Below are 130,502 nucleotides of genomic sequence, written 5' to 3'. Positions count from 1 at the left end.
GAACATGCATGAACTATTTGCACTGGACTTAAAGCAACAAACAATCATTTGAAACTTGAATAATCTAAATAAATAATGTGTCTATTGATAATCTATTTTGATGATTTCTTGTATCGCAGATGTTTGTAAAATTGAATTTGTTAAAATATAAAAGTAAGTTAGGTAAAAACGTATGCAAAAAGTAAAATCGCAAAAAAACGGAACTCCGAGAAAAATTCAAAAAGGAAGGTGCCTAATTATATGGCAAAATCAAAAGCCCAAACGCATCAAACTAACTTGGTAGCGGCATTTTCTCATCTAGAAAATAGTGAATTAACCTGACCTGGTTTTATAACTAGCAAAACCTGTCACTTTTATATAACTCGTATCAAATTCCATTATAATGACAACGATATGTGAACAAACTAAATAGACATAATAAGCAAAAATGTCAAAAAAGGAGCAACACAGTCAACATTGTGTTATAATATTAATCTCTATAAAACAAACAAATAAGCACAATCAGGCATATAGACAAAACACATAAGTAAAAATTAAAGCCAAGAATACAAAATATACCATAGTACAATAACACTATGATGGGATGTATAAGTACAGAGCCACGGCCTATGTATCAAGGAAACACAATATGGCATATAGACAAAGCACACTAGCAAAAACGAAAGACAAGTTTTTGCAATAACATATTTACACAATGCCAGCATGTATAAGTGCAGAGCCACGTCATATGTATCAAAGAAACTCAAAAAGTATCATAATAGCAATCTTATCTGTTGAATTTGCGATATTATTTTACAAGATCTTGAGTTTATGATTGCAGCATAAACAAACAAATTAACACAGACAAAAACAACCAAAAAAAAAACCCAACAAAAAACAACTAATCATTGTATAAAATTCTTTTGATAGTTAAACTAGATTTAGGTCAAAATATAGATAACGTTTTAAAAACTATACAGAAGGATAAATTATCTACAATTATCATAGAACTTGATAGAGAAGTAAACGTTGGGTATAACAACCTCCATTGTATAGCTTTATGTTTTCATTGCATGCTTAATTGTTTTGTTTTAAAGATTACATTCAAGTCTTAGTCCTGTTTCATATTATCATATAATATTATGATGCTCTCAATAAAAGGCAGGCCATGATAAATTTCTTATTCCATATTATTTCGTCTGAAATCCGTTTTGGAATATATTTACTAGTTAGTTTAATTTTTTTCAGTCCTGTCATATATTTTCTGATAATATATTTTCACGTTTATTGATACACACTAGTTGAATTTGTATAAAAATCTGATAAGGGCATTATCATTTCATTCTCATGCACTGTTCTCGTTACTAATATGACAGACATTGTTATTTGCAGCTACGCATTGGCAAGTAAATGACTTATTTATCCTGAAATAATATGCAATTTGAAAACATTTACCCATAAGGAACTCCATTTTTCCAATAGTATATGACACACCACATGCTGCTCCAGTTGAGGGTGTGTTAAATTCAAACGTGGAGCCAACAGCACCGACATTTCCCTAAAACATAAGGTCAATATTTCACTTTCTACAAAATTAAATATAAAAACAAGGAAATACAGACGCTACTGCCTTAACGTCAGCAAAAATTGTATATAAATCGCCTGTACAGACAACGATATTCGCATAGATTGGAAAAATGTGTAACTGCAAACTAAAAATAAAAGAATTAAGAGGTTTTTTCATGATAATTGCAAAATGGTGGACTTACAATGTACTAAATAGGTGAGCTTGTCCTTCCAAACGTCATAAGGTTGAAAATTATGGATAATTTATTCATTTTATATGCAAATGAAGTTGATTCTCTTGAACTAATTATCTGTTTTGAGATGTATTTTTCATTTTTGAAACTCTCTGATATGTTAAAACAATAAACAACCACCTATAGCTAGATACTTACTTTTATTCTGTTTACGACTCGCGCTGTATATTTAATATTCTGCTGACCTGTTGGTGTCTTTGACAAAATTACTCCAACTAAGGCTATTAAATAGAATTTTAAGTCAACGATAAATGTATAAACTTATGTTCAATAAAAATTGATGTGAAGTAAACGTTATTGAGACAACATGCTAACGTCCAAAGGGAAATACAGCTAATAAGGGCGAACATCAGCTCGCTTAACTCAAATCTTAAAATTTGTATCACGACTGAAATTTTTCTGTTTATTTTTTTCTACAAAAAAACTTGTTCATGAACGTCATTGCTCAAGATCGTGTTAGCCTGGGTTGTGTTTACCATTACTGTTTGAAATCTATTTTGAACTTGATGTGCCGATAACGAATTTTGCCGGCATACATCATATAAGCGGGTGTCTTAAAACCGGTTGATGTTTTGGTATTGATTTTATTTTGTTACTTGTAGTTGATTTTAAGCTAAGTACCAGTCCGAAGAGTCATGCCAAGTCAGAGTTTTTTAATAGCTGCATAATAGTTTACTCTCTCCAGTGTCCAAAAGAACTGAATATGTACAGCCTTCAACAAGGTGAAAATAGATATAGGAAGATGTGGTGTGAGTGCCAATGAGACAACTCTCCATCCAAATAACAATTTAAAAATTAAACCATTATAGGTTAAAGTACGGCCTTCAACACGGAGCCTTGGCTCACACCGAACAACAAGCTATAAAGGGCCCCAAAATTACTAGTGTAAAACCATTCAAACGTGAAAACCAACGGTCTAATCTATAAGTACATATTGTAGAGCTAACAGCGTAATAATTCAAATTTAAAAAACTACACCAGTTTTTACCCTTGAACATATTCACAATTATAATTTTTTTGATGATAGGTGACTTTTGAAAAAGCACTACCATACTATTTAGATACATGTACTGTTTAAATTGCGAATGAAACTTCTATATGTTGTCTTATAAATGTCAAATCCAAAAATTCTAAGTGTATACTTACCAAAAGAATTTTGACAGAAAACGGTTTGTGGATGCGTAGGAAAGCAGGAACACGCAGAAACATCTGACGGAAACCATGACAACAGGGTAACAAAAACAAGTACAAGACCAATCTTACACCCCATCCTTAGATATGTATAGACAGCTTCTTGTATCAAATAAATATACAGTGGAAATGCTGAAATATGTGTTTTATACTAAATTAAGTTTGTTTTACAGATGCATACACATTCCATAAACGATTAGGTCTATTTGCATATTTAAAGTAAATTATTGAATACTATATTACTATTTAATTGTGTGAAATAACCAGTTACATGCTACTTCCGCGTATAAATCTTATCAAAAAGGCTTTATAATTGCATTTTATTTGCAAGAATGCTTTTATCATTCAACATATGTTGAATAAAAGTATATGTATATAACAAATTATGAATATTAAACTATAAATACGTACCATTTTGTTTCCTCTCTTAGTCCAAAAGGATGTAGAATGAGGACTCGTTGGCCTTCATGTACAAAAAATGTGATATAGGGAAAACGTCAATGAACGAGAAATCAACGACAACGAAACCCAATAACGTTTAGGATTTTAACACGGCATTCTTCACAATAATTTTACATGTGTTTGTTTAAAAAAAAGACAGTTTCAGTGCATACCACATAAGTTTAACCTTGAAATATGACGTCATCAGTTAAACATTGAACCGCAAACGTTTTTTTCAGACAATTAAGAAATGAGTAAAATTGATGTTTCAACAGTTATTTTACAATACATGCCTATTTGAAAAAAACAAGAATAAAACAGAACAATCTAGTTTTGCGTTTTTAAAGTTGGTCAGTATATATTGTAAGTTTCGTTGTATTGATGAACACTTATTGTTCTTCTTCTTGTCTATAATGTTTAGTTTTATTTGTCATTGCATAAGAAAATTCTTCCATGACACGTCGTGTGACGTCTTAAAATTCATTTGTTTAGGCAAACATGATTTGTTTATTAGTTTTCATAGAGGTCAAACTCGTTTTCGTTCTCTGCAAGTACTCGTAAAATGTGATGTCTTTCGTCATACTGTTAGATGTGTTATAGTGGTTCGAGTTGATGTGATGGGTTTTCTTGTTTAAACTTGTTTAAACTTGTGCATACTGTGTTGTTTTTATATCATCATCTTAGGTAAGTGGAAGGCTACGAGCTCAGAAACATGTATTACTACGCCACATTATGTGTGTGCTTTTCCCAAGTCACGAGCCTGCAATTCAGTGGTTGTCGTTGATAAATATCTGTTTTTTTTGTTTATTGTTATTTTCCTCTTGATTACGCTGCTGATTTATTCGTTAGAGTTGTTTCATATGCAGTCATATAAGGATCTTTCATAGCTTCATGACTTAATATATATAGCTATGAGTAGGGCTTTGCTATTAAACAATACTTTAAGGTCTGACTACAATGTTTCACTAAAAAGTTTTTTTAATTGATCGTAATTTAATTTACCGGGGACACAGAGATCTTATTTATTTACAACCAAAAATATCGAGGTAAACAATCATTACTGATTAAATGGGATTGGTTATTTCACAACACTAATCATACATATAGAACTTTTGTTATCCAGTAACTGGATATTACATTATTGTCCTTCTTGTTGATATAGAAACATTAACAATTCAGACTATATGTATCTGAAACGTTCCAAACAGTAAATGTATACACGTTTTATCAAAACAGAAAGGTTTGTTTGCTTTTTGGTTTTTTATCTCATTTAAGGAAAAGTGAAATATACCAGAGAGACATTCAAACTCATAAGTCGAAAATAAACTAAAGTCATAGCTAAAGGAAGAAATGGCCAACAGAAAAACAATGGAACCCTATACACAACCTAAGGATCTAAAGCAAGGTATACCCCACAACACACTGGGGTAATATCAGTTACTCAGTTGCTCTCGATGAGCAGATCCTGCTCCACTTGTGGCATCCGTCGTTGTGCTCATGTTAGTACACACCCGGTTATAAATCTGATTCGCTAGGGCAACCTTAATCTATAAAGGTCAACCAAATCGTGATGATGTCAGTAAAATTTACGAAGTAGTGATTTCACAACTCGGAAATTTAGTTTAATAGATTCCTTGTGAGCAGCAAACCTCTATCACGAACATTTTTATAGGATATAAGCCCTGTAACATCGTATCAATTAGGAGATATATACACCGTATGCAAGCGCTATACTAGATTGTTGCTTCATAGAAACTGAGTGAAATAATCTCTTTTTCGTAAAGTACTGTTTTCAACCGACCATTATTGTCAATTTCTAGATTTAAGTCAAGATATGAGGCACACTAAACTGTAGCTGTTGTATCCTGTATCTCAAGTTCGGTGGGAATGGTGCGTAAATTCTTATACGACGTGCTTATTTCGCTTCGACGTTTCATTCAACGACAAATGAATTGCAGTTTGTAATTTATAGATTAAAATTGCCTCATTGGCAATCACACAACCTCTCCTTATGTTTTACTTTAGAAAATCGAGCCAGTTTCAATAAGTGTGATCGTTTCATGATAAAGCATTGTTCACATATGTTTTTATTGATTTTCGAGCAAGGCTATTGACAGAAAAAAGTAAAATCACAAAAAACAATGAACTCCAAGGAACAATTTAAAATGAAAAGTCCCTAATCGAATAGCAACATCAAAAGCTCATAAACATCAAACGAATGGACAAAAACTCAAGATAGATTTAAAAACAACACTTTTTTTACTCTGCAAAATATTCATGATTTTTTTTAAACGGAACACCACGAATTACATCAATTAACAGATAGCAATTGTAATGAAATGTTAAAACATTTTTTACATCCAAACGATTCTAACCGAACAAAAACCTTTACAGGTAACTCTTCATTTGTTTTTTTACAAAAGTTGAACAGTTAATATTGTTTTGCAAAAATATATTGCATTCATTATATGGACTTTTTGCAAATGCAATCCAACGATTACAGCGTGTCCAAAACACTGCCGCAAAATTGAAAACAAGAAAGAAGAAAAACGAACACGTTAGTCCAATTATAAAATCTCTGCATTGGCTGCCAAGAACATTTCGATGCAAATACAAAGATTTGTTTTGCTCTGAAACAGGAAGCACCCGTGTACCTTCAAGAACTAGTAAACATTTACAAGCCAACTAGAACTCTTCGGTCAGACAACAACATGCTTCTATTCAAACCAATAGTAAGAATAAAAACATACAGAGAGAGACGGTTTGATAGAGCGGCCGCCGTTTTATGGAATGACTTGCCGAAAGAACTGCGAAACACTGAATCCGTGAATACTTTCAAGAAAAACATGTAAACTTATTTATTCAGACAGGCTTGTCCACATATAGCTAATAGTCCAATTTTTAAATTGAAGCACTTCTGTTGATTTTCTTTTAATATTTTTCTTTCAAAATTTGTTTATATTTTTTATATTATTTTTGATAAATAATTTTTAATTTGGATGACAGTTGGCACCTGTTAAAACGTTTAAACCCGATGCATATGTTTGTATCTGTCCTAAGTCATCATGATCTTGTTGATCAGTGGTTTTTGTTTGTTGTTGTGGTGGATAAGTGTTTATCGTTTCCTTTTTTATATAGATAAGACCGTTTTAGGCTATTGGTTTCATCGTTTGAATCGTTTCATATTATGTCTCGTGATTACCTTTCATAGATGTCTATGGTATGTGCTTTGCTCTAAAAACAATTCTTGAAAATCTAACTACAATGGTTCGCATAAACGTTTCCTCAAACTAGCAATGCATTTATATTGATCGTAGATTTATTTACAGGGAATACAGAATGCTGAATTATCTTTAAATAGGACAAATATCGAGACAAACAATTAGTTATGCTTAATAAGAGTGGTTATTTCACAACATTAACTATACATATATAATTTTGTCCCTCCAGTATTGGAAAATGAGTTATTGTCTTGTTAATGGAAAAACACTAACAATTCCGACTTTAGCTCTTTGAAACATTTTAAATAGTTAGTGTTCTCCTTTGAATTGTTTAACGTTTGTAATTTCGAGTCCTTTTATATCTGGCTATGCGGTATGGGCTTTTCCCATTGTTGAAGGCCTTGGGATGACCTATATATAGTTGTGAATTTCTGTGTCATTTGGTCACTTGTGTGAAGAGTTGTCTCATTGGCAACCATATAAAATCTCCTTTTTATAAGAATATATTTTTAGTTAATACTGTATGGTATGCTTGCTTATTTGATATCTCATTTAAATAGAGGCGAAAAAACCCTAGAGGAACATTCACACTCAAAACTAACAACGCCAAAAAGGAAATGACCAACAGAATAACAAAAGTACTAAATACACAGCATAGAAATCTAAATTGATCAACACAAATCCCAGTAAATACTGGAGGTAACCTCATTTGCTCTGGAAGGGTAGGCAAATCCTGCTCCACATGGGTCTCGTGTTCTTACACACCCGGTTATTATTCTCAATCAGAATTTACACTCCGGAAAAGGGGACGGGACGGGATTGTAGTTACGACATTTCCGTTATTATATGTGAAACATATATTCTATAACGGTAAACTAACTCATGATGACGTCCGTAAAACTTACGAAAGGATGATTTCGCCTTGGAACTCTTGGTAACTTGATTTAATAGTTTCCTTGTTGGCAGCAACCCTCTAGTAAAAAAATAATAAAAAGTAAATACAAGTCCTGGGATATCTTATCAACTAGGAAATATATGCACCGTATGCAGGCGCTGCTGGCGTGTTGCTACATATGAATGAAATGTTCACAATTAAGAAGATGAAATCATCTCCTTTTTCGCAAAGATTTGTTTTCAACCTACCTTCATTGTCAATTTCTAGATGTAAGTTGTGGATATATGAGACAGACATAACAATATCTGTTGTAAATTTTATAAATTCGATGGGATGAATGCGTTCAACATATTAACCAAATTTTGTATTATTTTTTTTATTTTTTACACACTACAAAAATCTAAAAGTCTGAAAAGACCAGTTTTTGTCTTAATTTGAATGAACGTTTCACTCAACATTATTTAAAGTATGACTGTTGTCTTAATTTTTCTTGAAAAGTTCTCATTTATATTAAATTTGTATGAACATATAAACGACAATCTGAATACGGTATTTATATTTCTTGACATTTGAATACTGTCTTGAAATTTCTAGATTTATTCATGACATTTTTTCTCTCAGTTTGGCTTGACATATTCTGAACATTTTGAATTGTGTCTTTAATTAACTTGACAGTTCTGAGCTATATAAATCATGACCAATATTCATGATATAACTTTATTGGTTATATAATATACTGTTGTTTCAAGTTACACTTCTTACAACAAAAATTAAAGTTGGGCATGTAAAATAATTGAAAATGTGGGTACATATAACAAATTTTACAAATGCAAATATGGCTATGAAATCTAAACTATGAAATAATTTAAATGTGGGTTTTGATTCCTAAATCTTATAAATTATATGATTGAAACCAATTATACTGTAGACATATTTCATTAAACATTCATAATATTCAATGTTCATATGGTCAATACTTATTGTACCAAAATGTGGTTCATAAATAGCAAATCATGATGATATACAAATCATTCATTTTAAAGAAAAATGTGTGTAATGTCACATGTTGGAATACACATGGACAGGATGTTCCCTATACAAATAAGGTATTCCTCACTCCAGAGTACACCCAACTGTCGAATAGAAATTACTGGTTTACCTATAATCAGCCATAAAACTTATCAGTTGGCGGACCATGCCACTACAATTTAGAAAGTTTGTTGAAAGATAAAAATGAAAATCATCATTTTAATGAAAAATTTAATTAAAATGGAATTTCTTCATCAAAATTATGAAGTTAATTATTTTAACATAAAAAAAAAATTAGATAATTCCCAAAGATTAAAAAAAAATTATTATCTAATCCAGGAATAATAAGTCTGTTCACATTTCCGGCAAAATTTATACTGTTGTGATAGTGTCAAGACCTTTTTAAGACTGTCAAGAATGTGTCGATACATAAATTATTCAGACATTATTTAGAATGCCAAGAATATTCAAGACATATTCAGGCCTTATTAAGAATGCCAAGAATATGTCAAGACAGATCGAGACAAATGTATGACAATCCTCATACTTTCAGGACCTGTCAAGAAAAATCAAGAATCTTATTTGACAAATTAATACTATGTCAAGAACTTTCTAAAATTATTCTTGCAAATTAAGAATGTCGAGTAAAAATTCATGCGAATTCAGACAAAAACTGTCTTTTCAGACTTTTTGACTTTCTATATAGCGCAAAATAAACATAAGGGATTCTGCTTCATCTTATTAAAAATTTCATCATATTTATATTCATATTTTCAATATAACACAATCGATATGCCGTTTTTGATATCTGCTGGATATATCGTAAAAATAGCAAAAGAAACGACGTGTATTGATAGAGTCTGCTAGAAACGTATATTGCTAATTCTAATGCAACAACGTTTGTAACGTTCATTTTGATTGGATAACGTCACTTTCTTACATGGCATCAATTGACAATTGATGCTATGGGACCTACGCGCAAGCGCAGACGGCATATGACAGATTTTAAATACATGTTTTAACGTTGTTTTCTGTCAGTTTCATTAGAATGGAGATAACAATATTGTATTTTAAGCTCCGACGGCATCAATTGGGGATTTGATGGTCGCAAATACCCGTTTACTGTCTCCGCTAACGCGTCGCCAGTAAACTTAATTTGCGACCATCAAATCCCCAATTGATGCCGTCGGAGCTTAAAATACAATACAGTTATCTCCTAATTAGTATTGCAACAAATTAGCAAAACTGAATTCATGGTTGGTAAATCATTGCTTTCGGTCTGGAATTGCTCTTTTTTGCCTGATCTAGATCTGTATAGATGGAAGAAGACAAGATTAATATTATCAGACATCTTTTCTAATAACTGTTTGCAAATAAATTAATTAGTGTTTTGACATTTCGCTTGCAATCATACAATATTTGTTTAGTTGCTTTACTGGCTGATTTATTATTTATTGTTCATTAAAGATAACATATTCCGATTTGTTCATAAATAGACATAACAAACATCAGTTCATTACCAGGGAAAGGTCTTACTCATTTATAAAATTGAGTATATTGTAGCAGAAATGAATGTCTTACAATTGCTCGTAGACTGAATATAGTAGATGATATAGATTAATCCATTGATTGCAAAATCGACTTTACTGGTGTTTGTCAATCACAATCTACGTAGTTTTATTTGCTACTTTTTTCAAATTTTTAATCTATATGATAGTAATACCAAAATATGATATTGGATTGTTTTCATTGAAAGGTGTATTAAAGAGAATCTACATTTTAGAATATACTATCAGATGTTTACAACGATTCAATTTCATTTAACATGAGAGCTCAATTTGGTATTTCATATTTATGAATGCATAAACCAAGTCGTTCGTTTGTTCAACATTTATCCTCTTTTGGCCTTTTATTGCTGAATTTGCAGTATGGTTTTACGTATTGATAAAGACCTATAGTTGTTCATTTCTGTGTCAACTTGGTCTCTAGGGAAACATAGTGGCAATCATAACACAACTTCTTATTTTATAGATACGATATTTAACGTTTTTTCCTGAATTGCGGCTGATTTCAAATACTAATGTCATTAACGATCCTATTTTATTTTGTAGCAATTCTTCTTCTGACTTTTTATATATATATATCTCAAATTCCCACCATAGGCTGAGAAAATATTGTAATACTTTTAGTCAGTTGATATAACGATAACTTTCTGTGTCAGAGTAAGTAGGAGTGAATCGTTTTAGAAATCATGATTTTCCTATCTCTCATGAGCACCTTTAATAACCTCAAGTATTTGGTGGGGTTCGATTTCGTATTGCTCCGAATTAAGTTTTGTTTTATTTACTGTTGCCTTTTTTATTTTCATTTTTCTAACCATGGCGTTGTTAGTTTATTTTCGACTTTTTAGTTTAAATGTCCATTTGATATCTTTTGTCTCTCTTGTACCCTTAAAGGTTGCATTTAACGTCCAAACTGAAAAACCCACGACTGAAAAACAAGTATTGGTGTCTTGCAAGGCTAAGAAGTGAATTATCGTCATCACGATATAATGACTACTGTTGTGGTGCGGGAGGTAAATATGCTTTACCTGGATAAGTCATAGTGCAATAGTAACTGCAACTTGAATTGGTTTTGTAGTAATATATATTACCTTTTAAAAAAATTAACACAACGATATAATTGCGACGACATCTAGTTTTATAACAATACAAGCGATCATTGCCGCACTGAAAGCATACAAATTCACAATGGCTGCATTCCATATCAGGAAATGCCTATACAAGGTTATGAATACGATAATTGTTCTCTTTTCGTTTGATGTGTTGAGCTTTTGATTTGGGACCTTCTGTTTTGAGTGATCTTTGAGTTCGGTATTTTTTCTACTTAACATTATACAATCGGATGGATGTTCTTTAAGCATTTCAAACCTAGTTTGCGTCATTGGTTTTAGTGATCTACAAATTAATTGTTTTCTGTATATAGTTTATGATACTATATATAACATTCACAGCTGTAATGTGACCCAAATATGATTATATAATAATTACTCATACATTTAGTCATCAATGCTAGTAATTAAAGTGTTTGGTCATTATTGGAATACCGATAATTCATGTTTCATTGAAGTTAATCAAAAATCAAACCGATGAAGATCATTACTCTGGTGTCAGTGCTCTTTTAATCAAATAAATATGAAGTACTTTCTTTTTGTCATGATAATTAATGACCACGATTTCATTAAAGTAAAATACTGTGGTAACATTTGACCAGATCAATATATTTCGTCGAACGACTTGGTATTAAATGATAGCATGTATTCAATAAGTTATGACCTTCCTCCTGTTAAAAATGATAACAAACTTTCCCACACGACAAAGACGAAGGAGGAATGTAAAATAGCCATTAACGTTGATTGTTGATATTGTCTGACCAAAACACATTATATAGTAGTATCTGAGATTACCAGTGAGAATGTTAATTATCAACGGATTTGTTTTTAGATTCTTAACAACGAAATCACAAGAACGTTGACATGACATTTACTGTTTCACTTAAAGCCAGACCCAAGAATGAAAAGAAAACGTAGCAGCTAGGAGTAGGAGGTATATTGTCTCTTATTATTTTAGGTCCTTTGGGGGATGAACAAAGATTTATCTTTATAATAGTGATCGCATTAAATCTAAAACTTTACATTATGAACAGAACTGATTTTACATAGCAAAGACTTCTTCCTGTTATGTTTAAACAAGAGGCTGTCACAACGACAGCAAAACGGATTTATTCACATTTATTATATGGCAATATCATAATAACCATTACTGATGAATGGTGAAAGTGAAAATCGTCAATATCAAATTTGACCTCCATTTTGTCATCAGTATCAACATATTAAAATTTGAAAAGCTTAGATTGAATAGTGCATGAGTAAATGCAACAACGTGAATGGAAACGCCATTTTACGATCTTTCCATAACCATAATTCCTGAACGGTAAAAGTCAAAATCGTCATTATTGAACTTGACCTCTATTTTGTCATCAGTAACAACATATAAAAATTTCAAAATCTTTGGTTGAATGGTTCATGAGAAAATGCACGGACACGACTGGAAACTCCATTTTTCAATCTTTCAAGAACCATAACTCCTGAACCGTAAAAGTCAAAATCGCCATTATTAAACTTGACCTCCATTTAGTCATCAGTAACAACATATTAAAATTTGGGAAGCATTGGTAGAACAGGTCATGCGTAAATGCACGGACATGACTGGGAACTCCAGTTTTCAATCTTTCAAGAACCATAACTCCTGAACGGTAAAAGTCAAAATCGCCATTATTAAACTTGACCTTCATTTAGTTGTCAGTAACAACATATTAAAATTTTAAAAGCTTAGGTTGAACCGTTCATGAGTTAATGCACGGACAACATTTGATTGCCGCCTGACCGCCCGCCCGCCGTACATCCCCAAATCAATAACCGATATTTTTGTCACAAAAATCCGGTTAAAAATGATTAAACCGATAGAAGTAATAGCGTGACAATCAAAGAAGATAGCGCGTATACGTCAAGAAACGGCAATATAAAGACAACAATAATAAAAACTGACTGCTATATGGACTATGTTCAAACTTTTTTTACCCTTTTGGGAAGTGACCTTTTTTTCCTTATAAATGTTCCTCCAAATGATATTTGAGTTTAACGATATGGTTACAAACTACAAATATGCTTTTAGTGAGAAAAGTGTACAGTTACGAGATTTAACTTATGAATTTGATTTTTTCTGTGTTAATCTCGTTGTGCATAAGTTCCAAAATATGAACTGTGAAATAATATCTGTTGAGCGTAGTTTTTATAGATACGTTATAAAATTATTTTTTTCTTAAGCAGACTTGATTTAAAATATAAGGAGAATTTATATCATTCCCATTAAGACAATTATCCACCAGAGACCTCCAGCAAATAATTTAATTAACCAGAGGTCTGTTACCTGGACGACTTAGGTAATTGTATACAGGACATATTTTGGAATAAAACGTTTATATGTGTAAAAAAAAAATAAAAAAAATAAGCAGAGGTCACATAACGGCATTTATCAATCAACAAAACCTATTGTAAAATATAGAAGACCAGTTTATAGATGGTTCATATAAACCCATACAAGATTCCAGGCCTAAATACTTTCCCCATAGACGGTCGTTTCTTTTACATAACTGCTAAGAGTGTATTTTATCGAGATTAGAATCCAGACATTTAGTAGAAGAAATTGATTTGCCAGGGATTGCATTCCGTTTTTTTCAAACGTCAACACAATAAATCATGCGCACTTATGTGTACACAATGTGTCATGTTATTATGCAGTAACTTTACTCTTGTTTTGGAAAGCTCAAAACAAATTACATCTTTTGGTTAGATTTTATTACCTCTAACTATATAGAATCCCATTAGAAACTTTATTTTGGAAATCATGTGCTATATATAAAATGCAGTACATTTATTTATTTCATGAAAGAACTATAGCAATGTTAACTCTACTATGTCAAAATCCATTTTGCTATAATATGCAATGTCTTAACTTACCCTTGAATTATAACAAAAGTTCACTTATTGCCAGTAAATAGTGTACACTTGTGTCAATATAAGTCTTGTTCGTTTGATGAAATGATGTTATACGGTTTTGAATTCGAATTGGCTACAATACAAGCGTTTCATGAATGGACGCTTAATCCTGGTATCTATGATGATTTAATTATTTTCTTTATATCCACACAATTTGTTATCCGCGTTCTTGTCGATACCAGACGTTTATTGTTTCATTATTCCTATATGAAGTTTTGTTGGTACGTTTAGGTCTTCCGAACTTTACGAATTACAATAGAAAGTTTAAAATCTATTTCAACTTAAAAAGTATACAACTTCACGACTTAGCATACCAATGTATGTGTGTACCACTCTACAAAAACATCTTGAAAACAGATTAAGTTAAAATTTAATATATGTTTTAATATGGGCATAAACATGTAACACATGTCGTAGTCGTAATCATTTCCTCGTGCAATTTGTTCCAATGTATAGGTGCACTAAAAATGATGATGGTTACAATTACTGAAAACTTGTGTTTTTATTATATAATCTTGTTCAGGCATTAGCTTACAGGTAGTATCTCGTTACCTTTTTATGTATTTGTGTGGGGTGTGTTTTATTTTTTTACTATATGTCTGTTTTGAAGCCTTTTCATGTACTCTAGTAATTTATCTACAAGTTAAAATTCGCAAATCAATACAGGCATATTCTGTAAATTTAAAACATCTTCACTCATTATTAACCTTTCTTTTACGAACATTTTCTAAGTAGGTGGGAGTTAATATAAAATAAATTTCTAATTTAATATTGGAATTGAAATATCGATGTGTATGTTCAATGCAGATAAATCGCTGTATAATATAATTACAGAAGTTTTGATTTCATTTTTTAACATAGTTATTTCTTTTTATAGTTTTAAGTTTATAATACGATGTTGAATGATGTACCAAAAGTTTGACACTTTTATCTATTATAACTGTGTTTGTTTTGTTTAAACATTGGTGTCAATATGATGGAATTTTATGCGAGTGTCACATAAGAGATTATGGTAGCTATAACACCAGGTTAAATTCACTATATTCTACATATTATGTTCCTGCAACAAGCAAGGACAATGAAAGTGTGTTTTCTATTCGCTTGCTGTGTTTGAGTTTTGATTCTGCCATTCGATAAAGAACTTCCCGTAATAAATTACCTTAGAGTTTCATATTTTTCATTTCACTCTTTGCCTTTCAAAACGTTATGTGTGAAGTCAAGATTAAAATTAACAATAATAAAAGGAAAAAAATAGTCAAACAAGCAGTGTTGATTTCTTTTATATCTTGCAAAACACAGATACATGTACTCTTATACATGTGTGTATCAACAGGTGCATACAGACATATGGTAACCTATATACTGGTGGGATGTTTATCATAGTCATTTCTTTGTCCTTTTGATCACTTTAATACGCACCATATATTTGTAACTGACCAGCAGTATAGATTTTGATGTTCCAAAAATATATTCGCACAAGAACCAAGTATTTACGTTAACTTGTGTATACACATAATGTTTGCCGTTATTGATCAGCTTTCAGTCACGATTTTAATTGCATTCCATACTTATACGTTGTTATAAACCATATGAAGGCTTAAATACTGCAGTTCATAATTTTGTAGATTCGAGTACTCTTTCACTGTCTACAGAAGAATCCATGGGTTGATCCTGTAAGTAATAATTCATGTTTAGTTTTACAATATTACTCTACATAATAGATCCATTAGACCAATGGAAATTATTATATTCATAATTCTTACTTACCAAATATATTGTAAAAGTTTTATACGATGAGATATGTTAAATCTATAAAAGTTCAAATCTCAAATATTTAGCACTTTTCAATTTCTAATCATTTGATATGATATTTGATATATCAGTTATGATGCAGTTATGTCTTATTCTGGTGTATAGAATCAGTCAAATCAATGCTTAGACGATGAGTAAAACACTTAGTACGAAACATATACTATTGTAAATGATTGTTGACTCAATAACGCAAGTCTTCTGCACAAAATACAAATTAAACTATCAGCAGACGAATGTATCTCCGTATGACTTTATTATGTTATAGTCATTTTATCAATTCAATTTGATAAATATGCATATCCCTCAAACCCTTATATTTTTAGAAATCATTTTCATGATATTTGCATTTATCATACATATTTTGGTTTATAAGTATTATTGATTGGTCTTACGAATCGCGTCGGACAGTTTGGTATTCTCAAAGTCTTTACACTTGTGAATGAAGACGCATTGTTCTATCTAATTAAGAAGTAGATTGCTGTTTATTGACGTACCGCCCACATTCCTCCTGCTCGTATGAAAAGTTTGAAACGCAGTAACAGATTATAGATAGATTTATGAAGATGTGGTATGAGTCCCAATGAGACAACTATCCATCCAAATAACAATTTATAAAAGTAAACCATTATAGGTTAAGGTACGGCCTTCAACACGGAGCCGTGGCTCACACCGAACAACTAGCTATAAAGTGCCCCAAAATTACTAGTGCAAAACCATTCAAACGGGAAAACGAACGGTCTAATATATATATAAAAACGAGCAACGAGAAACACGTTTAATTTACATAAACAAATGACAACTACTGCACATCAAATTCCTGACTTAGGACAGGTGCAAACATTTGCAGAAACAGATTAGTTTACTTTCAAAGATAATAAAGGAGTGAATATACTAACTCACTAAACTCATTATACCTTACAAAAAACAGTAAGATGTATTCTTAGATGTTTCATAGAGTTGCAAATTGAAAACTTGTTACACGAATGCGTTCCTACGTTACGGCATTAAAGTGATTTCGTGCCTCTTCTGAGGTAAAATGGAACATGTCATTTACATGATCTTATAGCATCTTATATATCAGCTAAAATTTATCTTTTAACTCTACCTGAATGAAGGCAATAACTACTAGAATACCAAACAAAGCATATAACTATATAATTACATTATATTCTGGAATGGTATTTAACATCTGAACATATTTCTCATTTATTTCGTTGAATGTCTCTAGTTGTTTAATACCCACTGCATATAACTTTTCTACGGACATCTGCAAAAAGAAACGTATATCATGGACAATTTGGTTCACAAATCAAGGTTTAATTACAGTTGGCTCACATCAACCGTGTACGTTTGTTTTATTTCATACAACACTAAAAACTGAAAATTAAAACAATAAATTGCTGTTTGGTTTAATTTGATCAATACAAACGATAAAAATAACACCAATGATATATTATTGGTTTGTAAGTCAATAATTAAACCTCACATGTAATCGTATTCATGCTACCTTTGATTCAACCGTAAGCTTGAGATGATTTACGCAAAGGATATCCTAAGCATGTGAACAAATATGTGCACTGAAAAGTTAAACAACGGAGCTTACAGTAGGAATCAGTTATAAGACTGATTCGAAAAACAGAAAAACCTGTTTATACAGATAAAAAACCGATTTAATGATTTTATTAAAATCTATTACATAAAATCAAACAGACCTTAATAAATCGTCATCATACGATTACATTATACTTCAATCTTGTATCTATTTATATTTATGTTTACTTCCGTTGATATAAGCATCGATTTAGAGGACATATCAAGGCTTAATAAGGTGGAGTCTAGTCAAAAATATAATAAGATGGCAGATACATATTAAGTCATACATTGCCAATTATTCTTCTTTTAATTTTTATGAAATAGATATACATTTAAGTATGGTTGAAATCAAAATGTTAATATTTGAGACAAATCAGTAAACTTGAATTTGACAGCTTAAGATCCTATAAATACACGATCTAAACACACTAATTAATAACTACGTCAATTTTATCTTCCCTTTATACAAACACATAAATCAATTAACCGTAATTCTTTTTCTAGTGTTGCGTACAAACTAATTTATTTTACCTCCTATATATTTGTAGGAATATTATTGGTTAAAAGCGTCCGCGTGGAGACCGTGTATATTCCATATTATGTTAGTAGGGAGGCGGGGCTAATTTCAATACACGGTTAGTAGTGGAGTTACGACTTTGGCTCTATTTGATTATTTAAATGTATTGAAATTTCATTTTAATATTGTTATATCAAGGTTGTTGATATTAAATTGTGATTGTTGACATTATTTTTTTGTGTGCAGACTAATGAAAGTAGATTCCTAAAATTGTACACTTTAAAATAGAAATTAGAAGATATTGTATGATTGCAAATGAGACAACTCAAGTCTGAATAGTCGGTAAGACAAATTGTTGCATAGCGTGCTTGTGGCCTAATATGATATATACGTAATCAGCTTCGCTCTCACCCCATATATAATTCACTGACCCCGCATATATCGTATTAGTTCACTAAAACATTATGCAACTAATGATATTTCGTATATTTCTAAAATTGTTTTATTTTGCTAGTGAAATGATTACTCTTTCAAATAACATTTTGACATATATAAAATTTGTCTATTCTACCCGATTACATTATAGATAATGCATATTTCAAAGTTTTTTTGTCGTAGAACACCCCGAGGTGTGTCCTACAACAAGAAAAACCTTTAAATATGCATTATCTGACTTATATACCGTCAAAAAATATTATTTTTTATAAAGATTTGCAAAATTTAGTATCCTGTATTACCGACAACACTAAACTGGGATATTCCTTTCTAATGCGTTCAGGTTTTAATACGCCCTACGGCTCATTTAGAATGTGAAATAAAACTCACTTATAAATCTAGATATAAACCTTTTAAAAAATACTATCCATACACAATAAAAATATTACTGTAACTGCATGAAGTAAAACACAAATTTATTGTTACCATTCGGTAACGGTGCATGCCAAATGCAAGACACATTGTAAGTAATTTATTGTACCACTTAGTTTATGGAAAAGGGGGAGGGGTATGTTTTTTTTTCTATTTGTAATGTCATTTCTATCGCGGAAAAGTGGTTATTTTTTTTAACAATGTTAATTGAATCGAATGAAAAATTGTATTCTGTACCAAGTCAGGAATATGACAGTTCTTGTCTATTCCTTTTTTGATGCGTTTTGTTATCTGATTTTGCCATGTGATTATGGACTTTCCGTATTGATTTTCCTCTGAGTTCAGTATTTTTGTGATTTTACTTTTTAATAGCAATACATTTTATTAACAAATAATCAGGATATAATTATATACCCTTCGCACCCGACCATTTTTTGAATTACGCTAATGTTATTCAATAGAATATAAGATTATCTTATTAGATGATCATTCGATAGAGTAAAAGGTATACGTAAATTTTAAAAAGTTAAGAACTGACACAAAGACGAATATAAATATATGTAGGTCACAGTATGATTTCCTATTAAGCATTTATCGTCCTGAACATGCATGAAATATTTGCCACTGGACGTTAAGCAAGAATCCAAATATCAACCAACCTATTCAGTGTGACTCAATAAGATTTTCAAAATCTAACACCTGAATATGTGAAATCTAGCTTTTTCTTTATGAAAGTCTATACTAAAATTCATCTCACATATATCATAATGTTTCTTTATTGTAGCGATAAATTAACAAAACTTCACGCGTTATTTGTTTCTAAAATTAAAATGCGGGCAATGAATGTTTCTTTTACATCTATCATCGATTGAACTTTAAAATATAAATTTCCAAATCGGCAACAAAAATCTATCAGACGAATAAAATTTTAAAGTAAATTATAGATTGCATTTTTATCAAGGAAAATAATGACCTCACACAGGTCATTATTTTATGCCTGTGAGCATATTGTATTGTAACATGGTATCGTCCGGGTTGATTCTGAAAAAAGAATGACCTGTCGTTCTGAAAGAAAATAACTCCATATAGGTATATAACTATTTTTTATATTATAGTAATAAGTTCTGATTATATGTTATTATTCGACTGAAAAGTAAGATATGTGGTTATCATGTAACAAACATGAATGCTTGCTCGGACGCTTTCGCGAACATATTTACGGGTAATGTGTAAGTTTATTCTAAAACATGAAATTTGTTGTCAGTTTATACAAAAACAAGTATGGAAGGTTAGAAGAAAAATGTGTCTGTCCTATTACAATTATAAGCTTGGTGGCTTTGATGAATTTGTGGAACCATTTGGACGATGCCACAATTGGTAAAAGTTCCGTCGATGGAGGCAGCACAAATTTCATGGTTCTTGTTCCTCGGGCTGGTATGATATATCGTTGATACTATTATTTTTCTATGAATTTAATGTTTATAAAACTATAATATAATTCCAATCACGTAGATCGTACTCTATCTAAAGCATGTATGGCCTCAACAGTATTTTATACCCGTTTTAGAAATAATGGTTGTCAATGTTATTGAAATTCGTCGTTAATTTGGTTTTCTAAAATGATTCATTTCAGCATCACTGATAAGCGTAATAGGGCCTACACGTCCATATGGTGTATAACATTATCAGTCTTGTATTTAAAAACAAAACTTTTTTCATTGTTTATAAACGGCCATTTACAGATCCCGAAAAATTGATGATAATTAACTAGTACGTTCGATCGTGTTGTTTAGCTATGTTAATAATAAAATTTCATTATTTTCTTTTATTTAAAAATATATGTCTTAAATGATGGTCCTTATTAACAGTAATGTTATGTCGAAAATTCTTAAATTTTAATACATACTAATTGTTTTTCAATAAGAAATAACTTTTCTTCTAGATGACCACATCGGCAACATGCTTGATCTGATTGCTGTTCTTCCTGGTCAGTGTTTGTAGGAGACTTGTCAATTGGACCTTCGATTTGATTAGATTCCCTGGAAAATATTGATATTTAAATGATGTTGTACTTACAGATGGCTTAATGATGCCGTACTTGACGTTGTTTACAACTGATATGATTGCCTCCAATTCCACTAATGAGGAAGGAAGAAAAACGACTGACAACAAGGTCGACCATTATCTCATAATCCAAAGTTAAAACAAATATGTAATAAAACAAGACCTGTTTTTAAATGTCTGAACTCATATAATAATATTTTTCTATTTATACATATCAGCCATGCAATTTCAAATCAACCACAGACACACAGTAGATAACCGATATTCAAGTCCCTAAAATACAGAGATAGAGACCAAGGTAACAGACACTAACTATGGGAATCGCATTCAGTTATTCATGCATAAATACCCATGCCATGTAAAAATGCACTCAGTCAGAATATTACAATCGGAAAATTATTTGTTAAAAGTATGCTGCTTTTAAAATTATATACAGAAATAAATCAGTCAACAACTCAATAATAGAAATCGTAAAATTATTGTATTGTCGATTTTAGTTAGTTTCCTTTAAGAGCAGGTTTTGTGAAAAGGGCACACTCCTAATGACGTAGACAATGTACCTATATTGTGAACATACACGAGCGTACAGTCAAAATTGAGATGTGTAAAATGGTCACGGAATTGTCTTATTTCTTCGAATTATTTTTGTTATTTGATGCCACTTTTATGAAACAATTACACGTATAGTCTAAATTATCTGTCATACTGGATAAGGAACCTTTTATTAATACCTTATTCTAGATATTGTCTATAAATAACTAATACATACCGAACATTTTTATTAATGGTGGGTACGTGAAGTTCACTATCTTGAGAGTCATTATTCGATTGAGTATCACAGATGCATTCAGCAGTGTTAGTTATGGCTCCATTTACTTTGTTTTGGACACTAATTAGTAAAGGGAAAGGTTGCAAACAACTACTATCTAACGAATCGTCGGAACTATTTTTACTACTTGTTTCTATCACAGCGCATGCTTTATATCCATTTTCAGGTGCATTTACACCTGTAACGTCATTTATGGATATCGAATCTCCATTAACGTCATGAACACATATTTCCGTTTGGCATGATGAACCAACACGATATTTTGATTTCTTTGCTTTAGTTCGTTTAAATAATTTATCTAAATGTCTAATCGATGATTTTCTACGTTTTGAAACGGTCCCTGTACTTTTTCTCCTTGATGACGTAAATAATGACGTACGAGGATATACCAATAATTGGTTGAGTGTCGTTTCACTTGTACTTGACTTCATTTGCTGGAACTTTTCACGATCTTGAAGAACTTGTTTTAACCTTTGCTCTGCATATTTACGTATAATATCCTGTAAAATTTGTAAATACAAAATTGTGTCAATCGTATTCGAATTTCACAACACCATATATGATACATGTTGTTAACATTTTATATAGTAAACATAAGAAGCGTTGCAATAAACTATTTATCTCTAATAAATAGTAATCAAAGGTCCCAGTTTTATAATTTAAAACGTCAGACGCGCGTAGTTTGCGTAACATTAGAGCAACACTACAAACTATTGTTAGCCAAGATTAGCTTGCATGGCAGATATGTTAGACAATAAAGCAATTTCATACTAAACCGTTCAAACATTTGAATATACCTAAATTGAAGATTTGTACATTTATCAATACAGTTGTTATTGATATTTTCCATAGACATCCGGATAAGTTCTGCTAGCCTCTTCTTTCCAAATTCCACAAGAATGTGCTGATAAAACAATTATGAGTTACTGGTCTATCTAACAAATTGCATAATATATCTTGGAACCAAGGAAAAGGAATTTGAAACGTAACATATATGAAACACTGACAGTTGATTAATTAACGATGAATGATTAGTATTTGTATTACGTCTAACAAACGTTTTATGTTTTATTGGGTGGCTTTATCGTTATATTGTTGTGTTGTGTTGTTCGCAGTGTTCTTTCCCTTCTCGCTTTATAAAATATGCATTTGGTAGTACGTGTGTGTTCATTTATGTGCATCCGTCCGGTTACATGTTGGAGTTTGATTCATTACATTTTACCGTGAACCTGTTATTTAAACAACTTGAAACAAAGTTGACATGATAATTTTGATGATTTAATTTGAGAAACGAACTATATGTTTGTTTAAGGTTCGCCATGGTAATGTGTGTCGTTCTTCGATTTGCTCTATTAGTATCTTCTTGCACCTGTCTATACCTAATTATATTTACTTCCCAGTCACCTCTTGATTGAATGCCATGAATATTGAGGAAACAAAAGTGAGTAATCTAGGTTTATGAAAGAAATGGGACTGTCGTACAAGTGAGAGGTTGAGCGCTATAAAACCAGGTTCAATCCACCATTTTCTACATTTAAGAATGCCTGTTCCGAGTCAGGAATATGACAGTTGTTGTCCATTCGTTTAATTTGGTGTGTTTAACATTTGATTTTGCTATTTGATTAGGGACTTTCCATATTGAATTTTCCGCGGAGTTTAGTTTTTTTGATATTTTACTTTTTATTATTTTTTATTTTATATACAATATACCTTGGCATCCGGGTGATCTTTCAAAGCTTCAAGTACATCCTCACGTGATAACACAAACAGCTCTGCATATCCAACTGACTTTACATCAGCTGTTCTCCTATCAAAGACAATAACTATTATGAGAAGCATGCAAACATTCAAAAATTTACAGTACATGATATTTAAGGAGAGAAATTACCTCTAGTGATAACACATATTTCTTTGGAAAGGTTTTATCTTAGCAATTGAGTATACATATACTATGCATGAATTATAATTTAAACAGTTTGTTTGCATCTATCAATAAATCACGACAACTGGCCCGGTAATTATAAGTTGAGGATCAGAATCATTTTGTTTCGGAATTTACCTTAATTTCAATAATGCACCTTATATCTACCATTAAAAGTCCAATTTTAATTTAAAAGAGGGACGAAAGATATCAAAGGGACAGTCAAACTCATAAATCTAAAACAAACTGACAACGCCATGGCTAAAAATGAAAAAGACAAACAGACAAACCATAGTACACATGACACAACATAGAAAACCAAAGAATAAACAACACGAACCCCTACAATTACTAGGGGTGATCTCAGTGGATAGGTTGTATGACAAAAAGAACAAGATGTGACGAACATTCTGCTAAATAAAGGTAACAGTTGTGTACCGGTGTTCGAAAGTCATAAATCGATTGAGAGAGAAAAAATTCGGGTTACAAACTGAAACTGAGGGAAACACACCAATTTTAAGAGGAAAACACTTTTTCTATTTTCGGTTAAGGGATACATTACTATATATATTGCAAAGATATCTAAATTATCATTACTTTAAAATTAAAATAACTATTTTATCTTGTTTTGAATAGTACCAAATATCTAATTTTACATAAATTTCAATATAATGCGACAAAATATCAGATTAATATAATTTCATATTCAATTAGGTAACAAAAGTACGAAACAGAACAAAAATGCTGATAAAAAACGACATATCCATTCCATATTATTCTCACAGGCACTTGTCTCAGAAAAAAAAATTACCTCTATACCTTAATATAACACAAGGTACTTAACTAAATTTTTTGAAAAATGACACCCAGTCCCGAATTCACGTTATTTTTTTATTTCTCGGTTGTCAAACCTACTTAAACTTTATATGCCGTAAATCTAAATTGATTTATCTACACAATGGTGTATGACACGGCTATCATTGCTGTCGGGATCATTAGTAGCAGGCCTCACAAGTCGGTCAACGGGATGTTTCTTTGCCTTCGTCTAATTTTTTGGCAACACCCAGCCCGCAGTGATTGAATTATTATAAAAAATATTAAAATAAAAACTGTCAGCTTCCCTCTGACTATCAATTATTATCTTTATTGTAAATTCTTTACAGATTATGTGAAACAAACCCAAATAAGTGTTTTTTTAGGTCTGTCAAATGTGTCAGGAGTTTCTAATTTTAGAACTCAGATTTTCCCATTTTATTGATATCATTCAGACTCTCTCTGGATTTTACATAAGATATTGAGATAACTCAAAGGGTTTTAAAAGCGGGAAATTTTGAAGTATGGAACTGAATGAAAAGATGTATTTAGCTAATAATGCTATTTGTTCATGGTATGTATATTTCTAATAACACTTTAATATCATTTTGAGTCGGGAAAACAAAACAAAAAAATATGCCAATTCTTATTTGAATGGTAATTGACATTTTTAAAATCCTAAACTTGCACAACCCCTTGCTGGAAAATCAAATGAGTATGGTTATATTCTATATACATTCTAATCCCACAAAATAAGGGGATATGGTATAATTGCAATTGATGCCACTCTCTAGCAGCTGCCTTCAAATCAAGTGGGCATATAACTATGGATGTGGTCCCACTCAGTGGCGGATCCAGGAATTTTCATAAGTGGGGGCTCACTGACTGACCTAAGAGGGGGCCCGCTCCAGTCACACTTCAGTGATTCCCTATATAAGCAACCAAATTTTTTTCCAAAAAAGGGGGGGGCGGGCTCCCTGCCCCCCCTAAATCCGCCTCTGCCACTGATACAATGATCTATAATTCCATCCTTGACATTTGGTTGCATGATGTTTTTGCTTTGTGGGGCATATGATATCTGATGCAATTTCCACTGCTACAAATTCCATTATAGCCTCATTATATTAACTGAATTATAACCTTTGTGTTATAACCAATCTCTTGTCTTGAATTTGCATGAAATATTTGAACCGGGTTTTAAAACAGTCAACTAGTTATCAGAGCCTGACATGTTCCCTTTAATAAAATTTCATGGAAAACCATTCATTTCAATTTTTCCTGAATATGCATGTAATATGTAACACCTATTCTAAGGTTATATTTAACCAAGACATATTTTAGCCTTGTCTTTTACAAATAACAAACATTTTGTAGGCTATCTGAAAATCTGGATATTGATGAAAATAAACTACTGAGAAGTCCCAACATATCCATAGAGAGCATATACAGCAAAGCGTCCAGTGATATCCCAAATGTAAAGGAAATTTGCAATCAGAACTGCATATTCAAATTGCTTAAAGCTATTTTTCCATGTATAACAAAGTCCAAGTTGAAAGAAAATGGTGTATTTATATCGAGTGTCAAAGGGGTAAAATTTGATTTACAGCCTGAGCCTGGTGAAAATATCAGATTTGCAGATATTAACAAATATGTTCCCCAGCAATGGAATGTTTTAGAAAATACAACCACTACACTAACGTTAGGATATCTTTCTATTGAAAAATTCAATGGAAATTCAGTTCTTATGAAGTTGAAAATAGGAAGTGATAGACTAATTGGGCTTTTTGTGGCTGGGAAAGCCATAAATCTTTCTGACTTTTTCATTGGCAAAAGTATCACATTCACTCTAAAATCGTTAGAGGGTCTATTTAAAAGTTTAAGAACAGTTGGTTTATGTTATGGTGCTACTCTTGAAACAAATGATTCTGATATATTTTCTTCAAGCAAACTGTGTGTTAAAGAAATCTGCTTAACAGACACCAAGTCTAAGACTGTAATAAGACATGTAGAGTGTTTGAGAACTGTCCAAATAAATTCTCAATCTCATACTTGTATTAAATGTTCTGAGCACAAGCGTCATAAAAAATATGATCAGTCAAAGATAAAAAAAACTCTGACAAGGAAAATGTTAATCCAGCAACCCAGCAAAAAACAGATGTAACTGATCAATTGAGGATGATTGCACCAAATTTATGTCTAAATACATTTTTAAAAACATCAGACTTAAAACAGAATTTTCCAGGGTCTCTGTTAAGTAAATCTGGAACTGGGGGGAGCTGAAAAAAATCTCCTGACCCAATTATGTGTATACCTCCAAAATAAAGATCACTATCTCTGATATTTCTACATATAAATTCAATCTGATTAAACATTTTTGCAGAAAGCATTGATATTTCATCTAGAATTAAAACATCTGTTTGCTTGATGTTCAATTTGTATTTTTGAAAATGTTCATCAATAGTCAACTTTTGTAATAGTTTGTCGTTAGAATAATGACCATCTGCTATACCGGACCAGGAATGGACAGTAATCCCACCTATATTCAAGGAAGCCACTCCTGTTGTTCCTGTGACTGCGACCGTTTTCCCCCCTTTTTTTTAGTTCTTGTTCTATAGTGCAGACCAAATGGCTCTTCCCCGTTCCACTTTGCCCCAAAACCAAAAGGTTATGACCATTTTTTACCTCATTTAATGCTATTAGCTGTTTTACATTCATTTTGTTATTTTGTTATGAAACACGCGTGTACACGACTCTGTACACAACGACACTAATGTAGAGATATAAATTGACCAAAATTTCCCACTTTTATTTTTAGCCAGACGATTGACCAATGAGAAACAAGTATAAATTACATGCGGACTGGGTGTTGCCAAAAAATTAGACGAAGGCAAAGAAACATCCCGTTGACCGACTTGTGAGGCCTGCTACTAATGATCCCGACAACAATGATAGCCGTGTCATACACCATTATTTAGATAAATCAATTTAGATTTACGGCATATAAAGTTTGAGTAGGTTTGACAATCGAGAAATAAAAAAATAACGTGAATTCGGGACTGGGTGTCATTTTTCAAAAAATTTAGTTAAGTACCTTGTGTTATATTAAGGTATAGAGGTAAAAAAAAATTCTGAGACAAGTGCCTGTGATTATTCTGTATTGTTATGCAATAGGCGAAATGGATTATAGCACTTTTATTCCTTAAAAATGTCTGACTCTTTGTACAAAAACTACAAATTGATCAAAACAATGACGCAGAGATTGCTTACACAAACATAAATAACTGACACAAAATTTAAAAAGATGTTACACAATCATGACATTTATATTAAATCATGTTATCAAAATCTATTCTATGAAATCCAATATCAAAGAATTCTTGATGAGCTCAGACCAAAATCTAATTATTTAAGATATGTTTATTTATTTTAGTTATATTTTTCATATCCTCTTCCGGGGTTAATTTTTCAACTATGCACTGAAAATGACTTCAGAAACTGATTACTCAAAGAAGTAAATAAATATCGTTTTGGGATATATATACAACAATACAATGAAGCGATATGATAACTATGAACGAACCTCCATCACCGAAGACAACGAAAATCAATTATATATGACAACCGGTCACGATATGACAAAATCTACGGGCGAAAACATGTCCACTGCAAAGGTTTTCTAGTAATCAAATTAATCCAAATCTAGCATGTACATAAGAACGGTTTTAGTCAATCATTAGTTTGAAAATGAAACACAGGAGGACAAATTAAGGCGGCAGTAGTTAACCGAGGTTCAAATCTTGTAAATCTATTAGGAAGAGACAAGTCAAGGTAACAAACAGAAAACAGGGGAATTCCATAAATTCCAACAGGAGCGAGAACGGGTGCGACGATAAAGTAAGCGTCTCTTGCAATGCATGCATAAACTGCCATGCGAATTCACAACTAATAGATGTAAGCATGTCAAGTATGGGAAAATAACATAATCGGTTTTATTACTGTTCAGAAAAAAATGACACAGAGATTACGTACACAAATTAATAACTGCCTTACATTCAAAAGGGTGTTAAAAATCATGACATTTATATTGAAGCATACATGAGTATCTTGTTGGACTCGGACCGAAATTTAATAAGACGTGTTTATCTATTTAATATCTGTTTTCATATCCTCTTCTTTGGTTAATTATTCAAGTTAACAAAAAAAAATGAGTGAACTTAAGACAATGACAACTCATAGAAATGCATTTGCATCGATTGTGTAGATACATATCACTTTGCAATGGTGCGATATGATAACTAACAAGTTTATATATGTAAATATCAAAAGTGACATTACATTTATGTTTCATTAAAATACGTTATTTTAATTGGCGTGGTTTTTTTTATAGTACCCATTATCTCCAAATGAAATGTAACATGAAATGACAGAAAATTTTGATAGGAATCTTGCTTTCATGATCCTAGATAAAAACAAAATAATTGTAAGCATTGAATGCGTCTTTCAGTATTTAATTAACAGTGCGCATTTTTGTTTTGTTTTAGAAAGATGCGCTTCCATGCTTCCTGTAAAATGTTCCTCGGTCAACGCTTTAACACCCCATATATTTTCAAAAAGTAAAAATCACAAAATTATTGAACGCCGAGGAAAATTCAAAACGGAAAGTCCCTAATCAAATGGCAAAATCAAAAGCTGAAACACAAGAATTATTCAATGAAATCCAAACCACTGCATAAGGCTCGAATCTGCAGATTATTGTAAAGTTAATGTACATAAGAATGACTTTTGTTAGTCATTATCTTAAAATGAAACAGAAACTATCAGAAGGACAAATTAATATGACCGTAGTTTACAGAGGTTCATTTCTCCTAAATATATTAGGAAGATACATGCCAAGGTAACATAAACTGATTGAGCTCCCTTATACAAAACAGAGAATGAAAAATAACACATTTTAAAAAACACAGTTTGGTGTTGTATTTGTAAACAGTTTGGTGTGGTATTTGTACGTTCCCACAACAAAAACCAAAGCTCTTGGTAAATACCTGAGAGTATTCGCAGTTACTTACAACTAGTTCACAACCCATAACAACTAATAAAAAACCCGTATATAAGACTTCAACATTTATCAGTACACATCTAAAATCCAATTGATTCAGTGGTAAAACGGCGTCATCAACAGTCCGAGAAATACATGATCTTGTGTAATGACACAATGAATATAACGACGGATTTTAGAGCCATGAATTAGCATATATTAAGGAATATAACAAGACTATTTAGTTGGATATCAATTTACTGATAACAATATTAATATGTATTGTGTACACACATTAGATGTAGTGTCGATGTCAGTGGTTCTTCCTCGTGACTGTGTCGAAGCAGTTTTGTGTTATGAGCACACATTCGTTACTGAGGTCGGTTTGGTGAGAATATGCACGAGTCTCAGAGTTATATATTTACAGAGACAAGTTAAATGTACAATAACTGTAGTGAAAATTCAAAGCTCAATTCTATTGGTCTATTAATAAAGTTTTCATGTGAATTTCTTATTTTTTAGTTTACCTGTTAATACCTCCATCTAGATTTAATATTCCTATTTCACCAAAGAAATTTCCGGTACTCATTTGTGTCAATATTTTTCCACTTTCACTATAAAAGAAGAAATTTGGCATCAATTATTTAATTCATGAAGATAAAAGTTTGTCATGTTAGTTATATATTGGTAAATCAATTGTTATTTGATGACTAAGATTTAAATGTTTTAGTTTTTTTTTCAAATATACAACTTGACCTTTATAAAATGAATATAATGAACAAAGTTCAAACGATGAAAACAGAAAACCTAGAAGAATTTTTAAAACTGTTTCGGTATTTACAGGAGTTAATCACTATAAATGAGTACAGAACTGACGTTCTTGCTGGAACATGTGGAAGTTGCTTCTAAGCTGATGCAAGTATATTTCCTAAAACATCAACAGAAATAACGATTAATAATTATGTAAGTGTGTCTGATTTCGATTGTTCAATTTTACCTTATGATTTCCACAACCCCGTCTGCAATAATGAACATTTCCCTCGCAACTTCACCTCTCCGACAAATCAAATCACCAGGAGTAAATATGTAAGCTTTCATTTTCAGGACAAGGTCATGAAGAAACTCTGGCTGGCACTCATTGAATATTGTTACCTGTAAAATTGATGAATAACTATAAAACAAATATAAAAACTGTTTTGATTTCACAACAGCTGTAAAAGTTGATATCTACACTCGTTTATATGCATTTAAAATGGAAATTCAACAATTTACAAGCAATATTTTAGTGCAGTATCGTTTGAAGGACACTCAGACTCAACATAATAATATTTTTGTGTACACCAGTTGAACTTTAGTTCCTATTTTATATGCTGTTCTTGTGTACTATAATTTATCTGAAATTTTGTCTTTTCCCTTTTTTAGCCATGGCGTTGTCACTTTATTTTCTATTGATGAGTTTGACTGTCCCTCTGTTATCTTTCGACTCTCTTTTATTAACTAGAACAAAGAACTACAAAAGCAAGGTGTGAACCAATCACCATTTGTGTTATACTCCTGGACTCTAATGAAAAAAATCGTATCATAGAAGTAATTAAACGACTATTGTAAGGTCATTTAACCAAATGTCATGCGGACATTGTCTTATGCGTTTAAGTAAAACAAAATAAGAAAATGCAATCGGAGTATACAATTTTTACTTAATTTCTTGGACTACATGTGGCAGCAGTATTTACTCCAATCTGAATTGACAAGCTCAACTCAAACGTCATATACATATCAGTTGGTTTAGCCGAATTGTGGTTAGCTGTTACAAATCCACACCCTTAATATATTTAACAAAGTCAAAATGTGTTTATAGTTGAATTTACCAAATGATAAATGGAGACGCAGTTCACGAAGTGTATTGGAAAATTAATGATATTTATTGATTTGTAATTGGTGGCTGTTTCTCGCAATTTATTTGAAGCAATCAATTTGCATAAAACTTTTATCGGCCAATTGAACAGTGATACGACGAAACGAGTTTCAAATTATATTAAATTAAAACAAATTGCTTATTTGATTCTAATGAGTGCTCATCGTGATTTCGTAGAAAATAGAATTATTCCATGTGTTTGCTATAATTTGAAAAGCCAGACGTTTTCACACCATCTCTCATTTGGCTCGTTTAAAAAATAGGATAAGTCATCCGTTTTCTTGAATATAGATTTGTAAAAATTACGAAACGGTAGAGTTAAGCCAGTCCAAACAATTCAACAAATGATCCTGAATAATGGAAAAACTATTGCAGTAATTATGAAAAATACCCAGAAAAGTGGAAACACATTAAATTTGTTAAGTAGCCATTAATACGACGTCAAATATGAAAACAATAATCAACAAGTGATGAATTAAATTATAGTTTCTACATCTACATTTTTTTTCCATATGCCATCATTTGGGTGTTGGTTCCCAGAAAATAAAAGATTACTAGCTAACAACTACACAGCTATTGTAACTGCTGATCATATGTGTAAACTGTGATCAGGTGCTTGTTAGCTTAACGTCATATACTTTTAGATTTATTATAAATAAGACTTGATTGAATTATTACATAATTTAGTAAAAGGCTCTTTATATATAGCCAATTGATGTTTTCAGAGGATGTTTACATCAATCTTGAACATTCCTTTTGTTTTGATAGATCCCACAATTTCAAATGTTTTATTTTTTGTTTTACAAAGTTTCTCAACTACATCTAATCACAGCTCGCGAACATTAAAGAACCATTAACAATGACTTTACATAATACTATTCAATGCAGTTAAGATGATAAAACGGTTTAGTTGTGTAACAACTTTATCTTTCCCTACATAATTAAATTGTACCTTTTTAAGTGTTTCTAAGTTGACATGTATTGCTAGTTCTGTTTTAAGTTTATCCGGCAAGAGTCCCAGAGAATTTATGTCGGAACCGGTCATTCTTCCTCTGCAATAAATAAACATATGCACTTATTATCACTCCTACACAGCTACTTTTGCATAGGTACTATTTCTGTACTAAAAATCTGTAGTACTGGAAATATACTTTTAATATTCAGTACTATTTTATTACTTTAATTATTGTAATATTAAGGTACAAAAAATGTATCTGTTTTTTATAGAACTTGATTTGTACTTGAAATTTAGGTACTACAGATTACTGGTTACTACCGTTACATTTTCAGCATTTTAAACGTTTTTCTATTTAAAATCTCTTAAAATTATGATTTTCAAACCTGGAATATTTTAATATTTCTGTACCAAAATATTTAGTACAAATCAACTACTGTAAAAAACAAGTACATAAATATTACAATAATTTTAATAAGATTGGGTTTTCTGTCGAGTTCTGAATTTGTTACAGTTATTCAGAATAATTCTTTTTTTAATTATTGAAAACGTGCCATTTTTAAATGGTACTCCATAGTTCCAGAATTTTCAAAGTAGTATGAATTAAGAACATTCTGCAAGTACAAATTTACTCTTCACAAATACTTTTTAGATATATCTATTTCAAAGCCGACATTCATTTCTCGCTATTTCGATTTTCGTTTCTAATTAACAGAGCACCATACAATGTTCTTCTATCTATTATATATATATCGGCTCTAGTGACTACAAGTGAAAACGTCCTATTTTAAACTGAAATCGTAATAGACGACATTGAGCATACAATTAGTAGGTTACCTTGTCCATACATAATCATACCATCGCTGGACTCTTCTCTGTACAGGTGGAGGTACATTGTGCATCCGCATATAAAGCTTGGCTCCATCCTGTAATTCGATGTTATGATGTTATACATAAATGATTTAAATATCTAAAGTGTTGTATGTATATGAGGTTTTTTTTCTTTTCTTTTAAAAATGGATCAAAAACACAAATGACTCCGTTGCAGAGATTGTTTCTGGTAAACTTTTAAGGATTGTCTGAACATTTAAAAAATATAGAACAATATCAAATAATAAATAAAGTTGCATGCACAGTCTCAACAGGTATTATCATGGTTGTGATAAGCACCAAAGATCTTTCTTTGAAACCTTTACTTAATAAAAAAAAAACTGTAGCACCAAAATGTGAAAAATAGGAGAAAGTTTCTCCAACAATTCTATATAAGCGGGCGCACAATAGACCACTTTCGAGTTCATCCGTCACCGGCAAAAACTCGTCAATTATACACGCCTTTATGACGTTATTTACCAGATAGAGGGGCTCGCCTGTATCCCTGCACTATTTACGTTCATCAAGCGTCTTAGTGATCGTCATTGTGCAGGATAAACTAGAAATAATGGTTGCTCTGTAGGTACTTACTGACATTTCCCTAATGACAGCAGTGTTGATTGTCAATTTTGGGAATTCAATTTGCCGAATAATTCGTACAATATAGAATTATAGTTTTCCAACCACTCGCTCAACATTGGAAGGAAGTGACGACGCCCCTAAACGCACAATTGACGATGATAAAGGCGCGTATAATTGACGAGTTTTTTCCGGTGACGGATGAACTCGAAAGTGGTCTATTGTATGCAACATGTGATATATACATTGAACGACAACTATATGTGACGTATACAATTTTCTGACGTCAGACAAGCGAATCAATAAATGTGTTTGTAGATAGATGTTTTCGTGTTCTGTTAAATTGTTCCTTTCAAAATTGTGACACGGTAATGACTGCTGTACCCATATTTTAACTATTTTATTTATTCGTTTTTGGTGTGTTTTGTCATTTGATTTTGCTATGTGATTACGGACTTTCCAATTGGATTTTCCTCTGAGTTCAGTATTTTTGTGATTTTACTTTTTTTGTTCATATGTGCAATCAATTTTTGAATTTTCAAGAATCTGTGTAGCAAACTATTATAGTTGAGTACATAATGATATATTTCATATTGTTGAACACTGTATGCTTTAAAAATGACATTTATCTCAAATCTCTTTTTATTCATTTTCAGATTGTAAAATGCAAGCATTTTGTGATATGAAAAATATTTAGTTTAATTTTATTTCGTCAAATTACAGTTTGTATGCATTTATTTTTTGGTCATACATTTGTTGCGTCTGTTGAATTTGTCTAGACTCTCTACGCTTTACAACCAGTCGTATGCTATAAACAGAAGACTAATTTTTCCATTGACCTACATTTTGTAAAATCTGATTTTGCCTAAATTTACTTGATTTTCTAAAGGGGATTGTTGTTGTACGTTGTTTTTTCATAGCGCAATTTGATCCCACCGATTTTGTCTTCATAGCTTAAATTGTTTTCAATAGTGAAGCTGTCAATTGTTCATAGAAAACAAACCATCTTCGCAAAGACAATTGTTTTCTATAGTGAGTCTGGCGCTGTCAATTCTTTATAGCAAAAGTTAGAGAAAAAATCTCAGTAAATTATTTTCTATAGTTAGGCTGTCAATTCCTTATAGCAAAATTTAGAAAAATATCATCTTAGCAAATAAGAAAATTATCATCAATATCATATCGTGGGTAGCATGATAAGTGTTTGACATAAGCATATTATTTCTATACAACTATTACATTGCGACCTTAAGGTTGTCTAATATTATTGAGTTTTGATCGAGTGTATATCACCCTCTGACACTCCAACGCGTCTGTAAAATCAAGTAAACAAATATTTATTCCCTCCAAATACAGAAACGTAATTACATCTACATATTTTCAATTAGCGATAGATTTGTAGATTATTAGTTGTCAATACGACATCAGCTGATTATTACAACATACCAAGAGTCGTTCAAACTCCAGTCGACTAGCATTCCTGTTCGTAATCACATTACCAACTTGTCCTGAAAAAGTCATTCATATCAATTTTACTTCATTCAAACTTGATAGTGCAGTCTACTCTTCAGACTATAAAATGACACGATATATATCAAAACTTGAATACCAATAATGTCATTAACGTACCTTTGTTAGTCAATTATAGAAGGTATATTATTATAGTTATTTTTTATTTTTCGCAGAAAAAAAAGCTATCGAGAGAAATTTCAATAAATTTTACCATAAAAACTCTGTTCTCCACAAAAGGACACAATTGACAGCCTTAACTTATTAAAGACCAGTAGTGTTGCAAAGTGACCACTCAGTAGATATCTTATATATTGAATACATAAAAATACAATAATTTTTTTATCGCTTATAATACTGTCGATGATGGAAGTTCTGAGATGTCTAGTGACAAAAGTGACAATTTTTCAGTACTCTGGTAAAAAAGCTACATGAAAATCAGCAATTGGATTTTGTGTCATTTAAAAAGAAATATTGTTCCAGTTAAATATTTCTTTACAGCCTAATTATAATAATAAGCAATCTACTTTCAATCTTTCGAGAAAGGAGAGAAGAAAGAAAAAAAGGCGTGCTTATGTTCCGTAAAAACCAATGAGTAGGTTAAAACTTCAAGAGCATAAAATACAACAGTTTATTAGAAATAAGAAGTTACAAAATAGCTCCTTTCGCACGTTATGTTTCATGAATAAATAAGAAACAAGACTAAGGTTAAGATCTTGTCAGGAGTAATTCTATGTCAAGCCTTCGTCCACTATTCGCACCGTAACGTCGTAATATTGTCATTGTAAAGCTATTCTAATCGTGATGATTGACATGGTTAAGCAAGTGGAAAATGGTATACAATGTGATTTTTACAATGTCGTGTTAAAAACGTGAATATTTCTAGAGATATAACATAATCAAAAAGACTATATCTTGACTTACATGTATGGAAAAGTGTGTTTTTGAATTAACGTACTGCAGATAAAATTAAAACCTATGTCAGTCCTCATATCATAACGACCGTGAGAAAAGTCATACATTTTCTTATTACAGGTCCAAACTACTCAGTGCTGGATTTTCTCGCTGCATTGAAGACCCATTGGTGACCATTGCCTATTTATAAATATCTGCTTGGTCGGGTTGTTGTCGCTTTGAAATACTCCCCATTTCCATTCTCATTAGTTTTTAGTAAACTATCAAGGAATTACATAAATCACTATGGACTCTTTTAGTTAAATTAATCAAGATCGCGAGAATGAGACGTTAAACTGTTTACCTATTGTTCAGCAATAAATTTATAGCACTCCTGTATTAGTTTTGTTGGATCATCACATTTAAAATTGCTTTAATCGTATTTTCGTTTCATTATCTACTACATTGTACGGAGCCGCGCTAGGGACATGCAAAGAAAAAAAAAATATATTGTGCGCACAAAATAATATATTGTGCGCACAACTTAAATATATTGTGCGCACAACTTAATTATATTGTGCGCACAACTTAAATATATTGTGCGCACAAAATAATATAGTGTGCGTTAAATTCTTTGACCTTACACATGGTACAGGTCTTCAATGTCTCCTTTTTAAAGTGACAGAATAGAGAAATGCATAAAGTTTCTATTGAAATGGGGCTAGAATACATGGATATAATCATCATTGCATTTGTATCAACTCCTGACAGGAATACTGATGAAGTAACGTTTATTTCGTCTGACACTTGGTTTACCAACAAATGCGTTGGAAGCCTCCACTTTATACTAGAGTTTATTGGAACGGTTTGGAACAGACTTGGCAAATGAGCGAGGAAACTATCGAACTAATGTACACTTTGATACTATGGCTTTACCTGTTTTCTGGTAACAAATATGAATAAAAATACTTTTTGCACTTATACTCAATTCATGACTTTGATTTTGTTACCCTGTTCGACGACAGAGATGGTCATTACATTGTGTATATTTAAAAGTCTTTACGTCCGTTCATCCGTCCGTCTCTGTTTATTGTAAATGTTTTGGTTATAGTTTATGATGAAGTTTTAGTGTCACCAACTTCAATGAACTACGTGGTTTCTAAGAAGGTATCATTGTAAAAGTGTAAAGTAAGTCAAATCCACTGAAAACTGAATACACGTACAAGTTGTTTTGTTGTTGTTTTTTTTCAAAGATGACTATATTTGATCATGGTTAAGTAAGGTTCTCACCCAAAATGTACTGTTCGTTATTGAAATGTGACGGTGTGTTCAGTCTACGAAATTCACCATGAAGTTGTGATCAAATAAAGATAAAACTGGGTACATATATAAAGCAGAAGATGCAATATGAGTGCCAATTAGACAGCTCTCCATCCAAGTCATAATTTATTAAAAGTTAACAATTATTGGTTATAATACGGTCTTCATCACGGAGCGTTGGCTCACACAAAACCGCTAACTATACGGCCCAAAATGACTATAACAAAACGATAAACAGATATGAACCACACCAATAAACGACAATCACTGAATAACAAGCTCCCGACATTGAACAGAATGCTTATTATGATTTAAATTTTTAAGCGTTGAATACAAATGTTTCAGGTCAAGTTATAGTTTCATTCTGTTTAATAGAAGAGAGGATAAGAGGTCACTTATAGTATCTATTTTTGATCGATTTCATTATAAAATTTTACAGTATGTTGTTCGTATTCATTATGAAACTAAAATGTTACGAAACAATTTAGGAATAGTCAATGAAATTCCTCAGTTGAATATTTTGAAAATAAACGAAACAATTATGATTCATTTTTTCCAAATATGGTCCGTTTTAGGGTATCATTAATTCAAAACTTTGTGACCCTCGATGCGATTATCAAAGAGACAACTATATACATATACAACATAGCTCATACAAATACGGGTTATATTCTTCTCATATATTTTTATGATGGCATGATACTCAACCCCTAACGGTAAGGATTTTGCTTGATATTCATATGATTAAAACATAATCTTTCAATCAGTTGTGTTGAGGTGTGGAGCTGGCATGTCAGTAACTGCTAGTAGTCCTTGTTATTTTATGTATCATTGTCATTTTGTTAAGTTTCATTTGTTACCTATTCTGACAACGGACACGTGCTTCTTTACTGTCGGTATTGCTGTGTGTGTTTCTTATCTGCATTGGCTAGAGGTATAAAAGGAGAGTTGAGATCTCACAAAAAATGTTTAACTCAGCCGCATTTTTGTGCCTGTCCAAGGTCAGGAGCCTCTGGCCTCTATTGATCTTTTGGATTTTTAATTTTAGTTTTTTGTATACACTTTGGATATATATAGATAAAGGAAGAGATGGTATGAGTGCAGATGAGACAACTCTCCATCTAAGTCAACATTTATTAAAGTAAACCATTATAGGTCAAGGTACGGTCTTCACAAGTATCTTAGGCTCACAACAAACAGTAAGCTATAAAGGGTCCCCAAAATTACTAGTGTAAAACCTTTCAAACGGGAAAACCAACGGTCTAATCTATATAAAAAATGAGAAACGAGAAACAACTGTAAAGTTTAGTATGACGTCCATTTTCACTGAACTAGTCCATATTTTTGTTTATAGGCCAGCTGAAGCACGCCTTTGGGTGCGGGATTTTTTCTTGTTGTATTGAAGAACCAAATATATCTGAGAAACAACCCTTATATGATTTGCGCGCCTTATAGTTATTTTGTTCATTAAATACAGTTTTAGATACCATGTATACCTTTATCATTGTATCTAAAAAAAAAAAAAGAAGACCAATTCTGAGATATGACGATACCGACCAGCCAAATATATATACATTACAATCACTCTATAAAACAAATATTGTTAATTTATTCCTTATAGGATCTGAAAAACATACATATATATCTAACTAAATGCTTAAAGTATCCGAGAAATACACCAACACACAAACATTTTACTTTGCTGGACCACTTAACCCTGAAAATGATATCAAGGTCAGATGACACCTGTGAAGTGGACATTTAGACATTAAAATCGTTCAATACAACCAAATATAGAAAAACTATTGCATTTGGTATCTAAAGCCCCAGTCCCACTAGACCACGATCGCACCACGCTCACCGCGATCTAAAATAAATTTAGATCGTTGTGAGGTCGCGGTATGAGCGGCATGAAAATGTAAATTTTCGTTGCTTTCACGATGCTAATACGTCCTAATTACGCTTCTACAACGATCCCGCTACGATTAAACCACGTTCTCACCGCGCTTATTCTGCGACCTCACTACGCTTATAAAGATCTTTCTACGCTCTGCACGTTCTCACTACGACCATACCACGAGTTATCCGATTGCAACACGATCTTACTGCGATTATACCACTTTCTTACCACGATTATACTACGTTCATACCGCGATCTTACTACGTTCTCGGCGATACCGTCAATATCGTGTTTCATATCAATATAGTTCCATTCCTTCTATTTCTGATTAAAATGGAGATTTCTCGGAAACAATACAGTCATGCCATCAAAATCTACTAGAACACGTGGGCGTGGTGGTAGGGGTTGATGTAGAGGCAGAGGGAGCAAAGTATGAACGCCATACTAAAATCCAAATAGTACACAAGAAACTAAAATTAAAAATAGTACAAGACTAACAAAGACCAGAGGCTCCTGACTTGGGTCAGGTGCAAAAATAGTGGGGTTAAACATGTTTGTGAGATCTCAACCCTCCCCCTATACCTCTAGCCAATGAAGAAAAGCAAACGCATAACAATAAGCACATTAAATTCAGTTCAAGAGTAGTCCGAGTCTGATGTCAGAAGATGTGACTAAAGAAAATAAACAAAATGACAATAATACATAAATAACAACAGAATACTAGCAGTTAACTGACATGCCAGCTCCAGACTTCAATTAAACTGATACTATACACATAAGTAGTATAATACTTGTCTTCAAGAGATGTCGGAACGATCAATCAAACCTATTGCTGGTCCATAAAGCTCAAATGACGATATTTTAGTGAACGATAGCAGAGATGACACAATATATATAGGAAGATGTGGTATGAGTGCCAATAAGACAACTCTCCATCAACGTAAAAATCTATAAAAGTAAACCATAATAGGCCAAAGTACGGCCTTCAATACAGAGCCTTGGCTCACACCGAACAGCACGCTATAAAGGGCCCAAAAAATACAAATGTTAAACCATTTAAACGGGAAAACCAACGGTCTAATCTAAATAAAAACTAGAAGCATTGAAGACCCATTGGTTACCTTTGGCTGTTGTTTGCTCTATGGTCGATTGGTTGTCGCTTTAACATATTCACCATTTCCTTTCTCAATTTTATTGAGCCGTTATAGCAAATGGATAAATACATTCAGACTAACAAAATCTAGGGAGTTTTTTTTATATATTTTATGTGGAAATGACAATAAAAATGATGGTCGTAGTGTGAACGTAGTAAGGTCGTGAAATGAGCGTGATGAGGACGGCAAGGGCGTGCTAGAATCGTACTATGGTCGTGAACAGCGTGGTAAAGTCGTAGTGGAAGCGTAGTTGGGTCGCGGTGAGAACGTGATAGTCGTAGTAAGGTCGTGATAACGTCGCTGTGAGATCGTAGCGCAATCTCTTCGAATAGAATCACGCTTTCGCTACGCTCTCGCTACGATTGTACAGCGAACTTTGCGATCTTACTACGATCTTAGTGCGCTCTCACTACGCTTCTACTACGACCTAATTTCGCCACGACCGCACCACGATTGTTTTGAACCTGTTCAAAGTTGGCCACGCTCTTCACGATCTTGAAGACCTCACCACGATCGTGGTACGACCTTACTGCGACCTACACGATCGTATCACGATCATCAAATTTTGCATTTTTTCCACAGATCGTAGTGCGATCGTGGCCTAGTGGGACTGGGGTATTAGATTTTGTCTAAACCACGAACACATAACACGAACACGTAAAATGAGGTCATGGTCAAGTGAAAACTGTTTTCCTAATTTTTGGAGCACACCATATTATTTTAGTGCGCACAGTATATTATAATGTGCGTACAATATGTTTTAGTTGTGCGCACAATATATTTAGGTTGTGCACACAACATATTTAAGTTGTGCGCACAATATATTTAAGTTGTGCGCACAATATATTTAAGTTGTGCGCACAATATATTATTTTGTGCGCTCAATATATTATTTTGTGCGCACAATATATTTAAGTTGTGCGCTCAATATTTTATTTTGTGCGCACAATATATTTAAGTTGTGCGCACAATATATTTTTTTTTCTTTGCATGTCCCTAGCGGGGCTCCGTAAACATTGTACCTGACTACTAGAGATAACTTAATAATCTCCCCATTGTGAACTTTACATAATATCAAGATACCCTTTTTGTACCTAGACCGATACATTGTGTCGTCTTTCCGATCTCCGTAAATGTCACCGAATGCTCTTTTTACATGTCATGAGAAGCTCAAAGTATGTTAGAACTAAAACGACGTTCTTCTGAAAAAAGTAAGCCCTATCCCAAATGTGTTTTTTTTTCTTTTTGAAATCATTGTTTTTCGGAATGTTTTATGTTTTTCTGTTAATTCTTTTCTTTTGACCAAAATCAGTAGGAAAGACATTGTCCATTTCATTGTGATCCCGTCAACTTGTTTTCAACATCGCCACTTTATGTATACTTACCTACAATCGTAGCAAATATAAACACACCAATGAGGTAACTACCTATCACAAACAGGTACCTGAAAAAAATTTATTTAGAGTAAATTTTAAAATACATTACATAGATATTAGAAGATGTGTTATGGGTGCTTATGGGACTACCCCAAGTCACAATTCGTTAACGTAAATCATTATAGGTCAACGTACGGCTTTCAACACGGAGATTTGGTTCCCACCGAACAGTAAGTTATAAAGGGCCCCTCTAGGACTGGTATAAACCCATTCAAAGAGGAAAAACAACAAAAAATAAGAAACGAGAGACACTACATATTATGAAGCACATTATCTAACGACAACTACTGAACATCATGTTCCTGGAAATCTGTATACTGTAAAAAGAAAAAAGGCAAACTATAAAACAAATCAAAGTGAAGTGAAGCAACAAAAGGGACACAAGAAAAAACAAAACAAAAAAACTTGCCTACACATACATGCACAATCAAAAAGTAAACAAAAAATACACCTGTTTGAACTGGATAATGTACATGTACTTATTTTATTATCAACAATATCATTGAAATATGTAGATCAAGAAAATAGAGTACTTTAACAAGAGATAACTAAGAAAAAAATGACAATGCACAAACAGACGATTGCTAAACCAAATATTGTATGAAACAATATTATTGTCTTAAACAGATAAATTTTTGAACCTGATATTGTACAATTCAGTTTCCTACAAATGATAGTTAAGGACTGACCGTACGTACTATTTTCTATCTATTCAAAATAATCTTTAAAATGATTTGCACACTTTTAAATAACTCGTGTGCACCACATTTAATGTTAAGAAAGATTTTTTTTTTTTACTAAAGTCATTCCTTGGAGACAAATTGTATAGACTTTAGTTTTAGAATCGGCAAGAAGTAATGAGTTTTTGTTAAAGCAAAATTTTGTATTATGTAATAACGAGGATTCAAACTGCAAGCGATGTAAAATAGATGTGTCATGCATTACTGAAATGGCGGAAAACAAAACAAATATAGACTTTTATTACATCTTAAAAGGATGAAAAGTAATGAAACGTATTCTAAACAACAGATATAGACATTTTTGAAGATCAAATTTAAAGCATTGATTTATAAGTCTGTTGTTTGCATTAGATACTTGGCAAGTTTTAAAGCAATCTGACACAGAGGTTTCAATTTATAAATGAATAAACTAGACTGTATATAATACTGCTTTATGTTTTCCAGTGTAAGATTTGCTTTTCGTTAGAACGCGAACGTACTTATGGATCGAACAGCTATTTTCCTGTATAGTTCCCCGTCACTTGCGTGAGATCTTATGCTTACAATAAATAATAAGTTTGCAATGTTATGTATTATAACTGGTAGCTGAGTTAAGATATAATAAATAAATACGCCTTAACAAATGAAGAAAAACAAAACAGCATTTCGGAGTACTTTATAGTCGCCAATGAAACATCTCTCCAACCAAATCATAATTACTGAAAACCAAATAAAGTAGTACGACCTTCAAAACGAAGCATTGGCTCACATCGCTATACAAGGCCACACAAATGAGTTAAGAAATAACCATGTATTTATCCATTGCAGACATAATCAATCAAACAGATTTATATATTTCAGATGATGTTTTTTTGCAATTGGTAATCTATTAATTACAAACAGAATGACACCCGTGCTCAAGCCTTTTCATTCTTATTATTGGCAATCATGTTCATCAAATGACAAATAACAGTTATATGAATATAATTATATGTTTATATAAAAATCTCAGATATTTGTATCCAAGTTTGTTCCATATTAGCATAGTGGTTTAAGTGGAACAATGATTAATTTCGCAAACAAAGATACGTTTCTTAACATGACATAGGCCGGCGTATCAACAAACCCCTACAGATTGTATATTTGAAAATAACGGTTTCATTGGCTCAATCGTATTTTTTCTTATAGACAATCAAGACCTTTGTGCTACAAGAATCATAAAAGACTTAAATAAAGGCAACAGTAGTATACCGCTGTTCAAAACTCATAAATCCATGGACAAAAAACATAATCGGGATAACAAACCAAAACCGAGGGAAACGCATTAAATATAAGAGGAGAACAACGACACAACACCGAAACGAAACACACACAGAAACGGACCAAGCATCAGACAAAACACCACGAGAATAACAAATATAACATGAAAACCAAATACATGAATTTGGGATAGACAAGTACCGTGCCACGTCTTATCTCAATATCTCAAAAATAAGAGAAAACACAAACGACTCAACATTAAAATGCAACACACACAGAAACGAACAATAATATAACAATGGCCATCTTCCTGACTTGGTACAGGACACTTTTAAAGGGGAATAAAAGTGGTGGGTTGAACCTGGTTTTATGGCATGCCAAACCTCGCACTTTAATGGCAAAGTTAAATATAACATTGAAATGACAACATAATATTACAGGACTACAATACAAATAAATAGGAGAACATATTAGACAAAGAAAAACATGATTAATAGATAACAAAAAGCATCAGGTTTAAAATTCAATACGCCAAAAACGCGCCTTGTCCCCTCAAGACTCACCAGTGACGCCCAGATATAAAAGATCGAAAGTGAAAAAAGTAAAAAGTTGTACAGCACTGAAGATCAAAAGTTGAAACGGTTTCGTCAAATACGGCATTGTTTTTATGCCCGGGATATAAAGAACATTCTTTAAAATTAAAATCTTTGTTTAGATTGACCCGAATATAATTCAGTCCCTTTCCGTAATCATTCTCTCCTATAATACGAGAATGAAATAGTCATATATCAGCAGAAAATAGTGCTTGAAGCATTCGGAATTCTTTTCGATCTTCAAGAAATTTAACATATCTTTTTTTTTTCAATACCAATTATATAGACAATAATTTCAGAATAATCAAGAAGTAATGCTTTTATGTTATAACGTTATGAGATTTCAAACTGCAAGCGATGTAAAATAAAAGTGTCATGTAGTACTGATCTGGTGGGAACAAAACGAATCCAGACCTAAATTATATCTTTTAAGGATGAAAAGTAATAAAACTTATTCAACAGAAGAAATGAACATTTTTGAACATTAAATTGAAAGGCATTGATTCGTAAGTCTGTTGTTTGCATTAAGTACGTGGTGAGTTTTCTAAAAGCAGTCTGACAACGAGGTTTCAAATTATAGAAAATAACCTAAATAATACAAAACCATATTTGGTGTGATGTTTGTTATTCGTTAGACCACGAACGTGATTGGTCAGCCCTTTTCTTTAATAATTCTCCATCACTCACTTGAGACCCAATGCTTACAATAAATACAAGCTGTGTAATGCTATGTTTTCTTTACGGTGGTTTAAAGTATGGATACATACTCCTTAACAAACGAAGAAAACAGATCAGCATTTTGGAGTACTAAGACACTGGACCTGGATTAAAATTGCTTATTACATTTGTGACTTAAATCCTTAGCAAACGTATTCAACTACGTTTTTTACCATTGAAGACGTAATCAATCAAAAAGATTTATATATTTCATAGGATGTTTTGTTGCAATATTGGTTATCTATTAATTACCAACGCTAAAAATGAATAATTTGATTATGATTTATGATGCAATACTCTATATTCAGTAGAGGTCAAGCATCTTCATTCCCATCATTGACAATCATGTTGTTCAATTGACAAATATATATTATATGTATATAAATGTTTATAAAAAAAACTTCATCTATTCTATATCCAAATTGGTATAGTGGTTTTAGAGGAGTAATGATTAATTTCGCAAACAAAGATACATTTCTTAACATGAAATATATAGGCTGGCGTATCAACCAACCCCTACGGGTTGTATATTTGAAAATAACGGCTGCATTGGCTTAATCGTATTAATTTCGTATAGACAATAAAGACCTTTGTGCTACAAGAATCATACAAGACTTTAAAAGATCTGCTTTTAAATTAACCGAATAGTTCAGTCCCTCCCCATAATCGATCGCTCCTACTTCCGAGGATTAAATAATCGTAGACCAGCGAAATATAACGACCATATTGGGTATTCGGGTTACTTAAAAATCTACAAGAACTTTAATAGAGATTGTTTTCAAAATATTTTGTTTAAATTTTGGGATTGGTACATTTAACTGTTCTAAAAATATACTTTTAAAAGATCATTTCACACTAACAAATGTTTGTTTTAAGCTAAATAAAATCAGAGTACCCGACATAGTTTGCCCTTCTTTGTTCTACAATATTTATAGTTGGTTGAAAACAGAAAACGACGCAAACATAGCCTTCAACAATGAACAAAGTCAATATCGTGTATTGAGTCTTAAACGGTATCGGGAGAATAAAATGCGAAACAATTTAAAGATGAAAACCATTCTGATTTGAAAAAAAAATCAAGGTACTACGTACATGACTGTATGGAATACAAGTAAAATAATCTATGTACATATGCACAAAGATATCATTATTGTTTTAGTAGAGGATAGTACTATCTTATTCTTCATTAACAGTGACCGTTCTTTGATAGAGTACTATATTGTATTACTGTTTTGATTTTTATGTCTATTATGACTATATACCATTGAATTGAGTGCGTTTTCCGAACAGATTTTATTTTACGCATTTTTTTCGCTTTACCTCTTTTATTCCAATTATTGAGGGAATGATATTTAAAGAACAAGTTTCCCTCGCGACATTTTAATGGATAATTCATCAATCCGACGTCTGTAATATAGTGTCATTTTTTCCTTGTTCGTGTCCTTTGAGAAATTTGGTGATGTCAGCAGAACTTTGATAATCTCTGTATGTATTCACCACAGTCTAGACTTAGTTTAACCTATGTTTAAGATGATGCATATATTGGCCTATTTCTAAATTACGATGACTTCTCTGTCTTCGTCTGCTCTTTGGTTAAACATGTTAAATAGATAAAGGAAGATGTGGTATGAGTGCCAATGAGACAACTTTCTATCCAAGTCACAATTTATACTGATGAGCCTTTAGGCTCAAAGTAAATAAAGAATTTGAATTTGAAATTGAAATATATTAAAATGATCGACACAAATGTTATTAAAGTAAACCATCAAAGGTCAAGTTATAGTCTTCAACACGGAGCCTAGGCTCACACCGAACAGCAAGTTATCAAGGTCTTAAAATTACTAGTGTAAAATTATTCCTTTAAAACCTTGCTAAAAATGAAAAAAACAAACAAGACAGCTAAAAGTACACAATACACACCATTGAAAACTCAAGAACAACAATGGAAAAATAGAAAGTGAATAGGAAAGAAAATTAAAAAAATTAAAATCAAGAAAGATGAATATTTTCTGGTATTTTTCTTTCATATGATATTTGCCCCACGAATGTAACGTAATAATGCTACAATCAGATAACAGTGCAAATGAGGCACTACAAGGAGTTAACAGATATAAAAATGTAGGGTATTCAATTTCATTTAACGACATTTTGGTGTTCATAAAATTACTGCAGCTGCATTTTTTTTAACGGACACGCTATCTTCAAAACAATATAAAGGACATTTAAATACTCAGACAGAATTTTTCTAACAGGTAAACTAAGTTATAATTTTATCCAATCAAGAATGTTAGGTCAATTGTCTGCGGTTTTGTTAGTTGATATTAAATATGCAAAATAATATTTTATGATAAGGAAATACGGTTAATTATTAAGTATGACATGACAATGCATTTACTATTCAAAAAGAAAGTAAAATAAAGGTATTGAGTACAGAAAATAAATGTTTAAAATTTTAAGGAACTGCGCATCTGCTTTTAGAAAAGCGTTAGAAATTTACAGAGAACTTCTCCACCTGCGCTTCAAACGTGATATTAAGTAAAAGACACCCAGAGGTCAACAACACAGACCAAGTGTCTATGTAACTGCCACTTTGTTCCGTCAGTTAAATTTGTCCCGGCGGAACTTTTCAACTAGTTATTTTGTTCCAATGGAACTTTCCAACTAGTTGTTTTATTCCGAGTGCAGTCGAAAAGTGCCGAAAAAAAGTAGCTAGTAAAAAAGTCCCGGAACTATGTGACTAGTTGAATAATTCTGGCAGAACATCTAGTTAGCAAAATCTAAGTTGTATTTCATGCTCATTTATAACGGAATAAGTTGCATTATCATACACATTTAGTATTCATAGTACCCTCAAGAGAGGGAAGAATACCCCTCCCTCACGTGGGAACTTTTAAAAATATCAATTTCAGATTAATGTATAACAATAAATTAGAACTTTTTCCGTTAGATACTCCACGCTCTCATATAGATAAGTAACCTGATTGAAAATCATTTTGTTTACTTAAGATATGATTCATTTCTCAGTAATATCGTTTTAAATAAAGCGTAATATGATATAAGACCTTGACCTTAGACCAAGTGACTTATTAGTGAATAAGGGTCTACCTCTAATATAAATTATATTTCTATCACAACACATCGACTCAAGGTTGCAGTAGACTACCTAGATGTATTTGAATACAATAGCATACCCTGCATCTATCATACGTTTTAATAACATTTGATAGAAAAATGAAAGACCCCCCCCCCTCTAAATTATTGAAAACTATCATTCTGCAATTTAACTAGAGGCTCTTAAGAGCCTGTGTCGCTCACCTTGGTCTATGTGCATATTAAAGGACACAAATGGATTCATGACAAAATTGTATTTTGGTGATGGTGATGTGTTGGAAGTTCTTACTTTTCTGAACGTTCTTGCTTCTTACAATTATATCTATAATGAACCTTGCCCATTAGTAACAGAGAAAACTATTTGGTGAAAATTTACATAAATTTACCGAATTAATGAAAATTGTTAAAAATTGACTATAAAGGGCAATAACTCCTTAAGGGGTCAATTGACCATTTAGGTCATGTTGACTTATTTGTAGATCTTACTTTGCTGAACATTATTGCTGTTTACAGTTTATCTCTATCTATAATAGTATTCAAAATAATAACCAAAAACGGCAAAATTTCTTTAAAAATTACCAATTGGAGGGCAGCAAGCCAACAACCAATTGTCCAATTCATCTGAAAATTTCAGGGCAGATAGATATTGACCTGATAAACATTTTTATCCCATGTCAAATTTCCTCAAAATGCTTTTGTTTTTGAGTTATAAGCCAAAAACTGCATTTTACCCCTATGTTCTATTTTTAGCCATGGCAGCCATCTTGGTTGGTTGACCGGGTCACGCCACACAATTTTTAAACTAGATACCCCAAAGATGATTGTGGCCAAGTTTGGATTAATTTGGCTCAGTAGTTTCAGAGGAGAAGATTTTTGTAAAAGATTACTTAGATTTATGAAAAATGGTTAAAAATTGACTATAAAGGGCAATAACTCCTAAAGGGGTCAACTGACCATTTCGGTCATGTTGACTTATTTGTAAATCTAACTTTGCTGAACATTATTACTGTTTACAGTTTATCTCTATCTATAATAATATTCAAGATAATAACCAAAAACAGCAAAATTTCCTCAAAATTACCAATTCAGGGGCAGTAACCCAACAACAGGCTAACCGATTCATCTGAAAATTTCAGGGCAGATAGATCTTGACCTGATAAACATTTTTACCCCCATGTCAGATTTTCTCTAAATGCTTTGGTTTTTGAGTTATAAGCCAAAAACTGCATTTTACCCCTATGTTCTATTTTTAGCCGTGGCGGCCATCTTGGTTGGATGACCGGGCCACGCCACACATTTTTTAAACTAGATACCCCAATGATGATTGTGGCCAAGTTTGGTTTGATTTGGCCCAGTAGTTTCAGAGGAGAAGATTTTTGTAAAAGTTAACGACGACGGACGACGACGGACGACGACAGACGACGGACGACGGACGCAAAGTGATGGGAAAAGCTCACTTGGCCCTTCGGGCCAGGTGAGCTAAAAAGTATATTGGTGTCTTTGTGTCAATAAGTTACACCAATTGCAAAGACCTATTCGGACTAACACGCTCAATGTGTATCTAAAACTTGAATTAGTAGAAGATTTTACCCATTTCTGATCATTTCTATAAACGTGCTATGAACAATTAAAGTAAAAATAAACCACAAATGTAGTAGAAATATAAACTTAAATTTCGTCATCTGTAACATCCAACAAGAAGTCATTATAAAGCTTAACAGAACTTATTTAAAAGTTATTTGTGTGTTTAATCCTTTCTCGTGCGAAGTAAAAAGGTAAATATAATAAATTAAAATGCTGTATGAAATTAAATTAGCATTACAACGTAACCGTTAAAGAAACAACGTAATCCAATTACGTAAACGATACATTTCTTTGACAAAAAAGATGTACAAGATTGATTACATGACTTTCATAATGCAAACTATTTCAATATAATCCGATTTGAATTCGTATAAAGATTTAAAATATATAAAAAATATATTTTATAACACAGTTTTGGTCTGTGCATCTATTCAGAATACATATGAAATATTAAGTCCCATATCGAATATATTTGACATGTCACAGTGTCATATACAAGTTATAGATCCAAACAAGACGGAAGATATTGAATTAAATTCAAGCTTAATTCAGTTTACTTGGGTATGTTGACCGATTGATTAATTGTGCTATCATATAACTCTGACCATATGTGTCCAGTGTTGATGATTACAGTTGCGTTAGAACGTGTAAATAGCGACATTAGAGCGTGCTTCTGTTGAAACATTATGAAAAATGGCAGAAAGAGGACTCTTTAGTATCTTATTGTTTATATTGAAAATCAAGAAAAAAACTTGTCAGGATGAATTAATATGGTGTGTTTTTTGTTGTTGTGTATATTGAGGCTATTTCATTGCATGACATTTCGGCTTTTACAATGCCATTTTAATTTAGGGATTAATCAAAATCATCACTTTGATCCATCGTACCACGTGCCATATACATTATTTCCGCATGGTCGTTAAAATATTTATTTATTATTAAAATCATGTATCAGGGTTATTTTTTTGTGGTTGTAACTGATTGACCATTGGCTTTGATCTTACATAATAAAACATGAAAGTATTTTACTTACTCCCAGTTTGTTTCCGGTGGCGGTAAATCGCCAATAGTAGTCAAGGTTAAAGTAGACCAAAACAGAGACGCTAAATACTTCCGGGTCAATGCTTGGTGACTTCCGGATGGTTGTGGGTATGACCATTCACTGTGAAAACCTTCAGCTTCGGAAATCATAAAATAAAACGCGGCAAACCAATGGCACCCAAGGAATAGCATATGCGTTAAATTCGCAACGCGCACAAAGTTTGGATATGCCGTTCTTGTCTCTAGCATATATAAAAATCGAAGTGACCTATGAACTTTAAGAAATCGTGGGAATCTCAGCAATGGTTGCCAACCAACGGCAAATTGTATAAAATCAAACGGTAATAAAGTAATAATGTCTACTTTGAAATAGTTAGAACGTATATATCTTTTAGCTAATTTGACGCCATCAAGCACCATTAATCCTTGCTCTAAATATCCCGTACGTAGTTGAGCCACAATGTCTAGAATGTATATCACATCACTAACAATATCAAACGTTATCCACATATACTTATGGTCGTATTGTAGTTCACGGAAAGCTTGTCTTACGATACATGTCCATAGATTATATAACACAGCAATGGTAACTATAAGTAACCAGTAGAACATCGGCGAACCGTCCGGCTTGAATACAGTCACATCATTATGTACATACACAACGCCCGGCATCTCATCGTCCGAGTCTACGGATTCTTCCGAGTCAGTTTTATAATGCTGTCGCGTAGAAAATTTCTTAAGAAAAGAATCCTGTCGACTAAGAGATCCTTTTTTCTTTGCACTCATTGGCTTTTTTACGACATTTGCCGCTTGAATCACATGACGAACATTAGTCCATTTTGTTTGCTTGCTTTGTTTCAGTGAATAACTGTTGTTAGGCGATTCCGAGTCCGAATGCATTTGCTCTTTCGGGACGCTTCCATTTTCTATCCTTACCTTCTGACAATTTACTGTTTGTAACTCAATGTCGGCAGACTTCTCATCCTCGTCTGATTTTATCGACATGGTGAGATTGTTCGGGAATACAGCTCGTGAGAAAGCTTTGCACCTTTTTACTTTTAAAATAATAAATTGTAATCGGCTTACAGTATATCTTTGATAACTTTCATGACTTTTTTCACAGATTATACAAATTACTAATAACGGTGGTTAAAATCATTCAATTTGTTATCGATGAAATCTTTTTAATCATGTGATTTTCCAATAAATCTTTTCACGAAGAATATTAAAAGAAGATGAAATTCCTCCTCAAGACTAAATATTCAATAAAGTTTGTATTTCAATTCTATCAACAAAGGTACGAAACTTCTGGTGACATAAAAATGATAACTCCCATCCTCCATATCTCTAATAATTCCACGGGTACTTCACACGTTAGTATATTGAAGGTTTAATTAAATCCGTCACGAGTCATAATTTATGAACATCTTTGAGAAGTGTGATATTATCCTCTATTTTTTAATTTGAAACATGAAATTATCTTTCAGAAGTGTGATATTATCCAATATTTTTTAATTTGAAACGTCGACAGTATTCTAATTTACACAAGTTTAGTACATAACAGCTTATGAAGTTGCCGAGCATGTATTGGGAATAGTAATATGATATCCTCTGTAGAAACCGATATAGTCACACAAGTATCAGTCAGTATGTTACAGCTCCGGACCGGACAACCAATTATCTCCTGGGTAAACGTTTAGTAACGTACAGCTAGCTATACATTGATATAATTCTTCCTTTCAGTTGTTATAGATCTAAGATAGATTCCTTTATAAGTGTAAGATCATTATTTCACTCTCCTCATTTATTCTTCAAAACAAATTTGCTGATCACATGGGGACTATTAGTTTGGCTGAAAGAAAAAGAAAACATGATCAATGTCCGTGAAACAAACAACATATATAAGATAATATCTATCTCACTCAGAAAAAGGAGAAAATCAAACCTTCAACTATAGTTTTGTAATTAATATATTTGACTAATATCCCGGAGGAAATATTAGAAAGTAAATATCGATATATAAAACGTCTTACGTTCAGGGCAATAGTAACGTTCAGGGCAATAGTTGTCCATCAGGTCACCCACAACGGCTATCAATATTTATTAAAAATGATGTCGAGGCCATATAACTATCTTTATTTAGTCTGAGAGAATATAATTTATTTATAAGTTAAACTAGACTATAGGAGCTGCGGGTACTCTCGTAATTGTGAACGTATATATATGTATATATACTGATGTGTGAAACTTATATTAAGTAAAATTTGAAATTGACTCTTGAAACATTCTAACTGATTCTTTGAAACACCATTTAGTTTGTGTCTTTTGCATTTATGTTAGGGTTTGTTTTTCTTCTTTCTTGCCAATCTTTGGAGTGAAGTAAATTCCAACTGATTTCTACAGTTATGTTGTGCTATTGTCCAAATAAAGAACATGTAATATCTTGGTTGTCCGTCATATTTCTGGACCATTATTTTGTTAAAACGCAGGCCGATTTTGGTAACTTATTTAAATTGTCTTAAAATGTCATAGGGTCGTTCATAACTGAAGATGTTGTGTAGATTTTGCTCATTGTTGAAGGCTATACGATAACAGAATTACTTACATTTACGTAATTTGAACACTGTATAACGAATAATTGCCTTATATCTATAAACAATAATACCATGTCTCGATACTGTCATACCTTTGTCTATATATACAGTTTGTCTCTTTAAATATACGTTTGTGTTTATTTACACATATAAGTCTTAAGAAATTTTGCGTGAACTATTTAAAAGTACTTTTGAGGATTTATGTTCCTAATTTTCATCTGCTAGATGCTTCTTAAAGAATCAATAATGTTGTGAACCAAAGTAATATTATAACTGACATAACAATATTTTATCTTTGGCTCTAATCAACATTGCATATAATATTTTCATTCTAGTTCTGTACTTGTTAATCCTCTTACTTGTTTTCCAATTGTCTCTTCAGTTTAGAACTAATTAAATAATCCACGAATAGAGAGATTTAGCAGAAGAATACAAAATATGCCCTTCTGATACTTCTACAACAACGTATATACATGTCACTGATTGATTCATTAGGACAATTCTATTTTTTCTTATATGAAACATTTATTGAAACATAATTTGTTTTTGTTAAAAAATCGCTTATGGTTAAATTCTTGATACAAAGTTTGATTGGAATATAATCTGAAAATTGAAGATAACTGAATAGAAAGAGGAAAAAAAGATGATATCTCAAATCAGTATAATCCTACGCTGTTTTATATGAAAAAGCAGATTATTGTTTATACTTCTATGCAATAAGGTTGTGCCAAAATCATTTGGTTAAGTATATCATACAAATATTGCACAGTACTTGTACATAAAGTATGGTACATATAAAAATAGTTAATTCACTATGAATTACAGTTATGTTAATGTACAGTACAGCTATAAGTAACATGTATGGTAGAACTCTAGAATAGTGTACAGGTCAACTAAGGTAACGAGGGGGAGATTGTTTCTGTCAAGGTTGGAAGTTTTAGAAAATTAGATTATATTTCTTCACACGAGCATCCAGCTTTTAGAAGAAAAAGTTTGAAACTTATTTTCAATTGAAATCTTTAAACTTACTTGACACCCTAAATCACCGTTTACAAATGTTGGATCATTTTGTAATGCCGTACGACATCCATGTGACGTGGGTCACATACAGAGCTATGTTACCATATCATATGTGGTGCAGGAAAGTAACTATGTCACGTACAGTCCCACTTAGTTACGATGACACGTGTATTACAGTTGGGTCAGTTTAAAACGTGTAATGCAATTCTTTTACTAAGTTACGTACTATTCAGTTATGTTTCTTTGTCACGTTACAGTTTGGTTACCATATGTTATCAAGTTATAATTGATATTCATTTACTACAGGTCTAATACGTGCTCAAGGACTTTTCATCTTCAGTTAGAACAAGACCAGAACATGCAACTACCCCCCCCCCCCCAAAAAAAAAATAAAAAATTCGAAAATATACATTTAAAATGGTCATCCCTTCCAATAAGATATGTATAATCTTATAGCTTATACTAATTCGTTCGTAGTTTGTTTTTTTCTGAACATTTTGTTTAAGTTTACAAATTCATGATACAGACTTATAGAGCACCTGAGATCAACCCTAGTTTCTGTCGGGTTCGTTTTATTTATTCTTTAGTTTTCTATGTTGTGGCATGTGTACTATTGTTTGTCTGTTTGCCTTTTTCATTTTTAGCCATGGCGTTGTCAGTTTATTTTAGAGTTACGAGTTTGACTGTCCCTTTGGTATCTTTCGTCCCTCTCTTATATATATGTAAAAATATCGCATGTTAATGCACGGACTAGAATCATAAAACAATTGGAAGATAAACATTTCCCAACCATCTCATATTCATCATTGACATACTCATTTCATGTTTGAGGGAACACGTCGTTACATTTCTACTCACGAGTAGAAACTACTAAACCAAGGTTAATCAAACGTAAAACATATCAATTCCCTAATGAGCCGTCAGTCAAACTAACATCTGATATTAGACCATGATAGATTAAGACACAAATTGGTTTTAGATCAACGTAGACGTAGAAATGAAAAAAAAATATTAGAAAATTTGCCAAATCATGTACGTTTCATGGGTAACAGAAACATTAATCAGGTGTCAAACCTCAGATGTTTAAATGTACAATCACAGATCGAATACACATCATTGACTCTTGATTGATAGAGATTTAAATATGATATGGAAATTTATATAAAATGTTTATTCTTTCACTCCTATTGAATTTATACACCAATATTGACTTAATATTAGAGATTAATATAAATTACCTCAACAACTTGTCCATGTTTGCAATTTAAAATTCGTTATGTTAATAAATTGTCTCCGGATTCTGTGTGATTTCACTTGCAATTTATTAAATCCAACCGATTATATCTTATTGGAAATGAATGTGTTTACTATCGTGTATAAATCGCTGAACATTATCCAATATGTATTGTATCAACAAGAAAGTTAAATCTAATGGATATACAGTGTACATTCTATAACAATATTGGGATAGTAGTTAGGTTTTTGCATGTACATAGAGGCTATTGTTTACTATATTAACATTGACCGCCAAAATAAAGCATTAAAGCCGTTAAATCTACATTTAAGGTACGTGTAGTATACACAACTATGGTGAGAATATACATAGATTTAAGAAGATGTGGTATGAGGGCCAATCGGAGCACTCTCTCCATCCATGGTATTTTTGAATAATTAAACTGATACTTAAAATTGAGAAAGGAAATAGTGAATATGTCAAAGCAACAACCACCCGACCATAGAGCAGACAACAGCCGAAGGTAACCAATGGGTCTTCAATGTAGCGAGAATTCCCGCACCCGTAGGTGTCCTTCAGCTGGCCCCTAAAAATATGCATAATAGTACAGTGATAATGAACGTCATACTAAACTCCGAATAATACACAAGAAACTAAAATTTAAAATCATACAAGACTTACAAAGGCCAGAGGCTCCTGACTTGGGACAGACGCAAAATTGCATATTAAACATACTACGGTTATGACTCACTAATTCTTGATGTGCTTATTACCTAAGGAGTTGGCCTGGGTATCACCACATTTCATTATTATATTTTTCTTACATTGACAACATAGACTCGAAAGTTTTGTTGAGGCACATTATGATTAGCTGTATATAGGATATTTTGAATTGGTCTAATGTTGGGATGTCCTGAAAATCAATTGGATACACTGTGTGTTCCATGTATTTACTCAAAACTAGTCGATAACTATTATAACCATGAAGACGCAATGAATGATCATAACAAATATTATTTTCAATCATGGACTAGAAAACTCGTTTTAATGCCCGAATGTAAACCAAAAAGTGCTTTAAAAAGGAATGAACATGCAGAAAGTTAAAGCAAAATTTAGATGACACACTCAATACATGAAACACTATAAATTACTCTTTCATCCTTACAAAAACCTTAAAGTTAATGTTTGCTTTGACGAAAAAAGAAAAAATAAAGATATGCTAAGTATTCAGTTCTATAAATATAAACACAGCACTTAATGTCATGTTTAGCGGAAATTATATGTAAACAATATTTAATAATAACTTACGTTAATTTTAATATATAATCTGTGGTCCTGTGAATGACAATGGCGGACTGTCTTTGAGGTCTAGGCAAACGGGAATTTCCCTTATGGCATTGATTCATGTTAAAATATGAATGAATATACATGTACCAGTATGCAGCTAGAAATACTCTTTGAGCATGTTATGCAATTGTTTGCAAACGAGAAAATAGATCGGTGTAAAATGTCGCCTAAAGTTTTCATACTTCATAGAATATCAATGTAAAAAAGTACAACTATATGCTATTATGATTTTGTAATTGACATGGCGAAATGAACCCTATACTGAACATGTCCCACTTATGACGAATTCTATACATTCACATTATTTAGTAAATGAATACTAACTTGATAGAAAGAATGTTATATAACAATATCACTTGTCATAGGAATTGTAAATATTGTTTAGAGGCTCCTTGTCACAATCTCTGCCATGCGAAATTTCCATACAAAATAGAAAATTTTAATTAAATATTCAATCTTTCTGATATCAACGATATTGCTTGTGTAATGCCATATATATATATTGATATTTTTTATTTTTTTTTTATCCGAGGAAACGGATATTTGTATTGTCTTTAATATCCTGTTAATTTTATCACCATATCGATGATTAACGATTATTTGAATATATATATTGAACCAAGAAACCATTCAATTAAACAATAACAAGATTTTTTCATTGATTTTTGTTGATTTCAATTTACAGAATTCATTTTCTGAAGCTTTGTTCTCCCTAATCAGACTTTTTGTCTTGTAGGGAGATTGGAGTCTGAATGATCATCGATAGCGTGAAATGAATTTGTAAACAGTTAAAATATAACTGTTCATAACTAGAAAAAAACGAATAAAACGAATATAAAAAAATGATAGAAGCTAATGATATAACAGACTACTGATCACACGTGAACATTGATACAATTATTTCGATTTAAAGTTGCTTAAATTAAAAACAAAAAAAGGTCTATATAGCTTTGCTAATATCTCGATGGTATATTGACGAATAATTCCCCTACACACTTTGCATTGTCATGGTATGTGAAGTCATTGCATGTAAGCCACCGTTTGGCGTTGCCATGGTTATTGCAGACATTGCACGAAAGTCAAATATAAAACTTGAACGTAGGAAAAGTAAATAAATCTAAGTTCACTCTTTAGATAGAAACGACACAACACTTACGGAAATTGAGAGGAACTTACAATGTATCCTTTTTTGTTTTCTTTTTAGAAAGAGAGTGAGTCAACCAACACGAGTAGAATAATTGATCTCTAATAAAGTATGTTTGTATGAACACTGCAAATAAAGAGATAGGAGAATTTCGGACCAGTTCTCCTTTAAAAAAGTAGAATTATTCGACGTGCATTGTGATTTCAGAAGTGTATTATGTAACTTTACCTTAAGTAGAAGCACTTACCCGCCTAATGTTAAAACATCTATTATCTTCGCATTTAAATCTATTAAACTAAATATCACGTAAACATAGTAATTCTTTAAGAAAACACATATTAAACAACTTTCACCCATTTACAAACACTGCACATCAAAGTCAAATTTACAAGCTGTCAGTTTAGGGTCATAAAAAACAAAAATCAATTTTCCGATCTGCTTTATATTTGTAAGTAATAGTTATATTGCCTGACATAACGGTAATATGTGGTAAATGTTCATTATAAATTAAGATCCCAGAAAAAAGAAGATGGGCTTTTTATTATTCATAATGACAGTCATTACATTTACTAGCGATCAACTTTAACATTGTATGTTTTACCATAAAATTAAAATAAAATTTGCTAGTATATTTTTAATTTGTATATTATCCGTATAATCGTATATCATTTGCACGTTAAACTATAAGCACAATTTTTAGATAGTTTAAGTTGCAATTAAATTTGTGTTTATTTATATAAAATCATAACCTTATTTGTAATAACCTTTGTACACAGAAGTCAAATTGAGGTTTAATATGATAAAAAAAGATGTGGTATGATTGCCAATTGCATTGAGACAGCTCTCCACAAGAGACCAAATGACACAGAAATTAACAACTAAAGGTCACCGTACGGCCTTCAACCATGAACAAGTCCATACCGCATACTCAGCAATAGAGGGTCCCGAAATGATGAATGTAAAAGAGGGACGAAAGATACCAAAGGGACAGTCAAACTCATAAATCTAAAACAAACTGACAACGCCATGGCTAAAAATGAAAAAGACAAACAGAAAAACAATAGTACACATGACACAACATAGAAAACTAAAGAATAAACAACACGAACCCCACCAAAAACTAGGGGTGATCTCAGGTGCTCCGGAAGGGTAAGCAGATCCTGCTCCACATGCGGCACCCGTCGTGTTGCTTATGTGATTACAAATCCGGTAAATAGTCTAATTCGGTAGGTCAAATTCATGAAAGGGAAGGGGATTGTAGTTACGACGTGAGGAACATATCCGATATCATTTGTGAAATGGTTATTCCATAACGGTCAACCAACTCGTGATGGCGTCCGTAAAATTTACTAAGGGATGATTTCAACTTCACCATTTGGAACTCTTGATTTAATAGCTTCCTTGTGAGCAGTAACCCTCTATCAAGAAAATCATGATAGGAAATGCAAGCACGGGAATATCGTATCAATTGAGAGATATATACCCCGTATGCAGGTGCTGCTGGAATGTTGCTACTTAGAAATGGAAAGTTCACAATTGGAAAGCTGAAATCATCTCTTTTGTCGTAAAGTTTTGTCTTCAACCGACCCTCATTGTCAATTTCTAGATGTAAGTCAAGATATGAAGCTTAAAAGTCGTTTTTATCTTTGAAGGTCGTGTGACCTTCACTAAACAACGAAGCAAAACGACTTTGATTGAATTAAATGAAAGAATATTTCCTTTCATTTGATACTTAGGGTAATATATATATATATCAACACAATTGTAGTTTATAACTTTTTAAATGCTTTAATTGACATATAATACACCATGTAGGTATTAAAAATCTTAACTCGTGCAAAAACTGTGTTATATCCCCTGTGTAATTGGCTCCAGTTTTATGAGAATATGAAGCCAGTAATATGTTAATCTAATCCATATTGATACATTCTACAATGTTTGTGTGAGAGAAAAGTCTAAAAAGGTCCGTTGGGCAAAAGAAAAGAGTTTCGATAGTACGTTCAGGTGATATATGTTTACGATACAAAATAAAATAACTAATACCAATAAAACTTCATTGCATGTTTAAATCTGCAATAACTGTTTTCCAGATTGATTTTTCGAAGTATTAAACTTTATAACCGCTTAAAATATTCCCTATTTGCCTTTCATTGCATGCAAAGTGTCTTGTTTTATTGGTTCGCTTTCTCTATGTACATGTATGTAGAACATAATTGAAGGATGGCGCACTTCCAAAGGGAAAAGTGCTTGCTGTCATCTAATAGACGTTAACTTGAGCGATATAGACTTTAAAGACTTATACACATGCAATCTTACATGTTAATACACACTTGATAGAAAGTTGTCACGTTTGGAGTTCTATTTTACATATTATTACATTTGTTTAATTATGTTCTACAGCAAATATTTATAGTATTTAAAAAGCATAGTCAGTTGATCACTGAGAAATTAGAATTAGACATCGAACATGTATAAATTAATTGGTTATTTCATACATAACGCGGATTTGTGCACATTTAGAACGAAGAAGATAAAACGCATACGTCAAGTGCTCACTGATTAATGAATTCGGTGAACATAACATTTAAGTGATAAATCTTAAACCGCATCACACAGTTTAAAATATTCATTCAAAGTACATCCAATGAAGCGGCTCTTACAAGTAACATTCTTTTTCTTAGTTCTGTAGAAAAGTGCATCAACTTCCCAAACAGGTCTTACTGTTTCTCGTTCATTTCTTGTACATAGATTGGACCGTTAGTTTTCTCGTTTGATTGTTTTTACATTGTCATTTCGGAACCTTTAAATCCAGAAAAGCGCTTCGGACGCAATAAATTATAAAACGTGTTGTTTTCAATTTTTTTACATCACTGGGTCGACACCTCTGCCGGTTGACTATCAGTCCCCGAGGGTATCACCAGCTCAGTAGTCAGTGCTTCGGTACTGACATGATTTAACAAACTTTACTAAAATTGTCTGTTTATAAATTTTGAAATTATTATGAAACTAAGGTTTCAACTCCCTCAGGCAAAGTTGGCTTTAGACGAATTTGGCTATTTATTTTTGGTATTTTTGTCATATAGCTCTTCAACGATTTTCGGTACTTATACATCTTCGGATTTCAAATGTTTGGCTTGAGCGTTCCTGATGAAGGTAAATCCAGAAAAGCGCTTCGGACGCAATAAATTATAAAACGTGTTGTTTTCATTTTTTTACATCACTGGGTCGATACCTCTGCTGGTGGACTATCAGTCCCCGAGGGTATCATCAGCTCAGTAGTCAGTGCTTCGGTACTGACATGATTTAACAAACTTTACTAAAATTGTCTGTTTATAAATTTATAAATTATTATGAAACTAAGGTTTCAACTCCCTCAGGCAAAGTTGGCTTTAGACGAATTTGGCTATTTATTTTTGGTATTTTTGTCATATAGCTCTTCAACGATTTTCGGTACTTATACATCTTCGGATTTCAAATGTTTGGCTTGAGCGTTCCTGATGTAGGTAAATCCAGAAAAGCGCTTCGGACGCAATAAATTATAAGACGTGTTGTTTTCAATTTTTTAATAGCTGACTATGCGGTATGGGCTCTTCTCATTGTTGAAGGCCGTACAGTGACCTTAAGTTGTTGATTTCTGTGTCATTTGATCTTTAAGACTTGTAGAGAGTTGTCTCTTTGGCAATCATAGTACATCTTCTTTTTTTTCTATACAATGTGTTTTTTTAAGAATTTATTCTTAACTTATGTATTTACCAAATTTACCAAAGCATGGGGAGGGGCGTTCATCCTCGACGACCCCCATGCACCTGTCACTGTTTTACAAGACAGACAGACAAGACAATACGATATATAATTCTTTGCACTTTTATACCTTGTACAGCTTCTTTTGTAGCGGCTGGACATTTCAAACTAATTTCTCGGTCTTGGATGACGTTATTTCAAACCCACGTGACGTTATTACAAACCCACGTGTCATCAGATTTCTCGTATTAAGTTGCCATTTATTTATTGTTCATATAATCGGTATGATCATCAACATGACATAATATCATATCTTCTGTACTTTCTACGAGGCATATCTATTATATATTTTGTTATTTAAAACTTAGCTGTAAACCGTCTTAAGAGATACATTACAACTATGGTGAAATGTCTATTTCATTCATGTACAACATATTAATAGGTGAAACCATAATATTTCTATATCATTATGTAACAAAAGATATGCAATATCATAAGTTGGTAAATGCATTTGATGGGTATATTGTCTATTGAAATACAATACTCTTCTCTCATTATTTCTTAAAACTTCTTTTTGCTTACCTAACTGTTTCATAGTTTCCCTTTTTTAATTTTTAGAAAAAATATTACATCACGGAAATACAGTGGAGATCAGTTCTAACCTCTCACAAATTCTGTCAGAATCTGTCAGGAGAACTGTTCTAGAACAGTATGTAGAACTGTCAGCCTGACACCTTTTGCTCAGTTCTAGGTTAGAACTGTTCTAGCTAGAACTGCATGATTTGGTCAGTTTTACCTAGAACTGATCCTGACAGTTCTAGCTAGAACTGATCCTGACAGTTCTACCCTAGAACAGTTTAAGACAGTTCTACCTAGAACTGACTAAATTTTTGGTCAGTTCTAACTTCTATGACTAGAACAGTTCTACGGCTAGAACAGTTCTACGGTTAGAACTGAGTTTGGTCAGTTCTACGGCTAGAATTGATTTAGTCAGATCTATCCATAAAACAATTTAATAACTCTTTGCACTTATAATAGATAAGTCAAAATAAAAGAAAATAATATATAAATATATATACATTGTATATATCGCAGAACTGTCTTAACATTTCTCGTTACGGAAAATGTCCATAACCGTTTCGGTCGCTTTTACAACGGAAATTTTATTACGATGGATGATGGAGGAGTGGCAAAATAAACAATTTTATGAAATATTTGAACTCTCAGGTAAAGAAAATACCAACTTCATTATTTAAAAGTCATAATGATCGACTGGTTAAATTCTGACGGGTAAGGGGTGACACTTTTTGTGGAGGGAACCCATGCTTTTTTTTACCATAGAATTTATAAGCTTGTTACCGTTTGATCTAGTCCAAATAATTATGACGTCTTGAAAGGCTATTATAATTTTTATCTTTGACGCCTTACTTCGATGTTAGGCGTCAAAGAAAATTTGGACTACGTTTGATCTAGGTCACTGTTTTAACTTGTTCACATTCTTCATAACTATTTTATTTCTGAAACCCTATTTTGTGCAGAGCTAGCAATTTTATCAGGCCTAAGAATACCGTAACAATAACATACATGTACTATGTGTTACTGTAATACGATATCTGATTATCAGCCCCACCCCTTGTCCAAATAATGATGACGTCTTGAAAGGCTATTATATTTTTTCTTTGACGCCTTAGATAAACTTCTTGCACTGCGGGTAAATTATTACGTTGTGATTGGTTTAACGCCGTCATGTGGTGACCCCCTATGAGACTGAAGGGGGTTGGTCATCTATAAATGTTGTTGTGTTTCTTTGATTATTTTTCAACAAAAAGCAGCAGAAAAAGTCTAATGACAATAAATTTGTTATACGGTTAACAACTGACCCCCTACAGATCCATAGAGGGTTTGTAAAATCCTTAGGGGGTGAGGAAGGAGGCCGAATCACTTATGGATTTTATTCACTTATATATAACTTATAATCTAAGGCTTCAAAGAAAAATACGCCTTTCAAGACGTCATATATTTATTTGGACTACCCCACCCCACTCTTACATGTCTTATGGGGGTAATATATTTTATTTATATTGAAGAGGGATATTTCGTCAGAGCTTACTCAATGTTGAATAGCTGATCATAGAACTTCACAGCGTCGGATTCAAAAATTTTCATAAGTGGGGCCCATTGACTGCTGAAGAGTTGTGCTTCAGTGATTCCCTATATATTCATCCATTTCCCCCCCTCATAATCCACCTCTGCATGCTCTGGTTTCTAGGAAATACAAAAAAAAAACTGTTCAGGAAAAACAAGTTTAACCTTCATCACAGAAACGTTAATAAAATTTAATGAATTCTATAGCAGTTGAACTTGTCACCAACTGTTTTCACAACATAAATTAATTATGTTCAATGTACATCACTTGTGGCTATTTATATAGCTCTTCTTTCATCGATCATTGTTCATGTTCTTTCTATGTGACTTCATCAGTCATGGTCACCTTTTCTCATGCTGTCACAATAAGAAATTCAAAAGAAAGCAAGAAAATTCAACGTCACAATCTGATTTTAACCAATGAAGTACTGAGATCAAACAATCCACATGTAGATTATTTTTTTTTTATACAATGGGTGCAGAAAGGGATAAATTCTCAAAGAATTAGAGAAATACATTCTACATGTTCTATGCTGTTATTATTTTTTGTTTTATATCTCTTTTGAAGAAGGTTCCTGTTAAGCAGCACCAATTTCCTTTATTTTGGGTCACCAAAGGGAAATGATTTTGAGCTTTTTCAATGATATCTACATTTTATAAGTCAAATGGGGCCAACACGAATTGATTATTTTGAATGATTTTTGTGCCTTATGAAAAAGTAATAATTACTTAAGGTAATTTATAAAATTTGCAATAAAAGTTAAATGTTCAATTTTTTTCTGAAAATCTATACCTTAAGGCTAAATACATTGTGTAATATGATATTCAAGAGCATTTAAAAAGTCAATTTTTGCAACATATCAAGTTTTTATGCTAAAAACTTGACCATGTTGACCGTTAAACATTTTCTTAATTAGATGTGAATAAATAAACATCCAAATGTCAATACTTAAATGGCTATAATACATGTAATATATGGCATAAGGCCGTGAAACTTTGCCAACTATCTTATATAATTTCCCAAGCTTAGGTCATGCAACAGTTGATTTATATTGGTCAAGTCTTTCTGTCCTACATTGTCCTATATATAAGGACCTTTGGTTTTAGTTGTTTTCCAATATAGTCTAGAGAGAACAGTGTGAAATTTGTAATTAAAAAAATCTTCTCCTCTGAAACCACGGGGCCAAATTTAATCAAACATGGCCACAATGATCATTTTACAAAAATGTGACACAGCCAATCAATAAAGATGGCCACCATGGCTAAAAATAGCACATAGGGCAGTCAGGGGTACTACTTGTACAAGTGTATTTTATTTACTTGAAGAAGTAAAAAAAATATACACATATAAGTAAATTTGTAGGATACTTATACAAGTAAATAAAATTCACTTGTATAAGTATCCTACAAATTTACTTATATGTGTATATTTTTTTTCACTTCTTCAAGTAAATAAAATACACTTGTACAAGTAGTACCCCTGACTGTAGGGGTTAAATGTAGATTCTGGCTTCTATCTCTGAAACCAAAGCCACAAGGGCAAATATGACTGGGGTAAAATTGTGCATTAGGTCAAGATCTATCTGTCTTGGAATTTCAGAAAATTTAGACAACCAGTTGTTGAAATGCTGCCCCTGAATTGGTAATTTTAATAAAATTCTGCAGTTTTGGGTTATTATTTTGAATAACATTGTAGATCTAGAGATAAAATGTAGACAGCAGTAATGTTCATCAAAGTAAGATCTACAAATAAGTCTACTTGACCAAAATTGTCAGTGGACCCCTTAAGGAGTTATTGCCCTTTATAGTCAATTTTTAACCATTTTATTGGGCCCTGTAATAGAAAGCGGGTACTTCTTTCGTGTTCTGCAATATGATAAAATATCACACGCAAAATAAATGGTTTCTTGAAAGGGCTTTGTGTGTATTAATAATACATATTTTGAAGATTTAAAGAAAATACGATCTTATTTCGTACGCCAAAACCTCCAGTGAAATCTCAAGAAACGCGTGCTATCACGACATTTGCTTATTTATCAAAGTTACTTCTTGAATAAAAAGTTTCTGGGTATATAAAGGTAGACCAGTAAAAATAAAAAAAGAAGATGTGGTATCATTGCCAATGAGACAACTCTCCACAAGAGAAGTTTGCTTTAGAATAACATCGTCCTCAAATTAAAGTTTAATCAGAATGTTCTTTTACGTTAAGGACCTCGATATTCATTATGCTCTTCTGTTTGATGTTTTCACTGTGGTTTAAAATTGTAAATTCTGATTAAATCATCAAAGGGTTTTGTTCTTAATAATTTGATGAAACAAAACCATTGTCTAGTTCTCGTATTTCACTTTTACCACTTTGTCTAGTTAACCATAGAACTAACTGAGTGTATACTTTTTAATATGAGCGTCATTAATGAGTCTTATATAGACGAAACGCGCGTCTGGCGTACTGAAATATAATCCTGGTACCTTTGATAACTATTTTAATCTTTTTGACGTATCTGCTTCGAAAAACATTTAACATTACAAAACTTAAGAATTTAATTTATAATATCGCAAACTAATTGTTTATGTTCTTACTCTACTGTCCCTTGTTAAGGTGCTGGGGTTAAACATCCGCAAACATGTCAAACCAGACACATTATGTACATATTCATTCAAAACGTCATTTAAGGACTTTCATCATGAGCTAATATGCAAATTATAGCATTTAAATAAGGTGGAATGATTCAAATATATAAAAAAAAATCAATATATAACCGTCCATCCCGATTCAGAAACTTAGTTCATGGTTGTTCCTTCGTTTATCTTAATATTGGGTTGCCTTCTCATTTATTCATATCCAAATTCTGTGAAAAAGTAGAAATTCAGTACAACTGAACTACATTGAAGACCTGTTGGTGACCTTCTGTTGTTGTTTTTTCTATGGTCGGGTTGTTGTCTCTTTGACACATTACCCATTTCCAATTCTCAATTTTACTGTATTAATTACAGAATAAAAAAAAAAATATAATGCCGCAATTTCAAAGTCATTTTAAAAATGGCGCTGCAACTATTTAATTATTTTACTTCTTATGCAACATGAAATTTATTTGCATATTTCATTATTATCAAATAACCATTAATATGATGTGTTTTGTTGAATTTTTACATTAATGTAAATAAAAACGATTAAATGGTTGATGTTATTGATGTGAATATGTTTCATTGAAATACGGGTATTTTACCCCATTATTGGTTTAAATTGTCAATGTCACATAATTGGCGGTAAATGACGATAGTTCAAAACCGGTTTTACACTTCGTATTAATGCATATACAAAAATCTATAGAATAAATCAAAATTCGTTTGTCTTTTGTCTGATATTAGAATGCGTATCATTATGACAGGTAATCTCTGCACCGTTTTCCTCTTTAGAATAAAAAAGGGGGTCCTATACTCTGTTTTTTGAAACCTTGGAAAGTGGTGCAGTAATCAGATTTTGTACGCACATCTTTATACTCACTGATTTCCATTCAAACTTACTTATTGTTTCCCGTGTATAAGTATAACGATAAAATATTCTTCGTCATACATGTACCTCTTCTAAATATAAAGAAAAAACGAGAAAAAGAAACAAAAGTGTGTACATTTATTACTTTTCATTGAAATAAAGTTAAAACGTTAAGCAATCTGTTTGCTACATGTATACAGTAACTGCCATAAAGATTAATAAAATAAATATATTTCCTACCTTAGATAAATATAATGATTATGGTTTGCTGTGGAGGTGTGAATAACTTCTTCCATGAATTAAATGCGACATTGTAATCATTTCACAATCACATATTGACGATAAGTATAAATTCATAGCCAATACCGCGCCAGGACCATTTAAGGTAGAGGTATTGTTATCTGTTTTGTAAAAACGTTTATAATACTATTGTCCGATCTTAATCATTTCCCTTTGACTGTCATACAAAGAATAATACCATCACAAAAGATTTCACTGCTATAAAGCTTACAATACAATTGCACTTGAAAAAAAAACACAAATGCACATGTACATGTACACTTGGCGTTATCCGGCTATTGGTTCGTCAAGATATCATACAACAATCAAATTATTTAATGGGTTTACAATGACACAATACGAAAATAAATCCGAATTGAAATATTGACTATAAATGTGGGGTAAAAGAGATGTGGTTTAAATCTCATCGTTAATTCTCCCTCGCTCGTTTATCATAACAGTAAAGAAAGTGTTTGAATGGATGAGCATATATTACTTGACAGGTGCATAGAAAACCCTTAAGGATTAAGATGTTGATTTAAATGATCAATTTCTGGTCAACCGTGGTTAATATCCTGTAGAATGTAAACAAACATTATTACGGTATAAATAAATACTAAAACATTTTGATTAGAATTTTACTTCTCCATGGAACCACTCTGAGGTTGAGAAAGCTTGCTGATTATTACATTGTACCTTAAGACATCTTTTGGTGACATTTATGTATGATGTCACCTATCTTTTAATGTCCGAATAAAAAAAAATTTGCAAACTAATGAATAGTATACATCTGGTATACAGGAAAATTTGAATGTATAAATCTACGTATTGTTGAAATTGAATAATTGAAATAAGCTACTATCCTAATAAATATCAATAAAAGCACTGAATTAACTTATACAAGTCACGATATATGGAACTTCTAGAATACAAGTCATAGGAGTACAGACCTTACAATTAAATAGTTTTAAATTGTATATTATATAATTATGTATTCATTGTGTTTTATATTGGTATGTGACACTATAATAAATTATTCTGATTCTGATTCTGATTACAACAAACAAACAAATACATTCAAAGATGAGTAGGGTCGGAGGGGTTCTGTTCCCGAAATCCCGGGACTAAAAACATGAAATCCCTAAGTCCCCAATTATTTGTTTTTCTTTCTAAACCCCGACATCCCGAAAAAGGTCAATACCGAAATCCCGAGCTTAAAAACACTCGATCCCGACGTCCCGAAAAAGGTCCTGCTCCCCTCAAAGATAATAGTAAAGAATATAGTTAATATAAATGTATATAGACAACAAAACACGCATACACAATTGAATTTTGGTTATTATACCACAAGATAAGGATCACTGGTGATGATAATTATCTTATAAGGACGTAAGATTTTGGAAACAGCGTAATACAAAATATTTGTGAGGGTATCACAGAATAAAGAGTTTCACTGTGCGTATTGCTGTGGGTTTGTTTATTCACTAAAATGAGCTAGAGGTATAGGGGAGGGTTGCGATCTCAATAAACATATTTAACCCCGCCGCAGTTTATCCGCCTATCACAAGACAAAACCCTTGAACCTTTGTTAGTCTTGTATGTTTTTTTTTTTTTTTTTTTTTTAAATTTTAGTTCATTTATATGTTTAGGAGTTTAGTGGGACGTCTATTTTCACGGAACAAGTACACATTTGTGTTTAGGGGACAGCTGACTCCAACCACCAAAGGCGTGATTTTCTCGCTGTGTTGAAGACCCAATGGTAGGGCGGTTTTTCTCTTTGACACATTCCCAATTTTCATCCTCGATTTAATTTATTCACAAATATTGCGCCCAGAAAGGGCAACCTGAGAAATATACTCAACGAGTAAAAAAGTACAGATTAACAATACCGCGGGCACTAATTACTTGAATGGTAGAAGGTTAATGAGAAAAAACGTCATTCCTGAATATCAATAAATTAAATTATGGTCTTCTTCGCTTTGCTTATCCGAACATAAAACTTTTCTGATTACTTCATAATAAGACAACAGAAAATTGTATGAATTGAGAGGTGTTCCTAAGCAGTTCGATATCTTAAATTCATACAGAGTAATACACATTCATATTTTCGGTGAGGATTCATTTTTTTATTGGACAACATTTTACACAATATAAACATCTTTGTCGTTTGATAAATAGAAGAACTTTTCTCCCTCATTTTGTTTCTTTTTTATGAAACAAGAGTAAAAACCAGCTTTCAACCATTGTTGTATCTGTAATGTGCTTCATGTGTTTCAATTTCTATTTTTTTTACTTTTACATTGCATGCCTTTTTCGCTAGATATGTAATGTCACATCTTCCAGTTTTGAAATAAGAAATATGACGTTATTCTTGGAAAATGCTTTTCTGTAATGAAAGTTTTTAATCCCATTAAGATAAAAGTCTATGTACTCTATTTCTGTTGACTGATAAGTTTTTATATCTGATTTACTTGACTCGAGTGTTTCGCTTTTTTCCAATCACTTGAGTATTTTTAGCGTAAAACTTGGTTATGTGATACAAACAAAAGATAGTTATGAAAACTATGAATGATTATTCATTCTTACTTTAATAACAAGCAAGTTCGCTATAGTAACAAAACAGTATATTTCTAAAGTTTAAAGGCGAACAAAAAGTATGTTAATGCATAAAATGATGGCTTGTTTAGATTTTATAAGTGTTTTTTTTAAATGGTGGATTCGTTAAGTTTAAACATATTTATTTTATAGTGGATTGGGAAACAAGTTTTGCAACTTATATTAATCTCTTTCCACTTTTCGGGTGCGAGTGCTGCCTTGTAGTGGCATTAGCCTACTCTTTTTCCAAAATTTACAAGGGTGTCTTTAACGTGCAAGAGATATTGCTCTCTCTTAACACGGGTCAGCCATTTGTCGTCCTCTTCCGACTATCATCGTTTCCTCAAGACCATACTCGCAAATGGTGTCAAGGGAGAGCCGAAAATTGAGTTCCTGAAATTTTCATCCCAAACGGGAATCGAACCAGGAACCTTTGCGTTAGTAGTCCGAAGCCCTAACCACTACACCACGGTGGATTCGTGATTTGTGAAAAGTGGTGAATCATAATTCTATAAAACGGAGCGAGAGGAAACAATTCGAAAACGGGCTTATTCTAAAATCTAAATAAAAACATGATATATTTATTTTTGGGGCGAATCCGCATCTGTTTTTTATATAGATATTTGTATGATAGATTGAACATTCAAAAACAATCAATTGTGGATCCGATCCCTCGCCATTATGTTTGTTTTGATATCAGTCACTCGCCATAATGTATCTGTTCGATGTTGAAAGCACCAGCAGTATACTTTTCTTAGTGACACCTTCCCCGATTCCAGTTTCCTTATCATCTTTTTAGAATAGGATTTCCTTAACTGCAATTTGTGTAATGCATTGATAAAAATATTAAACTAAATGGACGCATTTTTTTTTACTCTGTTTGCCGGCACTAGCTGTGAATAACAACAATGGCACTTTCCTTCCTCAATTAGGATGACAACGCTGCTGACTTGACGACAAACTTAATTTCCTCTGCTCAACGCTCAATGTGCATGTTTAAAAGTATAAGGAAGTTAACCTATATCATCATATTATTTGCACAAGAAGACGCGGTGATTTTGTTTGATGTATAAGACCGTTATTTTGTTCAATCGAATTGTTTCATATTTTTCATGTTGTGGCCTTTTATTAACGAATATTCGGTAGGAGGGTTTCTCCATGTTAAATGCTGTATGGTTGCATTCACTCTATTTGAAATAATGGTGATAGTTGTTTCATTGGTAATCATACCACATCATATCTTTATATTATTGAACAGGTTAGTCGTGTTTATTCTGACACATGCGATGAGGGGAACCATAAAAGAAGAAATAAAGAAAAACATGCACTGTTGGCGAGAATTTAAAGTACAAGTTAAATATCAATTTAAGGAACTTTCAATTAAACAAATTTGTGTGAAAAGAGTGACGAAAGATACCAAAGGGACAATCAAACTCATAAATCTAAAACAAACTGACAACGCCATGGCTAAAAATGAAAAAGACACACATATTAACAATAGTACACATGACACAACATATAGGAAACCAAAGAACAAACAACACGAACCCCACTAAAAACTAGGGGTGATCTTAGGTGCTCCGGAAGGGTAAGCAGATCCTGCTCGACATGTGGCACCCGTCGTGTTGCTTATGTGATCAAATATAAAATATATAAATAGTTTAATTCGGTAGGTCACATTCATGAAAGGGAAGGGGATTGTAGTTACGACGTAAGGAACATATCCGATATCATTTGCGAAACGGTTATTCCATAACGGTCAACCAACTCGTGATGGCGTCCGTAAAATTTACGAAGGGATGATTTCAACTTCACCATTTGATACTCTTGGTTTAATAGCTTCCTTGTGATCAGCAACCCTCTATCAAGAAAATCATGATAGGACATGCAAGCACGGGAATATCGTATCAATTGGGAGATATATACCCCGTATGCAGGTGCTGCTAGAATGTTGCTACTCAGAAATGGAAAGTTCACAATTTAGAAGCTGAAATCATCTCTTTTGTCGTAAAGTTTTGTTTTCAACCGACCCTCATTGTCAATTTCTAGATGTAAGTCAAGATATGAAGCCGACTTAACTGTATCTGTAGTATCCTTTATCTCTAGTTCAATGGGATAGATGCGTTCCACACAATCACCAAATTTTGAATTATTTAGTAAAGGAACATCATATATATAGCGGAAAGTAGAGTTAAACGATATTGCTAACTTCTTATCCTTCTTCCTAAGAAATTCCTGCATGAATTCAGCCTCATAATAATAAAGAAATAAGTCGGCAACTAGAGGGGCACAGTTTGTTCCCAATTGGAATGCCGACAGTCTGTTGAAAAACACGTCCTCCGAACGAAACAAATATGTTGTCAATTAAAAAATCAAGCATCTTGATAATATCAGTTTCAGAGAAGTTTTTGTTTGAATCAGAGTGATCCTTTACAAAGTAGGATTTATTCCTTCCTAAGACAAGATACTTGCACTACGTTGGCCATTCGTTTTTATGAAGCAAAGCAATACCAACTCTTTCAATTTGTCTTTTAGTTTGGAATGTGGAATACTTGTGTAAAGAGTAAAAAAGTCAAATGTTTTAATACTGTTACAAGATGAAAGAGAGTTAGATTGTATGTACTCTAAAAGCTCTTTGAAATGTTTAAGTATCCACATCTGATTCACGCCACCTGTAGAATAGGCAGTTTCACAATAACTATGTGAACATAGATTTGTTTGAATTATATTATAGCCGGATCATTCGGTTTTGTTTCTGATTTAGTTTTCTATCTGTTTTCACATAAACTACAATCGATTAATGGGCGATTTGCGTATCACAACAGTGGTCCGGACATTTAATCCTCATTAAAAGAGGGGCGAAAGATACTAGAGGAACAGTGATACTCATAAATTTGAAAAAAGTTGATTCATTTTTATATGTATCTTCATCTATTTGATATGTTGCAGAGTTGTCATTAAAAATTGTACTAAGAATTTGAAAATTAAATCTCAAATGCAGAGTATGTAAATACTTACCTTCCAAGACGTGAAAATTGTTACTGCACATATGGTATCATTTTTCTTCATCAGATTCTAATAGAAACGCGGAGGAGGTGTACGGTTTGTGAATATACATCTAATATATTGCTTACTTTTTTTCCAAGTCGTGGTGAAAAATGGAAACTGCAATATAATAAGATTGTTATTCAGGCTTCACATCAGATATATGTAAATATTCTGTGTCAGTGTCCTATATAAAACACTCATTTGGAATACATGTATGAGCACATAACCCCGATGAAGGTCCAGATAATGAAAAAGAAATTATTTATTAAATATAATAGATTTTAGAGCACACCTCCATAAATCATAACTTGGATGTGATCTATTATGTGTGCCAAGGTGAAACCAAGTTTAATCAAAAATCAAATTCATCATTAGCAATCTTAATGTTCAACCCGCTTTGATAACTAATAACTGCTATATATTAATATGTTAAATATATTCATTTAAAACTTTAATAACTGTATTTGAATGCGAAAAATCTGTTTGATATTATTATAAATTGAAGCTTCAACTTCAATAAATGAACAACATACATAACAACATATAGTGTTTTTATCGCCCAAATAATAGCATAATCACTGTTTAAACTTTTCATCTCACTATCTTCATATTTAATCGATTTTCATAGCATAGACTTCCTATGATATTATTCTTTGTTTCAAATTCTCTACCCCACACACATCATTAATATAATATAAAGAATGAACACTTTACAAATCGTATGTGTCTAAAGTACCAGTCTTGATATATTTTGATAAAAAACGCTCTAAAGCGCTTGTCCTGATTTAGCTAGATAACAAACGCTCAAAGCTAAATATTTGAAAGTCAAGACAAGAATATATAAGAACAAAATTAGTTGAAGAGGTATTATATGCGACCAAAAGGAATTGAAATCATAGCCAATTACATGGCCATATACTATCAAATTAGCCTAAAGTAGTCGAAACCTTGGTTTTCCTAGTACATTGTATTTTTCAAATAAATAAACGGATAATTTATGAATGGGTTGTTTTAAACCATGTTAGTATCATACTACCAAATTCTGAGCTGATGATACCTTCGGGGCCAACATTCCACTGGTATCGACTCAGTACTGTAAAAATGAAACATACTATATAATTTTTGCTCGTTCGGAGGGCTCATCTGCAATAAGAAAAAAAAAGAACTATAGGAATTCAATAAACTTAAAAAGTTCAGCTCGTGTAAGTGGCTACCGATATGCATGCATCTTACTATCCAAATTAAGTCCAAAATGTCAGAAATATTCAAACACAATCGCTAATGGTTCCTTATAATGGTTTTGCTAATATGGCTGTATTTACACCACACATTTTACTCTGAGAACAAACAAACCTTTGCTTCTGCAAAAGTTTTAAGGCATGACAGGACTTAGATAATTAAATTTTAAATGCATTTTATGATTCAGAAAATTATAACCTTTCTGAATATTGCTATTATTTTTTTCTCATTCCTGCAGAAGGTGCAAAAGTAAACTAAGTTGAACAAACGTATGAGTAGCTCCCTCATACAATCAATGTTGTGAGCAGTATTGATTAAAATGGACACTAGATGGACAATAGACACCTGTAAACATTTGAAACTCGTGTGTTTGTTCATTTTGCAGACTGGAAAAAATGTAAATCACAATCCAGTTAAGCAATTTATTTTCTAAAACATAGACTTCATATGACTGTTATATTTTTAGGTGTTTCTATGTCGTAAATCTTTCCAAGATGCATCAGTTTGTTTGTACTCATAGTAGATTTTGGGTGTTGAAACGTCCATATTTTTCAAGTCCTTCAGATGAACCTTAACTAACAGATCCGACGACTTTTGTTGAGAAAGGACATAAAGTTTCGGTAAACCAAATTATGATCGGGACCGTAGTACATATTTATGTCTATTTCATGTCTGTTTTAGTCGTTTTGACCATAAGGCTGTCGAGGTGGGCTTTTGTGTCAGTGTTTGTGAGAAATCTTTTGAATCACCAGCTTGTGTGCTGACATGAAATATGTTGATTGATATGTTTATGTTCTGTTAATTTACTTTTGATAAAATATTGAAATGTCCAAAAGGTAGAGGTGTTTGACTACCCAAGGTAAAGATTACCTAAGTCGTATTTAACGCAAGTTTTAAAGAAATTTTAGACTTTCAAAGCTCTTCAACTTCGTTATATTCAATTTTGCTTTGTGATAATTTTTGATACTGTCTCTATTGATACGTTTCACGTGAAAAAAAGGCACGTGTCAGCCAAACCAAATTAAAAGCCTGTTTATTCCCGAGTTATTTGTAAATCTATGGTTTAGTTCTTCTTACGACTAAACAATAAAAGGTTCGGTTAAAAAATATTGTTTAATTATAATTTACTCCATTTCATGGAACATAAATGTACTTGATAAAAAAATTTGAAAACGGTTGTGTAGTTATTCCTAGACCAAGTAAAATTAAAGATTGTGTTAATGCAATGTTAATATGTCTATTACGAACATTATCATCTAAACACCATAACAAAAAAGACCGAATATGGCAATCACCAACCAACGATAACTTCAGAATAACAGACTACTGAGATGCACCTACTGAATGAGGATTAGTTAGAATACACTAGATTAATTAACACTTAAGACTACCTTACAGTGAACAATAGTGAAACAGTCAACAATAATAACCATCTCCAGAAATCAGTCGGAAAATACTTTCATAATCAGACCAGCAAAATAAGTTTAGAACTTTGCAATTGAGTAATTCGACCTTATTGAATCCGTATTCATGTGGACTTCAACTTTTTTTTTTTTTTTTTTTTTTTTTCTTGTTATATATAAAATGTTCTATAATTTACAGATGTACGGATTGTCTTTTCCCATCTGGTTGATTTGGAGTAGGTGGGGTTCTCTCCTTCGCTGTTTTTTTTTTATTGTTTGGGGTTAAAAATTTCGAAATGTCAGGTTGAGTTGATGAAGAATTTTTATTCACTTCAGTATTATCTGCTGATTTTGATGGCTGATGTTTAGAAGAGTCACACTTTTTTTCTTCATTTTTGCAGACTTGTTAGCAGCTTTTCTTGTTTTTTTTTTCTTTTTTGTTATTTCCTGGTGTTATTTCTTTGTTCAGTGACATAGAATGAGCCAGAATATCATCATCATCTCCTTCTGTTAATTCAGATTGTTCATCAGTTTCTTCTATTTTGTCATTTTCTATGGGAGTTTCATTTTGTTGACTTTCTTCATATTTTGAATTTACTTCATCATTATCTATTGTTGTTTCCTGTTGCTCTTCTTCTTGGGTTTCAGGTTGGTTTCCACTTTTCTTTTTTATAAAGATAGGGCACTCAAGCATTTTATGGCCATTTTGATTGCATAATCTGCATTTCCATTCATTTGGACAGTTTATATATTATGTCCTTTCAGTTGACATTTGTTACATAAGAACATGTCTGTATCTTTCAATTCACTAAAGTGATATACTCTTGCTGTGTATTTTCCTAATGTAAGGAACCTTGACAGTGGTGTGTCAAACTTTTTGCATACTACTAATCTGTCACCTGTCCAGCATTGGGTAACCAAGTTGTCAACTCTGAGTCTTTCTCTGTTTATACTCATGACTTCTACTTTACCTATTAGCTAGAGATGGATTACGCGTGAATTAGGAGTCTGTAGTTATTAAAAGGGAAATAATGTCAACATTGAAAGTGAAACAAGGGTAATTAAGTTTTGACTTTGTTTGAGGCCATATATACAAACTGATTTTTTAAGGTTAAAATCGATGATTAACATATATTTTTAACCTAAAATATGAAAAGCAAACAGACTTCAAAAAATTGTTTGAGTTCGGTCTTCACATATCTATATTCATGATTTTATCGGGTAATATGACAGTCGACAGTCTTCGGAGGTCATCATGATGGTAAGTTAGTATCGTCTAGACTCAAATGCACACGAAATATTGATACATATTAACGACCATATCAATCTATTTTTTTATTATAGATTTTCTATAAATTGGATATACGGTTTAGTGTGTTATAAATCAAATATGAGAACTTGCGTCATTCGATAAACATGTGAATTTGACAATGTGCGTGTTAAAACATTGATTTATTTGACCTTCAACATTTTCTTCATTCATGCATCACTGATGAGTCTTTTATAGAGGAAACGCGCATCTGGCGCAAATATCGAAATTACTATCCTAGTGAGTTTATTTATTATTCATAAGTTTTCTTATGAATACTTATTCCTTCAAACCTCTGTTCTTTATAGCATGCATTTTCAATCGGTTGAAAAAAATCACCGAGCCTCTGTTCAAGTGACAGTTGCTGATTGCTGTTTGTCGTTATTGCATTTTTTTTGGTAATATTTCATTTAATCATCGCGTGGCCTCAATTGTTTTATTTCAACTCGTACAAGGATGCAGAGTTTTAGACGCAACACGTTTTAGCGCACAGATTGATAAGCCTGGTATCGTTGATGATGATTTACAGCCACCATTGCGACACCACTATTTGTTAACGTTTTGTCCCTAGGGCATATCCAAGAATAGATTTGCACAAATTTTATCTGAATACTAGTGGATGCTTTATGCGCTTCGTATATGAGTTGGCTTCCAAATGTTTTGATTCGAGCGTCAATGGGGAGAGTTCTCTAGACGAAGAACCCGTCGGAAATAAAACAATTATAAGCTAAATTAGTGGGATTTTGTTTGAAATTTCCTTACAAATTTAACTTTACCACACTTCTGTTCTTTCTTTAAAGCAAAAAAAAAATGATGACAAAAAGGAAGTATATACCCTTGTCAAAATAACACGTTTGCTCATGATGACGGTGTTCATAACGACGATGCGAAGAATCATGAGAGCCCAGTACCAGCTTCATGCATTTACATCTAACAGCCTTGTTCAACCCACCATTTTGTAATAAAATACCCTGTACCAAGTCCGGAAAATCGCTATTGTTATATTATAGTTCGTTTCTGTGTGTGTTACATTTCGCTGTTGTGTTGTGTCTAAGTTTAGTATTTTTGTGATTATACTTTTTATTGTGTCGTAGTTCTCTGATATTTGGTACGTTTCCATCAGTTTTAGTTTGTAACCCGGATTTGTTTTTTTCTCTGTCGATTTATTAATTTTGAACAGCGGTATACTACTGTTGCCTTTTTGAGCCTTGTTTGCATTTTCATATTTCATCAATAGTCTTAGTAATAGTAACGTAACCATATTGACTAAGGTGCAATCTATGAACACCTGACACATCTTTAACCACTAGAACCTCTGTTGTTATATTACGATTCTCCTACTACTCAAACTTATGGTTTTTAAACTTGAAAAAGGTTAACTTCGTGTTTATAAATCAAACGCTTTAGAAGTTTTGTGATTTTACTTTTTATTCTCATTCTGTTCCTTTATTGATTATTTATTGTTTTGTTTTTGCCAGTTACTGTATACACTTGTCCTTATGAATTGACCTTAGGGTCCAGTACATTTGATGTTTTCATTCCAACTTATATTAACCTAAGAATTAGCATAATTGATGCTTAATGTAATGTGACAAATCATGTTTCTTCCAAGGCTACGGTATATAATTGGATTTGTATATGGATTGTTAGTAGATGTGAAATTTCAATATAAAAAATAAACACCATGATAAACATTCCCGCCGATAACATCTGAAGAAAATTAAATAAATATAAAATGTAATGGACATAATGCTAGCGGTAAAATAAAAATGAGTATCGGTTCATACATAACTTACGTTTCAAAATCACCTTTATCATATTTGAAATATATTGAAGAAGTTTCTATGCTATTATTGATTGCTTAAATGATAGGTACATGTTATTAAATCTTTTTTATGAAAAAAATAATAATTAAAAAATTGATTTGGTTTGTTAGAAAACTGTATGTTGATCTCTAGATGTCTCTAGATTGGCATACCCTTCATTATAGTGGAAAAATACATGTCAAATAAAATAATAATACTTTTAAATTGTATGGAACCCATTCATGATGTTTTTTTGGCTAAATATTACAGCTTTTATATGCCACAACTCGTTCGCTATGCCCATGGCCGTTGTGGCGTTCGGATTTCAATTTTAATATCTATATATAAATAATAAATTGTTAGTCGGGTATTTCGTTATAACACATTACTTAAAACCTTTACTTCTTTAATACATTTTTGGTTTGAATGTTTGGTTTGGATGTACAAGTACCCTACAACGTCCGAGATTTTTTTAGATGTATATCTGCTTTGCATCTATCGGATGAGTTAAGCCATTTTCATCCGATGTCTTTAGTTTATTCTTATAATGCACTGTCCCAATTAAGGGAAGAGTAAGTGCCGTCAAACAGGTTTAATCTCGATAAATACTGTATTTCACTGTCCCAAAGCTGGAGCTTATAATTGAGTTGTTGATGTTTTTGCTGTTGTTTTATGTTAATATTTATTTTATATTATAATATAGTTGACTGTTTAAGGAAAGACTTTCTGCTATCAAATTCGTATTAAAAATTCTAAAATTTGCTAAACGTAAATCAAATTTTGTAAGAGTTAAGACGTTTACGAAATTTAGTTTATATATGACAGTTTTTTTTCAATTCGCGTGATGTGATTTAGATTTTGATATGACCATTTGATTAGGGACTTTTCGTTTTGAATTTCCTCGGAGTTCATTTTTTTGGTATTTTTTTTCAGTAACCAATTCTACAACACGAAAGCTTATTCATGTAATCATAGGTCACAAAAAAGTAAGACAAACATAAAACGGAACACATATTGAAAATTATTTACGGTATCGTTTTTAGAGCAATCAATCCTGATTCATAAGTATAAGAATGACCACATATATATGAAGTATTCTGTTGCATTGAAAAACAACGTAATAAGAATGTCGATCCCACTTCTGGTGGACGTTCCGACGGTATAACCAGCCGAGTAGTCAACACTTCGGTGTTGACATGGGTATCAATTTCCTGTTACAAAACTTAGATTTTTCGAAGGAGTTTCTAATCTGAGGAATAGATTACCGTAGCCGTATTTAACATATTTTTTTGGAATTTTGGGTCCTCAATGGTTTTCAACTTTGTACTTGTTTGGCTTAATAACTGTTTTGATCTGAGCGTGACAGTGGAGTCTCATATAGACGAAACGCGCGTCTGGCGTATTAAAAATTATAATCCTGCTCACTATGATGCAGACTTTCTCATGATAAATTGTAACCATGATTCGTTACGTACAGTTACGTTATTCTTATAACCGATTTATTCTTTATATTATATTTATTCAACTAATCTCTGTGACATAGCTCATTTACTGTACCCTGATCTTAAGAGGAAAAATTGACGCACTATGCGTTTGTTACCACTTACAATAAAATAAATTCATTTGCCTTTAGAATTAAGAAGTTTTAACAGTACAAATGCAGTTTTAGAACGAAAACTCCCAAATCGTTACATTATGTAAATAACATTAATTCTCATAAAATTTGATTTCTTTAGAAATTTAAATCTTGAATTTAAATTTCAATTTACAAATGTAATACTTACAACTTAATCTATTTTGTATTTGATTTACATAGATCTGATAAGAGATTATTTTTCAATTTCTACCTACTGATACAACAATGCAATATCTAATTTTCACACTTTGCATTTTAGTTAATATGCAGTATATCATAACATGAAAAATTCTATCAAGATTGCTTGATAACATGTATACGCACATCATCGTGTAATGTTTGCATTTTTTTTATGGCTGATTATAATTCAATTACATAGTTTAACCCGTTCAGCCTTACTTGTTAATAACTTAATTAATGTTTGATAAAAAACACAATTATTGTTTTACATTTCTTACTTCATATTACTGTTTGATATTGAATGTCGAACTCTTAATAACATTGCTACTAAATAAAGTTAACTCATTGTTAATAAATATTAATAATTACTTGATTTAAAAAATAAATAATTCAATACGTTTCAAAATACATGTCTTTTTCATGTTCATAATGGAACATGTATAAGAGAGAAGGTCGTCGTTAAAAAATATGAAATAAAACAGCATTCTGGCATTTTTTCATGCTCAATTAAAAAATATATGTATAAAATTCATGCGTTCAACGCACTTTTTTGGATTTATCTTCATCGAGAACGTTCACAGTGGAATATTTGAAAACCAAGAATATATATAAACAGAAACTTTTGAAGAACTATTTGATGAAAAAGAACTTATTTTTAGTCCTTAAATTGTAAATGCGGGTGATAACAGTTGTCTTAAAGGTGTTTTAAGACGTTGATCGTGCATAGTTAATTGATTCTAGACGCAGATGTTGTTCTAAAAGTGGAAAAATAACCAGCGACATTAGTTTACCGTGAGCATACAATACGTAGTGAATAACGTATAGAAAGATTTTACAAGTAAAAAAAAAAAGAGTTGTCTTTCTTCTTATATAAAAACGTGTATAGACTGCTTTCGAGTTCGTTGAATTTCCGTCAAAAACTTGATTTCAGTAAACATCATATGTTCGTGTATGCAATTCATCAATTACTTTCCAATTTGTGCGAGTTGTGAACCAAAATTATGATCCTATCTTGCATGAACTATTCGGCAAATTAAATTCTTTTAAAATTTGATAATCAGCACAGGTTTCATTCCGTACCTACGTAAGGACAAATATTATTTCTATCATTCAAAATGATAATCACGAAAACGCTTGATGAACATTTATAGCGCAGGGATATCGGCGGTAATCTCTATCTGATAAATGAGATCACCAAGACGTGCTTAATTGATGAACTATTGCGGTAAAGGACAGAACTCGAAAGTGGAATATTTGTTGGATTAAAATGGTTATATTAAAATTATGTTTAACATTTACAAAATGAAATATGAGGAACATTCTAATCGAGTGCAAGATAAGCGAAAGATAACAACGGAGTATTTTAAATCAAGTCGAAATAGGCCTGGAAACGCATGGAAATTACCAAAAAGACAAACAATATTATACATAACAGATCATAGAAGTTTTAAGACTGAGTAACACCAACCTTAACGAAAGTGGGCGTGGTCTCAATTGCCTCTGAATAGCAAACAAATCCTGCTCCATTTCGGACACTCGCTGTGTTGCTCATGTAAGTACTTACCCAATGATCAATCTAATTCGGTGGGTCATATGATTGAAGGGAAAGGGAGGACGGGAGTGTGGTAACTATTGATTTAATAGCCTCCTGAAACACTCTGTTAAGGAAGTTAAGATAGGAACGCAGTCGCTGAAATATGGTATCAAAGGCGAGATATGTACTGGATATTCAAGCCGTGATGAAATAAGTGACGTTAATAGAAATAAGAAGTTGACAACTGGGATGCCTAAATCATCATTTTTGTTTTCAATCGACCCATATTTTCATTGCCTTAAAAGGAAAATCATAAAAATAATGAACTCCGAGGAAAATTCGAAATTGAAGTCCCAAATCAAAGGCAAAATCAAAGGACAAATCAACACCAAACGAATGGACAACAACTGTCATATTCCTGACTTGGTACAGGCATTTTCACATGTAGACAATGGTGGATTGAACCTGAATTTATAGCGCTTACCCTCTCACTTTTATGACAGTCGCATCAAATTCCGTTATTTTTACAACGATGCGTGAACAAAACAGACATAATCGGTAAATTTCAATGTATGTATTGCATTCATTATTTTCTATTTGATTGCATTGTTGCATCTAGCATACTATCTAACATAAACATATTTAGTAAGAGGAAACCATCTTTGTAGTGTAGGAAATCAAGTTAAATGGTAGTTATATCTTTTTTGTATTCTTTCTAAGAAAGCTGGAAGTAAGGAAAAGTTGCAAAGATTGTATATTTATATGTATAAACAAGATACTCTTAATGACAAATATTTACAGGCAAATATCATCATATGGGACAAGTTTTCTTTACTTCGATTTTTTTTACAAAGATTTTCAGCATGTGATTACAGTCGGAAACCAGGTTGAAATAGAACAAAAGAATCGAAGCTCTTTGTTAGAGAAGGCGATAAATGTTTACTGTATTGTTTGGCAAAACCTTTTCAACTTTTGATCTTCAGTGCTGTACAACTTTGTACTTTTTTCACTTTCGATCTTGTATATCTGGGCGTTATGTATTCGGGTTTAGTTTTCTGTAATTAGTTAATACTTCAGTTTCGTAATGTATATCTCTTTCATATTCATTTGTTAAAATTTACTGTTTGCAATAGCGTGAATTGTTCTATATAATATGAATGTTCTTATCCTGGGCATACAAACAATGCCGTATTCGGCAAAACCTTTTCAACTTTTGATCTTCAGTGCTGTACAATTTTGTATTTTTTTCACTTTCGATCTTTTATATCTGGGCGTCACTGGTGAGTCTCGTGTGGACTAGACGCGTTTTTGGCGTATTGAATTTTAAACCTGATGCTTTTTGTTATCTATTAATCATGCTTTTCTTTGTCTTATATGTTCTCCTTTTTATTTGTATTGTAGTCCTGTAATATTTTTGTTTTTGTTTTCATTTCAATGTTATATTTAACTGTGCCATTAAAGTGCGAGGTTTGGCATGCCATAAAACCAGGTTCAACCCACCACTTTTATTCCCCTTTAAAAGTGTCCTGTACCAAGTCAGGAAGATGGCCATTGTTACAATATTGTTCTTTTCTGCGTGTGTGTTGCATTTTAACGTTGAGTCGTTTGTGTTTTCTCTTATTTTTGAGATAAGACGTGGCACGGTACTTGTCTATCCCAAATTCATATATTTGGTTTTGATGTTATATTTGTTATTCTCGTGGTGTTTTGTCTGTTGCTTGGTCCGTTTCTGTGTGCTGTTGCGTTTCGGTGTTGTGTCGTTGTTCTCCTCTTATATTTAATGCGTTTCCCTCGGTTTTAGTTTGTTACCCCGATTTTGTTTTTTGTCCATGGATTTATGAGTTTTGAACAGCGGTATACTACTGTTGCCTTTATTTACTATAGTGACAAGTTTTAAAAGTTAATAGAAACAAACAAAATTGCAATTTTCTTCTCTATAACGAAGTGTATTATTTCAAAAACACCATTTGCATAAATTTGCAATTTATGTAGTACATAGTTAAACAGAACAATTAGATATCAAGTCGACGACATGGGTATCTTTCAAGTTGGATGAGAAAAATGCATAACCTCCGATTTTTTTGAAAAAATTACCACGGACGGAAAAGATATCAATCTATGAGTTCAGTAAATTTCGCGTCTGCCCTTCCATTATGTGACTGAAGAAAAAATTCCCAAAAATGGGTAACAATTGTATCGAAAAGAGAAAATAGAGTGCATCTTTTTATGTTAGGGCGTGTTTGAGTTGAGTATTTTGTGTTGATATCGTACAAAGTAAGAATATTTCATACATCGACTCGCTTCAGATTCTATCATTTTTATATATTAAAGCTACAGGTTGACCTTATAACACAAAAAAATCACAGTACTAAAAGATGAAATACATGGGTCAAGTGAAATATCTATCTAATGAGTCACAAAAACAGAGAAGGTGTGTTCGAATAGCTACTTTTTACTGAAAGTACTTGACAACAGTCTTTCAAGTTGGATGATGAAAATGCATATCTTCGAAAAATTCTAATTTTTTGTGTGTGATAAGTAGAGTTTATAGTCTTCATACACCAAACAAATCTAGTCTGCCCTTCCACGAAATATTTAATTAGAATTTTTTAAATGTTTATGAATTTTCGAAAATTCCACCTGACAACCGATCAGACAATAGTTTTAAGTTGAATCAATGCAGACAAGATTATTAACTGATGGTCATTAGGTAGTTGATACATCATTTGTCTTTAAAAATACAACTGACATATAAGGATCATAATGGTGCAATGTGGATAAATTAATCGGTTTCCAAGAGCAAAATTGGTAGCGCGTCATCCCTACAATGACTTCTATTTCTACGATTGTGAAAATGAACTGGCGTAATGGGGAGATAATTTTGACGAAGTAGAATCCTGACTGATTAATAAAGGCAACACTAGTATACCGCTGTTCAATAGTCATAAATCAATGAACCAAAAACAAATCCGGGTCACACATCAAAACCGAGGGATGTTTAAGTTTTGGAAGTCTGTTTGATAATTTTGTGTTTCTGTACAACTGGTAAATGCTTTACTTTGCAAGATGTTAAGATTACCGTTGCCATTTTTGGCATCATTTGTTTTTGGAATTTTGGATTCTCAATGCTCTTCAACTTTGTACTTGTTTGGCTTCATCACTATTTCGATATGAGCGTTACTGATGAGTCTTTTATAGACGAAAAGTCTAGCGTATCTAAATTGTTTTTACAAGCATGGTTACCTTTGATAACTAATAAGTTTATACTTTGTATAAGTTCTCAATCGGTGATGTCGTAATCGAGGAAAAGTGAAAAGATGCATGGTTACCACACTTGGAAAATCTGTGCCCATCTTCGACACGCATGTGGCATACTCAAGATGGCGTCCATAAATCTCGCAAATGGATTACCTACATCTTACCACTAGGAATTCTTGGTTAGAAAGCTTCCTTTTAGGTAAAGGTGTAGAAGATTATGATAAAGCGCAAGACCTGATTATCTTATCAACCGTAAGTAAGCAAATAAGTAATGACTTTATTCAAAGAGGGCGACTCAATTAGCTTTCGCTAATCTACATATATACATTTTGTATATTCTCTATGCTGACACTGCTGAAATATTGCTAATTAGAAAATGAAAGAGAGATACCTGGTTTGGTCGCAATGTTTTATTTTCAGCCTACCTCCAATAACAAATTCTGATGCTTGATACAAGTCCAGATTGAACAGAATTAACTTTACTTTTATTATCATTTGATTCAATGCTGGTTGGATAGAGGATTTTTTGCATAGATAAATTGTGAAAGTTCGTCGATCTTTATAGTTAAACATGAAGGAAAATGATACTGATAGCTTATTTCATTCTTGTTGAGGAGCTCGTGAATAAAACCTGCTCCATATGAATAAAAGTACTTGTTGACTAGAAGAAGAGTTTTGTTTTTAAAAGATAATCACGTCCTCAGACATATACAAATTATGTGGATGTAAGTATATCAGATTCGGTTTTTGTTTTAAACAGGATAATTGTGTTTATATAACCTCATCATAAATACCAGAACTAAATTTATATATACACGATACCCGCGTTTCGTCTACAAAAGACACATCAGTGACGCTCGAATCCAAAAAAGGTAAAAAGGCCAAATAAAGTACGAAGGTGAAGAGCATTGAGAACCAAAATTCCGAATAGTTTCGCCAACACCAGCTAATGTTATCTATGCCTGAGGTAAATTTTGTAAACAGTTAATTAAAAAATATAACCATATCAATGATAGTTCATGACAGCACAAAAAGTGCTGACTACTGGGCTTAACCTAGTAATACTCTCGGGGATCCCTTCTTAAAACAAAACATGTGTATCCACGTTGTCTATTCTTTTAAATTTAACAAAATATTACTAATTTTCTCAATCTGTCATCAAGTAAAGAATAAGGGAGAAAATAAGAACAACTTCTCTAGTATCCATAGAAGAACCTACCCACTTGGAAATATCGTACCATTATTATTACTAATATGAGGAAGGCGCTACCTTAAATGCCAGCTTTATAATGTCCTAGATATTGATTGGTTGTTGGTTGTTTTACGTTCAGTGGCAAATATTTCATGCATGTTCAGAACGAATGTCCAAGGCTACAATAACGTTTTGTTTATGTCCAAAATAAAATTATAAGTTCAGATGGAAAATGCTATTTTTCTTGAAAAAAATATTCTAATTCCCAAATTGATGAATAAAAAAGCATAGGGCAAAAAAATATTTTGAATCCAGATCTTTGCCAAAAATGATTTTATCTTTCAGATATATGCAAACTAAATTTAACTTTTATATATCTAAAAACATAAAAACTTGCCAAACCGCACATGTCAGTCTGTATACACAGTATTTTTAAGGTGATAATAAGACTGTATTTGCCAATTTGTTATGATAAACCTTAATACTAGTGTTAAATTTTGACTAAATAATTTTAAATGATAGCACTGAAGGACTTCGGTAAAAAAAAATCTGACTCGAATAAAAACATTTGTATTTCAGTTCATCTTCAGTTTGTGAGTTCTACATCAATATCTGAAATGTACTATTAAATTCAGAGTCAGTTTTATGTCATTTCTTGCATATATTTTTTTTGTTACATGTACATAATGTAGCTTACTTTTCAAGTTCTTATATGATAGCAAAAAAAAATTGAGAATGGAAATAGGAAATACAAGCATGTTAAAAAAAAACACATTTGGTTTCAGACAATAACTTGAGTTAAGTAAATGGATTTCCATGAAATTTTACCAGGAGGTTCATACACAAAACTCAAATGGAAGATAAGAATTGATTTTGGGGTTATAGTACATTATTGGGGGTATTCTTATTTTTTTATTTTGGGTTTTTCTTCCAAAAATTACCTTAATCACATCAATTATACTCATCTAGTACATATTTGGCAGGAGATGCACTCAAAATATGGTGTTTTAAACATTTTATCTGTAGTCTGTGCATTTTTCCTATGATGTACATGTACTTATTGATAATGTTGATGTTAGTATCATGATAAAGAAAATATATTTGGTAACCGTAAGTATATATTCACAATTGACATGCACCAGAGCGAGAAAAGGATCTTCTTTCCCTTTAATTCCAAAAATTGCACATGATTTTTTTTCTCTCACAGAAACACATGAGTTATTTGGTAAATAAAACATTTGTCAATGTTTGAAACTTTCAGTAATATAAATTCAGTTTAGCTTGTTTGAATGTTTCACTGATTGTGTGAAAAATTTAACAGCAATGTACAAAACACTTGAATAAATTGCATTATCTGCAGAATTATTGATAACTTTCCTCACAATAAATTCACAAGGACATAGAACTAACACATTGTTCATGCTATTCTGATCTGAGTTTTATACATACATATACTGGCATGGCTGTGCTGTTTCAAGTTGTCTTCTTTTTCTGTTTCCTAAGAAGTATTTGTTTAACCTGTTCAGTCACTATAAAGTGTTACAATTCTTATTTAGACGCAACACATAAATAGTGACCAAAAAGGTTCTGCTTTCACACGAGAGGAGCTAGAAAAAAATTAAATGTACACATTTTCAATAGTTAGTAGAACTTACTATCATATGGAATTAAGGAGATATGTACATGTAGTTCAAGACTTCTGCTGAATAGAAATATGTGGGTCTACCTGTGCCTGTTTTCAAATTAGTCCATATTGAAGTTTAAAGGATCCAAAATTAAAATATGTTTGATTTCAACTGACATAAAAAAAAATTGGTGTTATTTATATGCTCAATATACATCTGCGGTCGTATCAGGCTGTGCATGGCATGCATTTTATTGCCTTTAGGTTTGTACTTTTTTTTTGGGTCATGAAAATAAATTTGCTATCATGAGAATACCCTGATTTTACCTAAATTGTAAGTTTTTTTTACCAAACTTTTTTTTATGTACCAGACAAAAGTTTATTCCGTGCTTATTTTGTAGACTTCCCTTGTTTACAATAGAGTTATACTAATTTAATTTTGAGTCCTTCTAATAGTTACCTGTCCATTTAAACTTTTTGCAGTTCTATTGTCCCATTGAACAAATACAACAGGTATTGTTCTCTGTGTAGTTTATAGTCACTCATACCTTTAAATTTCTTCTAAGAGGAATCTATCACTTATTAATTAATGTACCAGAGTAAAAAGATGATAATAAGATAATTTCACATGGTGAAACAAAACTTGTAAGTTTTTTGCAGGTATTTTTTGTTGAATAGGTGCAATTTGGTTACTGAGTACAATTTTTGTACTGTGATGTTATATCATAAGTGTGTACTGCTAAAAAGGTTGAAATGTGAACCTGATAGTGATATAGTGATAAAGTACTTGGTAGAGTGAAATGTTTTGATCAGGGATAAACTGATGCATAAAATATGCAGGCGACTGCTGCAGCTTGAATTTTAAAGGATGTAGCCCACATTCTTCCAAGTAACATGCCCTATATACACATCATGGTTTATTCTCATGGGTTATCATAATAACTCCATCTTCCCATAAAATCCAATGTTGGACAATATTGAAGGATACAATACAGTAGTCAGTTCTAAATGTACTAATCAGACTCAAGTCTCCTTTTATGATTAAACTTAGAGAGAGAAAACAAAACAGTTTCCATTTCCTGGGACTGTATAAGGTGTGACATAATCAATGAAAAGATGTCTTGAGAGTTTGCCATTTAGAAAGAACAGAATAAGAAGATTGTGAATTATTTGAATGTTTTAACTTTTGTTGAGTTTTGAATTAGTCTGTGGACTACCAAAGGATCCAGAGGGAGACCCTTTTCTTGGGGGAAAAAATGATGATTATATAGGGAATAACTCAAAAATGACTGGAGCGCCCCGTTACCACCCCCCCCTTTTTATGAAAAATGCTGGATTCGCCATTAACTACATAAATAACCGTGATCACATTCAACTGTATAATTATCACTGTTCCTTGGTGTGGGGAATAATGATTTGTGGCAGATGAACATAAGGAGTCATGGTCAACCAGTGCACCAGAGTTTACCCCGCATGCCCGACATGGTCAATTTGTAAAAAGAAATGCGAAATATATTGCTTGCAGAGGTTTTTTTCTGTGTTCCCATGGCTGGACGGAACTTTAACGCTAAATATGTTATCGTTAACTATGATTTTGTGACTTTTGAATGAAGTACCTGAGATTATTTAGGACATTTGCTTTGACCTCACTGATAATGGAATGTTGAAGCAGACGAAACATGACGTCGGATGTTGTTGTCTTAACTTCGGTAATTTCCGTGGTACAATAAAATTTAAATAAGCTACACAAGTAGCCAACATTTCTAAATTCTTGTTTTTGCAAACAAATAAAAATTCATGTCGTATTTAACATCGAATTTGTTCCGTTCTGCCTGTTTTTACAAGATCGCGATTGAACGAGAATTTTGGCAGCCATTAATAAAAAATAATCGTACGAGATTTAACGAGAGTGACGAAACTTTTCAGATGGGTCGTCTAGCAAGAGTTATCGTTCTTTGTCCCAAAACGATGCTTCTACCATAAGTGCCAGCATAGCTGGCATATAACAAATTATGATATTATATATTATAAATGTTGTTAGATATTATCAAATTATGTTTAAGGAATAATTTGACATCGTTTTGACTGTGTGCAATGCAAAACTAGGGGACTTTACGTGTTTAAATGTATAGTGTGAGTTTACCTTTTCAGCTGGTACCCAAAACAGTGATAGAAGATTTTCCTAATATTTTGTTGCAATTCCAAAGGAACGTAGAAAAGGTTTATAGTTATCCAGGATTTTCTCTTAACTAGTCATTGAAAGTGTTGAAGGAGTAAATGTTGAGTTTTCAAGTAAATGTTGAGTTTTCAAGTAAATTGTCTTAACCCAATTCATTTATCAATTTTGAGTTACTCTCAAATATGATGCTTTTCTTGGACTTTATTTGAAGGAACAACAATACATTTGTAATAGAGGTAGTATTAGTGTATTGCAATATATTGTTATAGCATGGGTATTTACAGACTAGGGGCCGTGTCATTGAAAGTATGTCTTTATGATGGTCTTAGGACGTGTCTGGGACATGTCTTAGGATGTAAAACAAAGCTGTCTTAGTGTCCTAACTACGATGGTCCTAGGACCATCATAACATATTTATTTACTTGAAATAATAAATAGAGATTTCTATGACATAGATCTTATTGTATTTAAGTATCTATTTGCAAGGAGAGGAAGGATGACTCTTATATGGAAAACAACGCAAAATAAAATTAAAGTTTAAACGTATTACTAATAAATATGTTTTTTTTTAAATATGATAAAAGATATAAACGAATTTAAAACACAAACAAAAGTGAATAGTCAAAAACTTTGTTAAATGCAATACTCGTGCTGCAATTTTAGTATATAACTAACTAGTTTTGTCCTTAGGTCAACTGGATTGCATTACATGTAATCAAATCAGGATATGTTAAAAAAATATTAGTATTTTAAGTATTGAGTTTACCGGTATGCCAAATTTGTTGTTTTTGTTACGTTTTATAACATTGTAACCTTTAGGACTATCCTAGTCCTAGGACAGCTTCGTTGACACGGACCCAGTCCAGTTTCTGATTTCTGATTTGTATCAACGAACTCATAGACTTTATTTATTTGGAAAGGTTAAAATGATCTATAACTCTTAAGACATTTATGTTTTAACAAGAAGTTGTCAATTATTTATATGACAATGAATCAAATTTATATTGATAAGAAACTTGTTGACCCGAGTATTTAAATTATTTATGAAAATACTCAATTTCCCGCTTTGATATTGATACATGATCAACATGATCAATCTAAAAGTAGAATAATAATTTACGACAGACCTAGATAAAAGCCAATATAAAATATACAAGACCATATTTCTTTAACAATAAAATCTTTAATCAGATAAATTATATGAAGGTTAAGAGTAATACAAGACAAATACAGGAAAACACAATTGTTATCATAGATTCGTATAATATATTGAACTTCCAACTATTTGCAAATCATATTTAGTCTCAAAATACATCTAAATGATAGTATCAAAACCAATTCATAAAATTGCAATAAAAAATTTAAAAATTTTGGAAACACATATGAATTGAATGTGTTGACAGGATTTATTGAACATGTTGTAGTCTTCATAATGTACAGTTTTAATCTTTCTATTTTTTTAATTTTTTTTTAAACATTTGGTCATTTTTCCTGATCTGTTCAGCCGTCTGTTCATTTGTCCGGTCGTTCGTCCGTTCGTTCGTCCGCTCGTCCCTTTGTCATTCCGTCTGTCTGTCCCTCTTCAGGTTAATGTTTTTGGTCGAGGTAGTTTTGAAGTCCGATCAACTTGACACTTATGCTCCCTATGATATGATCTTCCTAATTTAATGCCAAATAAGAGATTTTCCCACACTTTCACGGTCCATTGAGCATAGAAAATGATAGTGCGGATGGGACATCCGTGTACTTTTGACACATTCTTGGTATAACTCACGATAGCTTATATCAAGTATTTTCACTATGCTTGATTATGTTGATCGTTTACTTGTTATCAAATGGTATTTGTCTACCACATAGTAATTATGTTTTTAAAGTCATATAGAATTGCCAATACAATGTTACGACAATGTGTTCAAACTTGACATACATAATTATGAACCAATTAACAAAACCTTCAACTTAACATTGTTCCTTGTTTTGAAAACTATAAGCAAATACCTAAACTCAAACATAGATCAACTGCTGTGTCCCTACAGGATTGTACGCTGTCTATTCTTGTTTTAACCACCGTGATTGGTATCGATGGCATTCCATTCTACGTAGCCAATACTTATACATTATGTGCTCATTCATTAAAGAAAACACAGGATATGTGGTAACCACACATGACATAAAATTATTACTTGCTCAGGTAAAAACACACACAAAGCTAAGGAACTGAGTCAATTTTTATTTATGTTCTTCATCTCAAAGTCACAGTGAGCAAATTAACCTCTAACCTCATTGAATGTGTAAGAATGTCCCGAACAACAATAGTAAATATTGCTGGATCTATGATTGCAAAATGTATTTTATGTATTCTCTAAATAATGTCAAAACCATGATTCTGAATATTCTTGTTCAAAATGTGTCACTAACTTAATAGCTAACTAGCTATTGAAAGGTTATATATCATTATGTTTTTTTTTTGCAGCTCCTTAAATCAAGCGTAGTTGTCTGTAGAAATGACAGTGTTCAAATCAATATTTGACGATTCAAATCAACTTTTTATCAAATATATTCTGGTACATATGTAAGATATATTTTTTTCATTCAACATATTTCTACAATAGAAAAAAAACAACCAAAATGGTTGGTTATTTTAACTATAAAAAGTTCACACTGAAATGTTGTTAGCTTCGTATTGTTCGTTGGTTATGATTTTGTTGTGATAATTTCTACATAAACCATGACAAGTTACTGCTATTACGTAAAAACAACAATGCACCAATAGAGATCGAATTCGACATATTCGTCAAATTGGCGTTTTTGCGTAACAGCATTGTCTTTGTCAATATAACAGAAAATGTTGTATCTCCAAAGATTCTTTCAAATGAAAATAGTTTCATGTCCTCTTCCTTGTATTTGTGTATACTATACATTTTCGCATTGTTTCAATCGGAGAAAATGATTGAAATTTCTACCTGATTCATATATAAAAATAAGAAGATGCGGTATGAATGCCAATGAGACAATTCTCAACAAGAAACCGAATGACGCAGAAATTAACATTGTCAGCTTTAATATGTATAGAAAAAAAAGAATGCAAAACAATTCAAACTCTCACAATAACGGCATAATTTATGTAAAAAATGATGTGTTCGTATCGACCCTCAAACATTCAGACAAAAGATAAGCTTAAAACATCGGAAAGGACTGCACAAGAATTAAATTTTATCCTTTCATCACAATGTATAAAACTACAAGTGCACAGATTTGAATGAATGTTTGTATAACACAAGATCCGTACACAAACAACTAAAACGTCAAAAACACATTTCAGTTTTAGCAAATCAGAAATTACAAGTATATTTAAATCTAATAGAAATTGAATTACTTCACTAATTAATCTTTCTCCACGCACAAAGCGGAATAATAGTTGTTCAATTCTGGTTACCGACAAGTTATTTACCAAAAAAATGAACGTAATGATATAGGGTAAATTAAAGGTATTTATTTGTGGTTTTTGAAGAAACAATTTTCAGGGATATAACAAGAACTTTTATTTGATGTCCCATTTTACAAGATTCTGAAAATGTAAAATGGGCAAGATCTATGTTCATTAGTCAACTAAATTTATTTGACAGCTATTAAATATTTAAAGTCGCATGGTACAAAAAAACAAACATTAAAAGCGCGTGTATCTTGCTTTTGTTTTGGTTGAAAGGCCGTTACACTACTTATACTTTTTGTATCAGGTTATCAACACTTCAACAACAAAAAATTAACATTGAGAAAATTTTTCAACTATTGATAAAAAATTTTGAAATTAAAAGTCAGAGTTCGTTTATATTATCTACTAAAATACATCCAGGAAAGAAATATTTTAAGATTATTTTTCTGCAAATATATAGAAGTCAAATCAAACTAATAACTAATAACCCCTTGACTGCATTTACTAATAACTTCTACTTATCTATGTTTACTCTGTGTAAACCTAATGTACAGGATCATTGCATTATGATCATAAACATATTAAATACTGCACATGCCTAACGATTACAATAATCCATATGACATTGAAAAATTATAAATGATAATTTATCCACACATTTAAATTATTTATAATCAATACATTGCGACTACTATACTTTATTATCTTTTTGAACATTGACATGGTTAAGTGTCTTTAATGTTTTTCCAACTACCAAGAGAATAAATCAGATGATCAAGATGAAAGCAAATGTTGTAGGATTTTTATATTTATTATCGTATTGTGGTAATGTATTCTTTAATTAGATAAGTTAATGCCCAAAAAGGCACAAGCCAGGACCGATCGTACAGGGGTTGTGTAGCCAGTCAAGCTAGTTAAAAACTTCCATTTGTCGAATGTATTCTTTTATAAGGGTGATAAGTGTTTCTCGACTCTCTTTATCATATAGATAAGATCGTTGGTATTCCCCTTTCAATTTTTTTAAACTTGTTATTTTTCGGATGCTTTATAGATTGTTGTTCTGTTGTTCGGTGTGAGCTAAGGCTCCGTGTTGAAGAACGTACTTTGTTCTCTATTGGTTTGTCTTTTACAAATTGTGGCTTGAATGGAAAGTTGTCTCATTGGCACTTAGACAGCATCTTTTGATATCTTTTAAAAACGATACACACATTTTAAAGGATGGATTTTTTTTTTTAAATATACATTGTACAAAACATATTTCATTTTTGAAGTTTATCTTCACACCCTTCCGCATAAACTATTGCCAACTTTTCCGGATTTTTGTGGATACCAATATTCGTGGATTAAGGAATACTTACATGTTCGTAGGTATTTAATTTCATTGTTTTGCCGAAGTTTGCATACAAGTCTATACGAAGTTTGTTATGAATTGAACATTTAAATTCGTGGTTCCCCTATACCCACGAAATCAACGAAAGTTGGTATCCAACGAAAATTATTGTAGTACAAGGAATACAGTAATTTGCTGGAATCATAAACCCTAATACACATTTCAAACCTCCGCATTACATGTATCTAATATGAAATCCATTGCCGTGTATATTCTTGTCAAAATCAGTAAATGTTTATTAAAATAGAAACGAGTGTACCTTTTCAATATCAATTTTGAAAAGAATGTGCATCAATATAAAATTTCATTGAGCAATAAAAGAAAGATCATATAGAGAATGACTAAATACTATTTTGAACTGGAATTAGAACAAAAAAATATTTGACTATTTAGAATAATTAGCTACGCTATTTAGCGGAAAGTCAGCAATCAAATAAAAAAAAAGCTCTAACACATTAAGCGAATTGATAACAACTGTCATATACCTTCATTGCGTTTTCTTATGTAGAAAATGATGGATTAAACATGGGTTATATCCGAGCTAAATACACTTTCAGATGCACTCATAGAAATATAAATAAACTCATCATAGATACCAGGACTTAATTTTGTATATACGCCAGACGCGCGTTTCGTCTACAAAAGACTCATCAGCGAGGTTCGAATCCACAAAAGTTTAAAAAAGGCCAAATGAAGTACGAAGTTTAAGAGTATTGAGGACCAAAATTCCTAAAGGTTTGGCAAAATATAGCTAAGGTAATCAATGCCTGAGGTAGACAACCTAATCTAAATAATTATTTTAAACATTTGCACATGTTTTTTTTTTATTATTTTTTTTTTAAATAACATTGATTTATGTTACATTCAGACAATCTGTGTATCAACTATTCCACTATTCCATAAAAGTGCATGTTGTTTTTAGAATTATAATAATAATCAATTTAAAAAAGATAACAATAATAAAAATATAATATAAATTCATATAAATTCATACAAAAATAGAAAAATATTGGGAAAAAAATCGGAATTCAAAAATAATCATTTCGTTTTTATAAATACACGTTTAAAAATACGATAAACAGAAATCTAAATATATTTGTTAAAAAATTGCACATATTTGAAATTTCCAATTCATGAACATAAGGATGATTAGTATTTTATTCAGACAAACTTTGTATCAACTATTTCATAAGAGTGAATGTTTTCGTTTAAGCATTTGCAGATCTGAACATTGCATTACTGAAACCAACAACGATGTCCTCAATGTATGTCCCTGGAGATTATAATTGTTGTCTGTCTGAATATGCTGTCGATGGTAACATCACAACGTGGGCGTATCCGGATATGGTTTGTGCACATTCATCTAAAACTAATATCCAACAAGAATGGTGGGCAGTCGACCTACAAAATGTTTATGTCATCAAAGAAATAGAAATTTATGGACGCACTGATTGTTGTGGTGAGTTTTAGGTTTTAAACGATACTTTAGTTATCAAAATAACGAATCCATATGTTAGTCATTAAGTTTCGTGTGAAAAAACACTGAAGGTGACACCAAACTCAATCTTTAGTTTAAAAACACAATACAACTAAAGACCAGTTAATAACTGATTTTTATAACAATCACAATACACTTTAATCAGGAACCATAAGATAACCGATGTTTATAACTATAACAACACAATTCAATTAGGGACAAGTTGATAACCAATGTTTATAACTATAACAACACAATTCAATTAGGGACAAGTTGATAACCGATGTTTATAACTATAACAACTCAATTCAATTAGGGACAAGTTGATAACCGATGTTTATAACTATAACAACACAATTCAATTAGGGACAAGTTGATAACCGATGTTTATAACTATAACAACACAATTCTATTAGGGACAAGTTGATAACCGATGTTTATAACTATAACAACACAATTCAATTAGGGTCAAGTTGATAACCGATGTTTATAACTATAACCTATGTTTATAACGATGAAATCAAAATAGAATAAATGAGCAGTAGATAAAACACAATGCAATACGGAACAGTAGATTTAACACAATGCACTACGGATACTTAATGCTTATAATGACAAAAATAATTGTAGTCAGCACTTACATATGACTTATGTTTTCAAAGAAAAGAAAACAAAACTCTAAATGATCGATTTTCTAGACTTTGAACAGGCATGTCAACATATGAACATATGAGTTATGATAGATCCAAACATCATTTCAAACCAAATTAAGTTGAGTCTAAATGCTTTTTTTAAACTTACTATTTCGTAGTTCGAATAAATTTGATACCAGTTGCATAGATATTACGATAACGCACTCGAAAACCTCTGATGAGGCTCCCCTAGAATGTAGTAGAGTCACCTGAACACGAGGGACAGTAAAACTAAATAGATCTTTCAATCAGTGGATTAATAAAAAAATCTAAATCAAAATCAAAACATGTTAACGACCAACATGTACATGTACTACAACATGTTTTGTATTTAATTAAAAACCCTTTTATAATTTTGTTAAACTACCAGGTGACAATTTATCAAACTTTGATGTCGATGTTATTATGCCAACGTGTCCATGCAATGGTTGGAATGATTTAACAGATGGAGATGTATCGCACTGTCATTATCAGACCAGCGCAGTCAGTCCGCGTATCAGAATAACTTGTCCTTCTAACACAAGAGGAAGATTTGTTAGGATTAAACGCCGTGATATGCTGACGTTAGTCATATGTGAAGTAAAGGTCAACAGAGATCCATTTAGCAGTACCCGACAGTCAGGTAGTTTTTTGTTCATCTTATTTACCCAATATACAATATCCAATACCCTGCCAAGAAACATGAGGTATTCAGAATATACGCAGAGGTATTTGTCAGTTCAGAATGTATGGTTAACCGTATTTTGTAACTCTTAATGACAAAAAATCAAGGTCAAAAGAGATCCAATAATCATGCTTCTTCAGTCAGGTAATTGTATAATTCTAAAAATAGGTAAAATGAGTAAAATGATACTATCTTACTTTTATAATGAAATAACAATACTTTATACATATAATTAAAAGTAATACCAAATACGGGTTGACGGCGAATCCATGTTTTGAACATGAAAGTATGAGGAATGTTGCCGAAACTTGTTCATATCAGTTCTCGTACAGACATGTATCATACCTTTTTATAGTTTAAGGTGTCATAACAACTGAGAATTGGACAATGCTTGATATCATTTCAATTTATCTGATTTCTGTCTGAAAAAAAGCGAGTTTATTGTCACCATTTAAATTTAATTACAGAGTTGATATCAAGCAATATTTAGTTATCACTTGTTGTTAATCCTATTCCTCCTTTGGTCAACACTTGACTTGTGTAAATAAAATAAATCCGCTATCCCGTTGGCAAACTCGATATGTCCAATATCGGCTACAAACTTTAACACACCAGACAGGTTTCAAAATAAATAAAAACATACAAATGTACAAATATATTTTCAAGGTGATAAGTGTGAGTATCTTCTTTAAGAAATCACGTAGTCTACGTCCATTGCCGTTGAGGAAATGCACATCGTCCTAACCTTTATAATATACCATTGACTTTACAATTAACAATGGAAACGTTGTTACATCATTTCATGATGTTGAACTAGCTAATCAAATAATCTCATTTTTCGTATCATTATTCGTGCGGTGTAATTTGAGAAATATATCTTATTACAAGAAATACATAAAATAAAAATAAAATAAATTAAGATCCTTTTGTTAAAAAAATTTAGGTAAATCTTTCATTTATTCGTTAGCATTCATCCGGCAATGAGTTACCAGTATTAGATAATAAAACTTAAGGTAATCCTCATTTATTCCATAAAAAAGGAATTATTTCACTGTTCGGTATTACTCAGATTAGAGGTTTCTCAACATCTTACGAACGGACGAAACTCGACGAACGTATCGTTATGGAGCAGTCATTGTGTGCAGTAAAATATTTCTAACGAGAGTGTAACATGTTTAAAGACAACAATAAACAATTATATACTCTTTTTGCAACCTTGCATTTTATTGTTGTGGATAAAGACAAATGAAAGATTAGTGTTCTGATTGATTTTCTGTTGTTGATGTAACGTATTCATACGTTGAGTTTCGTTTGTTTACATGTCAAATATATGCGTTTGATTTATCTCTCTTACCCATTAAAAAAGTACATTGTTTTTCTAATGTCGTTGTTAGGCAGCAACCATTTGATTTTCTGGGTGGCTATGGATTTTTATGGAGAAAAAAAGTTTGTTTCTAGTTTTTGGAGAAAAAAATAATTTGTTCTTGACCCTGAGCTGAGAAAAAAAGTTTGAGTGTTTCACACCAAGCTGCCACTGTATGTAATGCTAAAATTGAAAGAAAAAAAATGTTTTCAACTTGTCGCGAAAAAAAAATATATAAAGTTAATCCGAAAAAAAAATCCCCCCCCCAAATTCAAATGGTTACTGCTTAAAGAAAAAACTTGTATCGTGTGCCACTTTGCATTTGATTTATTGATTGTTGGATGTTTAACGCGCAGTGGCAGGAACGCAATGCATATCACGACGATATTAGCATTTAGTTTCACTTTGTTAAAGGAATAGATAAGTTATTGAGATGATAAAACTTTAGTATGTTTCATTTATTATATCAACACGTCTTTGTGGTAACCCAGCACAAAGTTCTACAATACATGACAGTTGCCATCTTGGGTAACGGTACAAGGAACCAATGACCCTACATGTTTTCAATTCTTTGATGACATGCTTAACATAAACACGCCTGCTCTTGTGTAGTCTATTAAATTTTCTCATCCTCCTTTTTTCTCTTGCATCTGCCCGAAATATTTCAGCAGCCTTAGAAATATATTTAAACTAATGTGTATACGCCTTTACTATAATCAAATCATACAAATAGAGAATTAAGAATGGCCGTGAAATCAAAACAAGCCAAAGGCCAAACAATATACATTACTAAACATCATTTACAAGTCAAATGTTACAAGTCAGCTGGCTTTGTTTATTCAAACATTTATTTCAACATTTTCCAATATTCATTTTCTTGCAAATTTAGCTTCAAAATAAATCCTTTACGGCGAAGAAGTGCACATTTGGATTTAAGAGGTTTGGGGTAACAAAGATGTCTCGGATGCGAGGATGTTTTTTTTCAAATAAAAAACCGGCTTATTCATAGAGGCGTACAGTCAAAGACCTATTTTACCCTTTTTTTGCCCTGGAATTTTCACCTTTAATTTGAGCTTAAATAAGTTTTCAAAAATATTTATTGCCTCTCCCATTCCAACAAAAATACACTAAAGTACAGATCTAAGACTATTTGCAGTCAAAAAATAAATATTTCTAAAACTCAGAATGGTTTAAGAAAAACCTGCATGTATGTTTTTGTTTGGTTTTGTTTTGATTATGCGGGAGACATTTCTAACGGATTTTCACAGCAGATAGTCCAAAATTAATGAATAAATAAGCGCTCCCTCATTTTTCGTTACGGCAAGTTACGTCAAGTTAGGTCGATTTTCGTTCGTTCGTAAGATGTTGAGAAACCTCTAATACGACTAACAAGAAAACAGCTGAATAATAAACCGTGTTTTGTTTTACTAGGCTTGCTAAACGTTGCTTTTCTAAATGCTGCTATTGAAGATATGAGAAAAAAAAGTTGGTATGCTGCAATTAGATAGCAAAATCATTAAACTCGAAAAAAACACCACAAGGTAAAACGAAAGTTTCAACAGGCACATTTTATACAGTATACTCAGCCCAGAAACACACCAGTAAAAATTGTGATGGACTTCAATAAAAAAGCCACTAATATTTAAGATATAAAGTATAAAACTGTATAACAATAGACAATAACTGATGAAATTACATCCTTGAGATAAGTAATGGACACGTGTATTCTTATATGAACCTTCCTCTATATATACAATACTAAACGGGAACATAAAGAAAAGTACAAGAATCAAAGCAATATCAAACACCTATCTTTTCCCTAACCGGTATGAAAAATGAAACAAAACATTCAAGATTCAATCAATGCAGTCATTATCATAATATAAAAAAGAAGATGTAGTATAATTATTAATGAGACAACGCTCCACAAGAGACCAAATGACACAGCAATTAACAACTATAGGTCATCTAGCCATAAGTTTATTAAGAAATTATCTTAGTTTCTCAACAGACTGTGATGAAATCATTCCATGGCATATGTTATCTTACGAAAGTTCACAACTGACTGAGTATATCAATATTGATGTAACTTGACGGAAGTTTTAAAAACCCTTCTGGTCCCTGGCTTTAGACACGATTGCCGTGCGCTCATCCATCTGATAAATATTGTCTTAACTTTAATTTCTTAATTTAAGGTTTGTTGAGCAGTGTTGCTGTCTATGCTCGTGGACATATCGGAAACGGATATGTAGGTCCTGTCATAGAAACGTTTGTATCTCAGAGTAAAATTCAGTGTACAAGTGTGTGCATCACGAAGAGTGACTGTTATGCTGCTGAGTATGGCAGAAACACAACCAGCTGTACAATGAAAGGTAAATGTACGAATGGAACTCAGACTTCTTTATTCCAAGACAACAGCACAGATGTATTTTGTGTTCTCTAGAACATGGATGTTGACCAATTCTGTATCCTTACAATGCCATAAGTTGTGCAATTCTTTAACTTAAGTTTGGTATATGGACAATCTGTAACAATTTATAATGTAAAATAAACTATCTATTTCATTTCGTGTGTTAAAATAAATAAAGATTTCTAAAAAAGAACACATGATTCATCAAGCTGTGGTTTTCGTATGTCTATCAATTTTGGTACTTCCCACATTACCGCACCCACAATTAAAGCTTCAATGACACATGTTTGCAGATATATGCATTTCATTTACGGACTACTTAGTAGGGCCAGATTCTGAATTGTTGTGAGTTACAATTTGTGACTAAAATCATCAAAGGTCCATCCAAACAACAATTTATAAAAGAATTTAAAAACATTTTTTATATTTGGATGGTAAATTGGCTCTCAATAATGACGACTTCAGTATGTACACTAAAGAGATTTATTCTGCCAAAATGACTTTAAATAAAGCTGAAACTAAATAAAATTGAGAATGGAAATGGGGAATGTGTCAAAGAGACAACAACCCGACCAAAATAACAAAACACAACAGCAGAAGGTCACCAACAGGTCTTCAATGTAGAGAGAAATTCCCGCACCCGGAGGCGTCCTTCAGCTGGCCCCTAAACAAATATATACTAGTTCAGTGATAATGAACGCCATACTAATTTCCAAATTGTACACAAGAAACTAAAATTTAAATAATACAAGACTAACAAAGGCCAGAGGCTCCTGACTTGGGACAGGCGCAAAAATGCGGCGGGGTTAAACATGTTTGTGAGATCTCAACCCTCCCCCTATACCTCTAACCAGTGTAGAAAAGTAAAAGCATAACAATACGCACATTAAAATTCAGTTCAAGAGAAGTCCGAGTCTGATGTCAGAAGATGTAACCAAAGAAAATAAACAAAATGACAATAATACATAAATAACAACAGACTACTAGCAGTTAACTGACATGCCAGCTCCAGACTTCAATTAAACTGACTGAAAGATTATGATTTCATCATATGAACATCAGACACAATCCTTCCCGTAAGGGGTTTAGTATCATACCATCATAACATATATGAGAAGAACATAACCCGTGTCATGCCAACAACTGTTTTTAGAATAAATGTGTTTAGTTCCGACGCAAAGACCTTATCAGTGACTCAATATCAACGCCAAAATATGCAATCTTTAATGACTTGACAACAGTATCGTGATTATATCCCTTCTTAATAAGTCTATCAATATTCACTGCCCTTTCCTAGATCTTGATACATGCATCTACATTGCATATCTTTAACGGGAAGCATAAGTCCAAAGGGGTAGGTCTGGTAAGGACCGATCTTGGCCTAAAATTTTAGCTTCATCTGCCGAAAGATTTTGACCACTTCTTAAACATTAAAAGGTCTATTTCATTTGATTCAATTAGTAAATGTGAAAGATTTGAACTGATGTAATCATTAAAAACGATCCGATTCAAGCTCAGGTATGAAAAATCTACCAAATATGCCGAAAATGGCATTTCTAGATGGTTTTTGTCACAAATAAAAGTAGCCACATCCATGTTCATCCACAATCTTTTTGTATGTTATGTATTATAATCAAATACAACTAAAATTTCAATATTAAGGATAAACACGAATGCTGTCACTTTCGTTTTACACGGAAACCGTCTAAAATTTAACTAAAATGCTAGTATTGTGAAGAATTTATTTATTTAGCATAACGTTATGGTGCTACTACCTGATATGTGTGCATTGTATTGTCAAAACACAGCCCATATTTAATAGCAGAAGCATTCTTCTGTCCAATAAATAACTAAAAGTTTACATTTTAACAATTTTGTAAAACTGCTTGATTTTGGGGCCAAAAAGGGGTCTTACTGGTCCTACTCCTTTTATGATAAAAGAGATTTTTCATTTATAGTGTATAACATCAATTTTAAGTTGGTGACATTCCCTAGTAATGGTGTTGATATATTTCAACCTGTTTATTCGCTTGTAAATAAAAAAAACCAAACAATTTTATCAAATGAGATCACTGTTTTACTGAAAACTAATTACATCAGGCACTACATTTAATCACTGTACAAGACATCAGCAGTAAATGAAATCAACACGAGGTCACGATCTATGATAATATTTTTATGAGCGCAAAACTATCGGCATTCACCACAAAGGCTTACCTGTTAACATACTTGTTTAAAAAGAATGTAGTAACAATATTACTATAAGGTCATTAAAATAGCATATATCGGTATTAATACACCTGCTATGTGTGCAACTTGTTCATCTGTTCATAAAACCACTTTTTACAATTGCTATTTAGTGTTTGAATTAGCCTGGTAACATTGCACCTTGAAAGATATAGATAAGTTTATGTAAAGGGACGTGTATGTAACGATCCTCGGGATGTTGACTACTGTTAGAGCGTCGTAATCTACTGCAAGTACTCACAAGAAAAACAACAATAAGGTAGATTTATTATATTTTCGATGTAAATGGTTTGCAAATCGTTGTTCAATAGTATGCAGTAACTATAAAAGAAAATTGTTGCAATAAAATCGATATTTAATTCTAAACAACATTATCAGAACAAAGTCTTTCTACGGAAAAGGAGAAAAAAACTTAAAACTCAGAAATTAACATACAAATGGGAAGTACCATCAATCAATTTCTTCAAGATTTAAACCTGACCAATGAAATAAAAAGATCACCAATTGTTTTGCATACTCTGCAAAAAGACTAAAATACAAAATTGTGTCTTTGATCTTGTGATAAAGCATTTTACTTAATATGACGTCATGCACGTGTTAAGTCAATGAGTCTTCTATGATTCTTTTCTGAAACGTATTTTGCTCTTTGAATTATCATCTGAAAAAACATTCTTTTGAATTAAGACAACAGCAGTTTACCGCTGTTCGAAATTCATAAATCGACTGAGAAAAAACATCCGGGTTAAAATCTAAACCTGAGGGCAATACATCAAATATAAGAGAACTACGACACAACAGAAACACAACACTGAAATGAAAGAGACACAGAAACGAACTACATTGTATAATATAACAATGGCCATTTTTCCGACTGATATAGGACATTTTAAGAAACAAATGGTGGGTTGAACCTTGTCTTGTAGCTAGCCAAAATCCCCGCTTTTATGGCAACTTTAATATAACATTTCAATGACATTATAATCATATAAGTTACAATACTCTAACTAATTTCTTAATAATCAACGATAAATTTTTAAGAACTTTGATATTGCAAAATGAAAGCAGTCCCTTCATTTTCTCAACACATGGATTAATGAACCAGGTTTATAATATAATACGTCAGAGTCTGACGGTAAGACTCAATACTTATCAATGATGCTCAAAACATGTACAAAGTTGAAGAATATAGAGGACCAAAAGTCCCCAAAAGTTGCGGCTTATAAGGTCAAGTGTTTTTTTACCTGGGATAAGAACATCCTTAGTCTTAAGATTAATTCATACTTTTGCAAACAATAAGTAAATTTATAAAAAAAAATGACTATATAATAGATATACATGATTACACCAAAATGGTAACGAACTACAGATTAAAAAACGAATCATAGAACAACTCAAACCAGCACATGAAAAGGTACAGCCGAGTTAGCCGAAGAGATCGACGCACACATTGACGTCACATTTGAATTTCCAAAACATTCCAAAATAATAGAATAGAATAAGGATTGAATTCAAGATTAGGCTTGTAATACTGATATAACATTTATAAAAAAACAATGAAAATTAAAATACTTATTAATATAAAATTGTTGTAGCAATTAGATAAATAATTTTACTATCTAGCTATGTCGGTGTTTCCTTAGAATCAAACTGTAAAACAAATACATCGTATCATTTTAGTTGACGCAAACTAAAATCTAATAAATGACTTGATGATAATCATTACCATAACACACAAATACTACAAAACAAATAATAATAATATTCACAACTACAAACAATGAAACTTTTGACAAAATCCGATGAAAATAACAAATGTTACATCAGAACTAAATACATTAATTTCGGATAGCAAAGTACCGTGACACCTCTTGCAGAAATGCGGATTCACACTCAGCAAACAATCACAATCGACAATAAGTCACGTTCGGTAATTAAGAGATCAAACGACAGAATTACAAACCACAATATAACACGTGTTAAAACTGTTCTTAGTAAGTTTGGACAAAGACAAAAAGTATGGATCAACCAATTAGTGATGATGTAATTTTTAATCTGTCCTCCTCATAACCTTGTTGGAGCAGTGTCTACGTTAGGAGTATACGCCTGTATATGAAGTCCGTATAGTGTGAACATAAACTAGCATAACGTATCGATTGAGATAAGTAAACATCATACGAACAAGCAGATGGTATAATTCTGCTGAGAAATGGGAAACTGATAATTGGGAAGTTGAAATCGTCCTGTTTATCATAGATTTTCGTGTGATTTGTCCATCTGTGTCAATAATGACGAAATGATCAAGGTGTGAAACAGTCCTTCTAGTATCAGTTGTATCACTCATATCAGGTTCACTGGTATATATCAATTTATCGGAAATCAAATTAAAGGATTTCGCAAGGTGCTTTTTCTTTTTGACTTTAAGAAGGTTCGGAATGAATTCTGCTTCATCGGCCAGTAGGGGTAGACAATAAGTACCCATTGAAAAACCGACTGTCTGCTGAAATATAAATTCTCCTAACTAAATAAATATATCTTCGATCAAACAGACCAGTATGTTGATAATATTTAAAAAAAACAGAATAAAAAGAAACATCAAGATTTTTTTTAATATTTGGTTATATTAATATGTGTTCATTTTTTTTTTAAAGTTACTTATTGCTGAAAATAAACACGTAACAACTGAGTTAATTTATATGTAAATTTGGAAAACATGAAACTTTAATTGATTTTTTTTTATCATTCACCAGTTTATTGATTTGTTAACTGTTTCTCAGTACCTTAACTTCGATCACATCAATACACCAAACAGTACTATATTTATGAAAGTCGTTCCTCACAAACTGCACAACTATGTTAATGGTCACTCATCTTCAGATACCAGTAATGAACCAACGCCACATAAATCTTAAAAACCACTGAACTTGTGATCAAAGAATGCATTACTCTTTAACTTCTTATTTTGTTTTAACAATTTTTTTATTTGAGCGTCACTGATGAGTCTTTTGTAGACGTAACGCGCGTCTGGTGTAAATATAAAATTTCAATTCTAGTATTTATGGTGAGTTTATTTACTGCTACTTTTGTTTCACAAGCTACGAGAGCATGATAGGCACGTATACAAATATTCGTAAGGCAATCAAACAACTGAAATCACAGAAATTGATGTTTGCGTTAGTTTATATTGGTATATAAAAAAGTACACAAATTTAACATTTTGTTCACACAGCATTTGTTTCAAATTATTCAAACAGAAAACTTATTCTTATGATATAAAGTATCCTAATCAGGAAGAAGATGTAGTATGATTGCGAATGACATAACATTTCACAAGAGATAAATAACAAATACATTTACAAATATTGGTCACCATACGGCCTTCAACAATGAACACAGCCTATATTGAATAATCAGCTATAAAAGACCCCGAAATGGAAAATGTAAAACCACTCAAACGAAAAAAATTACGGCATATTTATGTAATAAAAAACTGAACGCACAACAAACATGTTATACATTTGTTTCATGTACGCATCAACAAAAGACAATAACTGAATTACAGGCTCCTGACTTGGGACAGGAACATACATACAGTATAGGCGGCGTTAAACATGTTAGCGGAATCTCAACCATCCTTTTAACATGAAACAGTGGTATAACAGTACAATATAAAAACGAACTATAAACATCGGTTGAAAAAAGGCTTTAAAAATGGTTCACTTTTATAAGTTGTTATTTGGATGGCACTCACACCACATCTTCCTATATCTATTTACTCGTCCGATGAATATAATTATAAATACATATAACGAAAACACAGAGTGGACGTGGCCGGGTAATGAATATTCGAACAACAATAAGAAACAAAAACACTTAGTAAAGATGTAATAAATATTTTAATATGAAAATAAGAAGATAATATACAAAACGTTGTATATGAAAATAAGAACATAAGATTACTCTCCACCACAGACCAACTGAAATTGAATATAACAAAAATACGTAAGGCTTTATTAACATAGTAAATCTGCAATGTAATTGAAAAGTTTAGATATAACAAAATTAATGCAATATAATAAAAAACGTTTAAAACCGACTGCCTGATTCAGGTTCAAATAATGAATGAAAAACACATATTGTATAAAACATCAATTAACTACCAATGCTTTAAAGGCTCTTGGCTTGGAAAATGCTGATGTATGCAAGTTAAACATACCAGCTTAAGGCAAACCTTTGCAAACATTAGATCGATACAAAGCATTAAAAAAACCTCTATTTACAGTCATTAAAAACATTATCTTGTGCAATGCCAAAATATTGTCATCGACATATTAAAGAACCATTGCTTAACAAAAAAAAAATATTTGAAAATTATATAACAGTGTTGAGTAAATATTTATAGATATAAGAAGATGTGATATTAATGCCAATGAGATAACTCTCCATCGAAGTCACATTTTACAAAATTTAACCATCAACGTTCTTCAAATTGGAGCCTTTGCACACACCGAACATCAAGCTATAAAGGCTCCTCCATGACTAGTGTTAGTCCGTTGAAACGATCAAAACCAACGGTTTAATATATATGTTCCGGACCATATGAGTATTTGGACCAAACGCGTATGGTCATGACCATATGCGTATACTCATATGGTCCGACCATACGCGTATGGTCCGACCGTACGCGTATGGTCGGACCATATGAGTATTTAACTCGTTTGGTTATTAACGGGCCGGACCATATGAGTATTTAGTTTAAACATATTCATTTTATAGTGGATTGGGAAACAAGTTTTGCAACTTATATTAATCCCTTCCCACTTTGCGGGTGCGAGTGCTGCCTTGTAGAGGAATTAGCCTACTCTTTTTCGAAATCTACAAGGGTGTCTTTAACGTGCAAGAGATGTGGCTCTCTCTTAACACGGGTCAGCCATTTATCGTCCCCGTCCGACGTACTATCATCGTTTCCTCAAGACCATACTTGCAAATGAGTATTTGGACCATATAGGTATTTTTTCAAATATACAATAGAAATAATACAGTAAACTTCATCTTAAAAACAAATGTGTTTACAAAAAAAATGTATTAGTTTTACATGTCAAAAGCTACATAAACATTAAATATTGATGCCACAGTCAGTTGATCTTAGTTTTCATCGCTAAATGTATTCGTGTATGCTTTTGTATACTTAGAATGAAATTCACACGGTACCATACATGTAGATTTTCTGAGATTGCTTGTTTTGGCTGCGTGCAGTGATATCGACTCGGACAATTCCGATGTGTCTACGGTGTTTTCAAGTTGAGAAACTCTAGATCCCCAAAAGCGTAAAATGAATATCACAGATCAATTTAAATAAAGGCAGTGGCTATTTCATGGCTTTTAAATGCTATTGTACCGTCTTATAATTAAGATTAAATAGAAGTATAGACAAAAAATTGAAAAAAATAAAGAATCATTATACACTTTTAATATTTAACAAAAATGTCTTAAAAAAATATCACGATCTTTAAAAAATATCATGATCCTTGCCGGTGATGTCATTTACTTTAAACAATAAAATTCCCTATACAATATGTTCATTTAATTTTGGCATATTTTTATAATTGTACTTACAAATAGTAAGTAATATTAACTGTGTGAAACTTTTTTTTTTTTAAAGTTTTTTTTAATATATAATAAAATGACATTTTATTGACGTAACAACCAGAAGGGTCACACCTAATGAAGAGTTTAAAAGTATACGTGTTGAATACCCCGACAATACGCGTATGGTCCTGAACATATATAAATAAAATAGTTGTGATGGTTTGCGTTTGAGTATTTTGTCCGAATCTCAATATAAAACCAGTTAAACGAAAGGCGTTTTATCAAATCTCACGTTGTGTCATTGTCGAACGTTTTGCAATACCATGTTGATGGTATTGTTGCTATGGCTAGTCAGCCATGATGCGAACTAGAGTTAAGTATTTGGTCGCACAAGCTTTAATTTTAATTTTGTATGACACTACACAGTTATGCATAGACAACAACATTTGTCTACTTATTGTAGCCAAATATGGAACTGTAAAAAATCAAGGCCAACTATTTAGTGGTATATGAGCTATAGTTTGTTTCATGTCAAAAGTTCAATAACTGATATGGCCCTACTTTTCGTTGTAGATCTTATCTATAAGTCTTCTAGGATTTGGTTTAAAAAGAACTTGTTAATAATTTATTTGAAACAGTGTATCGGTCACAATTGATAAGACAATTCTTTACCGGAGTTCTTAAATTACGAATCTTTCACACTTTAATATTGATATTAATCGCTCAAAATATTAAGTATATGTATACAATGAAGTTTGTTGAAAGGTTGCATCAATTATTTTGTCATATGAATAATGGCAACAGTAGTATACTGCTATTCAAAAGTCATTAATCGATTGCGAGAAAAATCTAAAATTGAGAAAAACACATCAAGTATAAGTTACCAAAACTCGCGCCTAATTTGCAATGATAAAAAAATGCTAACATTACAACTTTACATGACAGGACTTTTTATATTTTTTAATAAAGCTTTAATCTACTAAGAATTCTCATTCATTATCAATGATGATAAAATGGTAGGTTAAACCTGGTATAATGACTAGTAAAAACTCGAGCTTTATGGCAATGTTAAAAATACTGCTAAAATTAAACCATAACATGACAGGAATACTTTACACATAAAGCAGAAATATCAGAAAAGAGAAAAACATGGATAAGTAATATAAAAGTAAATTTCGACATGTTAACCTCAGAATAACAACGAACACCTAAATGTGATATATGACAGTACACAAAATCACCGTACTATAATTATTTAAAGAACTGTGCGTCACACGATAGTATCAACGCCTAAATAAGTGGGATCACTTGTGGGAAACAAATATGATCAACATCGAGATTGTATCATCTTACTATTATATAACTAAGGGAATGTTCGCTTAATCAGGTTTATAAATTAAATGAAGATGTAAAATCTTTGTGTTATCATATCAATGTGTGCTATTGATTTAAATTCCACACATTTACAACATTTTAAAAATCTTTTTTTATGCCCTACCTACGATAGTAGAGGGGCATTATGTTTTCTGGTCTGTGCCTCCGTTCGTCCGTTCGTTCGTTCGTTCGTTCGTCCGTTCGTTCGTTCGTTCGATCGTGCGTCCGTTCGCGTCAGGTTAAACATTTTGGTCAAGGTGTTTTTGAACAAGTTGAAGTCCAATCAACTTGAAACTTAGTTGACATGTTCCCCGTGATATGATCTTTTTTATTTTAATGCCAAATTATAGTTTTGACCCCATTTTCATGGTCCACAGAACATAGACAATGATAGTGCTGAGTTCAGGTTAAAGTTTTCGGTCAAGGTAGTTTTTAATGAAGTAAAAGTTACACCAACTTGAATCATAGTACACATGTTTTTGATGAAGTTAAAGTTACATCAACTGGAAACTTAGTACAAATGTACCCTATGATATGATCTTTCTAATTCTAATTCCAAATTAAAGTTTTGACCTCAATTTCACGGTCCATTAAACATAGAATATATACTATGGACACATTTTTGTATTCATGTTTCTTTCAGAAAGGTCCCCAGCAAATTTCTTGTAAAAAAAAAGAAAACACTTTGATGATTACTCAGGAATTAAATGAATAGATTCAAACCTAGTTCTGTTCTATTTGACCTATTAAATGATGATTTTTTGTCATCTTTTTACGAGCATAGTAAGAAATATATTAATTGAAACATACTTATTTATCCGTATCAATACAAGTTACAACATTTTTAGTAGTTTCACACTACTGAAATATTCCATTGTTTCTATACAACATTACATACGAGTAATCAAAGTTTAAAAAGCTGTTAGACACACATTACATTAATGTTAGATGTTCATCCATGAAGATAAACAGTGCGATAATTTCAAAGACTTTGTCGATTTTTGTATCTATTTACTTTTCGTGTTAATGCATTATTGTAATGGCGCTTAAATAATGTATTGGATGACTTTATCTTAAATTATCAAATTTGTATATGATGAATTTTTTAACATAATTTTGTTTCAAAAAAATGTATTTAACAGATAACATTTGTTTGTTTATATTACATTTATAAAGAAACTTGCTAGAATTGAAGGATAGTGAGGGTATCACCAGCCCAGTAGTCAGTACTTCCGTACTGGCATGAAAATACGGATTTTTGTGTTATTAAAATATATAAGCTTTGGATTTCAAATATTTTGGCCACGAGCATCACTGAAGAGACATGTATTGTCGAAATGCGCATCTGGTGCAAGACAGTTGGTACCGTTAATTTCATTATTAAGATAGCATTTGTTTGTCCCGAAACTATATTGTTTTTTCCATTTGGTAACGTAATTTGTTCGTATGACTATCGAATTTGCACTTGTCTCCTCCTAACGTTAAAATACATTTCAGTTCCTTTAGGGCTAGGGTAACTAATGTTTTTGTCCTTTAGAACAATGCAGTGTGTACGAAGTCTCTAAAACTAAAAAAAACCGACTAAGCAGGATTACCTTTACTCTTAATTCTGAATACTATGAAACGTTCATAAAAACTTATAATTTATTTTAACCTTTAGCCTTTCTTTTACAAAATATAGTTTCTTTCATTTCTGTTTTCTTAAACTGATAATTTTTGTATTCTTTCCTTTCAGTGTTGCTAACATGCTTTGTTTTCATGAATTGCCGTTTTGCGTGGCTCTGTACTTAAACATCCCGTCATTGTGTTAATTTTCTATGATAATTTTTGTATTCTTGCTTGTCTTTCATTATTCTACTATGTTTTGTCTATATGACTTAAATAAATACACGTTATATACATTTGCCTTGCCACAAAACCAGGTTCGATCCACCGAGTTGTATAAAAATGACCTGTACGAAGTCAGGAAAATGACAGTTTTTAACTTATAGTTCGTTTCTATGTGTGTTACATTGCCGTTTGATTTTTTGCTGCACTTTAGTGTTTTTGTTAATTCGTTGTTTCTTCTTTTATTTGATGTGTTTCCCTCGGCTTAGGTTTGTAATCCGCTGCTTTTTTGAACGATTTTATATAAATTTTGTGAATTTGTTTTTATTCAATAAGGTCCTCGGCAAATTAATGTAAACTAATGGAGGGCACATATTCCGATTTAGTTTTTGTTCTTTTTGACCTAGTCTATAATGATCTTTGACGTATTTTTACGACCATAACAAGAAATATTTAAGCTTATTCAACCGTATCGAATACAAGATACACAACGACATGGTTATAACACACAACTTAGATATTTTTTTTTATAGAACAGTGCTTTCATGTAGACTATCCGTATAATCAAAGTTAAAAATTTCTTTGAAAAAAAAATGATTTGTCAATTAATTTTAAAAGCCGGTCACCCATGTCAAGAGTGAATATTAGCCATGTGATATATGTTGTTCGGTTGTTTTGACTATGGATTTCTTGTGTTAATGCATAATTTTAATGACGTTTGAATAATTCATTGGATGTCTTTATCTTAGACCATTTAATTTGTATTTGTTGAACTTTTTCACACAGTTGTTTTACCTTTAAATGTATTGAACATAATGACATTTGATTCTTTATATTTCAATATCCATATGTATTTGTGCGTCATACTCACGTTAAGGCTATTAAAAAGCATACTACACTCCTTCCATATTACAATTATTACATATTATTCATGGCGTTGACAGTTTATTATCGACCTAAGAAATGTAATGTCCATTTGATATATTTAGCCTCTCTTTTACAAATAGATTTATTTTTTTTGGCAGATTTTTTTGCAGTTTTTTTCAAATTGTCTTTCAGGAGTTAAACTGTAGTCGAAACAAGATAAAACATATTTAATAAACCTATCATGTGGTATTTATAGTAATTAAGATGTGGTATGATTTCCAATAATACAAATCTCCACAAGAGACCAAATGAAACAGAAATTAACAACTATAGGTCACCGTACGTCCTTTAGTATCATGTGGTATCTTTTTAGATATGTAAAATATGAAGTCAACTAAATGTAAATTAGAAACGTTTCTTTTCACATTTAATGACATTGTGTTTGCTAACCCTATAATATTTGAAGATTTCATTTTGATGTAAATGTAGTTTGATTCTAGAATGTTTCCTTTGTATTCAATCGTATCAAGCGTTGTCACACAACGCTCCATTCGCTTGATAACAAGTCAGGCTTTCATATGATTTGATGCTTTTCTAGTGTATATTTACCTTATCGAAATAGCCATATATGCTAAGAAACAATACCGAGAGACAGTGTTATCCAAGATGTTGTCATTAACTGCAGTTACTGTTATATTTTTGAGTTACTTCCCTTCTCATGCAATTTTGTTATACGTCTTTCATGTATATTGGGATCATGTAAAGAACAAACTAACAGTTAAATGATATAAAGACAATTCATTAGCCCGAGCCCGCTAAAACATTATATGTTGACATAGTTGAGATCTCACACACATGTTTAACCCCGCCGCATTTTTGCGCCTGTCCCAAGTCAGGAGCCTTTGGCCTTTGTTAGTCTTGTGTTATTTTAATTTTATTTACTTGTGTACAATTTCGAAATTAGTATGGCGTTCATTATCACTGAACTAGTATATATTTGTTTAGGGGCAAGCTGAAGGAGGCCTCGGGTGTGGGCAATTCTCGCTTCATTGAAAACCTGTTGGTGACCTTCTGTTGTTATTTTTCTATGGTCGGGTTGTTGTCACTTTGACACATTCCCCATGTCACTTCTCAATTCTATATTTGTAGGTTTCTCTAAAACTGAGTATAACTTTTATTAAATTACCGGGATCTGATATATTCCCCCCTTAAAATATACTAGCCGAAAAATTTCAATATAAGTTGACTGGCCTTAATCAAAACATGTTTGATCAGTACGAAATAAAATGTTTGAATTCATCGAGTAAGGTTCTCATTTCAATCACAATAAATCATTGTTCGTGAATACATCTTTTAATTTGTTATTGTTTCCCCCAAAGAAATCCTCTTCTGAACGGTTTTAGCCTGTTCATACCCTCTAATGTTTAACAATTCATAACTAGAAGCAACACATAAATAGTGACAAAGGAAGGACTGGTTATACTGCTTTTACACGAGAGACACTTGAAGCAAAGTAAAAGAATATAGGAACATTCGATAACTTTTTTTGTATTATCATAAGAAATTAAGGAGATATGGTTGCATTGCGTCATGCGTCATGTATAACTCGATTTATTTCACTTGACAGGGCGGAGCTTAACCGGTTCGTTCACAACAAACAAGTCCATCCATGGTCCACCTTTAGATGCGTGTTTTAGGAGAAAATCATCAATGAAGTGCCCAGTCATTCTTTTGTAAATTCATTTGATGCTACTGATGGGTAATCAGAAATCAGTAATAATTATAACGGCAATCATCCTAATCACACACATCTTCAAATAGACTGTCCATATGCAAATTAAAACGTAGGCTCCGCCCGATCAGTTGAAATGACATTGGTAATACATATTTACTAGCCAATAATTTTCGAATAAAGGAACAAATAAGCGATCTGATAACATATTACTGTAGTGCTTTTCATGTTTTACCTTTATTGTCTAGGTTGAAAATAATTGGAATAGGAACTATATAAATAACCCAAAACTTTAAACGAATGGCAGTTAAAACAATATTAAACCTCAAAATAATATATTAACGAAACAAAATGGACGAAACTGCAATTTGAATTGAAAAGAATATTGTTTCTTATAGAGACGTTTTAGACGTGCAAACTTACGTAAACAGTTAGAACATGATATGTGTACAAGACATGTGTAGTTAGGTGTCATGTTTTACTTTTTTTTTTATACTTCTTAAATAAAGCTTGCTTGCTTTTCTAAGCATGCTTATACATCTTCTTTTTTAATAAACCATGCAGCATTTTTCATGTTTTCGTTGTTTCCTGTTTCTATTACGTATACTTAGAACTTGCTCCTTACTTTGAAAGATGTCAACTTCTCATTACATATAGAATTCTCAATACTCAATTCAAATCACGACACGAGTTTAAAATATAAACAAAAAAGCAACTTGGTATTATGCTGCAAAGCCATTCTACGAAAGTTACGATTGATTTGATTGCAAGTCACAACATATTTTTTATTAAAATATGTTTTTATTTTTCATGCAATAAGCTCCTCAGCAAATTAATGAAAACTAAAATAAATTATAGATTCTGACCTAGTTTGACCTAATCTTTAATGATCTTTATCGTATTTTTACGAAGGAAATAAGAAATACATTAACTGATGAATATTTATTTATGCGTATCAATACAAGGTACAAAACGTTTAATTTTACACTACTTTATTATTCTTTTTTGTCTATAGAAAATTACACAGGCAATCTGAGTTATCAACATGATCAAAGTTAAGAATCTACTTGACTACGTTTGACATTGATTGGTAATTGCATTTCAAAAGATATGTTTCTATGCTTAAGTGAAAATAAGTAAGATAATTTCAAAGATAATGTTCGATTGGATTGTAACGGTATTATTTTAATGACGTTCAAATAAGTGGAAAGATGGCTTTATCTTTAATTATCTAATTTGTATTGGTTGAACTTTTTCACATGCTTTTGATTTTAAAACTGTATTTAACATACGACTTTGGATTCTTTATTTTACAATAATCTTATGTATTTGTTCAACATATACATACACATAAGCTCTATTATAAAGCATAATGTACTAAGTTTATTTCCAAGTTATGAGTGTTAGTGTCCCTTTGGTATATTTGTTTTTATTTCAGTATTCTTCAAATGTTCCTTGAGTAATTTTGAGGATGTAAAAAAGGAGATTAACCATATTTATTAAACCTATCATGTGAAATTGATTTTTTTGATGTTTTATTCGTTTTTAAATATTTCAAGTTGTGCAATTTTGTAGCCAAACTAAATGTTTCTATTGTATTCAAAATTAACACTTATTAAACACATTTCACATTTCATTCCACAATTTATCACATTGTGAATTTGCTAACGTCATATAAAAAAGAAGATATGGTATGATTTTTTATGTGACAACTCTCCATAAGTGACCAAAATGACACAGGAATAAACAACTATAGGTCACCTTCAAAAATGAGCAAAGCCCATACCGCATGGTCAGCTATAAAAGGCCCCGATATGACAATGTAAAACAATTCATACGAGAAAACTAACGGCCTTATCTTTTTACAAAAAAAAGAACGGAAAACAAAAAGGTAGCACATAAACAAATGACAACCGCCGATTACAAAAAATTAAGGCTAAAATATGTAATTAAAAATGATTTTAAAGTAAATGTAGTTTGAATCCATGAATAGATATTACATTTTAGTCACATGCTTCTTTGAATGTAAACTTAATTCTAGTTTTTCAGTAATTCAATTGCATTTTAGGGGAATCAACGAGAAACCTTAAAGCTATGTTGAGCTACATATATATCATTTTCCAAAATAATCAACTATCAATAATTCACTATGTTTGAAACATGTCATTTCCAACGGAAAACAAAACTGCAAAAAAATATAAAACAAATATTTTTTTCACGAAGTATATTTTTTTTTTATGTTGAAATATAACCTAGAAAATAAATTTGATTGCGTTTACTTTTTTATGCATTTTTATAATTCGGTCATTTGTCTTAGATAGTTTAATAAACACTTACTTAATCTACATCATTCACTAATTTCATTAAACACATCTTCATTCTTTGTCGAAGTTACATTTATTATGAGTTCTAGCCTTGAAGTCATAAAAGTTTGCTCAGTGCTCGAAGCACAAAAATCATGCTCGAAACATGAGATCATGCAATTTGATTGGATGATTTTGGAATATGAGTACAAAAAAACTGACGAAGTGTTATGACTTCAAGACCTGATGTCGTTAGATATGCTAAGTATTACATTAGGTTGTCTTTATCGTTGTCTTTTGTTCTATTTAACATGTTTAAGACTATCAATTCTTGATTTTGAAAATCGTTGCTTTATTTTTTATTTTTAATTACACTCAGCATAGCTCTGACGAATATAATAGAATTTAATTAAATGAAAATTAAATTAATTTATTGAATTAACATATACAAATCGAGTCGTCCTTTACTCTTATTATGCTAATTTGAGCATGTGACAGCCGAGTAGTCAAAGTCCGTGCAATTTAACGGTCTCTTTTACCTTGAAAACCGAACGGAGAGGACGTTAAAAAATTAAGAAATTTGGTTGTTATATAAATGTTGAATCTTTTACCTTGAAAACCGAACGGATAGGACGTTAAAAGGGTTTGGCTGTATTGTGTAGGAAAAAGATAGCTTTAAGGGACCTACAATCTTTGTGTGGGTCATTAGCTTTTTGTGCAAAAGCTCTACCTGCAGGCAGAGCATTTAGCAGACGAATTTATTTGGCAAGTAGTCATGCAAAGAAACCACATCATTATGTCAGAATCACAGAAGGCATGTATCAAGACTTATTGGTATGGGAATTGTTTTTAGACAAATTTAACGGTATTAGTTACATGCTCGACATTGATTGGACTTCAAATTCAGTTTTACAACTATTTACTGACAGCGCTGGTGGTTCAACAAAAGGGTGTGGCTGCTATTTCCAAGGTAAATGGGCTTTTCTTAAATGGCCTGTAGAATGGTCTGGTACTGAAGTTCTCAGGGATATATCATATTTAGAAATGATACCTATTGCACTATCTGTTTACTTATGGGGTAACCTTTTTCAAAAAAAGAAAATTTTATTTAATTCGGATAATAATGCCGTGGTTGAAATTTTAAATAAGAAGACGTCAAAATCTATACGAATTATGAACCTTGTTAGACACATAGTATATTGGTCATTATTAGGCAATTTTCACATTAAGGCACAGTTCATTCCTGGTTATACAAATATAATTGCAGATTGTATTTCTCGTAAAAAAATTCAGAAATTCAAAAGTCTGGCTCCAACAGCAGATACACATCCAGCTACAATTCTGGAGGAATTTTGGAACATTTTAGACCAGAAATAGCTAAGTTATTGGACGCATCAAATTCTCAGAATACATGGAAAACGTATAACAATGGACTGACTTCATTTGTTTCATTTAGATTAAAAGAAGGTTTAGGAAATACATGGCCGCCCAGTATTTCGCATTTAGTCAATTATGTTGCTTATTTATCAAAATTAGGACATGCCCCTGCAACGGTTAAGGTGTACTTGTAAAATTATAATCCTGGTACTTTTGATAACTATTTACACCACTGGGTCGATGCCACTGCTGGTGGACGTTTCGTCCCCGAGGGTATCACCAGCCCAGTAGTCAGCACTTCGGTGTTGACATGAATATCAATTATATGGTCATTTTTTTAAATTTTCTGTTTACAAAACTTTGAATTATTCGAAAAACTAAGGATTTTCTTACCCCAGGAGTAGATTACCTTAGCCGTATTTGGCACAACTTTTTGGAATTTCGGGTCCTCAATGCTCTTCAACTTTGTATTTGTTTGGCTTTTTAACTATTTTGATCTGAGAGTCACTGATGAGTCTTGTGTGGACGAAACGCGCGTCTAGCGTATACAATTATAATCCTGGTACTTTTGATAACCAATTAAGCTATTATTTACGAATAAATGAGCTCACTGATTTGACTTCATCGTTCATTATACAAAAAATGTTCAAAGGAATGGACAAACTATATGGCGTAGTGGATAGTCACAAACCTATAACTTTAGAAATATTAGCTCGATTAATAAACTCGTTGCAATTTGTCTGTTCTTCAGTATATGAATGTATGTTATTTAGATCCATGTTTTCATTAGCATTTTTTGCATTTTTGAGAATCGGTGAAATTACAATTAATAGAAATACGCAACATGTCATGAACAATGATGATGTCAATGTTTCACATCATTCACAATATGCATATATCACAATTCCCTTTTCGAAAACAGACCAAAATGGTTTATCTACAACATTAACAGTTGAACGATTTTATCAAGTAGATATTTGCCCGGTGAGATTGTTATTAAACTTTGTTTCAATCAGACACCAAAACAATGGACCACTTTTTTGTCATTTTAACAAAACCGGTTTAACACGATATCAATTTTCTAGTGTACTATGGAAGACCATGAAATTTATTGATTGTAATCCAAATGAGTACAACACGCATTCATTTCGAATAGGAGCAGCTACACATTTTGCTATGAATGGTCATACTGATGAAGAAATTATGACTTTAGGTCGTTGGAAATCTGCATCCTTTAAACGTTACATAAGAATTGAGCTAACCAAATAACTTATAATTTCAGCTTGTCTTAGTAATGAAATATGGATTATTGGTTCTTCAATAATATGCAGTGCTCGTGATCACTCGGAGAACAGACCTTCAGGTAGTAATTTAGGTTTTTTGAAAAATAATAATTGTTTTTTGCGATAGGCAGGCAAATCTGGTATGAAATGGGACGATGTTGTTGGCACAGTTAACAGCATCATTAATTTATGCAACAAAATTCCACATGCGTTGATATTGCATTGTGGTGGGAATGACATAGGAAATGTACCATGTGGTGCTCTGCTATATCACATTAAATTCACAATAGCAATTCTGTCTTGCATGCTCCCAAATTGTTCTCTTATATGGTCAAGCATTCTTCCAAGGCGTTCATGGCGTTACTCAAGTGATGACCATGCCATGGAAGTTACAAGAAAGAGAATAATTAGGGGAGTGAGATCTTATATACTCAAACATGGAGGATACGTTATCAAATATCCAGATTTTGATGATCGTCATCCAGCGCTATATTCTGACGATGGAGTACATCTATCATTTATTGGAAATGATATTTTCTTGAATCAAATTCAGTCAGCACTAGAAACATTCATAAAGTATCCACATTGTGTTATATTTCCTCACGATCACCACTAATTTAAAATAAACACAGTTCATACTGATATTGGATGAAAATACATGTATTTTATGAAATTTGGTTGTTATATAAATGTTGAATTCGCAATATCTTTTATTATTTTGATTGTTTAAATGTTGTTGAAAAGTTGATTGTAGAATTGGAGATAACCGAATTGTCATGGGTAAATTTTGTGGCGGATTATCATTCTGTACTAAAGTCCGAATGATAATTTTGGCGTAATTTACTTCATTTTATGCAGACTATGGATAGCCCAGCTGCTAATTCTGAAATATTGCTGAATGGACCGCCCTTCAGTACACCAGCTTTGGATCGCCCAGCTGTGATACAATGATTAGTTCAATCGTCATCAACATTTTATTGATTGACAAATATTTTGGTTGTGTACTGTTGTTGTAACAGTTGTTGTTGTTTTATGAATGAATTTTGATTAAATGTTGCCATGACAATTCAATATCCAAACAAAGTCAGTGTTTGTTATTTGTTGTACTGAAATACAAATCAAGGCATCAATGACGTCTGTTCGTCAATTCTGATAATTGGTTAATTTACAACAAGTGATATTTTGGTCAAATGAGATATTCAATAATAGAATTTAATTAAATGAAAATTAAATTAATTTATTGAATTAACATATACATGTATTGAGACTCGACAAATCGAGTCGTCCTTCACTCTTATTATGCTAATTTGAGCATGTGACAGCCGAGTAGTCAAAGTCCGTGCAATTTAACGGTCTCTTTTACCTTGAAAACCGAACGGAGAGGACGTTAAAAAATTAAGACCCATCCTCTCCCACCCTTAAGAATTGAACTTTGGTTGCTGCTGGTTTTATTTATTTTTCAGATGCTCCAGTCTTCAAACACATATCCGTCATGGTAACATGCTGAAGCAGTCACACAACCGGAGCGTAATTTAATTCATTTTATGCAGACTATGGATAGCCCAGCTGCTAATTCTGAAATATTGCTGAATGGACCGCCCTTCAGTACACTAGCTTTGGATCGCCCAGCTGTGATACAATGATTAGTTCAATCGTCATCAACATTTTATTGATTGACAAATATTTTGGTTGTGTACTGTTGTTGTAACAGTTGTTGGTGTTTTATGAATGAATTTTGATTAAATATTGCCATGACAATTCAATATCCAAACAAAATCAGTGTTTGTTATTTGTTGTACTGAAATACAAATCAAGGCATCAATGGCGTCTGTTCGTCAATTCTGATAATTGGTTAATTTACAACAAGTGATATTTTGGTCAAATGAGATATTCAATAATACATCATGATGGATAAAGTAGTCATATTTTCGTAATTTTTTTTAAATATATGATTTTGCCATAAATCATAAACCTGTCTTTGATTTTACACTGCTCTCCTATTCAACTTATCATAGTTATGTTACAATGAAGACGTTTAATCCTTTTTGTGATATATATTTTTTTTCATTATTATTTAGAATTTGCTGCGCTCTTCTAAGGATTGACATTTATTCACCTAGTAAAAAATGGACTAGTTTTTAAACATGACTACTATTTTTTTAACATGGTATCAAAAAATAAACACTTTATATATCTTAAGCGTGTTTATTATACATACATTGACACATTCCCCATTTCCTTTCTCAGGTTTATAGATTAAGAGTAAAAAATCCGTGTTACAAACCAAAACTGAGGAAACACATTAACTATAGGAAATAAAAAAACAGCAGAGTAACAACAAGAACACGAATTGCAACAACAACTGTTATTTTCCTGACTGGACACCGTTTTAAGAAAATGGTGGGTTGAACCTGGTTTAATGGCATGTCAATCCTCCCGTTTAATGACAATGTTAAAAATATCGCTAAACTGCAACGGGAATGAAATAAGTCAAAAACAACAACAAGAACATTCATAGCTGAGAAACGAACACAAACATGATATAATAATAATAGTTGTCACAACATACGAACCGCAGAAAAAAACCCAACGAACTTATTTTCAAAAAGGACAGTCCCTTATCCATAACAGTCATTTTCGGAATTAAGAATGATGGCATTGAAGAGAATTTTGAATTATAAATCCGATAAAAGTTGAAATTATTCCTTCGAAACTGCACTCAATAACTGATGTGTTGGCCGTTTTTAAATTTCTGTGACTCAGATAACTATTGACAAGTAATAACTGTTGAACCTCATTTGCTTCCTCTTTACCTAGATAATGGCATAATAAAAAAAGATATGAATTTGACATGAGTATGAAACAGATGCCACAACTTGCGAGTGATTACCGTTGCAGAGATAATCACCTATTTCTAAAAGGGTTCGTGTTATTTGAGCTCTAGTTTCTATGTATTGATTTTGTCAATTTTCGACATGACAGTTTCAGTTTCAACCGAAAAGTTTGTTAATGTCGCCATTATCTTTCCGGATGCCTTTGTCAGTCACTGAAAGAATAAAAGGTAACATTGAGACCATAAAATGTGAATGTTTCAAGGAGATTACAACCCCACCGAAGATTAAAATGCAACCGAAGGTCGCCAATGGGTCATAATCACAGCGCAAAAAAAAAACCCGAAGGCTTGTTTCAAATGGCCACATATTTCTAAAAGAAATCGTGCTATAATATGTTTGTCGTTTGAAATTTTGTTGTGCATTGTGATGTTTTTTTTATACATTCATTATCATTTTAGTAAATTTTAAATATTTAAAAAATAACCCACATAATATGTCATATATGAAACTGATTATATAACACAAAATTTTACACACAGTGTCAGTTATAATAAAAAATAAGGAAATTTTTACAGTATTTAATATTTTAGTCTTATGTTCAAAAAAAGAAAGGACATATATACTGCAATCGAAACAAACGGACAACGCCAAAGAAAACTGAAGAAGATCAAAAGACAAACAACAGTATACACAAGACAACATTGAAAATAACGACTGTGTGACATAGTAATTTGTATCTTGTATTGTTGTGCAATTGATTAAAATCTCTGATTTCACGTTTGTATAACAGTACTTCTTTATTTCAATTCGTACAGGTATAGAACACCTATACCAAGCTTTGATCGTACGTGTGTGACTTCATTGTTTCAAATCAAAAGCATTCCGTGGCCAATGTGTCTGTGGCGATCAAAGACAACAAAACATAATTCAAATATATATTCTAAATAAAAACAAACATTTTACAGAAATAAGCAATATCTACTATTAAATAATTAAAGGCAACAGTAGTATACCGCTGTTTATAAGGTTATTAAAAAAAGTTCACAAAGGTTTGGTGTAATGATCTATTAATAATCCCACTTAGATACCAGTAGTACAATCTTGCAAACAACGAGTGTATACATAAGACTCATCAGTTACACTACAAATGCCAAAAAAAATTGGAAATTGAAGAGCATTGAGGAACTCAAAAAGTACAGCAAAGTTTTTCGCCTACTTAGGTAGATAGATGTTAGTATTTTGAAAGATATGAAGTGTGATAAACAGTATGCGAAAACGAATGCAATTGGTCTGTGCCAATATATTTATAAATAGTTTCGACGGGATGTAGTGTCACTTTTGTTTATATTAGTACAGCAACATATATTTAATATCATTTAACGGATAATAGTTTTCGCCAATCCAATTGAAAAGCATTTCCTTCTTCCTCTTCATTAATTGTAAAATAAATTAATTCAATCCTTGTCGATTCCAAAAGAGGTTAACATTAACTTTAAAACATATTTTGCATTTTTAAAAATGTTTGCCTCGAGCACATCTACAAAACATAATTTTTGAAATACGATGCCGATATTTGATGCCAATAATGATATTGTAAATAGGACAAAAAAAGAGCATGATTTTTTCACTTTTTTGACTCTCGAATTCAAAGTCAAAAGAATTATATATTTATCAAAAAAAAAAAACAACAACAATAGTTTCATCGATTTCTAAGGCTATATCATCATGATCATGTATATTCTGTCGTGTTTGTTATTTCAACATGCATACGGTTTTGAATAAGAAATTTTGGCTCATAAAATATTTAACAAACTGATTTGTGTAGACTTTCAGTTCAGTAGTTATCCTTTCGTGTGATATGTTTAAGCTTTTTATTTTGCCAATTTATTTGGAACTTCGCTTTCTTAATTTTTGCTCGCAGTTCAGTGTTTTTGTTATATTTCTTTTTTTTCTTAATGTTAATTATTTCCATGTCACATGTAACTTTTATTTCCTTAAGTATTCAATTGTATTTTCCTTCTTATCTATGTTTGAAATAAGCTTAATTTTCAAATTATTAATAAATGTGTTTATTTTCGTAATATGAATGGCCAGATTTATCATCTTATTTTCATCTTATGTTTTATAATTTTTAAATTAGCAACTGATTTACGTTTACAAATGGTTTTCGTTGAAATATTTTATGTGTCTCAAATTATAAGCCTGGTACCTTTAATAACTATTTACAACAATGGGTCGATGCCACTGCAGGTGGACGTTTTATCCCCCAGGGTATCACTAGCTGTTTTAAAAGTATGAAATATAATAATAATATTCTAAGGATTTTTTCATGCCAGGCATGTTTAACCTTAGCCGTATTAGGCACATTTTTTTGGAATTTGGTGTCCTCAATGCTCTAGCTTAATCTTTGTACTTGTCATGATTTGTTTTAAATATTTTGATATGGGCGTAACTGATGAGTCTTATGGAGACGAAACACGCGTCTAAGTATAAGCCAGGTACTTTGATAAATATACATGAAGTTGAACTAATGTTTGTTCATTTCCTTACGATCTGTTTCCAAATCATCGATGTCTACTATCTCGCAATATAACTCTTCGTCCATCGGATTATGAAACAAGGATGTTTCTGTGTCTATAATTGAGGATTCAGTATGTGCATCCTGTGTCGGTGCCGATGATAACCTTCGTTTGGCTTTACGTTGTTCTCTGTTTGGGTTTGAGGAGTTCTTTTGCCATTTGTGTACATTACGAATGATTGCTTCTTTAGCTTTTACGAAGAGAGCTACAACGCATATTAGACCAGTAAAAGCAGCAGCCATCATTATATAAACGAGTACGGTATTTCCCGACTTTCCATTGACCTTTGTATCTGAAACAACAGTTATTTTCATAAAAATATATGTGAATATTTGAAATGGGTCTCTCTTGTTTCACCTTTGATTTTGAAACAAACTACATCTTTAATATTTATTAACAAAAATCTGCATTGCCTACCAAAATCAGTACGTGAATGAATTAAAATGCAAAACTTTAATAAGTCGCCCTCTCCTAGGCCTATTAAAAAGTCAATATGAATACAAATATATCGCTTGTTTTATATGTTAGGTGTACTGCTATGTATAACATACTTAGATTTCACCTAAATGTGGATGTTCAGATTATTGAGATTTTCTGCTACACAATTTTCGAATTAATATAAAATAACGGAATCTATTTCATGTATTTCTGTGATGCAAAGTTTTGATTTTCTTCCCATGCCTTGGCAATTTTTTTAGGTTTATGAGATTTTCATTGTTAATATAAATGTTTTTTTTTTCAAACCTTGTCTCAATATTTCGTTAAAAGACATTTATTTTCGAAATGTGCAACGAATGTAAAAAAAGGATTTTCTATACAGTTTTGACTACCCTTGGATCAATACCTTTGGTGGTGGATTTAAGACATTTTTGTTTGAAATGTACGTCTCATGTCGGACAATTTGTACGGTTCTTGTCATAACTACCATAGTTCCAATGAAGTAAATGAAGGAGAACATAAGCTTTTGTACGATACAAAAACATAAAGCACAGAAAGCTTAAAATCACTGTGACATGAAATTGTTTTTATTAAAATTATTAACTTCAAGATAATCAAACCGTTACAAATAAACCATATCTATAGAAATACCTGTCTGTGAATAGCAATCACCGGATATAATGTCGCAGTGCTCATGATTTGAGCAGTTACAAATTCCACTGCAGTTAATTCCATATTTTCCTGATGGACATTCTACGAAAAGACAATGATAATATAAATAAAAAAAAACAAGGATCTTAGCTATGTATACCAAAACTAATGTCTCAGATAAATATAATACTTTATTGTTTTTAGTGATAAGTTGTCTCATATATTTGAATAACTAAAGTAACATTGATGAATTTCAAACGATTTCAATTTATTTCTCCCGGTCTTTTATTTTTCTTAAAAGGTTAACAAATTGTCAACTGATATCCAATGTCCAAGAAAGGAACATACTCTTGATTATGTAATATTGAATGTAACACAGAGAAAATGGAGTCTGGTTTTGTATTATTTTATTTCGTTCATTAAAAACAGCATATAATTTTGTCTTCGCATGTAAAAATCTGATACCAATTAAGTTACAAACATAAACATTGCTTTTAGAGTCAATCTACACTCTGTATAAATATTCAAGATAAATACACACAACAACACAGTATTTACTTTTTGTGCAATGAACCCCAAACAATCCTGCAGGACATAAACAATTGCCATTGATAGGATCACACATAGCATCATGTGCACAGAAACATTCCTTATTACAGTTCACTCCGTATGTACCTGGTTCACAAACTTCAAAAGAAAGAAATCACAATAAAGTATAGAGTTTGTTTTTTATTGCATCTGCTTTCATGTAATTAGTTTGATTGATCAATTAAAGTGAATATTAACTTTTCAATCTAAAAAAGTTATTTTTCTTCAAGTCTTTAAGCATCGAAAGGTAAACAAATTTCCAACTGCTATCTAATGCTCAAGAAAGTCACAATTGCTTTGTTAAAGCATCTTTAAAAACTTTTTGTGAAATACCAGTGACATAAATTGGACTATTATGAAAACGGAACAACGCAAAATTAGTTCTCACCCTTTGTGCAATTATTTCCAAAGCGTCCTCCAGGACATACACACTCCCCAGTTACATGATCACATTGGGCATCTTCGGAACACATGCATTCCTTAGTGCAATTGATACCATATGTTCCATTTGAACATGCTTGAAATGAAAAAAATGTTTTTTTGTACATTCAAGTAAACGAATACACGATATAAACCAAAACAGAACAAAAAATAGTATTCAACTCTTATCTTGAAATACATAGTAACTTCCAGTTTAATCAATGTCAATAAGGATACTATACACATATGCAATACTTGTATACTAGTGGTTCATATAGTGAGACCGTGTATTTCAAATCAGCAAATTAGTATGACAGGAAAAAAAATAGGATTAGGACTCTATACAAGTTAGATGGTTGTACAAGTGCTACGAAACGATGGTTTCATGGTAGGTATAGTGGTTTTTCGAGTGATTTGGTCCTTTTTTGTCGAGTGTAGTTCGGGCTTTTTCGAGTGATTTGGTCTTTTTTGTCGAGTGAAGTTTGGGCTTTTTCGAGTTATAAAGCATACCATAAGTTCAATTAACGGATATCTCGTAATTATAACAGGTTTTGACATAACTACCCATCTTGAAAAGTATGTATAAGTTTTGATCGAGAGCAACTGTGAAATCGTCAGGGTTTTTAGACAAATGGTCCGGTTTTTTACAGAAAATTTTAACAAGGAAAAGTTATTCTACACTATTGAAAATGACTTTTTCTCTAGTTTATAACTGTAATTAAGTTTAGGGTAATATCATATATATCATGAACATATGCGTATATTAATATATGGTCAAACTGTGCGCGTATGATCGGACCATATGTAGATATAGAAAGATGTGGCATGAGTGCCAATGAGACTACACTTGATCCCAATGACAATTAATAGAAGTAAACCATTGTAGGTCGAGTAACAGCATACAACGCAGGGCATTAGCTCACACCGAACAACAAGCTATAAAGGGCACCCATGAGAGCAGTGGTGTAGAGATTAGTGCATAGGACTACTAACACAAAGGTTCCTGGTCCGGGTTGAAAATTTCAGGGACTAAATTTTTGGCTCTCCCTTGACACCATTTGCGAGTATGGTCTCGAGGAAATGATGACAGTCTGTCGAAATGGGGACGATAAATTGGTGACCCGTGTTAAGAGAGAGCCATGTACCTCGCACCTTAAGACATCCTTGTAGATTTCGCAAAAGGGCAGGCTAATGCCGCTACGTATATATATATATAAACGAGTCTAAATTGAAAACTACGTTCAAACCTATGATTGCGTTGGATAAAAACCGCAATTTTTATACGTGTGCATGTCAAACAAATTTCGTTGTAGAAGGGTCTAAAAACAGCACAAACAACATTTTCCTAAAGACCAACAAAGTGAAAAAGTATATTTAAACAAAACTCATTTGACTAATAGGTCGAACAACTGATGTTCTTGAACCCTGCTGACTGCCATTGGCGATTGCCAAATAAAATTGATCACAAGATGTAACAAAATGGATCTTAAAAAAAAAAAAATACTAAACAGAAAAACTTTTTAAACTTGTGGCCGCGATATAATGCCACAAATATACGGTGTCAATATATTTTAGTACACCAGATCCGGATTTCGACAATAAATGTCTCTTCAGTGATGTTAGGGATTGAAACGGTATTTGGAAGGCCATATTAAGAGTATCCTCATTTTTAGAAAAAGTACCCTAATTTTTAGATAAACTCTTGAATTTAAAGAGTCAATATAGGATGAACGGATCATATAAACCGGAGGGAAAATATGGTACAAAGCC

At 32.0% G+C, this 130,502-nt stretch overlaps 3 protein-coding genes and 1 long non-coding RNA gene across 5 annotated transcripts; 2 read left to right on the top strand and 2 right to left on the bottom strand.

Annotated features, from left to right (window-relative positions):
- Nucleotides 1–1,070: 1,070 nt before the first annotated feature.
- On the bottom strand, nucleotides 1,071–3,079 carry LOC134727415 (tissue inhibitor of metalloproteinase-like). Its single transcript, XM_063591796.1, has 4 exons — nucleotides 2,946–3,079; nucleotides 1,938–2,020; nucleotides 1,435–1,537; nucleotides 1,071–1,096 (listed from the first exon to the last, which is right to left on the bottom strand). Exons 1-4 carry the CDS (start codon nucleotides 3,067–3,069, stop codon nucleotides 1,071–1,073), a joined length of 336 nt encoding a protein of 111 aa, XP_063447866.1. The 5' UTR covers nucleotides 3,070–3,079.
- A 12,376-nt stretch (nucleotides 3,080–15,455) lies between these two features.
- LOC134680653 (cyclic nucleotide-gated channel rod photoreceptor subunit alpha-like) lies at nucleotides 15,456–68,659 on the bottom strand. 2 transcript variants are annotated; one of them, XM_063539780.1, is made up of 13 exons: nucleotides 68,157–68,659; nucleotides 51,191–53,050; nucleotides 42,123–42,181; nucleotides 35,407–35,468; nucleotides 33,352–33,440; nucleotides 32,512–32,611; nucleotides 30,642–30,796; nucleotides 30,172–30,258; nucleotides 23,586–23,682; nucleotides 22,673–22,779; nucleotides 20,889–21,021; nucleotides 17,168–17,272; nucleotides 15,456–15,864 (listed from the first exon to the last, which is right to left on the bottom strand). In XM_063539780.1, the coding sequence occupies exons 2-13, from the start codon at nucleotides 52,201–52,203 to the stop codon at nucleotides 15,805–15,807; spliced, it is 2,067 nt and encodes a 688-aa protein (XP_063395850.1). In that variant the 5' UTR covers nucleotides 52,204–53,050; nucleotides 68,157–68,659; the 3' UTR covers nucleotides 15,456–15,804. The 2 variants fall into 2 exon arrangements, with proteins under 2 accessions (XP_063395850.1, XP_063395849.1); XM_063539779.1 differs by lacking the exon at nucleotides 22,673–22,779 and adding an exon at nucleotides 21,816–22,375 and having other exon boundaries at nucleotides 68,157–68,656.
- A 28,577-nt stretch (nucleotides 68,660–97,236) lies between these two features.
- LOC134681700 (fucolectin-like) lies at nucleotides 97,237–102,806 on the top strand. The gene is made up of 3 exons (XM_063541341.1): nucleotides 97,237–97,479; nucleotides 98,560–98,811; nucleotides 102,412–102,806. Exons 1-3 carry the CDS (start codon nucleotides 97,275–97,277, stop codon nucleotides 102,657–102,659), a joined length of 705 nt encoding a protein of 234 aa, XP_063397411.1. The 5' UTR covers nucleotides 97,237–97,274; the 3' UTR covers nucleotides 102,660–102,806.
- Nucleotides 102,807–120,577: 17,771 nt separating this feature from the next.
- On the top strand, nucleotides 120,578–122,270 carry LOC134681699 (uncharacterized). The gene is made up of 2 exons (XR_010100665.1): nucleotides 120,578–121,302; nucleotides 122,081–122,270. It is a non-coding gene; the product is annotated as an uncharacterized LOC134681699 (long non-coding RNA).
- Nucleotides 122,271–130,502: the final 8,232 nt, after the last annotated feature.

The sequence above is a fragment of the Mytilus trossulus genome, chromosome 8 (genome assembly GCF_036588685.1).
Source record: "Mytilus trossulus isolate FHL-02 chromosome 8, PNRI_Mtr1.1.1.hap1, whole genome shotgun sequence".
In the NCBI taxonomy this organism is placed as follows: Eukaryota; Metazoa; Mollusca; class Bivalvia; order Mytilida; family Mytilidae; genus Mytilus; species Mytilus trossulus.
Note: the sequence above shows the minus strand (reverse complement) of the source record. Positions and strands in the feature narration are given on the sequence as shown.

Excerpts from the sequence above, each read along its gene's own strand:
- LOC134727415 (XM_063591796.1), bottom strand. The coding sequence starts at position 3,069 with ATGGGGTGTAAGATTGGTCTTGTACTTGTTTTTGTTACCCTGTTGTCA. Across the intron at positions 2,021-2,945 it reads TTTCTGTCAAAATTCTTTTG|CCTTAGTTGGAGTAATTTTG; the intron begins GTAAGTATACAC and ends TCTATTTAATAG. Across the intron at positions 1,097-1,434 it reads AAAAATGGAGTTCCTTATGG|GACTAAGACTTGAATGTAAT; the intron begins GTAAATGTTTTC and ends AATATGAAACAG.
- LOC134680653 (XM_063539779.1), bottom strand. The coding sequence starts at position 52,203 with ATGTCGATAAAATCAGACGAGGATGAGAAGTCTGCCGACATTGAGTTA. Across the intron at positions 33,441-35,406 it reads TGGAGTTTGAACGACTCTTG|GATGGAGCCAAGCTTTATAT; the intron begins GTATGTTGTAAT and ends ATCGAATTACAG. Across the intron at positions 30,797-32,511 it reads ACTTAGAAACACTTAAAAAG|GTAACAATATTCAATGAGTG; the intron begins GTACAATTTAAT and ends TCAATTTTACAG.
- LOC134681700 (XM_063541341.1), top strand. The coding sequence starts at position 97,275 with ATGTCCTCAATGTATGTCCCTGGAGATTATAATTGTTGTCTGTCTGAA. Across the intron at positions 97,480-98,559 it reads TGGACGCACTGATTGTTGTG|GTGACAATTTATCAAACTTT; the intron begins GTGAGTTTTAGG and ends TTAAACTACCAG. Across the intron at positions 98,812-102,411 it reads TAGCAGTACCCGACAGTCAG|GTTTGTTGAGCAGTGTTGCT; the intron begins GTAGTTTTTTGT and ends TCTTAATTTAAG.